Source organism: Manis javanica, chromosome 13 (genome assembly GCF_040802235.1).
Source record: "Manis javanica isolate MJ-LG chromosome 13, MJ_LKY, whole genome shotgun sequence".
NCBI lineage: Eukaryota > Metazoa > Chordata > Mammalia > Pholidota > Manidae > Manis > Manis javanica.
Window position 1 is genome coordinate 18,489,403 of NC_133168.1, and position 133,144 is coordinate 18,622,546.

Below are 133,144 nucleotides of genomic sequence, written 5' to 3' on the forward strand. Positions count from 1 at the left end.
TTGGAGTTATTGGTTATGAGGCCAGAGGTCTAAGACCTGTAGAATGTTGTTAGAACACAGTAAAAAAAAATACATTCCAAACAGAACAGTAAGTGCAAGGACTTTGACATATGAAAAAGATTGGCTGGCTTGAGGAGACCAAAACAGTGTGGCTAGAACCAATGGGCAAAGGGGACTTACGAGATGTGCTTAGAGAAGATGGGTAGGAATTAAAAAAAAACTAAAAAGTGACCCATCCCCCTTATTTTACTCAAAGAACAGTGTGAAGATGAGTGTTCCATACCAACCTCCAACCCCCAACCCAGGCCCAACAAAATTACTTCAAAACATCAACCTAGCTGCTTGGTAGGGAATATTCTGGAAGCGGACAAAGAGAATGAATGTCTAGGAAAGAAATGGTGATCTGGATAAGTGGAAGTTTTTCTATGTAGAAGGTAGGCACGACTGTGACTGTGACCAAGCATAGGGAAAGGCACAAACTAGTTGACACCCATATTACACGATGGCAATGTTAAAAGAACCCAGCATGAGAAACCTAGGGGGTGAAAGTGACTTCACTTAGCCAAGTAAGGAATAGAGGAAAGTGAAAGTAAAAGACTGAAGATGGGGTGGAAGGAAATGATGACTTGGATGTGACAAGCCTAACTCTGAGGCAGGCAAGTTGTACATAAGTCTTGAACTATGAAAAATTTGGCCTTGGACATGTAAATTTGGGCATCACCAATGTGACAATACTCAACTCCACAGAATGGACTAAATCACCCGGAGTGTAGACACACACACACACACAGAGCCAAAGATCAGGTACTGGGAGAGGAACTCGGAAAGGGTAAGGAGGCAAAACTGAAAATGTCAAAAAAACCAAGAGAACATTTCTAAGACGAAGTCACCAACCCTACTGAATGGTCCTCAGGCTGTGAATGAGGGTGAAAACGGAAAGCTATGGTTTGTTAAGAGATTGGTGATCCTGAGGGCAATTTCAGGAGAGTTGTAGGGACATACGAAGTGGGAGTAAATAAAAAGTGAAGAAATGGAATGTTTATGAATAGAGAACACAGATTAGCTATGATGGGCACCAAATAAAAAGGGTTACAGTTGAACGGAACCACGTGACCCCAGTAGTAGCTACTAGCTTATGTCTGCGAGCTGTTGTAAAAGATCTAGTAAGAGAGTTTGAAAGGTGAGGATGGATTTTCGGCAAGAAGAGAGGGAGGATATAGATGGGTTTGTATTTGGTGGTGAAAGTTGATAAAGTTCCCATCAAATCTTTTTTTCAGCAAAGCCTATTTCAATTTTGAGTATAAACCTGCCTGTTGTAATAATTTTCTCCCATTCAACTGCTCAAGTAGACAGAAGCTTTTAAGATTATTCCAGTTCATGACACAAAAGAGAAGCATGGTCTAAGGATATCCACAATGGGTTTAACAGTGGGATCTAAACAGTAATCTCTAAACCATCAAGTTAAGGACAAGATAAGCAAGTGGTAGGATTAACTGTTTAGTTGTGATGAGTTAATACTTTTTAATGGAGATATTTGAACAGGTGAGCTAGAAAGTTTGTGGCTGGAGAATGTGATTTGAATTCCAGATTTGGAAGTGATACAGGTTTTGATTATGGCAAGGTACAGGCTCTCGTTTATGGGGAGTGGATCACTGAAATGAAAGGCACCTCTCATTAGCAAGGTCACTGAGAAATAAAAAGTATCATTTTGTTCACTGATGGATAGTGTTGCGAGGCAGATAATAAACAAGAAACAAATATAAAAATGAAAACACTGCCATAGGGAATGGACATGTGAGACTTGATTACAGAAATGATTTGGGTGTCTTCTTGGTGAAGTGACATTTAAACTGAGAACTGATTGATAAGGAGTCAGCCATATACACAAGAGAAGTAAGCATTCTAGACAGAGGAAAAAATGTGTGTAAAGGCCTTGAAGTGGAAGGAAAAGCTTAGTATGTGTTCATGGAGATAGAAACATTGGGAATAGAATATGGGAAGTAGGACAGTATTTGAAGAGGTTGACAGGGGCTTTGAGTAAGACTGGATTTTAAACAACCAATACAGCTTGGAATGGTAAAAACTGATCAGAATAATCACCATTTATAAACAGCTGATAGAACCGTGTTGGTGCACACCTATGAGCCCTGGCTAAGTGGACACCATTTTAGATGAATGCTTCCCACAGTGTGTTCCTTAGAACTAATTCAGTGGGATATACCTAAGTATTAACATTAGAAAAACATTTTCATGGCCATTTAAGTCTGGAAAATTCCCACTTTAACATGTTCTTTGTATAGAACCTTTAATATGCTAATGTGCATTGGATTTTTAAAGAGTGACCTATCACATGCAGTTCAGAAAACTTCTTTGATCATAGACCTCACATTCCAATGCTCTATTATCTTACTACAATAAATATTTTGAGAAAGGCTTACTGCTCTAACACCTCTCATATCCATTAGTCTCTTTCTCAATTCCATTCACTTTCTTCTGGCTCACAGCATTTTTTTGCCTAGACTATTTCAAGTCTCTCTGCTCTAAATCTCCAGCTTATCCAATCTATCCTCTATACACAGCCAGTTATCTAAAATTGGTACCTGACTCAATCGCATTCAGTACACTTTATTCATTCATTACACTAAATGCATTCGGTAACCACTTAAAAAAAAAACAAGATGAAAGACAAAATGCAGCCTACAATAATCTTTATGATCTGGCCCACTGGCCTCTTCTGCTTCAGGTTCTCCACCTCCCTACTTTCCAAAAAAGACCTCTGCTGTCATTCTGCCAAGTGACCATACCGCCATACCTAGAATTCCCTTTTCCCCTACGACAATTACTCATTTATCTTTCAAGACTTATCTTTACAACTTTCATAACTACCTACCTACCTTCTTTTCCCTGAAAAAGAGAGCACTCTGTCTCTGTAGTATTTATGTACTATTTATCTGAAGAGCTGTAACTGTTCGCTTACCTGATACTCAAAATTTGCCTTGTTAAAACTATTCATCTCTAAAGACTTTCAAATAATAATTTAACTATGGTGAACTTAACATTGCCAAAAAACTTCCCAAACTGTTTCATTTCACTTAATACAATGATGTATTTTGGACAGGTTCTGATCTGTAAGATTCAAATTCTTTGGGTTTAGAAGGAACAAAAATCCATTTTTAAATTCTGAAACCTCAAGCAAATTTAGGCTGTAGGTGAAAATATCTCAAGACAACGGCAATATTGAAGGCAAGTATACCATGAAAAATATATACGTTATGATTTTTTAATACTTAGGCATTACACTCCATAGCAAATTTTACCAGCATGCTGTTCTAGAAATTCATATTCATTTTTATACCATAATTCAAGTTTTCTGTTCCATGCTAAAAAGCCCACTCTTCCCTAATTTCTTGTAACATACAGTACTTGGATAAAAAATTTAACCCAATGTTGGCAAACTCCTTCCACTGACGCGTAGGAGAATAATTACAGAAATATCTAGTGGTCAACTTTCTGAAGCTCATCAGCAAAAGAAAAGTCCCAAGACTGGCATTTTCACTGAACAGCAGCTCACCGCTATGCCCATCAGAGATGAATCTACTTGCTACTGCAACTACATATGGCAGGTTGGCCAAGAGCCTCCCTTAAGAGCTAGGTCAACTTCTAAGAAAACTGTACAGAAACATTCAGTTGTTAACAAAAATTAAAGTTAAAATTACTCAAAGTTAAGTTATTGTTAATTTAGGAAAAAAAACATGTACTAATCACCCATAAGAACAAGTTTTATTTTAATAAATAACAGTGGGCTTACCAAAGGGTAGGGATTTTAATGTGTCAAGTTTTATGCATAATGGTAATAAATCTTGAGGTGAAACCAAATATTCAATATAACCCTTAGGCCCTAAAAATAAAACTATAATACCTTAATAATAAAACTTTAAAAAATATTTTCCGAAAGAAAATAATTCATTCCTTGACCATGCTTATTTATTCAGAGTACCAGCAATTTCAGTAAATGTTAAGTGCTTCATTTTTCCTGCAAATTGGATGTTGCACAGGGAATATACACATTTTCATATCATCACATCATCAAAACCTCAGGCTAATAACATTGTGACCATAAACTGGTTTATGACAAACACCAAGTCAAAAATCAAAGCTACTATTTATGGAAAAAAGAAACAAAGTTTGAAAGGATGTTTTCTTTTGCTTCCAGTACATTTTAAAGTTGGACTTTAAAGGAAGATCATAAACTCTCCTGACATAACCTCTATCTCTGGCCATTAATCCACAGTATAAATATGGTGAATAGAGCTAAACTGTAGCTAGCTATATACTGAATAACCAAAATAATCAATTAGAACAACTAATACTGCTCTGGAAGACCAATCTAATGAAAAAAGTATCATTAGATATGGTGGGAAAATACAAATCTGTACAATCTAACACCTATAAACAGTAAAATCAAAACATCCAACTTCCTTATAGAAAGTGTTTCATCTATGTAATTATAAATGTTAAGGACTCTTGCATTTTATAAACACAAGATGGGCTCACTTTGATGATACCAATTTTAAGATTTATAAAAATGTTTAAAAAAATCTTTCCACAAAAGTTTATACAGTTTAAAGCTATACACCAATCTATAAATTTCAGAAAATGGGGGGAAAAAAAACTTTTATAAGATCACATGTATAAAACAAATGAAATGTGGTTTTATTTAAGGCAATACTGGGCTACTTCACAAATCACCACCTCAAATATTTACATTGCTCCACACTACTAGTTTCTATCACATTCACAAAGGATTTTCTTTTAATACCGAATGTTTAAAATCTTTGATGTAGTAAATTCTTTATTCACATTTCCATTGTATTTCATGGAATCATGGTAACTGTATCCAATCAGAAGCATTGAAAAATTGTAGCTATAGGAAACTGCTAAAGAATCTGCTTTAATTTCACATGAATACCACCCAAAAAACCTTGGAGGAATAAATTTACAAAGCAGAGCAAGGTACTGATACAATATGTCTACTTTGTGAGAAGTAATTTTGCAATCATCTTGTAAATAAATGTTTTATGTAAAAATGAACTATGGCAGAGTTTCTAGTTTTAGTTCAAAAAATTAATTTAAAATAATAAAAGAAGTTTTAAAAACTTGGTCACTTGGTTAAAAATTAAAATTCCAAATATAAATGTGTCATTTAATACTTTAGACTTATACACTGCTGATGGCAGCAAATGATTTACAGTAATAAATATATACAAAAAAGGTATCTACAAAGTGTACTGTTTATACATGAGCCGTGACCTGGTGAAACATATCAGTCACACAGATAATTCCATTTAGTTCACGGGAAGAGCAACTGGTTGATAGAAATTTGAGGTTTAGCTCCACTATTTACAGTAACTGAAATACCGATTCTGTTCCTTAAGTCCCATAGGGATAAAAAGAAAGTTTTACATGACAAATGTCATGTTTTTCTTTTTTTGTTTGTTTTTGGCCAGCTTAATTCATGTCAAAAACAAAAATGATGAAAACATTTCACAATTCTAGCATGCGTGATGGCTTCCTATTTTAAAAAAAAGCATGAATGATGTATTTATAGCACATTAGTTATCAATACTGCCCTCTCCCTGTGGCTTTTCCCATACTGATTTCTTTCATAATAGACACATTTGTATCATTTGAGTGTACTTCAAGTCTTTTTAAACTGACAGTAGGTTTCATTTCCTGAAGCTGCTTTAAGACACGCTCAGTGCAATCTTTAAAAGTCTTGTCTATAACAATTTTTACATTGTCAATGCACTGAAGCTGTGATGGGTTGGCGAACTGTATGAGGGTTTCACTTTCTTTACAAGAGCATACATGATTTCCACTAGTCACAGCAGTCTTGTCAATATTTTTTCTTGAATTTGAATGGGATCCTTTTTTACTTCCACTATTTGGATGGTCTCTGTCCATATTCTTCTTCTGCCTCACTGCAGATTCCTCAAGAAACTTCAGAAATGATACTTCAAATCCCATTGGTTTAAATGAGCTCCAGTCAAAGGATGCAGGATGCTCCTCAGTGGTTTGAATTGCAACAGCAGTTTCTTCTTCTTTATGCAAACTATTTAACTCAATTGGCAATGCTGGCTCAGCTTTTTCAACCTTCCTCTTTTTATTTTGGGAGGTATTTTTTTCTTTGTTAACTCTCTTCAAATTACTTGCTTTTGGTTTTTCTGATTGGCTGGTGTTATTTTCCTGAAAATCACTACTTACATTTGAAGAGGTATGAGCTTGGGTTTCCACACTTGTGTTGTCTTCATTTATTAATTTTGTAATAAATAATTCTGTTAGCTCATCCATTTCATCTTTTTCATTTTTTACAACTTCCTTCTGTGGAACTGTAGCTGTTCTCGAGTTATCATTGTTCTCTGACACACAGGTATTAGAATCTTTCGTATCGCTCTTACTAACTTCTTGCTCAGAAGTTTCCTTTAATTCTGAGTTGCAACACCGTTTGAAGACAATAAGATGATTACGGTGTTGTGCTGTGAATGCCTTAGATAATTTGTGGCATTTATAATGTCTAATTATATTGCTTTCACTTGTAACAACTGATGTACACCCCTTTATCATACATGGATACTGGGTTACAAATCTGCTTGTACATTCAGATAAGGCATCGTTTCTAGCCTTTATAGAATATACATGCTTTCCACGTTTCAGAGAATAAGGCTTATTTTCTTCAATCTGAACAATCTTTGCAGTCTTGTCCTCTAAATTATTTTTTTTCTTTCGTTTGGTCTTAGGCATTCTGATTTCTTCCTTTCCAGATCTCTGTTTTGTTCCCCTGTATTTAGCCTTTGTCTTTTCTTGGTTTGCCTTGCTTGATATATTTTCCTGACCAGGTGTTAATCTTCTTGGCCGAATCAAATGAGCTTTATGTTTGTCATTATGCTTATTAAATATGTGTCGGAGGAGATTAGACCGAGTAGCATATATACGGTCACAGCCTTCACAGTCACACTTGTATATGCCGTCTTCTTCAGTTTTGTTTCCCTTTACCCCAATTCCATGGTCTGCCTCAAGATGAACAACATAGTTCAAATATGTGGTAAATGAAGATTTACACTCTAACTGGTCACATGGAAATTTCCCAACATCCACAGACGCAGTCATACTTTCAATTTCCTCAGGAGTCATTTCATGAAGTTTCATGTAGTGCTGTATTACGCCAGTAATTGCTTGGAAAATTCGAGAACAGCCACTCACCTGACATCGAAATTCTTTCACAGTTTTAGTTTCAATTTCTTCACTTTCTTTACCAGCTTCACTTTCCTCTTCCACCTCTGCAGAAAATGCAGGTAGATCTGATTTGTGAACAGCCTGGTAATGCAGAATTAAGTTTTGCTGTATTGTAAAGGCAGCAAAGCAACCCTGGTGAACACACCTGTAAGGTCTGTAAGGACTGTATCTTGTCGGAGACTCAAGGGATTGGGAACCCGACCTCTTGCGTTTTTTCTCCTCCTTTTCTTTTTTATGTCTCCTAATTTTCCGTCCTTTGGTTTCTATGTTCATGAGACAATTTGTATTACATTGTCCTGGAGTGACTGTAATCACTTGTGAAGAGCTTTCTGTTTTTTCAGGACTTTTTTTTTCTGTAAGTTGTTTTTCTGGGATCACTGCTACATTACTGACAGCATTTTCCTTCACTTTTCCCAATTCTAAAGTAGGCTGGAACTCCCTTTTATTTTCTTCTGTAATAGCTAGCTGTCTTTTTACTAGTGTGACTCGTGGGACTGACAAATTTTCACTCTGAGATTTTCTTCCATAAGGCCTTTTAATTTTTAACTTTACCATTTCTTCTGTTGTAAAATGATGTACCAACTGACAGTGTGCCCGGAGATTAGAATTTCTTGTAAATGTTTTTGTACATGTAGGTACTACACATTTAAATGGAGCGAATTTCAACTGATTCTTCTTAATTTCAAGAATCATCTCTGGAGTGTACTGATGAATCTTACCATAGTGCTTAAATAGTGCATCCTTTGTCATAGCGCTGTAATTGCAACCTTGATTTTGACACACAAAGGGTTTATTAACTTTGTCACTAAACTGAATGTTGCTTATTATTTCAGAAACTGGCTGAACAACTGTGACATTTGGAATTGATTTAACAGGAGTGGGAGTTAGTGTCACTGATGTATTTATTAGTACACACTGAGATGCTGGAGTGGATAGGTCATTTTCTAATTTTAATTTCTGTAAGCCTTCTAAAATTTCCTGCACTTGATCCTCCTTATGTAATACTTCAGACTGAGGAATGTTATTTTTTGCTGGCACAACACCTATGAAGGAGGTAAACTGAGAAGAATCAGGTAATTTGTTACTTTGTACAGTATTTACTGAAGGAAGCTGAATGTTATAATTTATTTGGGCATTCTGTGATACTTCACCAACACCCTGAGATCCACTTTTTACCTCAAGTATTTGAGAATTCATAGCATTTTTAATAATTTCAAGAGTCTTTTCAAAGTTTTGCATAACACTGTCTTCAGAAATCTGCAAATCAGGATTTATTGAAGTTGTGCATGAGTTCAAAGCCATCATTTGGGAATCACCATTTTCAGTTTTTAATGTTAAAGGAGCCAACACTGTATGGGACTCAAGATTGGTTTTAAAGTTTTCTTTCACATCAGTCATAAATAACTGATTGTCAACATTATTCAGTTTCTGTGTTAGATTTCCCACCAAACCCTGAGGATCACAATTTGGAATTACATTTGAATGAAGGTTAGTAGTTGGTATCTCAATACTCTTTGCTATAAGTCCCATGGCTGTTAAGTCAGTTGTTACCAAGTTTTGGGAAGCATTAGGTGCAATTAGTGGAGGAACAACTTTCTTTCTTCTCTTAGAAGCACTATTTCCCCTTTTATTTAAATGACCGGACCTTACGTTCTGAGGCCCACTTATAACTGAAACACGTGAACTGTTACTGGTAAAATTTTGTGATGGTCCACCAGAATTAGGGAATGAACTAGAGCACAAGCCACTTTCAACAGTCTTCAGTAGTAAGTCATTTGCTGGAAAAACAGGCAAACTGCTGCATTCCTCAATGGAGGAAGTTTTGGAGTTTGGTGTTCTATTCTGGTTTGTCAGCAGGGGGTTTGGGTGGCATACAGTCTGCAAGATGGGTGGCACAGTTGGATTTGGCATCACTGTTGCATTTACTTGTGCTGCATCTGAGACACAACCTGTTGGAACATGAGAAAGCATTTCTACACCCTCAAATGTGCTGGGAATGCCAGCAGTTTCCAAAGCCTGCTTAATGATTTCACTTCCTTCTTGACTAACATTTGTATTAAAGTTAGTCACACCAGCACGAGGAAATGTATTTGGTAAAAATGTTGATGAGCGGTTTTCAGCAGCAAGAAGTTGCAGGAATGATGGATCTTTAAAACATGCTCCTGGATTGAAGGTAGACTGTTGTGGCTGCTGCAGATTCACTGCATTTGTCGAAAGAATCATGCTGGCAAGAAGAGAAGGCTGTCCACTGTTCTGTAGAAGTTCTTGAGCTATTTCTGCCCCATCCAGTGGTTTACAGTAAGATCGCTTAGACAAGTGTCCACCCAGAGATCGGGGATTAGTAAAAGCTCTGTAACACCTGCTACAGATAAATTTCCCATCTCTGATAATTGCAGGCCATTTAGCCCTCTTGTTGTGCTTCGGTTTCCTTTCTTTCCCATTTGGGCCTCGCCCACGGTCTTTTTTAACTTTTTCAGCTGTGGACTGTTGGGCACTGGTGCTACTGAAATCATCTGCAACACTGACTTGTGAAGGGAAAACTACATTTTCACCATTACCTCCCTTAAGAAAGGAGGAATTCGTGTTTCCTTCAATCTGTGAGGAAAAATTATTTGTATTATTTTCCAGTTGGGAAAAAACAGAATTAGTCCCACTATCTCCTGGTGAAGGGAAAAGAGACATTGAACTACTTTCTGCAGGTAAAGGAAGGAAAGGATCTGAGCCACTGTCAATATTCAAAGGCAAAACTGTTTTGGTTAGATGGTCCATTTGTGCTGGCAAAGTAGTATTGGGTAAACTTTCTATTTGGGAACATAACATACTACTGCCTTGCTCATTTTTATCCTGAGAAGGTATATTTGGATTTATGACACTTTCCACTGAAGGCAACAGTGGAGTTGACACATTTGCTAAATGAGCTGGAAAAATGGAAGGTGAGACATGCTGCAACTGATTTGAACAGGTTGGATTCCCATTGGCTTTGGTCTGTGATGTAAAAAACGCATCGCTAGAGCTGCTCACCTGTGATGGCAAAAAATAAACAAGCTTTCCATTGTTTGGTGTACTTAGGTTGTTAGATTTCTGACCTTTTTTGCTTTTACGCTGCATTTTAAATGCAGCATATTGGTCGGGGTGGGCTGTCTTCATGTGTTTCCCAATACTCTGTGAAGAATTATAGGTTCGAGTACATCCCTCAACCTGACAACTGAATTTCTGAACTGGTGCTTTTGGAGGCACTGATGGAGTTCCTAAAGAAATACTTAGGTTGGGCTGCGGTGGAACAAATGTTATACTTTCTAATGTCTTAAGCGGTAAGTTATACAGACTGGTTGTTTTAACATTACCTCCACAGTCAAACTTGGGAGTTGGTAAACTGTTTTGAAATCCTGCCTGATTTTGCACAGAAAAAGTCATCAGATTGTTTATCTGTCTTCCTAAGTTTTGTGGAGTAATGTTCATTTTAAGGGTTTCTGAATTTACTAAAGAATTCTGAGTAACCTGGGATTCATTAAAGCAATCCTGTTCTTTTCTCTCCTGGAAACCTGGATGACACAAATCATTACAAACATTTTCAACTGGTGAGTGTAAGTCTGCAACCAGTGATTCACCAGTGCCTTCCACAGGTGAGTTTTCTTGCTTTCCAAAGTTACCCTCGAGCCCCTGATTGAGGGACACCTTAATGGACACAGCTACCTCACTGGCCTGAAGTCGAGGAGCAGCAGCAGGGCTTTCTAAGACATTTGACAACGGTCCATCATGCCCAAGCTCGGAGGCACATGTCTTGTCTTGTTTGGTCACAGCTGATTCTCCCTTGCTTTTAACCCAAGCATCACTTCTATCTGCTGGTAAGGTGTTTCTTGTATTATTTTCTGAAGGAAGCATGGATCTCTCTTTTTCAGCGTTCCCTTCTGTGTTGTGATTCACTTTGGAAGGCTGAACAGAATCTCCAGATGAATCAAGTTGGTCTTCAGGAGGCAGCACTTGTTCAGGAGTACTGTGATCATCCAGATGCTTTTCTAGCTCACTCTGAGAACGATAAACTTTACCACAACCTGTGAACTTACAAGTATAGGTATTATAATGCTGTGCTTCATGGTCATACAGTAAATAAGCTTCTGAAAAAATTCTTCCACATTTAGGAAACATACACTTTGCTCGAAAGACTTGATGCTCCTTTCGGTGGGTTAAGAGTTCTGCATAACTATTAAAACCGGCCTTACATTTCATCTGTATACAGATATATGGTTTACTGCCACAGTGCATTTGTAAGTGATCATTGAGATGAGTGACACTCACAAAATGCCGTCTACAGTACTGGCAAATAACTTTCTTGCTTTGCATTTCAAGAAAGCGTTTGGCATCTTCATTATCCTTATGTCCCTTTACATGAGCAATTAGATTTTTAAAGTACTTAAAGCCCTTTTTACAAAAAGTTACAGGGCAATTAAATTCATTAACAGGTACTGGTTTCTGGACTGGGATAACTTCTGGCTCATAAGATTTATCTTTGTCATCATTTTCATCATCTGAGCCATCATTGTCATTAAATACTATGAAGTCTGTTGAATAGAGACTATTCTTTTTTATTGGCCGCTGTTCCTGCTTGGCCACAGCATTAGTCTTCTGATTCTCATTGGTAGGTGCGATTTTGGGAGGCCTCCCCAATCTTTTTAATGGTTTCATAGCCGCTAGTCTTTCTTTACTAGATTGTTTAACATGCAATGTGACATGAGGGACAAAAGTTTCTTTAGAATTAAAGTTCTTTGCACATATGGGGCAACTATAAATCCCATCTTTGTAATGTTTCTGAGCATGTCGCACTATTCGGTGACCAAGGAATTCTTTATCACACAGCACACAATACTGCATGTAGGCTTGCCAATTTCTAAACCTAGCAGATATAAAGCCCCTCTCTCTTAACTGTTTTATCTCCTTCTTCTTCTGCTTTTCATCACAGATGTCTTTAAGAAGACCAGAATTAGCACCAACTCCACCAGGAAGTCCATTCATGGAAGTTTCTTTCATCTCTTCCTGGTAGTCTACTACTTTCTCATAAACTTCACTGTCATTTAGTTCATCTATTGAAGACACAATGGATGCTTCTTCCCCCATTAATGCAAGACATTGTCGTTTTAAGGTTTTCCAATCCCAGAATTCTGGGTCAAAGGGCCACTGAGTTTTCAACACAAGTAAGAGCTCACAGCGTAGAGAATTTGGTATTGGAAGATTCTCTTCATCATATTTTTGGTCTGGCTGGTTATATAACATTTCCACAGCATAATATGCATCTACTGTAGGCTCAATAAGAAATTCACTCAGCTGACAAGCACGTTTAACTTCCAGATCATCAGGCAACAAGCATGAAATGGTCTTGCAAATAGATATTTTCACTTCAGTATTTTCTGTTGATTCCAAACGAAGAGCTTTCACACATAGTTCTATACAGGTGGCAAGTCCAGCCCCTTCAGTCTGTGAAAAGAGCAAATAGGAAATGTTAACTTCATCTCCACTAATCAACAGACTGTGAATTTTAGTAATTTTAAAATGGAGGTTTCCATTTCTCAAATTTTGCAAAAGCCAACTTATGAAAGCAGACTGTGAATTTTAGTAATTTTAAAATGGAGGTTTCCGTTTCTCAAATTTTGCAAAAGCCAACTTATGAAAGCATGCTCTTTCTAAAGCACTGTGCTTAGCCTGGTGTGTATGTGTATGTAACATGTATACAACTGTAGAAAAAGCCTAAGCATTGAGAGCTAAGTGCTGGGCATAAAATCATCTAGTACAAAGGCAAACATGGAAGTTACTTAACATTTCTGATCTTTCGTATCCCATTTATATAGTAAGATATCAAAACAGCATTTAAACCTCAAAAATTTCTGTGAGCATTTATGGCTATTATATATTAAAGTACCTGGTATAGTTTAGTATAATGTCTGGCACATAGTAAGTAATCAATGAATGTCAACTTTACCATTAATCTCATTTCCTATATTTGTTTGTAATCCTTCTGAAATAAAACCCTCTTAACCCAATTATAAAACTAAGACTGTCCCCATATTTCCTAACTTGTTAGTAATGAATGGAGAGATTCACTTTAAACAGAATAAAGTCATTTGATACTTAATAGTAGGGACTTCATTTCAACCAGAAAACTGAATGCCACATCACCTCCCTCACTGATGGACAATCTTAAGAATCTGAAGTAGGAAGAGATACAATAAACCTTTTCTCTTTTGAACTAGTATCTTGAACTATAAGACAGGAGTAATGAAAGAGTCATTTGAAATATATATGTAGTGAAGAGATTAAAATGGGTTTTAAAAGGCAAAAGAATTAAAATATGAGAAATAAGCCATCCCTAAGATGTGGTCACATTCATCGGAATGGAATATGTGTGATTCAAGATCAAAGGCAAGATGTAAAGGAAGCAAAAAAAAAAAAACACAAAGAAACACTATAACTGAAAGGGTCTGTATTTTCACAAGTTGAGGAAATAAACCATTTTACTAAAACAGAACCATAGATTTGTAGGCTAAAGCAGGCTATTGGGACCCTGCACTGACCTTGATTTTAGGATTGAGGAGACCAGGAAGAAAATTGTCAAGAATACATATGAGAACTCTGTTTAAAAGTGACAGTGAAGAAAGGACAACTGGGAAAGAGGTGGGACCCTATGGTTGCCTCCAGCTCTCACATAAGATAGCACAGTTATTTTATACTATTTTGAAATAGGTCTGAGCCAGAAAACTTTTACAGTAAAACATTTGCATCTCTGTTACATGCCTTAAGGGCTACGAGTAATAATGGACAATTAAGCCCCTCCTCTGTTGTAATATGAAACAAAAAGATGGGTGGCCAGTAAAGCTGCATGTTAAAGAGAGGAAGGTTTAAGAAGTCTTGCACAAATCAAAGTCCAAGTCAACCTGATGATGACCTGATGTGGTAATGAAGGCGGACGTCAAGAAGGGCTGGAAAATATATAGTGGACAAGAATGCTGGCAAGGCTGCAATTACTCAAAGTTTCAGGAAACAATGGAGAAAGAAATGACTTTAAGAAAGGATTTAGGGGACAAAGGATTTGTGGATGTAGGATATTTGCCTTGAGGAAGTTAACTGTGTTCTATCGTGAATGGCGATCCCTTTCTCCAGAATTGACAAAAACTGATTAAAAACTTTTACTTATTGCTTAAAAATCCAACTCAAATTATTTCAGAAAGGAACTCTAACATTTCTATTCCAATACAGTCTCCTACTGGATTCAAGGGTTCAACTCATTAAGGGTTTGTTTCAACTCGTTTCTTTAACAGCTTTGAAGAAATTTGCTTTAAAAAAACATCTTAATGTTATAAATTTGAAACCTTAACAAGTAATGCCAACAAAATAATAAACTATACCAAAACTTCTACTCTTGTGAATTTTCATCTTAGTGTGTGTTAGCAAATTAAGTTTTTACAGGCAATATTCAAATCATAAGCTAGGTTATATAAGAAGTGTGTTTTTAAAGGGGAGTTTGAATTCACAATTATCCATAAATAAAATATGATTAAGCAAGTAGCCCATAAAAATCTACTTAATTAACATTACTTCGTAAAAGTACTGACAACAACAGCTTGAATTTATGAGTCACAGGATCATAAAGCCAAGTGATAACCACTTAGAGGAGGGACAGAAACTCATCCCCCATTCTGGCACTGGTATAGCACCAGGCAAGTTTCTGAAAAAACGCAAGGTTTTATCTCTGGTGTCCCCTTTTCTGCTCCTTTCTTCTGGCTGCCTAGTATCTGGGACCCAAACCTACCCACGGCTTACACACTGATGACTGTAGCTCAAGTATATCCCACTCAATCCTTCCCTATCCATTCATACTTTAAAAATTTTTAATAGTTTACCTGTACATTTCAGAATTGAACAAACTTTTCTGCATGACACATAAAAAGACTTTCACAATCTTATCTCTGCCCGAGCTGATCTAGTGCACCTTTTACCTTTCCTCCTACCCCAAACTGAGCTAACTGTAGTTCCCCAAATATGCCTTTTTTCCCTCTCATTTGTCTTGTTACCACCTTGTGATACTGTGATATACTAAGAAATACATATTTTGGTTTTCACTCCAATATGTAGCTCCTAAAACTTTTGTAATTATCTAAGTGATAACTCTAAGGACATCTTTTGTTCCCAGCTCCTGAATGAAACAGCTCCAGAGCATTAAAGTTGAAATGGGTGTTGCTAATCATATAAGGCTTTTAACCAACCACAAGCCCTAGATAACCACAGGATAGGGGCTGGTTACCAGGGGGAAGCAAACTGTGATTACAGGTAGAAATTGCAGTCCCCTACTCCCACTTCCAAGGAAGGGAGAGAGGCTAGAGGTTGACTCAATCATCAATGGTCAATGATTTAACCAATCATGCTCACACAAGGAAGCCTCCAGAAAAGCCCAAAAAGAACTGGGTTCAGAGAGCTTCTGGGCTGGTGAACATGTGGAGACGGGGGAAGGTAGCTCACCCCCTCCCCCATTCCTTGCCCTACACATCTCTTCCACCTGGCTCTTCCTGAGTCGTACCCTTTTATAGTAAACTGGAAATCTATTAGGTATACCAACTTCCTGAATTCTGTGAGCCACCCAAGCAAATTAATCTAATCTGAAGAGTGGGTACTGAGAACCTCTGATTTATAGCCAGTTGGTCAGAAGCACAGGTGACAGATGACTTGGACTTGTGCATGACATCTGAAGTGGGAGGTGAAGGGTAGGGAATAGTAGTCCTGTGGGACTGAGCTACCCTCATGTAGACAGTGTAAGAATTGAATTAAATTGCAGCTGGTGTCCAGATAATTGCTTGGTGTGGATAAAAAAAAATCCCTACACATTTGGTGACCACAAGTATTCAATGAGTAGTGGAGAGAGAAGAAAACAGGTTTTTCTGTACACCACTTTAAATGCTTTGTCTGTTACTAAACACTCCTGTCCTGCTTTGCCTGGCCATAACTCAGTCAAGACAGACAAGGGAAGAGATTAGATGGCCCACTTCTTTTTATTATTCAGCACCTACTTTACTACCAGACACCTGTGCTCTCACAGGTGTCTTAACAATCTACTATAAAGAAAACTACAGACCATTATCCCTGATGAACACAGATGCAAAAATACTCAACAAAATATTAGCAAACTGAATTCAAAAATACATCAAGAGGATCATACACTATGATCAAGTGGGATTCATCCCAGGGATGCAAGAATGGTACAACATTCGAAAATCCATCAACATCATCCACCGCATCAACAAAAAGAAGGACAAAAACCACATGATCACTTCCATAGATGCTGAAAAAGCATTCAACAAAATTCAATCATGATAAAAACTCTCTCAACAAAATGGGTATAGAGGGCAAGTACCTCAACATAATAAACACCACGTATGACAAACCCACAGCCAACATCATACTTAACAGTGAGAAGCTGAAAGCTTTTCCTCTAAGACTGGGAACAAGACAAGGATGCCCACTCTCCCTGTTTTTATTCAACCGAGTACTGGAGGTCCTAGACATGGCAATCAGACAACATAAAGAAATAAAAGGCATCCAGATTGGTAAAGAAGAAGTCAAACTACCACTGTTTGCAGATCACATGATACTGCACACAAAAAACCCTAAAGAATCCACTCCAAAACTACTAGAACTAATATCTGAATTCAGCAAAGTTGCAGGATACAAAATTAATACATAGAAATCTGTTGCATTCCTATAAACTAACGATGAACTAGTACAAAGAGAAATCAGGAAAACAATTCCATCAAAAATAAAAACATACCTAGGAATAAACTTAACCAAGAAAGTGAAAGACTTATACTCTGAAAACTACAAGACACTCTTAAGAGAAATTAAAGAGGACACTAATAAATGGAAATTCACCCCATGCTCTTGGGTACAAAGAATAAATGTTGTCAAAATGGCCATCCTGCCGAAAGCAATCTACAGATTCAATGCAATCCCTATCAAAATACCAACAGCATTCTTCAACAAACTGGAACAAATAGTTCTAAAATTCATATGGAACCACAAAAAGACCCTGAATAGCCAAAGCAATCATGAGAAGGAAGAATAAAGCAGCGGGGATCTTGCTTCCCAACTTCAAGCTCATTACAAAGCCACAGTAATCAAGACAATTTGGTACTGGCACAAGAACAAACCCACAGACCAGCGGAACAGAATAGAGAGTCTAGATATTAACCCAAGCATATATGGTCAATTAATATATGATAAAAGAACCAGGGATATATAATGGGGAAATGACAGTCTCTTCAATAGCTGGTGTTGGCAAAACTGGACAGCTACAAGTCAGAGAATGAAACCGGATTACTGTCTTAACTCTATACACAGAAGTAAACTCGAAATGGATCAAAGACCTGAATGTAAGTCATGAAACCATAAAACTCTTAGAAGAAAATATAGGCAAAACTCTTTTGTATATAAACATGAGCAACTTCTTCATGAACATATCTCCACGGGAAAGGGAAACAAAAGCAAAACTGAACAACTGGGACTATATCAAACTAAAAAGCTTCTGTACAGCAAAGGACACCATCAACAAAACAAAAAGGCATCATACAGTATGGGAGAATATATTCATAAATGACATATCTGATAAGCAGTTGACATCCAAAATACATAAAGAGCTCACAACACCTCAACAAACAAAAGGCAAATAAGCCAATTAAAAAATGGGCAGAGGATCTGAACAGACAATTCTCCAAAGAAGAAATTCAGATGGCCAACATGCACATGAAAAGATGTTCCACATGGCTAATCAGAGAAATGCAAATTAAAATCACAATGAGATATCACCTCACACCAGTTAGGATGGCCAACATCCAAAAGACAAACAACAACAAATGTTGGCAAGGATGTGGAGAAAGGGCAACCCTCCTACATTGCTGGTGGGAATGTAAATTAACCATTGTGGAAAGCAGTATGGAGGTTCCTCAAAAAACTAAAAATAGAAATACCATTTGACCCAGGAATTCCACTCCTAGGAATTTACCCTAAGAATGCAGGAGTCCAGTTTCAAAAATACATATGCACCACTATGTTTATTGCAACACTATTTACAATAGCCAGTAAATGGAAGCAACCTAAGTGTCCATCAGTAGATGAATGGATAAAGAAGAGGTGGTACATACACACAATGGAATATTATTCAGCCATAAGAAGAAAATAAATCCTACCATTTGCAACAACACAGATGGAGCTAGAGGGTATTATGCTCAGTGAAATAAGCCAGGTAGAGAAAGACAAGTATCAAGTTATTTCACTCATCTGTGGAACATAAGAATAAAGCAAAAAACTGAAGGAACAAAAAAGCAGCAGACTCACAGAACCCAAGAATGGACTAACAGTTACCAAAGGGAAAGGGAATGGGGAGGATGGGTGGGAAGGGAGGGATAAGAGGAAAAAGGGGCATTCCGATTAGCACACATAATGTGGTGGGGGGGCACAGGGAAGGCAGTATAGCACAGACAAGACAAGTAGTGATTCTATAGCATCTTACTACGCTGATGGACAGTGACTGTAATGGGCTATGTGGTGGGGACTTGATAATGGGCTGAATCTAGTAACCACAATGTTGCTCATGTAAGTGTATATTAATGATACCAAAATAAGTAAATAAATAAACAAACCATTTTATACCAAAAAAACCACAATCTACTATAGTAGAAAGACCTATATTATATTTCAACTGTTTGTGTGTCTCCATCAAGAGCCTATGAAATTCATAAAGGCAGGGCTGTATTTTTCAACCCTTTAGCTTCAGGGGTCTAGGAAAAAGCATGAATAGAAAGATGCACCAAGCTCTCTGCTCCATTTGCTCTGTAGATCTCAATTAACATTTAAGAAGGAAACAATTATTTTAAATTACTATGTGAGTAGCTGGTCTATAGTCTTCAACAATTCCTTGAGTTTAGATTAGGTTACCATTTAACCCAAACCACTTAACCCAAACCACTAACCTTGAGGCTAAATTTCACATGTGAAAAATGAGGAGTTATACTAGAACCTAATAGTTACTACAGCATAACTTTAAGCTCTCTCTTTTGGTCCTCAAACAGTAATAATCTATGATTCCAGTTTTAAGATAAAACCTGCTTGAGGAGATTTCAGAAAGTATTATGCAATGGGAAACAAGATTTTGGGGGCAAAGTGATTACCATACTGTACATTATCCTTGTCAGTAAGTCTGCTCCCATGGCCAATTTCTCCAAGCTATGCTTTTATTTTAACTGTTTTTTTATGTTGTTTACTTCTGAACACAAAGTCTCTCTAGAGAAGCACTATTGAACAGAACTATCTGAAATGATGGAAATGTGCTATTCAGTATGGTAGTCACTAGCCACATCAAGCTACTGAGCTCCTACAATGTGGCCTCTGTGACCAAAGAACAGAATTTTTAATTTTACTTAAGTTGAATGGTCACTAATGACTAAAGGCTATCACAATGGACAGTGTAGCTCTTGTCCAAGTTTTCTCCCCCTTCTCCAACACAAATCTCCTTGTGAATGGGCTGTAACGCTGAGAAAGCAGAGTCTCTTTTACCTAGTGTACTCAATTCATGTGATTAAGAAATAAAATCCAAAGGGATCAAAGTTGCCAGGTGGTCAATAGCAAGTCAAGATGTATATCCAGTTTGTCTGGCTTCTAGTTCCACATTCCTTCTACTCTGCCATGTTGCTCTTTAAGTTAGATATAAAATAGTGTGGCCCAACCTACATTTTAAAATCGCATAGTAGTTTCTTAAGAAACTTACTGTTTTATTTTTAATCTGTAGCACTACAATATACAGAGAAAAATTGGAAAGCAGGATTCATTCTTGTTCTTTACTCCTGATATGAAGAGAAATTATCTCAGGAGAGAAAAATGAAGATAAGATTTACTGACCAACTACAGATTTTAAGAGATAACTTTTAAAAACAGATAAGAGAGCATCTTTTGGTCCCTTTCCTTTAAAAAAAAATCATATCAATTAAGAAACACTTCTTGTGAGGCTGAAACCCAGTTTTTAAGGATTCCTAAAAACTATCTGGCATCCCCTTTTATGCAATGGCAGAACCACTGGAAAATGTCTCCCGTACATTTAAAACGGAAGGCAACTGCATCCCTACAAGGGCTACTGTCAGAAAAAGTGTAAAACTTGGATTCTGATTTAGTTAATAAACAACCACATATGCAACCTCTGCTCAGCTTCTTCCCTCTTCAGGTTGTGTTTCATCTGCTGACTGATCCACCTGTTAAGTGTTTTCATTTCAATGACTTTTTTATATTGACAGTTCTTTTGACTGTTTAAAATCTGGTCATTTTGATAGTATCTTTCTCTTGCTTTGATTCCTTCTTTTCTGTCTTTAAATGAACGTATTTTATAGATTTTTCCATTACTATATTTTAAAAAATATTAGGCAAATAATTCTATTCTTTCTGCCTACTGAAATTCATTCATATCAGATTGTTTTATGTTCTATAAATCTTGATGGTTAACTTACTTATGTCTTTATATGTAATTTATAGCTTTTGTCCTTTCATGTTTAATCTTATTCTTTCTCTCTGCTAATATTCCCGCATGGCACCATGTTTCATGTTTTTGTAAATCTTGACCATGAACTCATCTCAAGCAGGGCTTTATCTGAGAATCCTGTACTGGGGGTATGTTCTTCCAAAGCAATTCTGCATTTGTTTCTGGCAGATAATCAGGTATTACCACTCTAAAACTCCATCTTCATCTTTTTGATATTTACTTGGCATGAGAATTCCCAGACTATATATATAGGGTAAATCTGGACCCCAAATCTCTGTGAGGGCAGATCTATGGTTACAAACTTCTTAGAGGAAACATTTCCCTCCTCTGACCCACAGCCCAGTCAGACATGCACCAGGTTCTCTATCATCCATCTGTGTTAATATTTTTCTGGTCTACTTTTTCAATGAAATTTTAGTACTCAGTTTGGAGGTGGGAGAGGGGAACATAGAGCGCGGTTCTAAGTTACCACCTTGAGAAGGATCAAGATCTTATTTCCTATTCCTATACAGCTATCTCCCAACCCTGTGTCGATATTAAAACTCAAACCCTTATATTATTACAAGTAACAAGTAGTAACATACTCTATATTTCCCACCACGATAGGAGAAAACCCAGCATTAGCTCAAGCTGTTTCAGTGTTAGCTCAATAGGGTCCTCCTCCTTAAGTGTAGGTTTTCTTTAATATTCTTGCAATCTCAGCTGCTATACATTTAAAAAGATGTTTATTTTATTTTATCAAGTATTCCTGGGTGTTTTGTATAAGGGTTTTTGTTATATAATGCAATCTGCTAAACTGCTAGGAAAGGAAGCTATCACTAAATTTCTCTTTCCAATTTAAAAATTTCTATAGTCAAATTATCAAAATAGTGTAACACCTACGAGTAAAAACTGTAGAATAAAAAGTACAAATATATGTATGTTATTTTTCTTTAGGCTAAGAAAAGCCCCTGTCTCTCGTTTCCATTTTTAAGTTTCTCTGTATGAAATGTCCTGAAGGACTCATAAGAAAACCAACTGTTGATAACACTAACTGAAATAAACAGAAATCATGGGAGAGGTGTCAAAATTGTGTTAAAATATTAAAGATAAGTTATATATTTTAAGTTAAGAAAAGATACCTTGATTTTCTTACCTCTGAATTAATAACTTTAATCAGGAAGAAAATGTGATACACCGTCTTGGTTATCAGAGAAAGTTGACGACATCTTTCTAGGTACACTTGTATAGATGGTTCGACTCTTTGCTGTAATTTACTCCAGAAAAGAGTAAGTTCCCTAAAAAAAAAAAAAGGTATAAAGGTAAGCTGAGCAGTAATGTAATAATCATGGACTATGTTAGTCCAGTCATTACATTTGAAATTAAAACTAGTTTAATATTCCAACACTACATGTGGAACTAAGTTTAAAAGCATGAAAATAGATCTCTATTTTCTAAAGACTAAATAAAATCAGTACATAATTTATCATTTTATTAGTATTTTTCAATCTCAGAGAAGTACTGCCTTTTACTAAGAAAACACCTAACATTTAAACAAGTTATACAAATGGTAACTTTGAGCCACATCTGAACTTCACGTCATTAAAAAAAAAGTACAGAATGTGTGTGTGTATATAAAGTGCATCAATGGCATAATGGTTTTTAAACATTTAAATTTATCTTCTACCTTAAATTTACAATGTAGCAATTTAATTGGTCAATTAAATTTAAAGTTTAAAATTATTAAATGTTGAGAACCAATGACACAGAACCCAGAAGGAAGTAACCAACTAATCTGTGCCACAGCAGTGATGTAATGAAAGAAATCTTGAAAAGTATTTTAAATGCTATGACAATGTATTTTTCACAGGAAGTAATCCTACTGAAGTGATGATGAATTTTCCTCCTTTTTATCTATCATCCTATTTCTCTTCTGTCTTCATGGTTAATTTTCACAAAAATCTTCCTTGCTTCAACTTTTTTCACCAAGTATTCTCCTCAATACAGGCGCTTCCTATTAGTATTTCCTCAGTTTCCACTCCTAGGAACTCTGCCCTTTTCACCTTCCACTTGTTCAGAAAACCATTATAATTATGAACTTTACTCTTTTTGATTATACAACCATTTATTTTAATACTGCCTGTTCTATATTCATTTGTATGCCATGTGTCACTTGATAACTATTCTTGAATGTCAAAAGGTTATAAACTAAATTTTCCTTTGTGTTTCCATTAACCACAACACAACTCTGAGGACTAATAATACTGTTGACTGACCAGATAAACTGTTGGTTTTAGCTAGCACTAATTTAAGGCATTGACCTTGAGTTTTTGGAGTTAACTGAAGAATCTGAGTTAGTTGTATCCTCTCAAAGGATTATATATAACAGGCTTTGAACACTTGGAAAGGTACCGTATTAAAAAATATGCATTGAAGAAGTTAGTGAAGTTGAGTATCTCGTAAGATAGAAAATGAACTATATTTCCATACATATATGACTAGCAGCTAATTATGTAGTTAAAAGTGTGTAATACACAGAGGAAAAAAAACATATATTTAATCATAGGTTCCTTTACATATCATTTTTATTGTGGCATTAAACAAAATAATCTCTTCATCTTACAACATTAAAAAATTCTCTGATCACTGTATACTATGGAATTGTGTGTTCCTTAATACAAAAAGCTTTTAAAGTTGCAATATGAATTACTTACCAGGTACAAAGCATGTAATATCTAAAAACAAGCCTTCTGTCTTGATAATACTTCAAAAGATTTTTAAAAATATGTGTTTTCACAACCTATCTTGTATTCTTATTTAACAAAACCTGTCTTTACAAAAGAAAATCAACTCACCAAGCACAGTACGTATCTCCTTGCTGGAGCTGGCGTGATAAAAACGCAGTGCACAAAACAAGAGCACTTTTTTCATCACCCTCAGATTCTAAGTTACAGATCATTTCTAGTGCATCTTTGCAATCAACTTCTGAAATCTACAAATACAGAAATATGCTATAAAATGGGTTTACATTAGACTATACGGTAATATAACTAAGTTTTTTACTAGATATTTATAGATATTTTTATCAGTAAAACCTCACTAACTTATACACTATCAACTCAATTTGTCATTTCTGGGCTGCAGTAAATAAATAATCCTCATTCAAGCCAGAGAACCAACTCTTTTCAGGAACTTTACAAACATTCATTTATATGTAAATAACTAATGCTAATTATAAGCAGCCTCTACCCATTAATTTAGGTCTATGATAGTGAAAAAGAAAAGCTGCTGGTACTTGTATTTTTCCCCCTTTTATCCAGCAATTTAAAAAGCATTAGAATCAGGAGAAAGACAGAGAGAGGTCTACAGATATAGATGAAAAAAGTTTCTATTTATCTGAGGGAAAAAAGTATAATATGCAACATTTTATGTAGTTACACCACTTTTAAACTAAGCTCACCTCAGTTTTCTATACATTTCCACTATTTTTCTTTTCATATAAATTCCATCCCAAAGCCTGTTGAACAATCATGCATGCATAAGTATAACCTAGTATAAAGCCAATGTGATTCACTTAATTATACTTATATCTACTGCTTATTTTTTTAAATCAAAATTTACTACCTCATAATGATTTACTATGTAAGGAGAATTCACCTATTATCTCTATAAGCATTTGCTTTAAGCCAAGAATAGAACAAATAGCATACAACCAATCACAAACCACTGGTGTTCAACAGAATAGATTAATTTCAACATGGTTCAACTGATAAATGGCAAAAGAATTACTGAAGACCAATACAGACCACAAGCACCCATGTACCACAGGTAACCATGCCCCTTTGTTGATCTCTCTCCTCATCAATTTTTGAATACAGCAAAAGCCTGTGTGTGTGTGTGTGTGCATGTGTGTGAGAGAGAGAGAGAGAGAGAGAGAGAGTATAAAATGTAAAGTGTTTAGGGTTGAACAAACGTCTAAATGGGGATGAGGGTAGTCTTGATCTTCGATAATGAAGATAAACGTTGCCTGGGAATAAATTGAGAACTTCCACTTTATACATTAAATTGGGTTAGAAGATATTAAGACAAGAAAAGACCCAACTCTGAGTCTATGTTTAACAACAATGATTTCTTAAAGGAAGTCTGAAAAGTTAGTGGCAGTTAAGACCATACCTAAGCCTTAGAACTTCCTAGTGCAGTGCTTTCTAGTACTCCATCTGCTTCTTTCTAATGAATCTTTATTTGTAAGTGACCCCATTTAAACAAAAATGATTACTGAACAATACATACTTGTTACTGAAAACATATTTAAATATATTCAAATATGTATTACTATGTAAAATGCATTGCCAGTCATATATTTTTATTAATCATAACTTTTCTACTAGGTGGGTATTATCATTAACATCTTATACACAATGAATGTGGAGTTCAAGGAAATTACATAATTTGCCCAAGTTACAATAGTTTAGTAGTAGTCACATATCAAATTATGTCTGACTGACATCAAAGACTCATGCTCTTTGCATTTCATCATATTATCTCTTTTTACAAGTTGTGTGAACTTTAAACAATTACCCTGGCATAACTATGCAGACAAATGTTAGTGAATCAACTCCCGAGTTTCGTTTGGTCTACTTTTTCATTACATGTTAATACCAACAATGGCAGCTACTATTTACTGGTGCCAGCTTCTTAGAAACAGCATTGCTAATCAGAACAACAGCCTGCCTGGCAGATAAGGCTCAGAAAGGTTAAGTTACTTGCTCAGTCACATGCTTAGTGGCAGAATCAAGATCTCAACCTTGTTCTAGCTGCAAAGTCAGTGCTCCTTCCAGAATTCCACAAGCACAAGTATACTGAGGCCCTTTATTGCTAAATACTGATTTTTACAAGTTCAGGTTAACAAAAATCCTTTCTCTTGAAAGTTGGGTTTATTTTGAACCTGATCTTTTGTTCTTCTAAAGCCTAAGACATTCTCGATAAATGCTCTCGAAAAATGCTCAAAAGATGCAAAATGTGTACATTATAAGTAAGAAATTTTCCCAGCAATATTACCTATGTTAGCTTACTAAGTAATCTGAATACACATTTCTTTGTTAAGACAGTTTCTATATATTTAGAACACAAGTACAATGTATCAACTGAAACATCTGCTGTATTCAATAGCACAGAAGGCCTCACTTTTTATAGGTATACTAAGGACAATTTTTACTGTGTACTTGACAGCCTTCATTTCTAATTGCCACTAGATGGCCCTCTTGAAAATATATGACATTAAAGAGAATGGCAGGGAAATGAAACCGTATTTAAACTAATGAATGACTGAAACTGTGAAAGTGAAATACAGGTCTAATATACCATTGATGAACAAGATTTTTAAAATGCAGGGCAGCCTAAGGTACGGAACACCAATATATTACCTATATTTATTATTTATATATTACAAATACCTATACGCTATTGATTTAAAAAATGAGCAAAAATTTAAGCAAGAGAAAACTTAGAATTCCAAATACAGTATTTAAAAGCAATTAGAATGGTCTGTTTATTAAACACATATCATTTTGTAAAGCAGAAAAATCTTTTCAAAAATATGAATCAATTTTATGCTTTAATACGACTACATTAAGCCAGGTATTCAAAAAAAATACAGAACACTTCATCAATATTGTATAAACATTTACTAAGTGTACTTTAGAATGTATTGGGCTCAAATCGTAATTCAAGAATAGTCTTTTGTTTATCAAAATAAAACTGTTCCATCTAGAAAATAAACCTGTCATACTGAGAAAATATAAAATCAAACAATGAGCTACTATTTTTTAACTCTCAGGCTTAAAAGCTAAAATTTAAAAGACAATCTCTAGTGTAAGGAAAGAAGAAATTTCAAATATTGTTTATGGGAGTATAAACTAGAACAATCGTTTTTAGATGGTTGTATGGCCCTACCTATTAACTCAACATGTGTAGAATCTTTGTTCTGGCAATTCTACTTCTAGGAATTTACCCTAGTTCACCCCAACAAGAATGAAAGGATGCATGTACAAAGCAACAATTTAAATGTCCCCGTTTGGCTAAAGATATTACAAACCCATACTAAGGAATCATTAGGCCACTGTAAAGAATGTGGTTATCTATGTGGAATGATATGGAAAAATGTCTATATTAAATGGGGGAAAAGTGATTAGCAACCAGGGTATATGTTTTAAAAATATAAAAAATATGTATGTATGTATGTATGTATGTGCATAGAATAATGTCAGAAAAGTTATATATATTAAATTTCAAACTTAACTGATTATTTGGGGGTAGTATTAAATGGGGAAATGATAGGATTTTACTTTTCAAAAATCTGTTTAACAACAAAACCAACAGAAATTCGAAATACTGGATCTGAACTAAACACTGCTAGTTTTGTTTTTCTATCTAGAATCCAGGCCAAATCTCATTCCTTCCAGAGAAGCCAGGAGAACATTCATCTCACTCAGCCCCATTCCTTTGCCATTTACCAGGACTAGCAGCTATTTCCACCACAGTGAAAGGGTCCTGGGAAATAGTCAATCTACTGGCTCACTTGCACAAGGATTTCCCCAAAAGGCCACAGATCCAGGCCATGGTCAATTCTTCCCAGTATCTATTTCCACTTACTTGAAGGAATAGGTAAAAAACTCAAATGCTTACAGAACCAGAGAGATGAAGTAAATGAATGAAGTGGGTCACGAGAGCGAGAGAGAGAGAGAGAGAGAAAGAGAGAGAAAGAGAGAAAGAGAGAAAGAGAGAGAGAGAGAGAGAGAGAGAGAGAGAGAGAGAGAGAGAGAGAGAGAGAGAATGAACCTCTTCTGAAGGGGACAATGTCTGTGGCTTGTTCCAAAGTCACTACCTTCCCCTTGGGGCAGAAATCATAGGCTTTGGGGAGAGCTAATCCTAACTCACTTTATATGAAACAATGAAGAACAAGTTTCTATGTTTGTAATAGAAATACAAAAGAGTAATCAATCTCTAACAAAAAGGGGCTTTTAACAAGGAAATGTGTAGACCTACACATACCCTGTCCTGTTCTGTACAATCCTAGTTTTGTTGCTGGGGTAGGGTACAGAGACTTCAGAGAATTCTGCTTAAGAATATGGAATGTCTTAATTCTACCTGCTTTAAAAAAAGGAAAAAAATCATTTCATATGACATCAGAGATACTCAGGTGCTCACAGAGAATTTTCTTGAGGATCTCCCCAGCCTGCCCTGGGAGATGCTACTCAACTCCTGGATAATTAAACCAAAAGGGAATTTAGGTTCAGTGTTGCAAGATCTTTTGATATTCAAGAGACAGCTAGAAACAAAGGTTTCTTTCCTGGAGATTTATTTACAAATTCAGTCAACTTCAAATAGTATTTCAATGCTAACCCAACAACTCTAAGGTTTATAGATCGTTACGTATTAGAAGTTATGCTTCTTTAAGACAGGCTTATGCCTTACTCATCTTTAATTAACCTCCTGGGGCTTAGCACACACCATTCACTTAATAAAAATATGCTGAAGGAAGGAGATGGATGGACTGACTGACTTAAGTGCAAGGACCAAACTGACAGCTTTAAAGCTGAAAAAATCTAAGATGTAGCAGCACAATAACTAACTTATTTAAGATTTAAAAAAAATGTTACACCCATTTCAAAGCCATCTCAAGAAACTTTATCTGCCAATTAAACTGTATCCAGTGATTCTGAACTAACAAGAAAACGTCAATCTTTTATTTTGCTCTGACATACAGCAATTAAAAAGCCAATTACCTGAGGTAAAAAAGAAATAGTAAAGGAACAAAAATCTATAAAGATTAGCTAATGTCCAAACCAATGGTATGACTTTCTAGGCTAGAGCTCTTGGCTCTACTCCATCTAGCCTAGAAATGCCTAACATGACTTTTCCCAGTATCCGCATTACATATAACAGGCTTATTTCTAATCTCGGTCAAAAAACCTACCTTATTACTCTTCACTTTTGATTCTCAAGAAAAATTAAATTATTACTATTGTAATTATAACCTCTAACCTCATGTTGGGCATTCAGCTTTCTGTCTGAGGTTATCCTTCTTCTGGACTCTGATTACAACTTGTCTACTCGAGGGATCATGGAACTCTCTTGATTGCCCTCTCTTCTGTATGTCAAGTTTTCCCTCTATGTATACTTAAAGTTTGCCCCACAATCCCTTTGTTCTCCCCTTGATTGCTCTGGAGCCAAAGGACTCCAGAGACACAAGACTCTTGGCACACAGTAAATGCTCACACAATGCTGTCCAACATATTCTAGTTTCTTTATTTAAATTCTTGAAATACATATTCTCTGTTTCTTTATTAGTAACTTTTAATTCTCATATCCTGTCTCCAACTTTATTTTGGAATTATGAATCCTCCAAAATGCAAAGTTCCCATTTGGATCATGTTCCTACTCTCAGAATTCTGTAGTATAAAACATACAAATACATGAATACTATGCTTCATGCCAAACTAGAAGTAAAAATAGAATCATGTCTCACAATGAAAATTAAGTTTTACATTAAATATGCAAAATATTAACATGTATCTCTAGATAGCTATCTATATATCTGTATCTGACTACCCTCTAGGATTATTTTATATATACATATTATGTAAATATATAAACATATATATGTATACATTATATATAAGCATACTTATTACATGTTCATATATAATACATAAGCATATATAAATATGTATATAAAACAGAGAATGTATTCCTAGGGGGGGAAGTCATATAAATTTTATAAAATTACCTTAATTAAGTTATCCAGTTAAGATCTGCCAGTACCTCAAAGTCCAAGATACTTGCAGATCAAGTTCTAAATGTTGCCAAATACAAACATCCTACTAATTGTTAAGCCACCACCCTCTTTTCCATAATTTCGTCAAAGCAGTTAAAACATCCAAATTATTTAGAAGAGAAACTAGGTGAAATCAGTTCACATATAATTCTGAGAGATTCTTAGAATCACTATCCAAGAACATACCAAAAATGTAAGATTGATAATGGTCCCTGACTATCAAAGAGAAAGGGAAATAAAAGACATTCTAATCTAATTGAAAATCAATTTCTTCACTTTTAAAAATAATTACTAACAAAGGAAAATATACTCACCTCTTCGATTAACTTTTCATTTGGTGATGATGTACAAAGACAGACAAGGTATGTTTGCTTAAAACTACCTTTTGTACCAATCTCTGGATGATCAGAACACAGCTTTGCTAGAGCAGTTGCTTGACTTAACTGATTTGTTTTGATTAGATGTTTAATTCTCATATCCAACAAGATGGGACCCTCAAAAGTTAAAAATTCATTCACTTTAAAAAACAAGACATAATAGATTATTAACATTTGGTAATAGTTCATCTACAATACATAGACTTTTATGGAATATTTTTTAAAAACCAAAAGAAACATTTTTCTTTGCGATTTTCTATTACTGGCAGGTTATCACAAAATATTTCACCTTATAAGCAGAAGATTTCATTGCTAACTTTTTAAGGTTGCATTAAATATTTTGCCTGAGAGTACCATTTAGGATGAGGTGAATTGACTTCTTGATAAAAATAATTTTGCATTAAACTCTAGTAGTCAGTGTTAACTAAAATCATAATAAATTCTTTTCCCACAGCATTTATTTTGGAATAAGAGCTTAGCATCCCTAGAAATTTGCACTGCTAGGGCATTACATACACTGGCAACAACAAAAGGATGTTTGGATGAGATTCAGCTAATACTGTGGTTCAGTACTGATGACGTATTCATTTTACAAAGGTGAATTCTATCTTGCTTCATAGGTGTTTTAGAATGAATTAATAATATATCACAGAAAAATAAATAAGGGGTGGGGAAGTCTGCTGAAACTTCTGTGGGTTTGTGTTGCTATTTTTAAAACAGCAAACAATAAACCTCAACATTTGCTTAAGACCCACTATGCATAATAAATTTCTATTCTGTCCAAATCTTTCAACATAGTAAAAGATGCTTGTTTGATCAAGTACAAGTAATTCTTATTTTTGTATCTGTGAAGGAGAATTTAAATTTTAACAAATACAAATTCAAACTTTTTCCTAAGTTTCTTTACCAGGATGTAAATCATGTAAAAATTTATGTAGTGACGGATAAGCCTGAAAGCTTTGGAAGGCTTCTAGTAATAAAATTTTAAAAGCCCTACAAATAAACACATAATTTCTGTACTTGTGAACAAACTGGAAAATATATCTACTAAGTAATTTGTGGGTTGGAAGATGACAAATGAGGAATATTTTAGCCTTCTTTATATTCTTAGCTACTCTCCAGTACCTTTATGTTTTAGATCTAACTGTACTACACTACGAAAAGGTTCTTCTATAAGAGAGTATAATCATGGCTCCTTGTATTAAAACCATGAACATATAAGCAATTTAACATGGGATCCCGAATTTCAACCTTTTCTGGAGGTCTATACTTTTGCACCAGCTGCTCTCTATTCTTACATTAAACAAAACCAAAAAGTATAATGACTAAACACAGATAAATAGAACAGTAACTTTTTGATGCCTCTGACTCTCTGTGTCTTACATATACAGGGCATAACTTTTCTTTTTTTTGCATCACATGATCCTATTAGGACAACTATATTGCAAATATCCTTTCACAGTTCAGTTCACTGACAAAAGCAAGATCTGTAAAGATTTTAAATGAAAACTTGAAAATTAGAATTATTCTGGCTATAAGTAAGTCATAGACTTTAAAACAGCTTTAGTTTCCTAATAGAGTAAAGTCTAATGAGAAGAAACCCTAGTGATAATAAAGTCTTGGAATTTTTTCAAATTCTCCCATGAAAACTCATAATAAACAAACTCCAAAGATCATGACAAAGAAATTATTTTACTAAAGGTGGCAAGAACTTAAAACTGATGAAAATTTTAATAGGAGAATCTCAAATAGTCCCTTAAATCTGAAACAGCAGCATGTAAATTAGAATGTCAAATTGTGCAAAATAATTTCTGTACTTGATTCAATATACAGGAGGACATGTTAATATTATTAATTTCAAAAACATGGTGTGTGTGTGTGTGTGTGTACATGTGTTTAAATAATGGGAAACCATTGCCACATTTAAGGCAAAAGTGATTTCAAAGAAATATTAGAGCAGTAGAGTGTTTATAGATCATTTTGTCTGGTGGCATCATTTGGCAGATGAGTAAACTGAGGCTCACAGAAGGCAAGTGACGTCCTAAGGCCATAAAGCCAGTTAATGACAGAACCAGGACCAGAATAATGGAGTCTTCTGACTTTCAGCTTTATATAGTGGTGTGTTGAGGGAAAAAAAATTATTTGACTGGTCTATTAATTAGAATGGCACTTTATATAGCAGTAAAGAGCTTTAAGTAGGATTAGCTTTTAAAGGAAAATAATTATATATTCTGAAACTCAAAATTCAAATGGATTACATTCTAATAATTCAGAATCTGCTGAAAGCTTACTTACCTCCCTCCTTATCACCTTTCTCCATTTCTCTTTCATTGCTTTTCCTTTCCCCATTCCTCTGTATCTTTCTCTACTTCTCTCCAATCCAGAACATTTTTTCCTCAGAGTTGTAAAAGCACATCAAAGACTACCTGTTTTAGTGCTTGTTACTTATGAAAAAAAGTTTTATGATCTCCTTCAGTAGCTTGCACATCAAATTTCACTCCCTACTCTTTCAACTCCCATCTCAGAATATTTTTTAAAATCTTAAATTGCACTAGTTTGTAGCTTTTTAATCTATTTCCTCTGTAATTATGGATTTGAACAGAAAAGCATGTTTTATTGTATTAGAGCCTATCAAGAGAGCTGGATGACATAAAATGACAATGTAAATGGATGATATTCAGCCAGTTCATTTAAGAAAATAATAATGGCTTTTCTCCCATAAAATGCCATTTATATAATATTAAAAAAGAAAATATTAATTCCTACATTAAGGATAAATATTTTACAATGTGTCAGTTGAATTTTTGTGATAAATCATTACACAAATATTAATGAGCATGAACTATGCACCAAAACTTAAGACTAGGTCTTTGATTCCCCCCAAAGTAGAGACAACTTACTGGGTGCATATTTTCACACCCAGATTTGCACAGGATTTCCTTTGCAGCATCTGACTAGCCATTTCACAAGCATCTGAAACTCTGCATACAAAAATCTCTATACCACAGTATGTGTTATCTCAATCCACTTAGTTGTGCTCAAGCCAGAAACCTAAGAGTTGGCCTTAAAAATGAGCTCTCCTGCTGACCCCTCCTCTCCCATACATACAATCCACTATTTAAATCTGTCACTTCTAATTCCTAAATATTCAATCCCATTCACTTTTCTCCATTTCTATTTCTGCCATTCGTCCACTCCTCCCAGCCCAAATCATTAGTCTATCAGATCATAACATAGCACTCTGTAGTCTGTACACACTCTTACTCGTCTCATCACATCTCCTCACATCTCCTCTAGTACCAGAGTGTTTCGTCTTTTTTTTAAACAAACACCTGATTGTCTTTTCCCAGATTAAAGCCCTCCAGGGGTTTCCCTTTCCCTTCAAAGGTAAATCCCCAAATTCTCATCATGGCCTACATGAATATATATGTATTCCTTACACCTTTAAAAAAAAATACAATTTGTATTTCTTTTAAAAACAATTCAGAATTGGGGAAGGAGAAAGAAAGAAAAGGCATCCAAATTGGAAAGGGACAAGTAATCTGACTGTAGATGACATGATCTTTTATGTAAAAAGCCCTGAAAATTCTACACAAAATAATTAGATAAACAAATTTAGCAAAATTGCAGAATACAAAAAATCAAAACACAAAAATAGGTTGCATTTCTATACACTAATAATGAATATAAAAGGAAGTTAAGAAAACAATTTCATTTACAATAGCAACAAAAAGAACAAAATACTTAGGAAAAACCTAACCAAGAAGATGAAAGACTTGTACATTGAAACCTACAAAATATTCCTGGAAGAAATTAAAGACACAAGTAAATGGAAAGATCCCCAAATGTTCATGAATTGGAAGATAATATTGTTAAGATGTCCAATTACCCAGCTCAATCTATAGATTCAATGTAATCCCTGTCAAAACTGAAGTGGCATTTTTTGCAAATAGAAAAATTTATCCTAAAAGCCGTATGAAATCTCAAGGGACCCCAAATAGCCGAAACAATTTTGAATAAGAACCAAGTTTGAGATTTCACTCTTCCTCACTTCAAAATAATTTACAAAACTACCATAACCGAAGCAGTATGATGCTGGCACAGATAGGCATATAGGCAGTGCAACATAAGGCCAAGAAATAAACCCTCACATGTATGATCAAATGATCTTCAACAAGAGTGCCAAGGCCACTCAATGGGAAAAGGACTGTCTTTTCAACAAACTATGGTGGGGAAACTGGATATCCACATGCACAGGAATGAAACTGGACTCTTAAGGAACTTAATACCATATTAAAAAAATAACTTGAAATGGATTAAAGATCTAAAATCAAGACCCAAAACTAGAAAACTCCTAGAAGAAAACAAATGAGAAAAGCTTCAAGACACTGGACATGGCAATGATTTGTTAGAAATGATAACAGGTATAGGTAACAAAAACAGAAATAGACAAATGGGTCTACACCAAACAACTTTTGTGTATCAAAGGACAGAATCAACAGTGAAATGGATGGGAGAAAATATCTGCAAATCATGTAGCTGATAAGGGGTTAATATCTGCAATATATAAAGAATTCTTACAACTCAACAAAAAATCAAATAACCCTATTAAAAAGTGGGCAAAGGATGGCAATATACATTTCTCCAAAGATGCTACAGAAATGCCAACAAGTTATGAATGATACTCAGTGTCTCTAATTACCACAGAAATACACCCATTAGAATGGCTACTAGTAAAGATATAAATGAGCATTGGTGAGAATGTGGAGATGTCAGAACCTATGCGCACTGTTGATGGGACTATAAAATGGTACCTCCTCTATGGGAAACAGTCTGGAAGTTCAAAATAATTAAAAATAAAATGACCATATGATGAGCTATCACACTGCTGGGTATGTCTAGAGAATGGAAAGGAGGGTCTCAAACAGATATCTGCACACCTTTGTTCTTAACAGCACTACTCGTGAGAGCCAAGAGGTGGCTGTGATCCAAATGTCCATCAAACAGATGACCAGGCAAACAAAAAGTGGTATATACATACAAAGGAGTATTATTTACCCTAGAAAATGAAGGAAATCCTGTCAAATGCTACATGTGGATATGATCCTTGAGGGCACTCTGCCAAGCGAAATAAGCCAGTCACAAAAAGGGAAATATGGCATGATTCTACTTGTACAAGGTACCTAAAGTAGTCAAAGTCATAGAAACCAAAAACATCATATCAGCTAACCAGGGGCTCGGAGAGAAGGGTGGGGGAAAGGAGAGTAGTTTTTTAATTTTTACAGAGTTTTTGTTTTGCAAGATGAGAAAGTTCCAGAGATCTGTCACACAACAGTATGACTATACTTAACACTAATGAACTGTATACTTAAAAAATGAATAAATAGTACACTTTATGTTAATGTGTTTACTACAATAAAAAATGAATAATCTATTCAGCATTTAATTCAAATTCAGAAATTTAATAAAACACACTTCAAGCTCTTGATAGTGGTTCTTAACTCAGGCTGTAGAATTATCTTGAACTTGCAAAAAGTACTAAAGCCTAGGGCTCAGACCCAGAGACTGTACTTGGTCTGAGGTAGGCTGTCTGCAGTGGTCATCTAAAAACTCCTAGGTGATTTGGGCACAGCCAGGATTAAGAACCACCGCTCCATGGAACTGTATTTCAGTGTCCAAATTACCAATTAGGGATAATCTTAACCTTCACCCCAACTCTTAGCCATTCCTGAAGGAACATGTTATATTTTCAAGAAATAGAATTTTCACTTAAAGATTTCAGAATTTCTTAAATCATGGTTGCTTGCTTTTTATTCATTAAGCCTGAAACTGTATGGCTATAACTGGTTTTTGACATGACTGACATATAACAAAATGTTAAAAGAATATTCTACTATGTCACAGATGAATCTAGTTAGTATACAACACTAAAATTTTGTGTGAACTAAGAATTACTAGTATTTCATTTGAATTCTCACATATTTATCCATGTAACATTATCATAAAATGCACTTACTGAAACAGATACAGTGTATTTTTCTAGGATGTTTCAAGAAGCCTTTTGAGTATGTGTTTTTAATAAAAATGAAAATCTTGGGACCATGATGGTTATGTTTAAGTAATTAGACTATAATTAATGTTAAGAAAATGTGAAATATGTCATCAGCATGAAATGAGCAAGTGAATACTTTTATAAGCTTACTGTAGTTAAGTTCTATCAGCTTAATTCTAATCAGTCACTGATCCTCAAGGCTCTCAAGGTTATAACAAAGTAAAAGGCAATCTAATTTAGTAGTGATTTTTAAAAATAAAATCTAAAATGCTCCATTTACTTATTTTTATGCCAAGACAAGGTGAGTTAAGGTCAAAGGAGAGAGGGAGGGAGAGAGAATAAGAGAGGGGAGGAGGAAGATATGGGGGAGCGAAAGGGAAAGCAGGGGTTGTGGGGGGAAACACAGCCAAAGAGGAACAAGAGTTAGGAAAAGCGTACTTCTAAGAGTACCCACACTTAATGTAGAGTTTGCAAGGTGCTCTTTTTAGTGACTTTCTGTAAGAAATGTCCTAACACAAAAAAACTGAACGGATTCACGTCTAGGTCTCAGAGTCACCCATTGAAACATTCTCTACATAGACAGGTAAAGACACACACACACACACACACACACACACACACACACAGACACACACACACACACACACACACACACACACGATATCAAACTGTCAAAGGGCCAAAGAACTAGACATTTATTACCCCAAATCAAATATAATCAGATCTGGCCTCACCCTCATTTGTAACTTGTTTTCTCTTCCCATCTCCTTTCCCTTAAAAATGTTACTGCATCTTTTGTACACTAATATCTGGTCAGGAATTTTTCCATGTTCACTTTAAAATGGAAAGTTTATTACTTAAACAAAGACTTACTGCCTCATAAAATTTCGAAGGATTGAAAACCAAAGGGTTCTGAAAAAAAGAACTGCAGGGCTTAAATTTAAGAAAGGACTGGTGAGCTAATACAAATGCAATTTATGCAATTACAAATTATCCCAAGGTGGGGGGAAGTAAAGGGAAAAAGGACAAAGGAGTTCAGTGTGACTACAATGGGGAGCCCCCTCAGGATTTGTATTTTAAAATGATGACACATATAAAACAGGGGAAAGCAGGCTCAGGACCTGTGAGTGCACACCCTGTGAGTGTCAGAGAGCTGCTATTAACCTATGTAAAATGTTACTAAAGCTAAAACCCAAGGTGACTCCTAAAATTCACCAAAAATGTTGACAAATTGGCAGACGCGGGTAACTTCCTGAGAAAGGCCTACTGCGTGGGTTTGATTACATACATACTATTTATGATGACAGAGAAAAGGAGAATTCATTTATTCTTATGGTGGTTCTGATAATAATATTTAGATTAAAAAGGGCAGTACAAACAATGGAGCAAATGGAATACATGGGAAATTTTAATTTTCAGAACATTTTGCAAAACTGTGGGCTACAGAAATAGATACAGTCCTGAGTAAGAAGTCTCAAAATTAATTACATATTAAAAACAGGGTTTCTGATTGTTCAGAAAGAGAAGTGTGAATGGTAAGAGTGAAGACAAGCCAAGATTCACAAAACATAAATTAGGTTACACTTTTCACAAAAGTCTCAGAATGTGTCATAGACCCAAATGTAAAATGCACAACTATATAACTTCTAGGAAAAAAACAGGAGAAAAATATACACAACCTTGGGTTTGGTAATGAGTTTTTAGATAAAACACCCAAAGCACAATTCATGAAGGAAAAAATTTGGGTACATGGACTCCCTTAAAATTTAAAACTTCTCTGTACAAGACACTGCAAAGAAAAAGAACAAGCCACACAGTGAAAGAACATATTTGCAAAACTTGTATCTGATAAAGGTATTTCAACTGTACAAAGAACTGTCAAAACTCAACTATAAGAAAACAACCTGATTAAAAGTAGACAAAAAATCTAAACAGATGCTTCGCCAAAGGCATACAGATAGCAAGTATGCATATGAAGATGTTCAATATAATGTTATTACAGAAACGCAAATTAAAACGTGGTGCCACCACACATCTATCAGAATAGCTAAAATTCCCCAAATAGACAGTACTAATTGCCAATAAGGGTTTAGAGCAACAGAGTTCTCATTCATTGCTGGTGATAATGCAGAATGGTACAGTTTGGCAGTAAAGCAACAGTTTTCACCACATGATATAGCAATCTTACTCCTAGATATTTACCCAACAGAAGTGAAACTTACGTCCATATAAAAACCAGCATATGAATGTCTATAGCAGCTTTATTCATAAATACCAAAAACTGGTAGTGAACAAGATGTCCTTTAACAGGTAAAAGGAACAACAAATTGTGGTACATTTATACCACACATAATATAATGGAATACTATTCAACAAGAAGGAATGAACTATTAAACCACTCAAAGACATAGATGAAAACTAAAAACATATTGCTAACTGAAAGAAGCTAGACTGAAAAGGATATAATTATATGACACTCTTGAAAAGGCAAATCTATAGAGATGGTAAACAAAATCAGTAGTTGTCAAGTGCAGAAGAGGGTTGAATAGGTAAAGCAGTTGATGTTTTTTAGGGCAGTGAAACTCCTGTGTAGATTCATGACACTATGCAGTTGTCAAAACTCAGATAACTTTACAACACAAAGGAGGAATCTCAAGATATGCAAATTTTAAAAAGTTCATTTAGGATGGTGGGGAAACCCTGATGGAATGCAGAGTATGGCAGAAGAGTCTAATAATATTCCAAATGTTGTTAGAGGACTTCATTGAAAAAGGTGGGAGAATGAGGTGCTCACTAACTTTGGATGAGTGGAGCCTGGAAAAATGATGACAAGAGGAACTGCATATAAGCACTGTACTGTAATTAATAAGGTTTTTTCCACAAGGGTACAGGCTATCAATTCTGAAACTACTGTATATATATAACAGAACTGATTAAATAGATGGATGGCCAATGGTGAAAAGAAGCTAGTCTGAAAAGGCTACACATATTGTATGATTCCAATTACATGACACTCTGTTAAGTGAGATGTTCCGTGAAAGCAAGAGGAGGAGGCTGCAATGACCCATGTGCTACGGGGTAAAGTAGGAGGGATCAGTATGAACTCTCACACTAGGTTTACTAGATACAGCTGGGTACATGTAGAAATGTTTTATACCTAATACAAATTAGGGGACCTACATGTGTTTTCTTGCTTTGTCAAGAGGTCCTAGAAGCAACGATATCCCAATAGCAACAAGCATACCCAATTACCAGAAACCAAGGTTTCTAATACTACTGTCCGACAAAAAGAACCAGGGCTCCCTGAAGAAATAGCTGATTCTAGGTCTGGGGCCAGGATATATGTAAGATAAGCCCTGAGCACCTTGTAAAGATAGAAAGGAAATACTCAAAACAAAAAACATAACCCCCAGTGATGGGGGTACATCAAAGGGACACAGAAGTTAAAGAGTTGCCAGTGGCCAAACTGCAACAAGTTGAGCAACAAAATTATATGAAGTAGTACTGGATTATGACCAAAGTATAAACCAAATGTCCATGAGTCCATACCAATATAAATGACTGAATGAATAAACAGAAGGGGAAGAAAACACATCTGTGTGGAATTCTAAATACTCTATATAGATACCACCCCTACAAGGAGGTGGAGCTCAACTTTACCTTTTAAGTGTGGGCTACATATAGTAGACTCCTTCCAAAGAACACAGCACGGATGAGCGGAAAAGAGTAACTTTATAATGGAGAAACCTAACAAGTACACTACCTCAGGCAGGTGATCAAGGTTAACATGAACAGTGAGAAGTCTGGTGACAGCATGTACTCTTGATACAATGTGATGACAAGGCACTTTATCTCTGTGGTCTTCCTACCTCAAACCCATAAGCCCAGTTCTAATCATAAGAGAGCAACAGCAGACAAATCCCAATTAAAGGACAGTCTACAAAATACCTAACCAGTATTCCTCAAAACTGTCTAGGTCATCAAAAACAAGGAACGTCTGAAAACCTGTCACAACCAAGAGGAGCCTAAGGAAACATGATGACTAAATGTAATATGGTATCCTGAGCATGGGTTCCTGGGACAGAAAAGGGACATTAGGTAAAAACTAAGGAAATATGAATTAAGTATGGACTTTAATTAATAACAAAGTACCAATATTGGCTCATAAGCTGGGACAAATGTATCATACTAAGTGATAATACTAATAATACTAAGATACTAATATTAGGGAAAACTAGTGAGGTATATGGGAACTCTCCACAATTTTTCTAAAATAAATCTATTTTATTTTCACAATTCTTTACAATAAATCTAAAACTATTCTAAAATTAAAAGTTCATTTAAAAATAATAAATTAGGTCAGACTAACCTCAATATTAAATCATCTTACATAATTAAACTCTAGTCAAATACCTGCTATGCTTTCATCAAATCCTTATACACATAAAGGAGAACCATGTATGAGACATAAATAAAAATAGGTGTATCTGATGAAATCATAATCAAAGGTATTGATTAATTAAAGGACTGAGGCAAGCAGGAAGACTTCGGTAAGTACCTCAGGGGCTAGATTTCGGGACATGACCTTTTTATGGTTGTCATCAGGAACCTGGATGCTAACAAGAGGAAAAAAGTGGGGACAAAAACCCTGAATAACCAAATCAAGACTTAGAAAAATATTGGCAAGTTGCAGAAACAGAGTGGATCTAACATAGTGAAATCAAACAGAAAAAAAAAAAGTAATACCTTATGTACCAAAAGACAACATATAAAAATGTTGTCTTTTAATTTAAGACCAGCACTTATTGTAAAAAAAAATCTGTGTGTGCAATTTTAGTAATCTGAGTTTTGAGAATGATATGGCCATCCAAAAAAGGTAATGTCATCTTACGTCATGCTAACTTCAGTATAAATTGTCAGGAAAAGGAATGAGAGTACCAATGACCTCAAAGCTGGCAAGGTCGAATATATTTAGGGTACACATTAAGTTCTGAACAACAACAAACAAAATACATTAAAAAACTAAGAAATGATTGTAGATTTAAAATCATGCCACACCAGGAAGGCTTTTAGTTGGTAGAGGAGAAGATCACCAAGTGTGGACATGACGGCAATCTTAATCTCAACTGCTATGACACGAAAGAGGGCTTTATACTTTTTGGTATGTCTTTAAGGGTAAAACCAGATCCAAAAGATGGCAACTCCAAGACTATAGTTTTCACAAGGCAAATTTTCTAATAGCAGGCTAAGAATGGACTGAACTACACAGTTACCATTTTCTACAAGCGTTCAAGCAGACCTATGTATTTATCAGTGATGTTTTAGATGGGAGTTAAAATTGGGTAAAAAAAATAAATGAGTATTCAGTGCTTTGCCAATCTCGAGATTTTGACTAAACAAACGTACAAGAAAATATGTATGCTTTAAGTTCCTGGATGTTCAAAGGTCATCTACTTGAATTACATTGGTTTAGGTATTCTAGTTACCTTATTCTAGAATGCTAAAATCTTAAAAGTGAAAGCCACATTTAAAATTTTGAGTCCTACCCATGCTTAGTCCCCCAAGTCAAAAAGAATTTCTTGGTTTAGCTGGGTTTTAATGGGTTGAAAATAGTCAATTAAAAACAAACTCAGAATTAAGTGGATTATCTACTGTTCAAATACTATATCAAACCTTAAAGGTTTCACTACAAACTAAAGAGCACAGTCTTTTGAGATGTACTAATTATTCACTAAGCTCTCCCTCTCCTCTTCAGACCTGCTAGGATAGATTAAGTTAAACCAAGGGGCTGAATATATAATAAAAGAGCTAAAAGTTCCCATCCTTTTGAACCACCATATTTGAAAATGTAATATGTAAAACATTAATTTCTTCACCTTTTTCAAAGGAGGAAATAAACATTCACTTCTAGTTTGTGTAATTATCCATAAAATAACTCCCATCAAAGAAGCATTCTAAGTAACAGAGAACCAAGTAAAGGTTTTGGCTGCAAACCTCTCAATCATTCAACAATCTCTCTGGTTGCTTCATGAGTTGTATTAAAGTCTGCCTATCTACAATCCGTTTCTATTGTAGAAACTCCTTTTGGCTGCATAGTCCAAATTATTCTAGCAGCTATGTCAGGTGGAGACCAAGAAACACACAGCAGAGATGGGTAGAGACATTTGTTAATGGAAACAATGTTAGACACATTTAAACAAGTAAGGGAATTGAGCATGTATTCTTTTAAAATAAATTTTAATCTCCATTAAGTAAAGGTTTCATTTTTCCTGCTTTAACATAATGTGTCAGTTTGGAAAGAAGCCCTTTAGAAACTGACAAAAGAAAAAAGGAGTTAATTATTTAAGCTAAGTGCAATTTATTTGGTTAGGTGCAACACAGTATAACATAAGGAGAGAGGCTGAGGACCTGACTTTAACTCCTGGCTGTGCCTCGTAACACTGGCACATAATGTAGAAAAGACAATTAATTTTTCTGAGTCTGCATTTTCTCATCTGTAAAATAGGGGCAGTAAAGATTCTACCTTTTTTACAGGATCATTGTGAAGGTTAAATGAAATCATGCACATAAAAACGTATTTCAAACTGTTAGGAACTATACAATGTAATTTGATTATTGATGTATCGCATCCAATATTTCCAAAGCAGAGATTAGAAAATGATCTGATTATATGAATAAAACCATAGTGGTATCAGTATATTGGGAATAAAACCAATATGCCAAAGGCAGAGAAGTCTAAGATTCTCAACTTTAAAACGTTATTTTTATTATTATTATTTTAAATTACTCTCCATTTTTCCGAGGTCCTGAGAACACTATAGCTTATCTGTGGATATCCACAAAGGAAGGGGATACTAAAAATAAACTTCTTATGAAAACTAGAAAACAGGTAACACTGCTAGAACTATCAGGAAACCATGGAATAATGGTAAGAAGAGCCAGGTAGGAACAACTGGCTTAAAGAGAATTTTGGAGATTAACTGAAAGTCTTTTGGTAAGTATCTAAAAATGAGAAGAGTTCACAAGCAATGAACTTATTTACTAACACTCCTTTCTCAGAGCATTCATAATTTGCTATCACGTAGCAAAATACGTAGAGTTTGCCACCATGAAAAGCAGCATGTAAGAAGTTTATTTACTTCTCTAGCTTAATACCTTGGGAAAGGTTAGGATGGAGTCTGGCACACTCCTAAGCAATCTCAAGAAAAGTAGCAAAGGCAAAAACAGTGGTCTTCTTCATGATATATACATTTTTTGAGCTCTAGACATTAAGTGTTTTGGATATTAGTAATTTAGTTATCTACTTCCAATAGAATACCTGCCTATTTAACTGGAATCTTTATTGCCTGAGCTCATATAGTAGTAACAAAGCAGAATAAAACTGATCAAAAAGCTGTTTGAGAAAAAGTACTAATCTTAAAGACAGAAGAGAATTCCAATATTAATATCTTATTGTATTTTGAGGAAAATAATTCACCCTATTCTGTTTCTCCACCTGTCAAATAAGTTAGTTACTGAATATAAGCTAGACTGCCACCTGTCAAGATGTTGCAAAGGGAGTTCCTTCGTTGAAAAGACACAGGGAAAAATTTTTTACTTTCTCTGTTATTCTAGGATTATATAGTCCTATAAATACATCTTCCCCCAAATAAAATAAACGCAAAGGTCTTCAAGCACCTCAGACAATATTTAATTAAATGTTCTTTCTTTGGTGTATCTTGAGATGAATTATATCAAAACAATGTTAAGTACTTATTTTCTATCTAGTCTAGTGATTCTTTTTTCTCTCTCTCTCTAGAAAATTTACCTTTATCCTTATCCAATGGTTCCTGGGAAAGAATAGTGCACAGTACCGGGTTTTTCCACACCCCAGTCTCTTGAGCTAGAGTAGCTAAAAAATGCAATTCACAGCTGCCATTCTCCATCAGCTTTTCATGAGCTACCTACAAATATTAAATAAACATCCAAAGAATTACAACAGATTTTCAAAAGCAAGCTTATCAAGCTTTAAATATAATACTAAACTGTTCAAAAATTAGACTTTTATCTTAAAAATTTCATGTCACATTACAAAGTGAATTCCTTTAACTCTGATTTTTAAAGACGAATTTCAAGGATAAGAATTATATCAATTATAAGTTTCAAATAAATACAATATATCTCTAGTTATAAGGCCATGTTATTTTTTCTTCCAAAATCTAAACCAAGAGCAAAGTTATTTCTCAAGGAGGCTCTCAGAATATCCATACCATAGAAGACCTTACACATTTTATATCTTCTGTGTGAGTAAAACTATTTCCCCAAAAAACTTCTACCATTAATAAATGACAGATTTGCATCAAGATCTAAAAGTGACAATTTATACATATTCCAATAAAAAGGGACTTAATGAAAACAACTAAATGCATGAGTTTTCATTTATTCAGTAAACAGCCTTGGTAACGGCATACTAAAGCTGACACTGAACCTTGCTCACTAGTAGTTTCCAGATGTTCTTGCAATTGGCATATTCTTCAAGCCACAAAAGACCAATAGTTTTTATTCAATTCAGAAAATGTTTATTATTTCTATGTGCAAAGGACTAGGGAAGAGAGCTGTCAGTCCCTGCACTTACAGGGCTTAACCTCTAGTGGGGTAAAGAAATGTTTAGAAACACAGGCTAAATGAAAAATGAAACAAATGCTGTTAAGCTGGTATAAAAGAACCCTAAGGAAGTTCTGAAATGAGAGCAAAGAGTCATGGAAACTCTTAAAGCTGCATGCTGGTATTTACATAAAAAGTCCATTCCTTAAAACCATAAAAATCTCCCCATTTCAACAAGTTCAAGTGCTTTAAGAAATTTTCTTTGTGCAATTGCTGAAAGCTACCAAAGAAGGATTTAAAAGAGGTATTATTTCCTTTTCATTTATCCATATGAAAAAGTATCAATTAGTGTTACTGTTTCAAGAAAGAAAAGTTTAAAAGTTTATCTTGTGTTGACAAACAAAATAAATACCATGAGGAATTCCATGTATTTGCATATAAACAACCTATTTAATTAATTCTGTGTACAGGGTATCTGAATTCTAAACAATGAAATGTTCTGAAATTATTTACCTAAAATAAACACTTGCTGGGGGAAAAAAAACTAACACACAAGTTACTGATACATTGAAGTAGAAATTGTATGACTAAAACATTAGTTGCAATGTGACAAACAGGACAAGACGCTTTCATTTCAACAAACAGTTATTAAATATCTATTATGTATAAGACACTATGTAGAATCCAGTGGTACTAAGGTATGAATCCTACCTTCAAGAATTTTGCACTTGATGTAGATTTTAATGTTTAATATTAAAACAGGAAAAGTTGATTCCTCTACCTAACTGTGGTTTATTTCAGACTAACACTCTTTATCTCCTACAGAGAAACATAAGGCCAAAAGATATTTCAAGAACTCTGGCTAGAAAAAGCAACAACTATACCTTTAGAAATTAATTAGCAGAACATTCTTCTTCTTTAATCATAATCTATTAATCAAAATTTACTTGAAGCTATAATATATCCAGCACAATCAAGTGCTTGAGACAAAATTTAACATTCTTGAAAATACTTCAAAACAACTAAATGCTAAATTGTGTAGTACTTAAATTAGTAGAATAAGAACAATAAATAAAAGAGACAAAGCATGTGTTTTTCAGATAAAGAAGAAAAAGCATGGGCAATGAAATAAAGAACATTGATTAAAATAACTTCTCTGTGATATTAGTTAGCTATTTAAGCTTGAGCAAATAAATATTTTAGAATATGAGCCTCAGTTTCCTCACCTTTAAAATGGGAAAAATATACCTACCCCCATAAAATTTTCTTGAGGATTAAATGGATATTAAATTCTTATAAAGCATATTGCAGATTTTCAGCAATTAGTTAAATCATTTCTAAATACAAATGAGGGCATTTTCTTTTGTGTTCCCTTACTGCTCTGCCAAAGTCCTAATTAACTGATCTTAAAGAAAAGTGCAATATTCAACCAATCTATCTAAATGTACATATTCACTGGTAAACATTTGTTGAGCATCTATTATGTGCAAGACTCTAGTGTTAATAAGAGTAGCAATTATTGCTTGTCCTTATTTAGATGGTTTGAAGTTTAACCAAATAATGTACTAAGACTAAAGAAAACTGGCATAAGATATTAAATCTAATAGGTAAATATCCTCACCTGTACCAGTGTCTGAAACTGTTCCCACTGTTTATTTGGTAACTCAATCGGCAGACACAGTAAAAGTTCAACACAGCTTCTACAAAACAAAAAGTTGGTAAGGACACAAATAATTATTAAAATTCAAGTAAAATAACACAATTCTAATATCATCAGTAAACTCCCCATAACTGTTTAAAAATAAACTATCAAAGACCTGAGATACAGGGTTAAAATTAAAAAGCTAAATTTAATGTTTATTTACACAAAGTTCTACTCACAATGCCAAGCGTTCCAGAACCAATGCTACATTTTCACATTCAGAGGTAAGATATGGCCGGGCTTTAACATAACTTTGGATAGCCACTGTGTATACCTCCAATAAAGGTAAAGGATCTTCTGAAGTTTTCCATTTCTCTGCATATTCAAGGAGTGTCTGTTTTGGAAGCAATAATAAAAATTACTCAATGTAAATCGAAATACCCACTGACTAATCAGCTATTTTTTTTCCTCCCTGAGAAACTTATAAAAATAACATTTTTTTATTTATAAAAACAAAAGGTAGTTTATACTTATTAAAATACTGAAAGTAATAAACCCATACTGTTATTTCCAGCAGCTCTGTGTGGGAGAAAAGATCAGTGTTAATTCATCCTCAACAGCAGCAGCCTTGCCTTTCATAGAGGTGGCTTTAAGTGGTGCAAGCATTATCTGTTCTTTTCCATAGTCAAAATGCCACCTTTCTCCCAAAAATGTATAAGATTGAAAAGTTATTTTAAAAAGATGACACCTGGGCAAGTAATATTTGACTAGGCATGCAGTAAAGAATTTCAAATATTTATGTCTTTCAGTTTTTGTATTAGCTGCATAAAACTCAACACCTAATGATACTGAATTGCGTACAAAGGATACCGTTGTTCAGTTAATAAAAAAATAGTATAACATTACTGGTTTTTATTACAAGTTTTAGCATTAAAAAAATAATCTGAAGACCTTCAACATACATAAGATCAGTATTAAAGATATTAAAGAATGATTATAAGGTCAAATAATTTTTATAATAAAGTGTTTATTTTTTAAAATAAACATTCATCTCTTAATGAAGCAAATATTTCAAATAAACCTTAGCAGAATTATTAAAATGAAAAAATGCTGTTTATCCCACAGAATGAAAAGATGGAAGAACAGTATTTAGACAGATACTCACATGCAAAGCCTCTACAGCTATTAAAATCATGAGTTACTAAAACCTATCTAAAAGATCTACAATTGTGCTACATGAAATAGGACTCAAATTAATGTTTCTATAATATAGAAGACTGCCACACTTTTCACATTTCAAGGTTTAAAACTCATTTCATTACATGTGGAAATGCTGATGTCATTTCCTTAAAAAAAAAAAAGGGTATTTTGAAGGAAAACTCCATGAGGGTTTATATCCTTTGGTATAGAAGCAGCTTTAAAAAAGTGCATAAGGAAGGAAGGAAATTAGTAAATTATGAAGGAAGAAAGGAAGGAATTATATTGTATTATCCAAAACACTCAAAAGAAAACATTTACTGGCTTGTCCTCTCTACTAACCTCTAACTAGCAGTAGTAAGTGATCAGAGAGAACAAGGAAGTAAGAAAGAATGGAAAAAGTAATCTGGTAAATTAAAGAGCAGCATAATAACAACTCACTTTCTGAGTAATCACATATTTAATAGACCCTGGCCCTCTCCAGTTGGATGGAGGTGCAAGTAATCTGGAGACATTGCCAATACTTGCAAAAGGCAACAGGCATTTGACCTGAGACCGAACCCTTTAGCCTATGGAGTCTGAAGCTAACTCTAGTAGTTAGTGTCAGAACTGAATTTAATTTAATTGAATTAATTGTTGAGCACCTATTTGGTGTTGGAGAAGCAGTACTGGAAAAGAAACCATCTATTTGATGTTAACAAAAAAACAAAACACAGAACTACCAACTGAAAGAAAAAACCTGCATTCTGATTCTTTTGCAATTAACCCCCTATTTCTAGAAATAAAACTAGGTATGATGTTCTATGTCTAAATAACATCACACATTCAAATGTTAGCATGGGTGGTTTTAATGTTTTCCTTGAGCAATTTGTGGTAATGTGACAGAAGGTGACCTCACTCATTATCTTCAAGAATTCAGAATTAACACCAATTATGCATATAATCCTTACTTTCACTAGCATCTTCTTTCTACACAAAGTTATTAAGTAATATTTTCCTTTTCTGGAAAAACAAGTTTAGATGTCTAGGGAATTTCATGCAAGCGCTCCTAATCTAATATGGATTAGACTGAACATTTTAGGTTTCCCTTGTTAGTACTTCTGCAGTTATGAATCAATTTCTACAAGTTTTAATTTTTGCTGGAAGAGAAAATATATCATACTGATTTCTCAAAGCTTTGAAATTGTAAGCTGCTTCTTTTTCTTGTCTTCCAACCCTTGAAAATAAATAAAATGCAAAAAAATTACATGTATCTACATGTAGTAGATAAGGAGGCATGCCTCGCTTTACTGCACTTCGCAGATACTGTATTTTTTACAAACTGAAGGTCTGTGGCAACTCTGTGTAGAGCAAGTCTAGGAGCACAGTTCTCCAACAGCATTTATTCACTGTACTGGTAATTCTTGCAGTGTTTCAAGCTTTTCCATTATTACTGTTACATTGGTTATTTGGTTTTAATCAGTATTCTTCTATGTTACTACTGTAATTGTTTTGGGTTGCTACAAACCACACCCACATAAGGCAGCAAACTTTACTAATAAATGTTGTGTCCTGACTGCTCTGCTGACCTGCCACTCCCCCACCCTCTCCTCCTCCTCAGGCCTCTCCGTGAAACCTAACTCTAATATGTAATCAAAGATGAGTCCTCTCAGGTTTAACAGAATCTGAATTGATGAGAAAAATAACTGACAAACACAGAATGTTAGAATCAGAAAGCATCTTAAAAAATCATCTCCTTTCACCTCATTTTATAGATGAGTAAGAAGGGAGAGGAAGCTACTTCTGAGTCCATTTAGGCGGCTATTCAATAGTCTAGGAACAGTATGACTAGGGAGAGGGTAAAAGAAAATGATGGCAGATTACAAGGGATGGTATGAATAAGAAAACTGATGACATGCTCATACTGATTACATATATAGGAGAATAATATAAAAACTTGGGTTAAAAAGTAAATTATCCATCAGTATGAAGCTATGAGAGTTGATATTCACAGCCAGTTAAGTATACTGACAGTAGAGCTTTCCTTGTTTCTCAAGACACTAAGATCAGTAGAACCGCTGAGAAGGTGGAAGCAGCCCCAATATAATTGGTTAATAAATCATGCTTTCTTCAATTAAAAAAGGGCTACTTATTTTATCTACTGTCTTTCAGGTGGGAAACCCAGAATGATCAGACTGACTTTTCATAAAACCAGAAGGGATCTTCAAGTTCATTTAATTTTGTTTTACAGAGTAATAATTAAAGGGTCCAGGGACCTGTACAATGTCAAAAGAATCAATAATTAGCAAAGCCAGGCAGCCTGACTCTGTAACATTCTGTCCACTGCTGACAAATATCTTTGTGGTACTGTAACAACAGGACTATAAATCTATGGGCTTACTTTTACAAAGTGTCTTTACTTATATTACTTCAATTCCTTGTATCTCTATGAGGTGAAGTACTATTTATCCAATTTGCTACACCGCAGTAGAATAAAATAAATACTTGACTTCTTTATTACTTAAGCTTTTTAGCTGAAAGTTAAGAAAACCCAACTCAAAGCAACATAAACAGTAAGAATGGTTTTCTTACATTTCTCACAAAGGAAATTAAGAGGAAGGACAGGTTCCAAGATTGGTTAGTTTAGTAGCTCAACAATGTTTTCAAGCACCCACCTATATCTTCAATCTGCCATCCTCGGGTGGCGCCCCCACCCAATCTCCAGGCCTCAAGTGAGTTGATAGACTTCTTGTCCAGACTCAGCAATAACCAGAAAAAAATGAGACCATCTCTTCATGTGCATCTCTTCTAGGAACAAGGAACCCCAAACCCAATCCCATTAGAGTTCTCTTCAGAATTGCATCACATACCTATGCCAAAAATCAAGCAGCCATAATGGAACCCCATGGTAACTTTGAAACTAATCAGAACCCACTCTCCAAGGCGAGAGAGAGAGCTTGCTTCTCTGAAGCACAAAGCTGTGTGGAGGAAGGAAAATGTGTAAATAAAATCAGGGTTTTATTAGGAGAGTGAGGGAGGAGCCAAAGTCACATTTTGGTTGTCTTCCCAGTGGTTTTTATTCCCACACACTTCCAAGAATGAGTGAGGGTTAGGTATACATATGAGTGTGTGTACTTATATTTATATTCACAAACACTTATAAACAAAGACAAAAGTCATTGTGATCTAGCTTAGAGTATGTGGGGTGATGGAAAAGAAGGTAAGAAATATGGAAGGAAAACTAATTTTACTAGATTGCTTCCAATAATGAGTAAACTATAAACTAAGTATGGTAAGAAAATTTTAAACTCTTATATGAAGAATGATTGAAGGATGCTTAATCCAGATAATAACATTTACTGAATATTTACTATATCCTAGGCACTATTCTGAGAGCTTTACATGTATACCTATTAGCAAATAGGTGAGTTACAGTAATGTGCTTATATTAAAAATGGACAAACTGAGGCATAAAAAGGTTGAAGTAACAAGCCACAAGGATCACAAAGCTAAGGGACCAGAGAGGAGATTCAAACCTTAACAGTCTGACCTCAGAGTCTGAATTCTGAACTACCATGCTCTACATTTCTAGAGAAATGAACTCTGATTCACAGCCAAAATTCACAAATCTGAAGGCTTGTCACACAAGAGAAGTTAGCCTTATTTATTCTGTGTGGTCTCACAGGACAAACCAGGATCACCAGGATAAAGCCTGAAGAAGATACATTTCTGCCTCCTTGAGGCAGAACCATCAAACAATTAGTTAACCCAAAAGAAGATAGGTTTGGCCCCCTGGGACAGGAGGGTCTATTGCTGAAGTTATTCAAGCAGAAGCAATATGACTTGAGTTCAAGATGCTATAGAGGAGTCATACTATGGAGACACATTCAATCGTATCAGAAAAAGCTACACTTAGTATGCTAAGCTGGAGGCTTATAGAGGTTTTGACTGTTGTGCATATTACTTAAAAATTATTTTAATTTGTTTCCAATACTTAAAAATCATAGTTAAGTTTTACATTAAACTTGGGTTTCTGGCTTTTGTTTTTTTAAAAAAATTGGCAACCTTGGGCCCCATCTGAGCATGGTGACAACCAGCAGGAGATTAGTGATGAGCAGAGCTCCCAGACTGAGACCCGGTCTCTGGATGCTACAAGCCTCGCCTCGCTGCTTCCCTCTTTGAAGGACCTACTGGACCTCTACGAGATATTCTGGTCGGTCACAGTGTCTATTCTACAGTGTGCATTATATGGAGCAAGTCTGAGATAGGAGAAAAAAAATACAAACAGAAAAAGGTTAAGGGGTCATGCTCTAACACCATCTCTAACTTTATAGGCCTCATTGTATTGTAAGATGTAATATATTTTTTTCTCCCTAAGAGCCTATTTCCATCCCCTTGGGAATGAAAATGCACACTTCAACATCTTGGCTCTTAAGTATTTCTCATTATCTAAATCAGCAGAGACTAGAACATACATACTCTAGAGAGAAAGACAGTGTAGATTAACTTCCAGCAGCTTCCTTTAGTTCTTCTAAGGATTATTAAGAAAGAAAACAAAAAACTACAGGGGTATGTTAAATTTAATGAACACGAATATTAAATTACATTATTGTCCTACGTAAAGGTAAGGCTAGTGTACTGTTGGATATGTTTATACTGTTAAACTCATATTCCAGTTCCAATCTGTATCTAGCTTTCTCTGCAGTAGAAGTTCTCAAAAGTTTTGACCTCATGACCCTTACTGTCTTTAAAATTTCTGAGGATCTCAAAGAGCTTTTATGTGGGTTGAAATTGTTGCTATTCACCATATTAGAAATGAAACACATTTTAAAATTATGTATTTATGAATGGATTTAAAATAATAAGAAACCTATCATATGTTCTATAAATAAGGTATGTTTACTATAACAAAACCTATTCTCAAAAAAAATACTGAGTGACACTGTTTTACATTTTTCAAATCTCTTCGAACATATTAAAATTTTAAGGTCTTATGTAAAAATGGTGGATTGGACACATATTTTGCACCATGCTCTCTTTAAACCTCAGAAAAACAAGTCTCCAGGGACCTATAAGCACAGTGTATGTGAATGATCATATTCAAAGCAGCAGAGTCAAGCTGCCATAAATTTTAACAGCATGAATTTAACTCTCAACTTGCTGGGGCTCAGCCAGAAAAGGTACCATAGTCTAGAAGGTATGTCTCTCATGGGCCAGGTGCCACATAACTAACATCCCACCTGCAATGGACTGAATATGTGTCCCCTCAAAATTCCTATATTGAAATATTAACCTCCAAGATGACATGACAGTATTAGGAGTTGGGACCTTTGAGAGGTGATTAGGTAGTAAGGATGGAGCCTATAAAAACTAGGGCTTTTATTAAAAAAAGGTCCAAGAAAGCTCCTTTTGCTTCTTACACTCTGTGAGATGCAGTGAGAAGGCACTGTCAATGAGCCAGAACTGAGTGGGCTCTCACCAGACAATGAACCTACCAGTGCCTTGATCCTGGACTACCCAGCCCCCAGAACTGTGAGAAATGAATTGCTGTGTTCATAAGCCATCCAGTTTATGGTATTTTTGTTACAGCAGCCTGAATGAATACACTTACTTTAGAACATGAAATACAATGGCAGAAACCCATCTTAAAAGATGGTTCATTCCCTTCATTTCTACAATCCTAATAACTATTCTTCTCTCTAGTTTCTATCATCTTCATTTCTATAAACCTAAAAACTATTCTTGCATGGTAATAAAATTCAACAGAAATGTTTTTCCTTAGTCACTTACATTATAGTCACTGATCCACAAAGAACTCAGATTAAAAACAAATATAAAAATTATTTCCTTTTTCTAGAAAAAAATGTAATCAATACAGGTTGTACTAAGAGGGGTCTGATCCATTCTGAAGATAACCAATGGTACTGGGACAACTGGGTATCCACATGCATAAAAATAAAATGAGACACTTGCATCATACACAAAAATTAACTCAAAACGAGCCATACTTAAGTGTAGGGCTATACCTAAAAAACTCCTAAAAGAAAAAGGAGAAAATCTTAGTGACTTTGGGTTAGAGAAAGAGTTCTTAGATAAACACTAAAGGCGTGATTTATAAAAAGAAACAGTTGATAAACTACACTTCATCAAAATTAAAACTTTTTGCATTTCAAAAGACTGTTAAGAAAATGAAAAGACACAAAATCAGTAAAACTGCAAGATATGAAATGAACATACAAAAATCAGTCACACTCCTATTTGCTCCAAGCTATATGAAAGAGGAATTTCAGAAAACAATCCCACTGACAACAGCATCAAAAACAATGAAATATTTAGATATAAACTGAACCAAGGAGGTTAAGTAAAAAAAAAAAAAAAAAAACAACTCCTGAAACTATAGGACGTTCATAACTTATATTAAGCATCATCCATTTCCCAACTACCAATTAATTTTTAATAACTTTTTAAATGAATGAATATGAAGCACACAGTTAATATGTAATATATAATAGTGACGTGGTTATTTTAGGATTTAAATTTTAAGCAAATTAATGTAATTTAAAGCATGGATCCCTGGCTACCTGAATTCTGATTTAACTCATCAAATTTGTACAATCAATTTAAAACTAATAATGAAGAAAATACCAATCAATATATACTAAACACTGCTTAAAACAGTAATGGTTCAAAATTTAGCTTTTTCAGAAAACACCGTTCAGGGGTAGCTGATACAAAAGTTTTAAAGATAATTCTAAAATAGATATGACTTAAAAACCATTTCAACTATATAACCCTCATAATTCAGTGAGAGATGGATTTTTTTGAAAGGCTTCTCTATTGGCAAAGTATATACCTATGAAGAAATTAATTCTAAAACCTCCCCAGCTGTCAGGAATATAAAGATTAAAAGCAACATGAAGATACCATTTCACCTTACAAAGTAACAAAAATTTTAAGACTTTAAAAACAACCAGTGCTGAAGAATGTTTATGAGTACAGTCTTTCGGTGGTTGACTTAGCAATACAAACATTTTACATTCGGTTCCACAAAACAATCCTAACTAAATACTACAGACATACATGCAAAGATGCTGATATAAAAGTATTCTGACACTTCCTATAATCCACAATATTGAGAACAACCTAAATGTTACTAATAGAAAACTAACAAATTATGGTATTTCCAAACTATGAAATGTTGTATTTAAATAGAATGAAGTAGTTTTGAATTTAACATGGAATGATGACCAGGATATATTATTAGGTGAAAAAAATGGACGGAGCAGAACAATATGCATTATATGACTCCACTATTCAAATATGAACATATAAATGTACGTGGTTATATTTATGTGAATGAAATGTCTAAAAAATACTCGGTTTTCTAACTAGTTATCTCTGTAGTGAAGCATGGAACAGGATGGGGAGGATAATACCTTTATATTGCTTGGATTTTAAATAACAAGAATGTTTTTTATTAATTAAAAAAAAACAGTAAAGAAATGGACACTACTAGTACTATGTATTGAAGTTTAAAAAAATGAATCACAATCAAGTATTATATCTGCCTGACTTAAAGGATGCTTCATCATCTAGAAAACAGAACTGACTTTCAAAGGATGCTAACGACTAAATCACATTTCTGTAGATATACCAGGGACCCCCGTTTCTCAATTAATGACTTCACTGTCTCCTAGTAATTCAAATTGTAAAGACAGATTATATATTAAGAGTCCAATTTCAGGAAATGAGTTATATATCTCATTAAAAATATTAAAGTTAATCAAAAGTAAAGCAAACACATGCTTCAAAGATATTTACTAGCTTTTTTACATATTCATTTGAAGGAATTTTTCTGCAATCTTCTTAAAAATAAATCTAAGAACTGGCCTAAGAACTCCATTTCCTGGCAAATTCCCTGTTACAAGTACGGGCATTCTTCACCATTTCAAGAACTTTAAAATATTCTAGGATCTTCTATCTTCACAATGTTCACTTCCAAGATAATGCTCACCAATGCCTCTGAAAGTACTTGAATAAAGAATGATGAAAGCAGGGCATAACCCTAATAGTTGAATTTTGTTAGTTATTTTGGAAGTTAGTTAAAATGGAAGGATTACCTGTAAATAAAACATAACCTGTTTTAAAATTTTTTCTAAATCAAAAGACTCACTGTGCTCACCACACACACACACACACACACACACACACACACACACCACACACATACCACACACACACACACACACACAGGGTGGATTGGTGGGGAGCTATCTCAAAGGAAACACATGAGTCAATCAACTGAGAAATCTCAATGGCCAAAGCTGGAACATTCTGAGCAACAAAATGTAGTATTGGATTACAACAGGAAGTGTAAAAAAATACCTACAAGCCCATAATGATATAAATAAATGACTGAACAAATAAATAAATTCAGAAGAGATAAACCTCCCTTACAGAATTCCTAATAATTTATTGAGACTCCACTTTTAATGATGTGGAGCATAATTTCCCTTAAGTGTGGGCTACCCACAGTGACTTCCTTCTGAAGAGTACAATATGCAAAGGGTAAGAAAGAGTAACTTTACAGCAGAGAAACCTGACAATACTAAGCCAGGTGATCAAAGTTAATAGCAACAGTGTTAGGTCGTGATGATAACAAAGACCCTTAATATCACTGTGATGACAATGGCACTTTACCTGTGCAGCCTTCCTGACAAAAAGAGACAGCCCCAGCCTAATCAAGTTGAAAACATTGGACAAATTCCAACTGAGACATATACTAAACAATACCTGACCAGTACTCCTCAAAACTATGGTCATCAAAAACAAGAAAAGCCCAAGAAACCGTCACTGATCAAAGGAGCCTAAGGACATATATAACAACCAAATACACTGTGATATCCTAGATGCGACCCTAAAATAGGAAAGCCACTATTCAGATGAACTGCAGCTAATGATACTGTACCAATCAATACTGGTTCACTAAATGTGACAAATGCACTGTACGAATGCAAGATGTGACTAATGTGGGAAACTGGCTGTGAGGTATATGGGAATTTGCTCTACAGTCTTCATAATTTTTCTGTACAGTCTTCATAATTTTTCTTTAAACCTGAAATGATTCTAATAAAAAATTTACTTTAAAAAAGGTTAATGTTTTTTTAAAAAATATTTCATTATTATGTTCATTTTCAAACTTGCTATTTGGCTGTTTTTACTTGGAAGACAACAGAGAACTAAACTTTCTAAAATAATTAAAAGATAATACAGCACCTGGCGACTTAGCACTCTAGCAAATACTAATATTCTAAAAACAAATTTTAACATAAGTCTATTCTTAAAATTTTAAATAGGAGGCGGAGCCAAGATGGCGGCGTGAGTAGAGCAGTGGAAATCTCCTTCCAAAAACACATAGAGCTATGAAAATATAACAAAGAAAAATCTTCCTAAAATAGAGACCACAGGACACAGGACAACATCCAGACCACATCCACACCTGCAAGAACCCAGCACCTTGCGAAGGGAGTAAGATACAAGCCCCGGCCCGGCGGGACCCGAGCGTCCCTCCCCCCGGCTCCCGGCGGGTGGAAAGAAACCAGAGCGGTTTTTTTTTTTTTGGCGAGTGCTTTTTGGAAGCCTTAAAGGGACAGGGACCCCGTTGCTAGGGAGGCAGGGTGGTGGGACCGATGAGTGGGTACCTGGGACCGGCACTTGAGGACGGAGGAAATCGCGCGTTTTTCCCCTTTTTTTTTCTCTTTTTGGCGAGTGCCTTTTGGAAGCCTTAAAGGGACACGGACCACAGTGCTAGGGAGGCAGGGCGACGGGACTGGTGAGCGGGTGCCTGGGACGGGTGCCTGAGGACAAAGAATATCCCGTGTTTTTCCCTGTGGGACCGGTGGGCGGGTGCCTGAGACCGGCACTTGAGGACGGAGGAAATCGCGCGTTTTTCCCCTTTTTTTTCCTCTTTTTGGCGAGTGCTTTTTGGAAGCCTTAAAGGGACAGGGACCCCGGTGCTAGGGAGGCAGGGCGGTGGGACTGGTGAGAGGGTGCCTGGGACCGGCGCCTGAGGACAAAGAATATCCCGTGTTTTTCTCTGCGGGACCGGTGGGCGGGTGCCTGAGACCGGCACTTGAGGAAGGAGGAAATTGCGCGTTTTTCCCACTTTTTTTTTCTTTTTTTGGCGAGTGCTTTTTGGAAGCCTTAAAGGGACAGGGACCCTGGTGCTAGGGAGGCAGGGCGGCGGGACTGGTGAGCGGGTGCCTGGGACCGGCGCCTGAGGACAAAGAATATCACGCGTTTTTCCCTGCAGGACCAGCGGACGGGTGCTTTTTGGAAGCCTTGAAGGGACAGGGACCCTGGTATTAGGGAGGCAGGGCAGCAGGACGAGTGAGCGGGTGCCTGGGACCGGCGCCTGAGGACAAAAAAAAAAAAAAATCAAGTGTTTTTTTCTCTTTTGTTTTTTTCTGTTCCCTCTCTCATTGTTGCTGTTGTTGTTTTGGTTTGGAGAGTGCTTTTTGGAAGTCTTAAAGGGGCAGGACAGGTCACTTAGACCAGAGGATGGGAATCTGGGGATCTCTGGGCACTCTAACCCCCTGGGCAGCAGGGAGCACAGAGGCCCCTTAGGGAGATAAATAGCCTCCCAGCTGCTCCCCCTCCAACGGGGCTCCACCATTTTGGAGGAGCAGCCCCAGCCAGGCCATGCCCACAGCAACAGCAGAGATAAACCCCACAGCAACCGGGCAGGAAGCAGAAGCCCTGTCTGCACACAGCTGCCCAGCACAAGCCACTAGAGGTCGCTATTCTCCCAGGTGAGGAAGGCCACAAACCAACAAGAAGGGAAGCTCTTCCAGCGGTCACTTGTACCAGCTCTGCACACTATCTCTATCACCATGAAAAGACAAAACTACAGGCAGACAAAGATCACAGAGACAACACCTGAGAAGGAGACAGACCTAACCAGTCCTCCTGAAAAAGAATTCAAAATAAAAATCATGAACATGCTGACAGAGATGCAGAGAAAAATGCAAGAGCAATGGGATGAGATGCAGAGAAAAATGCAAGAGCAGTGGGATGAAGTCCGGAGGGAGATCACAGATGTCAGGAAGGAGATCACAGAAGTGAAACAATCCCTGGAAGGATTTATAAGCAGAATGGATAAGATGCAAGAGGCCATTGAAGGAATAGAAGCCAGAGAACACGAACGTATAGAAGCTGACATAGAGAGAGATAAAAGGATCTCCAGGAATAAAAAATAACACTAAGAGAACTATGTGCCAATCCAAAAGGAATAATATTCGTATTATAGGGATACCAGAAGAAGAAGAAAGAGGAAAAGGGATAGAAAGTCTCTTTGAAGAAATAATTGCTGAAAACTTCCCCAAACTGGGGGAGGAAATAATCGAACAGACCATGGAATTACACAGAACCCCCAACAGAAAGGATGCAACGAGAACACCACCAAGACACATAGTAATTAAAATGGCAAGGATCAAGGACAAGGAAAGAGTTTTAAAGGCAGCTAGAGAGAAAAAGGTCACCTATAAAGGAAAACCCATCAGGCTAACATCAGACTTCTCGACAGAAACCCTACAGGCCAGAAGAGAATGGCATGATATACTTAATGCAATGAAACAGAAGGGCCTTGAACCAAGGATACTGTATCCAGTACGACTATCATTTAAATATGATGGTGGGATTAAACAATTCCCAGACAAGCAAAAGCTGAGGGAATTTGCTTCCCACAAACCACCTCTACAGGGCATCCTACAGGGACTGCACTAAATGGGAGCACCCCTAAAAAGAGCACAGAACAAAATACACAACATATGGAATGGAGGAGGAGGAATAAGAAGGGAGAGAAGAAAAGAATCTCCAGACAGTGTATATAACAGCTCAATAAGTGAGCTAAATTAGACAGTAAGATACTAAAGAAGCTAACCTTGAACCTTTGGTAACCACGAATCTAAAGCCTGCAATGGCAATAAGTACATATCTTTCAATAGTCATCCTAAATGTAAATGGACTTAATGCACCAATCAAAAGATACAGAGTAATAGAATGGATAAAAAAGCAAGACCCATCTATATGCTGCTTACAAGAAACTCACCTTAAACCCAAAGATAAGCATAGACTAAAAGTCAAGGGATGGAAAAACATATTTCAGGCAAACAACAGTGAGAAGAAAGCAGGGGTTGCAGTATTAATATCAGACAAAATAGACTTCAAAACAAAGAAAGTAACAAGAGATAAAGAAGGATACTACATAATGATAAAGGGCTCAGTCCAACAAGTGGATATAACCATTCTAAATATATATGCACCCAATACAGGAGCACCAGCATATGTGAAGCAAATACTAACAGAACTAAAGAGGGAAACAGACTGCAATGCATTCATTTTAAGAGACTTCAACACACCACTCACCCCAAAGGATAGATCCACCGGGCAGAAAATAAGTAAGGACACAGAGGCACTGAACAACACCCTAGAACAGATGGACCTAATAGACATCTATAGAACTCTACATCCAAAAGCAACAGGATATACATTCTTCTCAAGTGCACATGGAACATTCTCCAGAATAGATCACATACTAGCTCACAAAAAGAGCCTCAGTAAACTCCAAAATACTGAAATTCTACCAACCAATTTTTCAGACCACAAAGGTATAAAAGTAGAAATAAATTCTACAAAGAAAACAAAAAGGCTCACAAACACATGGAGGCTTAACAACATGCTACTAAATAAACAATGGATCAATGAACAAATCAAAATAGAGATCAAGGAATATATAGAAACAAATGACAACAACAACACTAAGCCCCAACTTCTATGGGAAGCAGCAAAAGCGGTCTTAAGAGGAAAGTATATAGGAATCCAGGCACACTTGAAGAAGGAAGAACAATCCCAAATGAATAGTCTAACATCACAATTATTGAAACTGGAAACAGAAGAACAAATGAGGCCTAAAGTCAGCAGAAGGAGGGACATAATAAAGATCAGAGAAGAAATACACAAAATTGAGAAGAATAAAACAATAGCAAAAATCAACGAAACCAAGAGCTGGTTCTTTGAGAAAATAAACAAAATAGATAAGCCTCTAGCCCAACTTATTAATAGAAAAAGAGAATCAACACAAATCAACATAATCAGAAATGAGAATGGAAAAATCACGACACACTCCAAGGAAATACAAAGAATTATTAAAGACTACTATGAAAACCTATATGCCAACAAGCTGGAAAACCTAGAAGAAATGGACAACTTCCTAGAAAAATACAACCTCCCAAGACTGACCAAGGAAGAAACACGAAAGTTAAACAAACCAATTACGAGCAAAGAAATTGAAACGGTAATCAAAAAACTACCCAAGAATAAAACCCCGGGGCCGGACGGATTTACCTCGGAATTTTATCAGACACACAGAGAAGACATAATACCCATTCTCCTTAAAGTGTTCCACAAAATAGAAGAAGAGGGAATACTCCCAAACTCATTCTATGAAGCCAACATCACCCTAATACGAATACCAGGCAAAGACCCCACCAAAAAAGAAAATTACAGACCAATATCCCTGATGAATGTAGATGCAAAAATACTCAATAAAATATTAGCAAACAGAATTCAACAGTATTTCAAAAGGATCATACACCATGACCAAGTGGGATTCATCCCAGGGATGCAAGGATGGTACAACATTGAAAATCCATCATCATCATCCACCACATCAACAAAAAGAAAGACAAAAACCACATGATCATCTCTATAGATGCTGAAAAAGCATTTGACAAAATTCAACATCCATTCATGATAAAAACTCTCAGCAAAATGGGAATAGAGGGCAAGTACCTCAACATAATAAAGGCCATATATGATAAACCCACAGCCAGCATTATACTGAACAGCGAGAAGCTGAAAGCATTTCCTCTGAGATCGGGAACCACACAGGGATGCCCACTCTCCCCACTGTTATTTAACATAGTACTGGAGGTCCTAGCCAGGGCAATCAGACAAAACAAAGAAATACAAGGATTCCAGATTGGTAAAGAAGAAGTTAAACTGTCACTATTTGCAGATGATATGATACTGTACATAAAAAACCCTAAAGACTCCACTCCAAAACTACTAGAACTGATATCGGAATACAGCAAAGTTGCAGGATACAAAATTAACACACAGAAATCTGTAGCTTTCCTATACACTAACAACGAATCAATAGAAAGAGAAATCAGGAAAACAATTCCATTCACCATTGCATCAAAAAGAAGAAAATACCTAGGAATAAACCTAACCAAAGAAGTGAAAGACTTATACTCTGAAAACTACAAGTCACTCTTCAGAGAAATTAAAGGGGACACTAATAAATGGAAACTCATCCTGTGCTCATGGCTAGGAAGAATTAATATCGTCAAAATGGCCATCCTGCCCAAAGCAATATACAGATTTGACGCAATCCCTCTCAAATTACCAGCCACATTCTTCAATGAATTGGAACAAATAATTCAAAAATTCATATGGAAACACCAAAGACCCCAAATAGCCAAAGCAATCCTGAAAAAGAAGACTAAAGTAGGGGGGATCTCACTCCCCAACTTCAAGCTCCACTACAAAGCCATAGTAATCAAGACAATTTGGTACTGGCACAAGAACAGAGCCACAGACCAGTGGAACAGATTAGAGACTCCAGACATTAACCCAAACATATATAGTCAATTAATATTTGATAAAGGAGCCATGGACATACAATGGCAAAATGACAGTCTCTTCAACAGATGGTGCTGGCAAAACTGGACAGCTACATGTAGGAGAATGAAACTGGACCATTGTCTAACCCCATATACAAAGGTAAACTCAAAATGGATCAAAGACCTAAATGTAAGTCATGAAACCATTAAACTCTTGGAAAAAAACATAGGCAAAAACCTCTTAGACATAAACATGAGTGACCTCTTCTTGAACATATCTCCCCGGGCAAGGAAAACAACAGCAAAAATGAGCAAGTGGGACTACATTAAGCTGAAAAGCTTCTGTAGAGCAAAAGACACCATCAATAGAACAAAAAGGAACCCTACAGTATGGGAGAATATATTTGAAAATGATACATCCGATAAAGGCTTGACATCCAGAATATATAAAGAGCTCACATGCCTCAACAAACAAAAAACAAATAACCCAATTAAAAAATGGGCAGAGGAACTGAACAGACAGTTCTCTAAAAAAGAAATGCAGATGGCCAACAGACACATGAAAAGATGCTCCACATCGCTAATTATCAGAGAAATGCAAATTAAAACTACAATGAGGTATCACCTCACACCAGTAAGGATAGCTGCCATCCAAAAGACAAACAACAACAAATGTTGGCGAGGCTGTGGAGAAAGGGGAACCCTCCTACACTGCTGGTGGGAATGTAAATTAGTTCAACCATTGTGGAAAGCAGTATGGAGGTTCATCAAAATGCTCAAAACAGACCTACCATTTGACCCAGGAATTCCACTCCTAGGAATTTACCCTAAGAACGCAGCAATCAAGTTTGAGAAAGACAGATGCACCCCTATGTTTATCGCAGCACTATTTATAATAGCCAAGAATTGGAAGCAACCTAAATGTCCATCGGTAGATGAATGGATAAAGAAGATGTGGTACATATACACAATGGAATACTACTCAGCCATAAGAAGTGGAAAAATCCAACCATTTGCAGCAACATGGATGGAGCTGGAGAGTATTATGCTCAGTGAAATAAGCCAAGCGGAGAAAGAGAAATACCAAATGATTTCACTCATCTGAGGAGTATAAGAACAAAGGAAAAACTGAAGGAACAAAACAGCAGCGGAATTACAGAACCCAAAAATGGACTAACAGGTACCAAAGGGAAAGGAACTGGGGAGGATGGGTGGGCAGGGAGGGATAAGGGGGGGGAAGAAGAAGGGGGGTTATTAAGACTAGCATGCATGGGGGGGAGGGAGAAAGGTGAGGGTGGGCTGCACAACACAGAGAGGACAAGTAGTGACTCTACAACATTTTGCTAAGCTGATGGACAGTAACCATAATGTGGTTGTTAGGGGGGACCTGATACAGGGGAGAGCATAGTATACATAGTATTCTTCATGTAAGTGTAGATTAAAAATTAAAAAAAAAAAAAAGAAAGAAAGAAAAGGGGGATTACTGCTTGATATGATAAAACTATTGGTAAATCAAAGTTCAACGCATACTTTAAATATCGTTAATGTTGATCACTTAAAGGGTGTCAGATGATCAGCTATGGAGGTACTCTTTTCTGATAATATTCTTTTCTCTTAATAAAAAAAAAAAGCAGTTACTGTGTGCTGACCTCCAATGAGTTCTGCACAGTGATATAGAGGGCATGTCAAAGTGTGGGAAAAGGGTCTGTTTATTTCTATGCAGAAGATCAAGACCTAGCTTGGATACCCAGAAAATGAACTAAGATAACGATATGAGGAGGAGCTTCCGGCATCAGCACTCTCTGGAGGACTTGTGCCAGGGGATGATCATCAAAAAGCCCCCACAGGGATCCGGGCGATGCTGCGGTTGTGGCTGCATCCACCCCACCATCTCCTGGACTTGCCATTGGAATGAGGAGGGAGATGTCTAGGCTGGCATGTGCATACAGTGAGACAACGAATTTGACCGGATCTGTACTGTTGGAACTCAACCAGGAGTTGGGAGGGGTGCAAGGTGTAGCTCCAAAATCTTATGACTATAGACTATCTATGGTTAAAAGAACATATGGGATGTGAACAGATCCCAGAAATGGGCTGCTTTAATTTGTCTGATTTCTCTCAGACTGTTCAAGTACAGTTGGACAATATCCATCATATCATAGACAAATTTTCACAAATGCCTAGGGTGCCTAAATGGTTTTCTTGGCTTCACTAGAGATGGATGGTAATTATAGATTTGCTTTGTTTATGTCACCATATTCCTATTATGTTAATATGTGTGTGCAAATTAGTTAGTAGTTTAAAACCTATACATACTTAAGGTACTCTACAAGAAGATATGTCAAAGAGATAATCAATCCTCCCATGTTTCCTTCCATATGCTACATCTGTAGCTTTTCTTCTTTCTTCCTAATTACAACCCTTAAATAGAATTCATGCCTCATATCGAATTTACCGAGTATCATAATTCCTCCAGGTGGTAAAGATACCTCGAGACAAGTGCTGAGCATAGAAGCCACAGGGCATAAATCTGCAAAGAAGTAAAAAGCTAAACATTTCAAACAATATGGCTTCTCTCTCACTTACCAACTTTACATTTCCCTGTATGGCCCTGGAAGATGACTGGTTAGCCAGAGACGGGTAAGATTCCTCAAGGGAGGAACAACCTAAGACAGGCACAGTCGCAAGGGGGCCATCACGTGAGAATTTGGGGATCAACAGAGGTGAGGCTCAGAACCTCACCCCCCCTGCTTTGAGAGAAATCTTCTGCATCCCTGGATGTTTTGCTGCCCTTGTCTAGCCTGGATTAATACTTAGTCCATAGGCACACACCTGATCATCTGATCATCTACATTTGCCCTCTTACAGCACTAAACTATGTTTTCTACCTTTATCTTGCATCTACCTACCACTTCAGCATTTTATTAAAAATAAAAATAATAATAATAAAGGGAGAAATGTGGGATCAACATATAAATCAAGTACAAAAATCAAACGAATATTCATATTTGACCTGATTGTTTATAGGTCATAATGCGCGATCAAAACCGAAAGTTTCTGTGATGACTGCCCTTGTACTGTTCACCATGTAAGAATTTATTCACTATGTAAGAATTCGTTCACCACGTAAGAACTTGTTCGTTATGCTTCAGAAGATTGGAGACTGAGAAGAATTAGACTTGAGATGGATTAATGATTGTACATTGAGCATTGACCTCCCTATACTGAATTTTATTGTTGTTAACAACCATTTGATCAATAAATATGAGAGATGCCCTCTCAAAAAATAAATAAATAAATAAATAAAATAAAATAAAATAAAATAAAATAAAAAATAGAACAAAAAGGTATCCTATAGTATGGGAGAATATATTCATAAATGACAGATCCGATAAAGGCTTGACATCCAAAATATATAAAGAAGTCATGCACCTCAACAAACAAAAAGCAAATAATCCAATTAAAAAATGGGCAGAGGAACTCAACAGACACTTCTCCAAAGAAGAAATTCAGATGGCCAACAGACACATGAAAAGATGCTCCACATCACTAATTATCAGAGAAATGAAAATTAAAACCACAATGAGATATCACCTCACACCAGTTAGGATGGCCAACATCGAAAAGACAAACAACAACAAATGCTGGCGAGGATGTAGAGAAAGGGGAACCCTCTTACACTGCCGGTGGGAATGTAAATTAGTTCAACCATTGTGGAAAGCAGTTTGGAGGTTCCTCAAAAAACTCAAAATAGAAATACATTTGACCCAGGAATTCCACTTGTAGGAATTTAGTCTAAGAATGCAGCAGCCCAGTTTGAAAAAGACAGATGCACCCCTATGTTTATTGCAGCGCTATTTACAATAGCCAAGAAATGGAAGCAACCTAAGTGTCCATCAGTAGACGAATGGATAAAGAAGATGTGGTACATATACACAATGGAATATTATTCAGCCATAAGAAGAAAACAAATCCTACCATTTGCAACAACATGGATGGAGCTAGAGGGTATTATGCTCAGGGAAATAAGCCAGGTGGAGAAAGACAATTATCAAATGATTTCACTCATATGTGGAGCATAAGAACAAAGAAAAAACTGAAGGAGCAAAACAGCAGCAGATTCACAGAACCCAAGAAAGGACTAACAGTTACCAAAGAAAAAGGGACTGGGGGAATGGGTGGGAAGGGAGGGATGGAGGGGGGAAGAAAGGGGGCATTATGATTAGCATGTATAAGGAGGGGGGCACAGGGAGGGCTGTGCAACACAGAGAAGACAAGTAGTGAGTCTATAGCATCTTACTACGCTGATGGACAGAGACTGTAATGGGGTATGTAGGGGGGACTTGGTGATGGGGGGAGCCTAGTAAACATAATGTTCCTCATGTAATTGTATATTAATGATACAAAATAAAACAAAAATTATATTTAAAAAAAAATTTTAAATATTCACATAAATTTCAAGTGAACATGACTGTGAGCTACTGTTACCTGATTTGCTCTTCTCTATCCTTCCACTGAAATACCCATAAAAACATCCTTGGATATATACAATGTTTAATGATATATATTCAAACAATATTAGCATGGAAGTTAGAACACTGGTTAAAAATCTGTCAGGCCTCAGGATAAATTAAACAAAGCACAGCAGAAATACAAGACCAGAAAGATGGTACGGTATTTCTACCTATCTGCCAATAGTAATCTTAACCTTAAAGACCTAAGACGATGCACCAAAGCAACTCGAGTTGTTTCCCCACCCTTATTCTACTGGCCATTTGTATATCCCTCTTTCCAAATGCATTCAGGAAACTACAATTTCTAGGGATGCAAATAAAGAAGGGAAATCACACAGATCATGACAGAATCATAAAGAAACAAAACTTACTCTGGGGAAAGGAGTTGTTTTCCATGTACTGTTTCTGGCAAAGTATAGACTGCTCAAAATAACCAGGAATAACTAAGTTCCCCAGACATGTTTTGTTTGGCTCACACAGTGTTTGGGGATTTTTCCCCCAGACATTTTGAATTAGTTGCCAATTATTTCAAAACTGGGACATTGCACGAATGAATCTGGATTTCTAGTTCTTGAAAAATCAGATCAACACTGGCCAGAATTCTCACACAGTAGGATTAAGTAAGTAGCAGTTGGTGAATTGGGATGGGCGCTCTCTTGATCCTCATTACTTTTTCCCCACCCAAGTTATTCACTTACTTTACATTCCAGGGGTTTATAAGCATTTAATGTTGTCACTGCTTGCACAGGCAAACAGTTAATACTGAAAGCAGCTTTTAATTCAGGAGCACCAAACCACATTAAGTCATCAGTGAATATTAAACTCCAACAGTGAATATTAAAATCAAACAGGCCTTCAGCTAAAGGTCTGGCTACAAGTACATGTATTTCCCTGCACTAAGTGCCTAGGCCTTAGAAACCAGAGATTTAGTCAAGTGAGTTTACTGGACAAGATGATTAAAAAAAAAAAAAAAAGTTTACTGATACTTATCATGATTGACCTGGACCCATAATTAACAGTTCTTTTTATATACTTAAGTCAGAGAGGACTGACAACTTGTTATATTAAGTAACTTCTTCCTTAAAAATTTCAATTATTAACTTGTATTAGGATTAGAAATTAAACACAATTTCACTTACATGGAAAAAAAAGTACTTGCTACCATAACAAGTGGGAAAGACTAGATGATGGCACAAAGGGAATCCTGAATTTACAAAACCACAGCATCACAGCACCCCAAAGGAGAACCTATTCATTCACCCCATGAACACTTGCTGCTAATGTAATGGAAGTAGTTACTAAAAACTTCTGAGCTCAAGTTTTCAGACAACATCAGGAATACAGGGACAACTCTAAAAACAGACTGGACTCAGCATCAATAGGTTTGTCTCTTTGAAGACCCTTCTATTCCAAATTATCCTTCCCAAATTAGCTGTATTTTCCCCTTTTTATTATCTATATGAAATCTTGAATCTACGTAAGACACATCCACACATTATAAGGTAGTCTAGCTGTTCCTTAACAGCTAGCTGATTTCTCCTATACTGATAGGACAGGAGGTTTGAGTGAAGATGCAAAGTAGGGCTCACAGAAGTCTAAGAACAGTGGTTACCTGGGAAAACGAGTAGAGGAAAGGAAAGTGAAAAAGAACAAAGTGATAAGGAATGGAAAAAAAAATTAAAAAGCTACACAACTATTATTTATAAATTGGAAAGTAAGCTTGCCTGTTAGTCAGAAAAACAATAGAAAACCTTCCTTCCTGCATGGCACCCTATTCCTAGAATATAAAATAACATTAAAGCATACGATGTGAATAAAAAAACTTTTTAAGATTAGCTGGAGAATTTAACCTCCATTAATATAACCCAGAAAAGTATGTTGGAAGCCCTGAAGGAATGCAAATAGTACATCAACAAAATTAAAATTATTACTATGTTAATTGTCATACTGTGTCAACTGAATGGGCCTTGACAAAAAAGGGGGGCACTAGCTTCTTTGCAAGATATACTATATAGCACATACTTGAATTTCATGCTGTATTTTCTTGCAGGGACCAGCCTGCAAGAAAAAAAAATTTATTTGAAAGCAATAAGCATTATAAATTATTTTCCTATTATTTTTACTGTTGCAAAGATGATTAGACTCCTCTCCTTGTAATTACAATCTTTCTCTAGTACATTACACACTGAAACTCATATGTCAAAGACTTGCATAAAGTACCATTCTTTTCATTGCAGAGAAAAAAATTCCTATTTGTAACCTCACTGAAAAGCATTTTTATCCTTCTCAAAAACATTCATAGTAAATATAATCTAAGTTTTTACAAAAGTGGCTTCTCTACAGAAAACATCATTTCCTTTTGAAAATGTACTTAATATACTAACCGGATAAATATTCCACTGGGAAGATCATTATATTCAGAGCCAAGGCCATCAGTTTAACCTTCAATAATATTGATACCCAAAGTTGTCATGAACAGTTTAGTCACAGCAGTAGGACCAGGAGGTAGGAAACCCCTTAAACCAGATTCTGGTGTCCTACACTGTTTTACTGAAAATGTAATTTATTTAATACAATTATGCAAATTCATTACTACTATGCCAGTGTAAAGGCTATTTAATAGGGCAAATCTAACAAAATTTGCTCTACAATCAATAATCCGATAATTACTTTACTTTTATTCTTTCCTTCTTCAACTTCTGGTGACATTATCATCATCCATTTTAAATCTACATCACAGTTTCAAAGAAAAAAGCTAAAACTGGGGTGTATCAGAGTCCAAATCAGAAATCCAATAACCAATGAACTGGTAAAAATTCCTGGGAATGAAGGTATTAATAAACACTTTAATCAACTGCTTAGAAAAACAACTGCAGATATGTGATAAATGTTATTAAAGATGTGATGAGGGAAATATTAAAATTAGCAATGCTACTGATTTTAAATATCCACAAGAAAACTTGAATATGAAAATGATAATCAAATGTAGATGTCTACAATAAACCATTTAACAAGTTAGCACCACTAAAATGAAGTAGTCCAACAGCATTTCATCTATGTCTCTTTGCCTCACTAGCCCCACATGCTCTGAGAGTACAAATTTGTTTTCCTGCTAACCCAAGCCCCTACTTAAGGAAATTTTAAAAAGATAATTCACATGACTGTCATTTGCTAATTTATTAAAAAAGAAATGACCAGGTGGGAGTTTTTTGAGCTATCAAATATGCCAATAACTTAACAGGACTGAAAAGTTCTCACTTAATATTTCTTGACTGCTTAATATATGAGACACTTAACAATGAAAACACACTATGCAATTATTCAATTCCCATATCTTAACAATTTTTGGGATCAATGACTTTTAAGGATTACTTCTGCATATTTGTAATTCCACTCAGAATGAGTAACTGAATTTACAATGATAGTATTTTATTTTTTTAATACCGAAGCTAGTTTTTATGGACTAGCTGAAGACCCAAATATGCCATGTGTATGCAGGAAAAACTACTGGTATTAATCTATAGTTTTATGGCTAAGTATAGTATGTAATTTATCTCATTTTAGTCTACTGCATTAGATAGGGTCCAACCAAGAAATGGAAACCACACAGTAATTTGAACAGGGAAGTTTCACATAAGTAATTATTAATCATAACAGGGAAGTGACATACATAAATGTGTACAGAGAACTCTAAAGAATACCAGATAGTTTAGTGAGAGTACTGAAGGAAGAAAAAAACTTGAGAGAGGTGTTTAGACCTTGCTGGAGAAGGTGTGGTTACAGCCTACTAGATGGCAAAGAAATTCACCAGGCTGAGTTGCCTGAGCCTGAGAGGCTGGTGGGAGAGCCAGCTTCCACATAAAGGAAGCTGGGACACTGAAAATCTAATTGTCTTCAGTGCCTGCACAGGAAGGGCCGTGGGAAACAACCCTCTGCGCTGTAAGCAGATCTGCATGGGGAGTTCGGGTGCTGGCTGCTGGCTCTCAGCAAGGAGATACAATGTCTGGGGTGTGCAACGCCCATGTCATTACATATAGGAGAACTGTAGTGAAGTGGTCACTAAGGTTGGACTGGACTGTGAGCTTACCAAGAGTCTGTCCACTCTCAGCACTCACCTGGGCAGAGGACCACTGGATATCCCACATTCATGCCACTAGCAGCCATGCAGCAGGAGCAAGAAACAAAAAAGAAGCCCCCTTCCTTTGTAATGCCATTCAGCATCCCCTACTGACAAAGCTTACTATCAATCAAAGGAGAAATGCTTAAAGGGTCAAGCTTCAATACTGCAGAGCAAGCAACAGAGTTTAGAGGAGCTGAGAGTGAATCTGATAACTGGCACACTCAATATTCAGGTATCTTCATAAAAGAATAAAGCATAACAGAAACAATAAACTGGAAACACACATTACATTAAATTTGACTAAAAGAACATATAAAAAAAATCTGACTGGATCACTGCTGTCATTTCTCTAGTACACTGTGAAAATGGGCAATAAACCAAGCATTTATTTAATTATATATGTAGAACCCACAGCCAATCATAGCACTATAAACCAGTGGTTTCCAAACAGACAGTATATAACAAAGGACAGAAAGGGGAAAAAACTTCTTCTTCTAGTAAATTTAACTAAATTAAACCTTATTATTTAATAAATAAGACTTAACTGTAATAAATAAATATCAGCTGGAACAGCACATATGTGTATATCTTTATAATACACATACATACACATGCATATATATACACACACAGTAATCTCCCCTTATCTGCAGTCTATAACCGAACCCTAAATATACTATGTTTGTTACACACACATACCTATGATAAAGTTTAATTTATAAATTATGCACAGTAAGAGATTAACAGTAACAATAAAATAGAACAATTATAACAATATACCATAATAAAAGTTATGTGAACATGGTCTCTCTCAAAGTGTCTGATTGTGCTATACTCACCCTTCTTACAAAGATGTGAGTTGATAAAATGTCTACGAAATGAGATGAAGTGAGGTGAATGACATACGCACTGTGACGTAGTATTTGTCTAATACTGACCTTCTGACGATATGCCAGGTGGAGGATCACCAGCTTCCAGACTTCAGTTGATCCCGGGTAACGGAAACCACCAGAAGCAAAACCATGGATAAGGGGGGCTACTGGATGTGTGTGTAGCATTAATATGAAACCCCAATACAGGAATCATACATATGCATATGACATGAGACATATACATATATGATTTGTAGTAAAACATTCTCATAATGGGGTTTCACAGTCAAATGTTTACTGGTAGAAGACCCAATTAATAACAGCTTAAAGACCACTGATGTAGACACGATCCTTGTGGGTTTTAGGTACTTCTTTGCAACATATGAAGAAATCAAATACACTACAAATGAGGATTTGTTTTTCCTTAATTCAGTAAAATAGAGAATTATTCTTAGTTATATTTGGAGATAAAAAACCATTTTCTTCAACTATTTGCTCCCATTGTAGCTCCTAAAAATGTACTGATTACTCTTAAAAGACCCATACATTACTCAAATAAATTCAAAACTATTAAAATTCTCATTACTGCTAAACGAAGAACCCTAATTCTAGCATATTCTTAAATAAGGCTATTATTCAAACTCTGCTGCAACAGTAAAATGTTTATATTCATTGTTCTGCTTTCCTGAAGTTTAGTTTCAAACGATTCATTTCTTACTGTAAATACCCTTTGTACTGTAAAGCAAATTTCATCAACACCTACATATTCCTCCCAAAAAGAAAAAGAAAATGTTTCACTTAGTTTAGGTTTTGCTTTTCTTATAGAAATTAAATCCTAGTTACTTGACTTGGGCAAGTTATTCTACTTGTGCCCCAGCATTCACATATATATAAAAGATAATAACTCAATCTATTTCAGAGCATTGTTCAGGACTGAATTAGTTCGCCTTTCTCAGTCTCTCCTTCTCAGAAACACTCTTAGTAATTCCTATCACACAGTCAACATTCAATGAATGTTAGCTATTCAAAGGACTACTACTTATCATACATTCATATTTGCTTTATAAGAACAATCAAGTATTTGATCAAACTGAATCCTTACCCTAAATAAAGACACTCAACCTCAGAATTGAGATGAAACTAGAGAGGTTAGCAGAAGCCTAAGTACAGTAAATAAATGGCCTTTCATGGTCATTAAAGTTTATTAAATTCACTCCCCCCATCTAATAATTAAAACCACCTATTCAAGGACGAGGAGACAATCATTCAACAAGATTTAATTACCTGTTTTTAAAGAGCTCCAATTTGGAGACAGGGTGAGGAGACAAACATCACAATACAGATTAACTATGATAAAAGCCAGAAAACAAAGTCTGTCATTAAATCCATTTGGGTGTACAGGAAAGTCTTATGAAAAATGCTGTAATACCTAATAATCTAATCACAGATTGAGGGAAAGCCATGTAGAGAAATGGGGTTGATAAAAGAAGAAAACACTAAAGGAGAAAGCCAAAGCAGAGGTTAGGAAGGATATGTAAACTGTGTAAGTATAAGAACAGACTATAAAGCCCTAAGGCTACAAATAAATGAGAACTACAGCTGCCAATTACCAGGCTGGTGCATGGAAGCCAGGCATCAAAGTCCTTGAATATAAATAAGGCTAAGGAACTTCATTTTTATTTTTCATGGAATAGCATTTTATGTGGTGTTTACTAATGTGATGGGTGCTGTGCTGATGCTTCATTTAATTCTCACAACCCTACAAAATAAGCACTGTTATCCTTATTTAATAGGTTAAAAAACTGAGTCCATAACTAGTAAATGCAAGAGCTGAAATTTCAGCTCATGGTGTCCAAACCAGAGTCTGGACTCTTAAATGCTGTGCTGCCTTTTCAAGTCTCCAACGAACGACTATGATATTCATGTTTTGAAAAGGTAACTGATAATCTTAAAAATAATATAGAAGACACTGGAGAAGAAAATGGTAGACAGAAAAGTATCTCCATGCAAAAAAAATGAATCTATAGCATTTTCTTGGTCCAAGAAATGAAGTGGCCACTGATAACTTATCAGATCTAACCCGAGAGTTACAGGAAACAGTGCATGAATGGAACTGACAGAACTTGATGACTGGGCTGTAGAGGTAAAAGGAGAGGCTAAAAATGACTCAAGGTTTCAAAACCTAAATTTGACAGTGAGGAGGGAAATGTCACCAATACACATCAATACTACCTAAGGGTTACTGTGCACTTCCAGCAGGTGAAAGGAAGAGTCAGTAAAGATGACTAAAGAGCAGTCACAAGGGTGGGAGAATCAGAAGAACAGTGTAAATAAATTGAAGGGAGATCTGTTTAAGATGGGGTTGCAAATATTTTTAAACGCCAACAAGGGCTAGCCAGCCACTTCAGCCTGTAGCCATGAATAAATCCAGTATCGCTATATCTTCTGACTTTCCAAAAGAGGCCAAATAGTCTCATTTCAACATGAAAACTTTAAATTTTTTTAAATGCTGACAATCAAATTTTCTTAAAAATAATGTACAGGTACATGAAGCAGTCTGAGCTGCTAGACTGCTCCTAAGGTCTACAATTAACAAGGTCCTACAGAAGCCAAGAGACCTCTAAAAGAACATTTTCTTTAGTGTTGTGGTAAGGAGTAGACTCCAAACTGCAAAACTGCAATGGAAAGTAAGAAATGAGAACAATAAATAAGGTACCTTTTCAAGAAGTCTGGCAATAAAGATTAGAAAACAAGAGTTAAAGAAAGCCTTTCTTAGAATAGATGAAGTCTCATATGTGAAAAGAAAGAAATCTGAAGATAAATGAACAACAAGGCAAAACGATGAGGAGACTCACACATATCTACAGACTACAGGTTGGAAGTGATGGAAAGAAAAATGATGAAGACACAGGAAAAAAAGAGGTTCTCTGAAGGGGTGGGAATCAAGTGAACAGATGAAAAGATCCACATTCCAGGGAACAACATCTTTGGAAACCCAAGGAAGAAAATGAAACAACCAGAGAAAATATGAGATGAAGAAGGTATGGGGGAATGTGTAAGATGGCCTAGGTCTTCTCAATCAATTTTCAGAAAGAATTAAACATTAGCAGCAGAGTATATTTATGTACTTGTTTGTGCGTAAGTTTCACTAGTAATTTATTTCTTCCTCTGATAAGGTATAAATTCTCTATTCATACCATACACACATCAGTGCCATGCTTCCAGAGAAATAAAGTTATTTTAAATCTTAGGTATTAAAATGAGTTTAATGTGCCTCTTAATATTTAAGACAAGAAAAAGGGCAACTAAGAGTCTTTTAAAATTAAGTAATACATATGAAAGCCTTCAATGGTGGTTTCATTGTGTCTCTAAGATAAGAACATTCATTCTTTGGGAGAGTACCGAAAAAAAAGTAGTAAAACGAGGAAAAATTTTACAATCCCACTGTTTTAGAAAATAGTATCAGAAGACAACTATGCATCAGCTCTCTTTTTAACCTCTGGCAATGGTGCTGTTCCAGTCTACAACAGCACTTGTCAGACCGTTCTGCAGAGGTAATTTGTTTGTTTCATACATCAAGATTACTAAGGTTAAGACTTTGGGGGGGATCCCTAAATTTTTTAGGCTTGAAAACTACTATCTAGATGACAGGAAACTGAAGAGTACTTCACTAAGATTAATGTCCTTTTGTGAGGAAAAATTTCAGGCCTAGTTCTCTTATATTAATAACATTTACTGTGTATTTCCAGCACCATAATATGCAAGGTGTTCAGCAAACACTGTCTTAATCACAACAGCTTTAAGGCAGATACTATGATTACCTCCAGTCTACAGATGAAGACAGAAACAAAACCAAGCCTCAAGTCCCACAGAAAGTAATGGAGTTGGAATTCACACCCTAGTTAAAAATTTAGTTACTATGTAAATAAATACTACTTCCTCTCACCCCCTGCCTCTCAAACTCCAGGTTTAAAATTCTGAACAAAGGAGTCACTTTGTAAAGCTAATTCTTCTCCTGGAATATTCACACACTATCAAGTAACCCTGCCCCCAACACCAAAACAAAAAGATCTTTATAAATTATCATAAAATCTAATCCTGACTTCTCTAAAATGTAGGTTTCAAACAAGCTGGTAAATCAGTAATCTAGTGCTATTTTTCAAAGTGATAACAGATGACTTGAAAATGATAGAATTATTAATGTTTTAGAATTATGCTGGCTCATTATCACATGTAAAACATCAAAGATGTTTCTAAAGTAGTCTCTAAGTGTAAAGGAAAATGTTACTTTATATTACAACAATCATTTTAAATAACTGTCTTTGATCAATTCTTCTTGTAACAACAACATAGGTCTTTATCATCTACATTTCAAGGATAAAGAAACAAAGGAAAGTTATAAATAGCATGCCAAGGGTCACAACAATTTGTGAAAATTAAAGCCTGTGTCCTTAGAATCCAAAGACTTTAATTCACGGTACCTAAGTGGGCTGTCAAGCAAATTATATGTGAAAGACAGATCTAGACAGTAGGTTTTTTTCATCAAGCAAAACAAGATCTATGGAAGATTACTGAGGGAAGGGGAAGATCAAAGACCACAAACATTTTCATTCCAGATAAATAAATCCTCAAAGGTCTTTTGGTGTTACAAATAATTTCTCTTAAGGTAACATTTGCAACATCAGGTTGTCTTTTAAGAAATATTTCATAAATAGGTCACAATACTGAATATACTAAGTCTGACTCATTTCTTGCTAACATACTCAATTTTACATACTAGGGTTAGTTCTTAATTATTAAAGAAGCAGTAGCTATGACACAAGCATCCAGAAATGTTTCCTATACAATATTTTCATGCTGATGATGAACTTCATGATCAATCTGTTTGAGGACATAAATTTTATTCATGTTTAGTTATGTACAATAACCTGTTTTAGGACAATTTCCCTAACAGAGGTTTAAAATAAAGTTACACAAATATGGATCACATAAGTTATGGTAAGTCACCAGATTCAAACTACTTAACTATTGATTTTAGTAGGTATTTTATTAAACTATTACGTGTTATTGTTTTGAAATAGTCCTGTGAAAGTTTTGTTCAGAAATTTAAAAATTTGTATTTCCAGAATATAAATTGATGAAATTTGAATTTTTGTTAAATGCATACGTATGTTTCAAGACTATGTACACACATTTATACAGAAAATATAAAATGTAAGCCATTTGAGTAAATAAAAATTATAAATGCCTGGTTTTGATAATGGTCATCCAAAGTAAGTAGCAAAACCATCCCTATCTAGTGGAAATAATTTTCTCTTAAAATCACAAACTGTTTCAATTAACTTTGGTAAATCAAAATTACTATAGGACCTAATTTAAATATATGATATGTTCACTTTCTAATATCCCTATAAAACTGACTGGAGTGAGGATCAAGTCAATTATTAATTATGACTTTTAAATTGAATTACCTTTTCATAAATATAAAACTTAAATCAAATGAAATTAATATATAATATAGCCTATGTCAGGCATCAATAATTGCTCCTCTAAGCAAAGTCACAACATCAGTAAAGTGAATCGGTATATTGTGAAGAATTAACTGACTGATTTAGATGCAGCAGGAAGTCCCTGTGAAAGAATGAAAAAAAGGAAACAGAGAGTAGGGAAAGGCCTGGACTCAAGCTTACACTTAGATTTTATCCTATGCACAAGTACTTCTCAAATTGGGTTCCGTGGACATAATGCTGAGTTTCTAGCATTCACGGTAAGATATTTAAAACTGTATTTTAAATTTGATGCTCCTCTTAAATAAAATGCAATCATGTTTTGAACCAACTGAACTAGAAAGCCACCTTACAACTTAGGACTTCCATCCTTTCTGCTTATTATTAAATTGAGTCCAATGATCTCCTATAAGCAGTGTTTTTCAAACTGTTTGTTATAGGACTATAAAATCAAGAGCAGCTTTTAAAAATAATAATAATAAACGAAAGTAGAATGCATCACACATAGTAAGGATAAGTTTTGTTTTGTGATGATTTTGTTTCAGTGTAAGTAAGTAGTGAGGTAACAAAAGTTACATCTGACTATGACCTGAGGTCAAAAACTTGTAACTCTAAGATCTAGGGATTCTATAAACTCAAATTTGAGAAACACTGTTATAAGTACTGGACTACCACTGAAGTAAAATGATGACAGCAGGATGCTGGGGAATTTCACAAATTTAAAGGAAGAGTTAATTCATCAGTTAAGAAAAAAGAAGGTCAAAGATCAGGACAAGACTAGGGATGCTATCATTAGATTTGTACAAGGCAGAGATAACAGAAAACACCAAACTCAAGGTAAAGAAACAGAGGTTATGTCACAATTTTTTAAAAATTACAGTGATGGGAGTGGGGAGTCCTCCTATTTAGAGAATGAGATTAGAAAGCAGAAATGGAATGCCTTTTGCCAACCTAAAAGAAAAGGAGTAGTCAGATGTGCTTGGAATTACAGAACGTGGAAGCCAGTAAGATGGCAGAGGGAAAAATGGAAATTTGACCTAGAAAAGTACCTGGAATTACAGTGGAGAATTAAATGGAAACAGGGTATGTGGTAGATTGTTATAGAAATGGTCCCTAAAGAATTGCACTTCCCTGTACCCCACAAAGAGGCTGAGTCTGACCACTTGCTATAGGCAATGGCACTCTGGCAAACAAGACACAAGCAGAGACCTGAAAAGCAGTGTGCAACAGCTCTCTTGCTGCCACGTGAAGAAATCCAGGTTTCTTGAGGATGAGTGCAGGAGAGGAAATAAGCCAACCTAACTGAGGACCCCCGACCGGCCCACCTGACAATTACAAGACATATAAGTGAGACCACTTGGATTCAGCCCCAGACAACCTACCAGCTGACTGCAGACCATCCAACAGACCCACAGACTTAAGAATGGTAATAAAAATGGCAGTTCTTTTAAAGCCACTAATTCCTTTTTTCACCATGAGAAAAAATTCTATTTATGCAAATCATAGGCAGAACAAAACTCGGAGGCTCCACTTAGGTGCAACAAACATGGATATGATGCTAATCAACTCTATTCTTTTCCATAAATTAAGTAAGACGTAGGTTAAGAGCATTGTAGTCCTTAAAGCAGCAATACTCACATGTCAATATGGCCCTATGTGTTTTTAAATAAGCAAGGCTAGAATGAGCTGAAGTTTTTAGGAATACACTGAATGACAAATGACTATTACATGAAGTGATGTGAACAAAGATGCATATAAACTTAAAACCCTTCACACAGGTGAAATACTGATGCCATGATCAACCTATATGGTCTGCCATTTCATTAAGATAAGATTCTCTAGAGGACAAAGAGGTGGCCCTTCCTAGCTTACCCTGTTCATAACTTGTTATTCCATGTCTATTAAAGTACAGCCACTAGAAGTTGTAGAAGTTTGTTACATGGCAATAACTGATACAGGATACACTTCCAGAAAAACCAAAGGTTATAACATTCTGAATTTTTTGTATTTCTATGCCCCAAACTTTGAAGGGTAAGTCTTCAGGCAAGGTAACCATGTATTATCTATACTTAAAGATAAATAAAATTCCTCAATTTGGATCCTAAGCCTTTAGTCTGGTTCACCTACCTTTTCTATCCTGTTTTTCATCCTAACCTGTGACATTTTTTTCTCCAAGGATGCTATTTTTAACAGTTATTCCATTTCTCTGAGCATTTATTCCCATCATTCTCTCTCCTCTTCGGTTTTCTAAATTCATTCAAGACGCAACATAGTATTTTCCTTTCCCACTCAGTTTTTAGCTAAATTAATTTCAAAATGCTCTCCTCTTAAGTAACAGCCCCCTACTGTACTTGTCACCAGATACTTTACCAATACCATTCAACTATACATGCACCTAATTTTGTGAACTCTTGGAAAGCAAAGATCCATTCCATAATTCTACATTAGTGCTCCCACATAAGAACAACAGAAACATTTTATTTAATTAAAAGATATGTGTAATTGACTAAATTTGAACAAATCTTCTTGACTAAATACATGTATCTGGAAACCATTACCTTTCTGTAATGTAAAGTTAAGGGAGGAAAAGGTAACATTTTTCTTCTGAGATGCACTGTGCAACTCTGAATGCCGAAAAAGAAACAATGGATCAAGAGTCAATCCTGGAAAACAGTGCAAGTTACATGGGGTATGTGACACACACATAAATGAAAAGCAAACTTTCCATTTTATAAATGAGGCTACTTATATATTGATTGGTTAATTTTATGAACTGGATTTATGTGTGGGGGTTGGAAAAAATAAGGTAATTTCTCAACTTTGACAGAATCACAAGAAAATAAGTACAGAAGCAGTTTCATACAGTTAAGAACATTTATTTAAAAAATCCTTGGTTTTGCAGGTTAGTCATTGAAAATATGAAGAATACATCTTCATTTCCACCACTTTAATTTGGGACCAAGAAGTGTCAAGGAGGAGGCAAGAAAATTTGGTAACGTTTTGCTTTGCTAAAATTGGTATAAGCATATTATGGAAAGTGGAATTTAGTACCTTCATATGCAAACATACTAATTATGAACACTTGAAAACTTTTCCCCCTGAGAATTACCTAAACTTAAAATTTAAAGGATTTATTATTCCCTCAATACCTAAAGTAATTATCACTGATTAACAAGCAAGTCCTTTCCTTGCGATCTGAGGTTCCTACAAATTAACAAAATGTTCTCAAATAATCAGAAGAAAAAAAGTCTAGCTTTTTGAGGAAAATGTTTAAAATCATTTTCAAAATTCTTGCCAGTATAACTAAAGCTAAGTAAAACATGGAGATAAACAAAAAGTTAACATATATTGAACAGACATATCAAGAATATGTGAAGAAATATTTTAACTACATAATTTAAATAGTAACTTTTTCCTGGTTTTTGTTTCTTATACCAACAAGGCACTAACAAATTATTAAAGTACTAAGGTCTACCTCAAATCCAACCCCTTCAATAAAGCCTTCTCTGATACCCCAGCCTGAAACACTATCTTACAACCATAAACTTGAATTATTATAGTTTAAAACAGAAAGCCATAGATTTACATGGACAGCTATGGAATCATCTCAAACATGAACATGTGCACTAAATGACAAAAAAGATCACATTTTGGTGAAAAAAAGCAAGATGCAGTACACAGTAGTATGCCTTCATCTTTAATTAAATTAAAAAAATTAATCAATCAGTATTTCTGGAAAAAGATACATTAAAAAATACGATTTGGGCATTAAAAAATCGTAAAAATACGATTGTCTTTGTGAGGAAGTTGCCTGCAAGTCTGTGGTAAGGAGGAGATCAAGTTTTCATTGTATGGCTTCCCTCAGTGTTTGAATTTTAAAAAAACATTTCAATACGGCACACTTTTAATTTAAAAAAATAATAAAACAAATGTGTTAGTTAATGATACGCTGCCTTTTCACCTCTCTTCATCTGTCATCTTGAAGTGATACTTACATTCCACCTTGTTAGTTTATATCCTGAGTCTTTGTATCTTATGTTTCTTGCTAACATCCAAGCCTAGTCCTTGCATTAAATGCTTTCTTAAAAAGTACAGAATTTCAATTATATCCAAAGCTCAAATCTCTGTTTTAATCAGGCCAATATGTATGCTGAATTTGCTACCCTCTTTAACCAAATAAAAGAGAATTGTCTTAGCAATCGCTTGTAGATTCTGCTAAGGAAGTAGAAACTACTTGACCTCTCAAGCTCAGTGTGGATTTACGTGCAGTTGATGAGCATTTACCTGGACCTGTTCCAGATCAACTGCATTTCTTAACTGTATTATCTTAACATGAAAAGACCAGTGATTTTTGAAAAATCTTGTTAATACATTCTTTTTCTTTCTGTTCAGTGTTGCTCAAAAGGGCACTATCGGTATTTACGAAGAAGTATGAATTTCAGTGGGCACGACTGTCTCTGTACTGATCAGTTCAGAAAATTTAGCATCCATGGTCCATGGGCCCTAAATGCCAGTGTCATGTCGCCAGTCACTGCAATGACCAAACAACTGATCCTATATATTTTCAAATACCCTCTAAGAGAGAACTCCAGGGGTATTAAGTACTATGCCCAATTGAGAAGCACTGCTTACGTGAATTAAGTTATGAAGTGTTTATTTTGATACATGTATTTCCGTAACTACAATCCAACCTTGTAAAACAATTTATCGGTCACCATACGATAACTGACCAAAAGCAATCACAACTCCTGTGTGAGTTGACCAGTCATCTGGCCCAGTGCTTATAATGCTGTCAACAAACATCATTCCCCAATGGATCATTCTTTAATTATTATAAATCCTTTTAGAACAGTTCTTCTGTTGGAATGCTTCTGTTTAAACTCCCAAATAAACAACCTATTGTACTGAGCTCATCTCAGATGTAAAAGATCTAAATCACAGTACACTGCAATTATTTTTCTAACTTCCTCCAGAGACTGTATAGGGCCAAGGACCATGATCATGATTGACTAGGTCACAGTGTAAGTATTTAGGAACAATGCTAAATAAGTGGGTGAATACTGGCCCAGTCTAACTACAATGAATAGTCCAAGAGGTTCTAACTTATAGTCAATTTTTACATACAGTAATGATCCTGAAGGAAATAAATGCAAGAAATTATTTCTAGTTATCCTATATTATTCTAGGTTGATTTTAAGAAAATTAATAAATCAACTACATTATTCAGATCAAAGCTACTTTATAAAGATATAAGGAAATTTAAGATTTTTGACAGGCACTCCCATATGCTCATCTTCTATCACCTTTGCCTCCTCCTACTTAAGCTTTAAGCAATGTCCGTGTAAAAAAGTGTAAGTGGAGCATGCTTCCAGGAAGCAACTCAATATAAACAGCAAAACAATACTGTTAACATGAGAAAAACATACTGTCTTCCATTTCTTCATTTGTCTTCTCAGAACTCAAGAAATGTTACTATAACTCATCCAAAAAATAAGAAAACCTATAAATTAGGAAGTGTAAGCAACTTCTATTTTTGTAGGTTTCACTATATTCTCCAGAAACTCACCTTTTACTGAGGTAAAAATTCAGAATAAAAACTTTCTTTTTTTTAAATTAGTGCAACAATGAGAATTACACAAGCACTAAGCCTTAACATTTAAAGAACATTAACTCTGCAGCACACTTACTCTGACATTTACTCATTTTGCCTTCTTGAAGCATGTGAATATCCCAGTTTTACAGCAAAAGCTTAGACAGAAAGTCAAATGATAATGTTAGAAACCAAGACATAAAGTAACTTCTAGATCCTAGTATTTCTAGCACTCTTTTTAGATTGCTCTAACAAATTCTACAACTGTTAACCACTGCTTTGCTCAACACATTATCAAAAATGTTAATAATGGCTAAGATACAGCTTTAAACAATGTTTCAAGTTACCAACCATTTGACAAGATCACTAAAACAATTACCTAAAGTATTCACAGAGAAAATGTTCTAGAGTGGATCAAACATTGATACATTGTATACTCAAATAATGGAGATCACCTTTAAATACATTTCAATTATTGAGGGATTTCAATGCATGAAACAGTTAATTATTTTTGAAATTTACACACCCAGTATCTGTTTTATTACTGTAACTTTGGTCAATAAGAACAATTTATGTATCATAAGCCTAATCAGTTAAAACTAATCCAGAAACTACTTTCATACTGATAGAAAAGAATGCTGCTTCATACAATAAAAATATTTTTAAAGTGATAACTTTATGATGCAGCACACCCTCAACTCCAACTTGCATGAGATTCTATTTTTCCCAGAATTATTAATCCTGCTAATAAATATTGCTTGCCAAGAGTACTTACAGTAATTAGCCTTAAACCCATCAGTGGACACGGTTATCTGAAAAATGCCTCTCTGCAAAGCTAGACATTAATACTTTTCACTGACTAAAGAGTTGACTTTATTTGTAAATGAAAGACTTCTTTTTATGGGTATCTCATTTATACCTAAAATAAATCTTTGTATCTAATAGACCAATTAACAGTGAGTACTGCCAGGGTAGTGAAATTGGCAAATGTCAACACTTCCTTAAAACTAGAAAGGAATGACAGATCTCTAATATGGCTATAGGTATTTAACCTGACCTGTATTTAAATGGGGATCTTTCACGTCAATTTCCAGACAAGTCATCTACTTGATCTCACAATTTTTTTAAAGATATTAAACCACCACCAAAATATTAATGACAATAATGTGAATACGGTAATGGAGAACTTTTTGTTTGGGTCAAGTATCCCTAATCTTGTAAGCAAAGATTTCAGAATTTGCAGGCTAAAAATTAAGTGAAAAATGTAATCTCTAAAATGCTAAAACGGTCCGTCTTAAGTTTATTATCTTTCCAAAATAACTTCTCTGTAATGATACATTCACAATTTAACTCTAAATGTGACCTGTATAAATTGCGTTTTTCCTGAAGGCAATCTAATCTAAATCTTCACCATGGCCAGCGGCAGCTGCACACTGAAATAACAAACATAACTGGAAGGTTTGTAATCAAGTCCAAATGTAGACCCAAACTGTCCGATTTCTACCAACTGTTATTAACGTTCCGACTCCTGGTTAGAACGCAGATACTAAAAAACACAGTCCTTGTGCAAAAAAAAAGGAAGGAAAGGTCTGAACTGACCTGAGCACAGGTCCACAAGAACCTCAATCCTCTCCGTTTCACTAGGTGGTCAAACAGGGAAGACTCCAAAGTATAGGGGTGCGGGGAGATGGGGAAGGAAGAGCACAGGAAACCGTACCTTGTATCCCAAGGGTGAAGGCAAAGGACAAGAGGATTCTGGAAGAGCCGCCAACAGTCAGAGACACCGGACCCTAGACTACATTTACAGGGACAGCTCCTCTTCACCAAGGAGAGCAACGTCTACCGTGGGAGCTGTACACCGAGCAATCGTGGGCAGGAAGGTACAACCGCCGGGCCCCCCGCCCCACCTCCGAATGTCTCGCCCAGCCAGAAGGGGTCGGCGGGGACTGCGCCTCTGAACATCAACAAAGGCCCCTTCAGTCCTAAGGCGAAACTCGAACAACAAAGGCCCAGAGACAGGGAGGACGGGGCCGGGGGCGGGAAGCAGGAAAGCAGAGCAAGGCAAAGGAATCAAACCAGTGGGGGCGGAGGCCCGCAGGAGTGGGAAACAGGCGCAGAGGCGGGGGGCGCGGTAATCTCAGCGCACAATGAGAGAAGGAAAACGGCAACCTGGCTTCCATTTCCCCGCTTGGCCTCTCCCTGCGGCCGAGAAGGCTCCCATCTTCGCCGTCGACATCTCCTCCGCCCCAGGGACCGTGCAGCCCCGAGTTCGGAGAAGGGCAGGGGAGGGGGATTTTCCGCCCCGACCACAAGTCCCTTCCCCCCGCCGGGAGCCGCAAACGGCCGCCACCAAGGCAGCCGCACAAAGGCGCCCTCCTCGTCCTCCCCGCTCCCGCCCGGGCGGCGGCGCCGACGGTGCCAAGGCAGCGACGACCCCCGCTCGGCCGCCGGGCGCTCGCTCGCCTTCCCCCTCCAGCAGGGGAAAGGGGGAGGGGACCCCAGGCGCCCTCACCTGGCACAGCTGCTGACAGTATTCCGTGGCCGCCTCCACGGCCGGCACCCGGCTCTCCCGCAGCTGCCGCTCCAGCTCCTGGAGCCGCTCGCCCAAGCGCTGCAGCTCCGCGACGCAGCCGCCTCCGCCGCCACTCAACCTCTCCTGATCGGCCTCTTCGTCCGCCATCTTCACACCCCGCTCCGTCGCGTACGCACCTGGGTCACGTGATAACACAATGCCACGTTCGGCGGGGTCACGTGCCGGGCGCACTCGCACGCCGCCGAGCACGTACAAAGAGACCGGTAGGGAGGTGGGGACGCCGGCGCGGGCGGGCGGCGCGAGGGCCCCCGTGCGAGGTGAAGGGAAGGGGACAGGGGGAGGGCGGGCTGGTGGCGGCGCGGAAGACCGCGGTTTACTTACCCAGAGCGGGAAGTGGGCTGCAGCAGCCGAAAGGGGCGGGCCGGTGAGGGCTGCTCTCGGTCACGTGGGCGCCGCGATTCAAGGGGGAAGCCCGGGGAGGGGCTGCCCTGTGCAGCGTCCCAATCCACGCTTGGCTTTCCCCAGTCCCCGAAGTCTTCTACGGACACATGCCCCAGTTCCCCGAAGGACGAGTGAGGGAGAGCTCTGAGTGCGCTGTGGCAACGGCTGCATTTAAGGTTGGCTTGCAGACAGGCCCGAGGCACAAGAGGGAGAAGGTGAAACCTACCCATGGACCGCAGATGTAAGAGCCAAAGCAGGACTGAACTGTCAAAATTCTCTCTGACTTCTCACCGGGCCGGGGAGCAGGGATCCTAGTGCCTGAGGTACCAGATCTCGTCCCGCTCGACTCGCTTCCTTTTCAGCCCCAAGAACGCCTCTTCCCTGGAAACACAATCTCTAAGGGGGTGGAGGCAACAAAGAAAAATAACAATTGGATCAGACCAGAATGGGATTCAATTCCTGTCTGGAGAACTGAGCAAACTCATTAAACGTATAGCCTAAAAGATTTGATTATGAAATTGTGGACGCTAGAACCAGGTTATTTTTAAGCCACGAAAACATTGCTAGGTTAAGTGATAGCCATCTTATCTTTTCCACTGTGATTTAAGACTTTGCTCCTACACGCTACAGAAATCACCATCACTGAGAGCACGCTGTATGTGAAAGCTCTTGAACGTAGGTTAAGAGAAATAAATAAATAAATAAATAATAAGGACTCCATTAAAAATCAACGGAAGAGGGGAAATTGATGCTAAAAGAACAAGGTTATAGAGAAATATAAATTCAACAGCTGTTTTACTGGTGCTGCAAATAGAGATGGTATTCTGAACCATATTTTATTTGCAACCTGGAAAGAATGAATGCTTGGCACTTGAAAACAGTAGAAGAAAAACTACAAAAATTCAAGTGCTTAATCCTAAAGTTCAGAATAAAATGAGTATTTTATTATATTGCAGAAAATTAGACAGGAGGCTTATCTTACAATTGAGTGGTCTACAGAAATTCAGAAACAGTGATACTGATGATGGACCTAGTCTTTTCACTCTCATCCCAAGTGAAGTATACTTTTCCAGAACAAGCATTTAAAATAAAAAAAATCCTCTTGTAGGCAGCATTCTCTTCAAGAGATTTCTAGTATCAATAAAAGTGTTCTAGACCAGAATGAATGTTTTGTAACCCATCAGGGGTGATGTTTTAAGTGCCATTATATGAGGTGAGAGGGCACAATAGAACCATTATGAAAAACAGTATCAGCTAAAATATTAGTACAAAGTACTTGTTAATATGTTCTGATATTACATATTAAGACAGGTCCTTCAAATATTTTCTTGTGGAAAAGGCTGGGAAGTACATTCAAAGGCTAAGGAGCAAGGATATAAAAGTATCACTGACAGCTGAAAAGGCAACAGTTAAGGAAGCTAATGGATTTTAATGTTTGCAGCATACTCTCAACTGAAGTATTTTAGATATCCAAACCAGGTTTCTCTAATCTATATTATTTTAGGATGCCAGTGAAATATAAAAGTGAGAAATATGAGATTAGCCACACGTACAAATAAGATCAAGGGTTAGCAAGATACCTTTTCACTTCAGGTATAATGGCCTACGCCAAACTTAATCTGTAGAAAGAAAGAAAAATGGAAGAAAAGAAAGGAAAATATACCCAAAGAGAAATATAAGCCAATACTGATTTAACAAAAAATCCAGCCTGAGACTGTAGGTTATTCCCATCTCCTACTTGTGATAGCCCTAAACTAAGGCAACTTCGTAAGCAAACTGTTTCTGAGCGCTGTTACTGTCTCGCAAATGACACGCAGTATGGATGACCAAGTCCCTTACTTTTATTTGGTTATCTTGGAGCCCTACGTCCCCATTCTTCCACTTTAGGGCCCAAGGGAAATGGAAGGACTAAGAGTGAGTGATGTAATCATCGAATAGTCACTTATTGAGTGCTTATGCACAGGCACTGCTTGGTTTGTGAAAATCAAAGGTAAATAAAAACCATCCCTGCCTTGGGAAAGCGTAAGTTTCTATGGAGGCGTGACCTGCAATAGCAATGCACACGAACAGGCAACGCACACGAACTATTATGCAAATGCAGGTAGACTGAGCGCAGAACACCAAAGGGGTCTAAGGTCTGGCCAGACCGTCCATCAAAGCTCTACAGAAGTGCAGGCTTTTAACTGAATGAGAAGAACTGCAAATACAATTCTTTAACAGGTCGATCTTTTAGAAATCTCAGAAATCTCATTCTTTTTCACACAAAATGTTTATCAACAAGTGCATGTGACTTACACCCAAGTCTATCTGTTCTTAACACCAATTGTCAGTTCATTGGAATCATCTCTTACACACACACACACACACACACACTACTTACTTTCGGAGGCCCGTTCCATAGAGAAAGCAAGAATAAGCCCCAGGGCCAAGAGACTTCGTGTTTCTGGGGAACTGGGTCTGCTCCGCGAGTGTCCCTGCGCATTCTGGACACAGCGCGATTGCTATGGAAATGATATAATCATATGGACCTTCACCCCGGAGATACTAGATTCCACAGTAAATAGATTTCAGGGCCAGAAATAGACCCCACCCCACCCCTGCAATTAAGAACGCTGGGAGCAGGCCCTCAGACGCTTACGGAACACACTTGTCTGCGTGCGGGCCGCGCTTGCCTAACTGCTCCTCGAGTTCGTCTGGCTGCCCTGGGCCGCACCTCGCCGGTGCACATTTTTCCCTAGAATTCTTTAAATAGCAGGGCCTGGGGACAGGGCGGGAGCTGGGTTGTGCCTGCTAACGGAGCCTGGGGGCCGCGCCAGGGATGCAGCCAGCTCGGGTCTGCAGAAGCCAGCGGGTCTGAGACCCCGCAGATCCTCCCGACCCCCGCAGCAGGGAAATCCGGCGGCCCGGTCCCCGCCGCAGCCCGTGGAGGGAGCACGAAGCCGGCGGGTGGCGGCGGAGAGCGCGCGCCGCCTCGGGCCGCGGTTTCTCCCACCCCTGGCACGTTCCCTGGGCCCTGGCGACCAGGACAGCGGGGATGGGACTCCGCTCCGGTAACGCTGTCTGCGAGCCCCCACTCGGCCAAGGCCGGACTGGGCTCCCTAGGCGGGCCCTCCGCGCCCGCGCCCCCTGTGTCGGGGCCGCCGCCAACGCCGCCCGCGCGCAAGCAGCCCCGGCGCCCGGCAGCCGCAGCTCGGGCTCTGGCCGCCATGGTGTCTCCACCCCGCGCAGCGGACCGAGCCCGAGGAGCGGCTGTGCTTCCTGACCAGGGAGCAACGGCTGTCCAGGGCCTCCAGGCCAAGAGATGCTGGAGACCCTCCAGGGCGCGGCGAGGCGCGGGGCCGCCAGAAACCAACCGGGCAGAGATGCTCGCGTCTCTCTCGCGGAGGCCCAAACACGGGCACTGCTGCTTGGTCTCCTGCAGGTCAACATGCTCTCTTCTCCAGGGCTGGGCCGCCGGCCCCAGACAGGCCGCCTCCTGGATCTCAGAGGTCAGAGGCAGAGTCTGTCTGGGGTTTGGTCCAGTAGAACGTCCCTCCCCCACCCCCCACCCCACTTTGGGAACCACTGCTTTGCCCTCAGACACAGAGAGGAGGCATGGGTTGAAGCTCTACTGGAATTGGTTAAAAACACAATATACTTTTCCAAGGAAGGCATATTTCTTGAGAGAAACAGTCAAGGGAATCAAATAAAATGTTGCAACCAAGGCAGGTGGTGTGCCACATATGGAAATGATTCCATAGGCACCTGAAACATTGGACCTACACTAAGAAGGATTACTTTTAGTCCTTGAATTCCTCCCAGAGAGAAGACAACATGAAATGAACAGGTAATTAAATGAAAAGGGGTATTTTGATTACCTATTTGGATGATGTTTTCTTTCCGTATGGGGAAAAGCTAAGTGCAAATGAGAAAGAGCATTAACAGTTTAAGGAAAATGTTTTTAATAGAGCCTCAATTATTCAAATTTATAAATTAACCAAGGTAAAAATAACCACAACATAAAGCAAATAAACTCTTGGATGCATGAATGTGATACACACTGTCTCTATAGAGAACGCTCAAGTTGGTTCACAACATTGAAGAAGCAGAGAAACGTAGAAAACACTCTTCTTGTATATTGGGATTTTTCATCACTGTATCTCATTTACCTCGTTGGAAACCCATCAGAGAATTTTCCTTTGTGGTGTGTAGGGGCAGAACATTTTCTTGTCTTCTCTTCTAGGATCTTTGGTGGGCCTAATCATCAAATTGATATGACAGATTAAAAGAAGAAAATGAACAAAATTTAACAACATAGACATCTCCTATAGACATGTAGCAACCCAGGAAGACTGAGAAACTCTCCCAAATGGCCAATGCAATAATCTAAAAATACTATCTTCAGCAAACACAAAAGATATTGGGTGTGGAGAGTCAGTTATGAGAGGTTACCAGGAAAAGCACAGTAAATAAGGGTAAGGATGTCATGCAATTTTAAATTGTTGCTTTCTCCATTGGCAGCAGTTTCTAGAGATTATTGTCATCTCCTGCTTCCAGGCACAGCCAAGGAGATACCCTTACAAATGGAGATTTCCCTTATAAATGTTTCTCACAAAAAGGTGACACAGTTTTCAGAGCTTCACCTATGTCTGCTGTTTCTTAAAACCAGCTTATAATGATCCCCATGTCAAGGAGACATTTTAGAAAGGCAAATTCTTCTCCCATTCAGGCCCACCTTTGAAACTTCACGTAAGAAGTTTCACAATCAAGACACTGAATTACTCCATCTCATTGAAGCAGTCTCAGTCCTGAGAATCTGTCAGTTCAGTTAAGCAAATTGGGTCTAATTTCAGGAGGCAGTCTTGTAGGTGGGCCTCCAAATTTAGGCCTATATTGTGCAGCAGTTAGGTAATTAATAAGAGGTATTTCTATGTAAACAAAAGAAAAACAAAGGTTAATGATTGGAGCAAATTATAAACCAGTTTCTGAAGCCCAGGGGGAAGCCAGTCAGTATTTCTAGATGTCAGGGTCAAAGCATCTTCAGATGGAGTGAAAGCAGGCAGTGGCAATCTGACAGATTTTTCCAGTTTGCAGTTTGATCGCCTCTGATGATGACATTGGGTCTACCAGTAAACTTTCTGAGTGGCCCGTGCAGCTACAGGCATGAAGAAGATTGTCTAAACATGAACTATTGTGGCAGTTTTTCTGACCTTCATATCAAGTTATCTAGCTTCAGTGTACAAGGCTTTAAGGAAAAGGGGAGTTTTAGTTCTCAAGTCAAAATGTTAGGTAGAAAGATAGACATGAGCATCTGGGGAAGGGGAAAGTAAGATTTAAGGAAAAAATTACCCAAACTCTGCCCAGGTTGGGGGGTCCCATGTGAAGATAACAAAGGCCTTGTAGGGAGATAATTTCTTTGCCTATTGGGAACAGGCTAAACTGGTCCCAACCTGATCCCAATGTGGGTGCAATTGAACAAAACTGAGAACTGCCCAAACCACACCTCATCATTGTCTAGTAAAATAAAATTGTGCCCCACTGTGACCTGGGGCATTTCTGTGTGCATTTTGTGAAAAAACATGAACAGTAAGAGGAATGGGTGTGTAACTTGAGCTGTCAATCAAGAAGTGCCTCCCTGAAAGGGGAACCCTCCTACACTGCTGGTGAGAATGTAAATTAGTTCAACCATTGTGGAAAGCAGTATGGAGGTTCCTCAAAATGCTCAAAATAGACTTACCATTTGACCCAGGAATTCCACACCTAGGAATTTACCCTAAGAATGTAGCACTCCAGTTTGAAAAAGACAGATGCACCCCTATGCTTATCCCAGCACTATTTACAATAGCCGAGAAATGGAAGCAACCTAAGTGTCCATCAGTAGATGAATGGATAAAGAAGATGTGGTACATATACACTATGGAATATTATTCAGCCTTAAGATGAAAACAAATCCTACCATTTGCAACAACATGGATGGAGCTAGAGGACATTATGCTTAGTGAAATAAGCCAAGTGGAGAAAGACAAATACCAAATGGTTTCACTCATCTGTGGAGTATAAGAACAAAGGAAAAACTGAAGGAACAAAACAGTAGCAGAATCACAGAACCCAAGAAGGGACTAACAGTTATCAAAGGGAAAGAGACTGGGGAGAATGGGAGGGTAGGGAGGGATAAGAGTGGGGAAGAAGAAAGGGGGTAATTATGATTATCATGTATAATGTGGGGGGTGGGGGAAAGGGGAGGGCTGTGCAACACAGAGAAGACAAGTAGTGATTCTACAACATTTTGCTATGCTAATGGACAGTGACTGTAATGGGATTTGTGGGGGGGACTTGGTGTAGGGGAGAGCCTAGTAAATATAATATTCTTCATGTAATTGTAGATTAATGATATCAAAAAAGGGGGGGGATTACTCCCTGATAGGATAAAATTAACTGCAAATCAACAATTAATGCATGTTTTACGTATCCTTAATTTTGATCTTTTAAAGGGTGTCGGATGATCAGCTATGGAAGTACATTTTTCTGATAATATTTCTTTCTCTTAAAAAAAAAAATGCAGTTCCTGTGTGGTGATCTCCAATAGGTTCTTCACAATGGTATAAAGGTCATATCAAAGTGTGGGCAAAGGGTTTGTTTGTGTTTATACACAGGATCAAAGCCTAATTTGGCTACCCAGAAAACGAATTAAGATACAATATGAAGAAGAACTTGCAATGTCAACATCCTCTGGAAGAGTCATTCCAGAAGATGATCATCAAAAAACCTCAACAAAGGTCCAGGCGATGCTGCAGTTGTAGCTGCATCCATCCCACCGGTTCCTGGACTGGCCATTGGAATGAAGAAGGAGATATCTAAGCTGGCCTGTGCTTTCAGTAAAACAACAAATTTGACTGGATCTATATTGTCGGAACTCAACCAAGAATTAGGAGAAGTGCAAGTTGCAGTGCTCCAAAATCGTGCAACTATAGACCATCTACTGTTAAAAGAACATATGGAATGTGAACAGTTCCCAGGAATGTGTTGTTTTAATTTGTCTGATTTTTCTCAAACTATTCAAATTCAGTTAGACAATATCAATCATATTATTGATAACTTTTCACAAATGCCTAGGGTAGCTAACTGGTTTTCTTGGTTTCACTGGATATGGCTGGTAATTGTAGGTCTGCTTTTGTTATGTATCTGTATTCCTATTCTGTTAATATGTGTGCGCAATTTAGTTAGTAGTTCAAAACCTATACATGCTTAAGTTACTCTACAAGAAGATATGTCAAAGAAATAATCAATCTTCCCATGTTTTCTTCCATCTGCTACCTCTATAGCTTTTCTTCTTCCTTCCTAATTACAACCCTTAAATAGAATTCGTGCCTCATATCAAATTTACCGAGTATCATAATTCCTCCAAGTGGTAAAGATACTTCAAGACAAATGCTGGGCATAGAAGCCACAGGGCATAAATCTGCAAAGAAGTAAAAAGCTAACCTTTTCAAACAATATGGCTTCTCTCTCACTTACCAACTTTACATCTCCCTGTATAGCCCCGGAAGGTGACTGGTTAGCCAGAGACGGGTAAGATTCCTCAAGGGAGGAACAACCTAAGACAGGCACAGTCGCAGGGGGGCCATCAGGTGAGAAATTGGGGATCAACAGAGGTGAGACTTAGAACCTCAACCCCTGTTTTGAGAGAAATCTTCTGCATCCATGGATGTTTTGTTGCCCTTGTCTAGCTTGGATTAATACTTAGTCTATAGGCACACACCTGATCATCTACATTTGCCCTCTTACAGCACTAAACTATGTTTTCTACCTTTATCTTGCATCTACCTACCACTTCAGCATTTTTTTAAAAAAATAAATAAATAAGTAAGGGAGAAATGTGGGATTCACATATAAATCAAGTATAAAAATCAAATGAATAATCATATCTGACTTGATTGTTTATAGTTCATGATGCATGATCAAAACCAAAAGTTTCTGTGATGACTGCCCTTGTACTGTTCACCATGTAAGAACTTATTCACTATGTAAGAACTTCTTCACCATGTAAGAGCTTGTTCATTATGCTTCAGAAGATTGGAGACTGTTGAGAATTAGGCTTGGGGTTGATTAATGATTGTGCATTGAGTCCCCTATACAGAATTTTATTGTTGTTAACAACCATTTGACCAATAAATATATGAAAGATGCCCTCTCAAAAAAAAAAAGAAATGCCTCCCTGCTTTATCACGATAAGTAGACCCTCCCCTAAAAGTCTGGGTCCTTTGTCTACCTTGACTATGGCCCACTCTTCCCTTGGAGTATATTCAAATAAAACTTTCTGTGTCACTATTGTGTCTCTGCCTTTCAATTCTTTGTTGAAATGGGGACAAGAATTAAGGAAAACAAACTCCACCTGTAACAAAAGGATGGGAGAAGATTAGAAATGTTACTTTGCAGATTTATACTGTGATGAGGAAACTAGAAGAATTTAGGATCCAGTCCAGTTAATAGATAAATAGCAAAATCTTAAAGACAGTTAACATCACTGAATTATCAGGACTACGATCTGATATCCACACAAGTGTTACAGTTTCTGCTGAAGCATATTTTTTCTCTCTACAATCACATGTACTTTAACCAATGGTAATTAAGGTAAAACTAATTTGTTTGTGAAATAAGTCTAGTTGCAAAAGACTCAGTCTGATTTTCACATAAGTACAGCAAGAATAGTGATTGATCATATAGGCTCTTTTAAACCTGATTTACTGGAACTTTTCATAAAGAATCTCAGATTGGACTTTTAAAACCAGTCAAAGCTAGGGAGCCAAGTGAAGGACTTGCCTGCACTACATGTAGATTTGGGTGAAATCCTCTCTTCTTGCAGTCCCCTAAATATCCTGATGTAGTGATATTTACTGCCAGGAAGTGACCTTCCTTACTCACCTGCTAAGGTTGTTAGAAACTTTGTAAGCAAGATACCAGGCTGTTTTCTAGGAGATTTTATTGGCTTCATAAAGTCATCCTTAGTTCCTTAAAGTTTTCTGTAATATCTGATTCTATGCACATTCTCAAATCTGGCAATCTGGTCAAAGCCTTGATAACATAGCCAGTTTCTAATTGTGTCCTATTACAAGGATAGCAGATTCTTACTGAACTTACAGAAATAACTTGAAAATAAGAATATGCATTGAAAGTTTCTGAATTCTGGAGGAATCAGGTAGGGAGCAAAAAAATAAATGTTTCATCTTTGTTCACAGTGGTATCCTACCAAATTGCTGTAAATCATAGACAGCTTAAAAGAAAAGAATTTCCTTGAATCTGGAAAGATGGAACATTAAAGAATAAGCAAAGTTTACCACAAAAAGTCATAAAATTATAATCATCCTCATCAGTTCATTCAATCCCATGTAATTGGTTCTTCTGCTTGAATGCAGTTTTTACATTAGTTCTGGAAATTCTTACCCAGTTCAATGGATGATCTTAAAGTTAACAGAAACCTGTACTCAGAGTTCTTTCTGATGAAGCACTCTTACAAAAACATCAGAGTAAAATAATAATTGTGACAAAAGACCTAAAAATGACAATGGTTAAAGATCTGACGAGAATTTGTTATAATGCAATTGACAAGGAAAATTGCTCATGTCTGTTGCACATACACTTCAAGATAATAATTAGAATTGCAAGAGATAACATACCAGGACATATGAAATTACTAGGAGTTTCATACAATTTCTAGAATACTTATATTAATAACATATATCCATACAAATATAATGTAAGAAGGTTTAGCATCACTTACTTGACAATGCTTTCCACATAATTTAACATACCAAATAAGCCCATTAGTGTAGCATCTCTCTTTTTACAAGGAGAGAGTACAAATCTTTTGAGATGTTCCAGGGGTCCTCTGGAACTAATCAAAGTTAATTTAAAGTAAAAAAAAGTTTCATTTAGAATTTGCCTTTGGGAAGTTTGTCAAATATACCAAGAGATTTAGGCAGTTGAATAAACAGAATCACAGATCATTATGAAATAGTATGTAATTATCCATTTAACCAAGTTACAATAAAAGATCTCAAAGGCAAATGCAGAAGTTTACATAGATGTGAGCAAAACTTGGCTCTTTTAATATTAAAAAGACTCAGTTTTCCTAAGTAATCAAAGAGCTGATGATAAAGAGTGCAGGAAATCATTTTGTCAAAACACAAAATCTTTGCTTTCTAGGTAGATTATTTGCAAGGTAAAGAAAAATCTTTCACAATCTCTTGCCAGAAGCAAACCAATAGTCCCAGAAAACTGTCTTTTCAGTAGATGAAAGAAAATTAAATTTCAGGTTAACATAAGTACACTATTGATATTAAGGCTTATTTTTAATATCTTAATAATAATTCAGTTTCAGCCAGGTTGATCACACAAGGTAAAATTCTTTCTCTCTTTACAATTTTCTATTTAATTTGTACTTTGTATTCCTGAGACAGGGACCATGAATGTAGTCAGAGTAGGGTGAGGGCCTCTGGAAAAAGCAAGGCAGAATATTTACAGTCAGAGCAAGGTAACAATGGGCAAAGAAGTCCCTATTGAAACTCCATGTTAAGCATTATGCAAAGTCAAGGTCATTCTCTAGGGTGAAGATACCAGACTAGGAATGTAGACATCTTCAGTGAGATCAGTTAAAGCTCAAAAGGCCAGAAGCAAGTTGGCCTGAAATGCCTGAGTGTTCTGCAGACAAAGAAGGATATCTCAGCATAACCCATGACTTCACTGTACCTCAACTACAAACAGCCCTAGCAAACAGACAACAACCCAGCTCACCTTGAGGGCAGGGCAGGTGGTACAGGTCTACACCCCTAGCCCTTATCCACATTCCTGAGTATCCTCAACCAACTATAAATCCCCTAGACAATGCACCATCATGGCCTCTCTTGTCCCCTCCTTGAGTGAGCCAGGAGCTCTGTCCTGTCACTTTATCTCTAAATAAAAGCCTATCCCTTGTTCTCCTACTTTGAGTGTTTGCCAAGTTCATTCTTTGGCTGCATGAACAAGAACCCTGGCATCATTCCCATTTCACATTTTGAAATCACCAGTTTTACTTTGGGGCAAATTATTCTTTTTCTTTAACAAAGATGCATCGCTGTACCTCATACATTTTCTCAATTAAAACACATTCTACTTTCCTTGCAAACAGAGTTGTTTCCCTTATTCTCTCTGGTAGCTTTAATCACATATATTAGAATTTTAAACACTTAGAAATTTTCATTCTTAGTGAAAACTAAGTAGTAAGCAATTGTGAGCTGTTATATCAATATTTTCTAGATTGGCAAATTTATGAATACATTTCATAATTTCTAGAAGCATATCCTTCTTCATTGTACAATCTTAATAGGGAATAAGGCATTTTTACTAACAAAATTTTTTTATCGTTAGTTTATCTGCAATCGGAAGCCAGAAAAGTAGATAAGCCTATGTTCACTAATTGTTATTTTACTATTTTATCTTATATGGAAATGACCCAAATATTCAATAAATTTCCCATCATTTAATTTATCTTGGCAAAACTTTAAACTTTTTAACTTGTTAGGAGAGCATTGTGTATTTTCCTCAGTTCTTGTCCCCGCCCGCCGCAACAAAGAATTGAAGGGCAGAGACACAGTAGTGAAGCAGAGTAAAAGTTTTATTTAAAGTTACTTAGAGAGAGAAAGTGCTGACAACCTCAGGAAGGAGAGGCACCCTGAAAAGCTGAAGAAAATTTAAGGCTACACAATTAGGAAGTGCGGGGGACCTCAGAGAGAAGAGCGCACTGAAGGGTTAAGGTCTGGGGTTTTATAGGCAGTTGAAGATTTTCAGGGCCAGGTGTGGACTGGCCAGATTGTCTCAGAATGTTCATCTTTGTTAAGACATTAGGTTCCTTTTTTTTTTAACTTAATGCAAGAAATGTACTGCTTTGATTCCTTTCCAGGATATCAGCTCCTGTCTGGAAGCATATCAATCAAGACTGTCTGCCCTGCCTCCAAGGTGCGCTGAGCCACTGTCCATTTGATTAAAATGTAATCTTAGCTTTAAGATAGAATTCTTCCTGAATAAGCTGGGCCTTTAAGCAGGTGTGAGAGTAAATCTTACAATGGTATGTTCTAACTGACACATTGAAAACATAGGCTATGCTGAGATACTTTTCTCTATCTGGGGAGTATTCAAACTTCTAGGCCAAGTTGCTCCTGGCCTTCTGAGCTTTCTATTTTTAACTAGTTAATTCTTTGAGTCCCTTCTAGTGGGCTTTACTGGCCTTATTCTCTTTCCACCCTGCTCATATCTGTTTTCCTGCCTAACAAAGTTACCAAAGAGATTTGGGGAACTCACATACCATAAAATATAATTACTGCTAAAAAGTTTACCTATGAACTCTTACCCCACTTACATCTCTAAATAATATGCTCCCCAAACTTATGTTTAGAAGTGCTTGATGGTTTTTAAGCCAATTAAAAAGAGCTCTTGTTCTACAAATTAATTTTGGCAATTCTATCTGAGAGTAGAAAAATAGCACACATCTATAACAAATAGACACATGTAAGCATACACATGGACACAAACCAATCCTACAGCTTTTGTTTTATAATTTTATCCATGAGGCCAGTATGATAATGCAAAACTCACTAGTTTCTAAAAGAAAAGTTTAGTCCAAGCTGTTTTTCTGTCAGGTAGAATAAGTTTACCCACTTAGATGGTTAAAGCTTTTTCTACTAATAATTGTGGAGAAGACATTTAAGATTTTCCATTAGCCCAATTTCCATATACCTTTTCCTCTTTGTTTTCTTCTGATGAGAAACATTTCCCAAAAGTTTGCATTTCAAAGAATGGCTCTTAGGTCCTAGAGAAGAGTATGTAGTATTCTACTCATATCCTAAAGCAGGATCAGTCCCACCCAGCACTTACCTTCTACCATACCTTAAAAAAAGTTCTGTTATTCACTGTTCCTCTCTCTACAACCTCATCCTCTTGAATTCCTCTATAACCAGGGCTCTGCTGTGGTACCTTCCTTCATCTGCTTGGGTGGACTGAAGTCTGAGTATAACATCTGTCACTGGCATAGGTTTGACTCATTTGTTCTGCTATCTCTTATCACCACACCCCCAAAATAGGGAAAACAATGCTTCAAAGTTCCTATAGCTTTGACTTACTACTTTCTGTATTTTTATTTGGAATCTGTCATTTTGCCTTTCATTATAATTAATCTATGAGGTGAGCCTCGCTCATGAGCCTGTAAACCCTTTGAGGGTAGAGATGCTTCTTATATCCAGCCTCCCTTCTCTAATACCCTTGATGCATTGTAAGGTAATAGTCAATAAATGCCCACTGAACTACATTCAATTCAGTTTATATTTGGCAGTCATAGATATGGATTTATACCTATCCGCATTATCTAAAATATCCTAGGCTATACAGGGTCTAAAATATCCTAGGCTATACAGATGCCCTCCAAATTTTAGGAGCTTATTTACAATTGCCTTCAAAAATTTTGGGGATGTATGCTTTAAGAATAAAATAATATATAATCAAAGTTATAACAAATAGAATCAAAAGAAGACATAATATGCTCGGTTGTTACACTGTAACAGATGACTTGCAAAATGTGGGCTCTAGCTTCTCTTTCACAAACTTAATCTGTGCTTTAATCTAATTTAATTTTGTCTTTGCTCTTACATTTTTGTCACACATGATTTTGTAAACATTATCTTCCTGAGAAATTCTAAATTTCCATACTAATTGTTTTCTTAACATGACTGATTTTTTCCCTCAGTTTCTTTACCATGAGTTTACCCACGAGTATCTAACACACTGCTTTACATGGGCCCTTAATACCTTCCTAGAAATCTAAAGAAAGAATAGGTATAAGGAGATTATGTCTGATTCCCTAACAGGGAATTGTTGAATCAAAAGCAATATGTGATTTTAGTTCAGTTAGACATTGCCAAATTGCCTTTCCAGAATGGTAGAGCAAATTTAGTCCTATCAACAATATAGAGGAGAGCCTGCTTTCATGAAAACCTTAATAGAATTGAGTTTTGTCAAACTCTTAAAGCAATTACATCAATTAAAAATAATTCAAGATGGTGGCGTTGAGAAGTGAGACAGAGAACTCCTCCCAAAACCACATAGAATATGAAAATGTAGTTAAAACAACTAGCCCTAAAACAACAACAGGAAAGAAGGTTGCACCATACTGCATACAGACCTCACTAAACAGGGTAACCGACGAAAGCCTTGATCTGGCAGGACCCAAGCCCTTTACCCACCCCAGCTCACCAGCGGGAGGAGGAGAAACAGAGTGGGGAGGGGTGGAAGCCTGGGACTGCTGAACACCCAGCCCTGGAGGTCTGCTTTGTGAGCAGAAACCTACATTGTGTGGTGCTCTGGAGGTTGGGGAGCTGGGACAGGTGGAGTGCTTGAGGGCCTGAGATTCCAGCCGTTTGTGGAGGACAGGATCCACATCTGGCCCTCTGGGACAGAGGAAAGACAGGTGGTCTGAGAGGCTTCCTAGCAGCGAGAAGGCTGCTGAAGGGGTGGGGTTTGCATGGAGCTTGCTGTGCAGGAGAAGGGAGAGCTGGACAAGGTTGTCTGGGCATGCTCTGCCCAACAGGTCGGGAACTTTGAGGAACTTCAGGCGCTCCATCCCCCTGGTGCATACTCGGCTCCAAGGGCCCCCCGCCCCCACTGTGACATGCAGCCTGCCGATCTCCTTCCTCCTGGCCTGCCAGCACCTGTTTGCAAACCGTGAGTCACTGCGCTGGTGTCAGGCCAGCCAGAGGGAGGCCCCGCCTACAACAGCAAGAGGTGCCAAGCACAGAGGCTTACACCTGAGTGCTTGGCCCACTGGCTCTAACACTACAGACAGGCACTGCAGCCAGAAAGCAGGAAACAGAGGGCACCACATAGAAATATGAAACGTCAAAAGAACCTGGTTCAGAACAAAATCTCACAAACCCCAGAAAAAGGACCAAATGAAACTGAACTCATCAATCTTCCTAAAAGAGAGTTCAAAATAAAAATTATAAACATGCTTCTGGAGGCACAGAAAAATATTCAAGAACTCGGGAATGAATTTAAGATGGAGATTCAATCATTAAGAAATTCCATATCTGAAATGAAATGTACAATGGAGGGATTTAAAAGCAGATTAAATGTAGTAGAAGAGATGGTTAATGTAATAGAAATTAGAGAAGAGGAATACAAAGAAGATGAGGCACAGAGAGAAAAAAGAATCTTTAAGAATGAAATAATATTGAGAGAACTGTGACTGATCCAAATGGAACAATATTCGCATTATAGGGACACCAGAAGAAGAAGAGAGAGAGAAAGTGATAGAAAGTGACACTGAGGAGGCAATTGCTGAAAACTTCCCCAATCTGGGGAAGGAGATAGTCTCTCAAGCTATGGAGGTGCACAGATCTCCCAACACAAGAGACCCAAGGAAAACAACATCAAGACATATAATAATTAAAATGGCAAAGATCAAGGATAAAGACAGACTTTTGAAAGCATCTAGAGAGAGAAAAAAGATCACATACAAAGGAAAACCCATCAGGCTATCATCAGATTTTTCAACCAAACCTTACAGGCCAGAAAGGAGTGGCATAATATATTTAATGCAATGAAACATAAGAGCCTTGAATCAAGAATACGTTACTTGGCAAGGTTATCATTTAAATTTGAAGGAGGGATTAAACAATTTTCAGATAAGCAAAAGCTGAGACAATTAACTTCCCACAAACAACCTCTGCAGTGCATTTTGGAGGTAGTCCTAGAGATGAAAGTATTCCTAAGGCTAAATAGATGTCACCCAAGGGATAGACAAAGAGTACAGAATATGATTCATAACATACAAATAATGGAGAAGGAAGAAAAAGGAGGGAAAAAAAGAACCTTTAGGTTGTGTTTGTAATAGCATATGAACTGAGGTAAATTAGATGTTAGATAGTAAGGGAATTACCCTTGAACCTTTGGTAACCATGAATCTAAAGCCTGAAATGGCAATAAGTACATACCTATCGATAATCACCCTAAATGTAAATGGTCTGAATTCACCAATCAAAAGACATAGGGTCACTGAATGGATAAAAAAACAAGACCCATCTATATGCTGCCTACAAGAGACTCACTTCAAACCCAAAGACATACACAGACTGAAAGTAAAGGGATGGAAAAAGATATTTCATGCAACTAATAGGGAGAAAAAAGCAGGAGTTGCAGTAATTGTATCAGACAAAATAGACTTCAAAACAAAGAAAGTCACAAGAGACAAAGAAAAACATTACATAATGATAAAGGGGTCAGTCCAATAAGAGGATATAACTATTATAAATATCTATGCATCCAACAAATACTAACAGAATTAGAGGGGGAAATGCAATGCAATGCATTCATTTTAGGAGACTTCAACACACCACTCACTCCAGAGGACAGATCAATCAGACAAAAAATAAATAAAGAGACAGAGGCACTGAACAACATACTAGAATAGATGGACCTAATCGACACCTACGGAACACTCCATGCAAAAGCAGCAGGATACACATTCTTCTCAAGTGCACATGGAACATTTTCAAGAATAGATCATATACTAGGCCACAAAAAGAACCTCAGTAAATTTGAAAAGATTGAAATTGTACCAACCAGCTTCTCAGATCACAAAGTTATGAAACTAGAAATAAATTACACAAAGAAAATGAAAAAGCCCACAACACATGGAGGCTTAATAACATGCTCCTAAATAATCAATGGATCAATGACCAAATAAAAACAGAGATCAAGCAATATATGGAGACAAATGACAACAATAATTCAAAATCACAAAATCTGTGCCACACAATGAAGGCTGTGCAAGAGGGAAATATACTGCAATACAGGCCTACTTCAGGAAAGAAGAACAATCCCAAATGAATAGTCTAAACTCACAATTAATGAAACTAGAAAAGGAAGAACAAATGAGGCCCAAAGTCAGTAGAAGGAGGGACATAATAAAGATTAAAGCAGAAATAAATAAAATTGAGAAGAATGAAGCAATAGAAAGAATCAATGAAAGCAGGAGTTGGTTCTTCAAGAAAATAAAAAAATAGATAAACCCCTAGCCAGACTTATCAAGAAAAAAAGAGAGCCTACACACATAAAAAGAATCAGAGATGAGAAAGGAAAAATCAATACAGACACACAGAAATACAATTATGAGAGAATACTACAAAAAATTATATGGTAACAAACTGGACAACCTAGAAGAAATGGACAACATTCTAGAAAAATGCAACCTTCCAAGGCTGACCCAGGAAGAAATAGAAAATCTGAATAGCCAATTACCAGCAAAGAAATTGAAATGGTAATTGAAAAACTACCTAAGAACAAAATTCCTGTTCCAGATGGTTTCACTGCTGAATATTATCAAACATTTAGTGAAGACCTAATACCCATCCTTCTTAAAGTTTTCCAAAAACTTGAAGAGGAGGGAATACTTCCAAACTCATTCCAGGCCAACATCACTCTAAAACCAAAACCAGGCAAAGACACCACACAAAAAAGAAAATTACAGACCAATGTCCCTGATGAACATAGATGCAAAAATACTCAATAAAATATGAGCAAACTGAATTCAAAAATACATCAAAAAGATCATCCATCATGATCAAGTGGGATTCATTCCAGGGATGCAAGGATGGGACAACATTAAAAAATCCATCAACATCATTCACTACATCAACAAAAAGAAAGACAAAAACCATATGATTATCTCCATAGATGCTGAAAAATCATTTGACAAAATACATCCATTCATGATAAAAACTCTCAACAAAATGGGGGTTATAGAGGGCAAGTATCTCAACATAATAAAGGCATACATGACAAACCCACAGCCAACATTATACTTAACAGCAAAAAGCTGAAAGCTTTTCCTTTAAGATTGGGAACAAGACAAGGATGCCCATTCTGCCTGCTTCTATTCAACATAGTACTGGAGGTCCTCGCCACAGCAATCAGACAACACAAAGAAATAAAAGGCATCCAGACTGGCAAAGAAGAAGTCAAACTGTCCCTGTTTGCAGATGATGTGATATTGTACATAAAAAACCCTAAAGAATCCACTCCAAAATTACTAATAACTGAATTCAGCAAAGTTGCAGGATACAAAATTAATACGCTGAAATCTGTTGCATTCCTATACACTAACAACGACTAGCAGAAAGAAATCAGGAAAACAATTTCCTTCACAATTGCATCAAAAATAATAAAATACCTAGGAATAAACCTAACCAAGAAAGTGAACGATCTATACTCTGAAAACTACAAGACACTCATGAGAGAAATTAAAGAGGATACCAATAAATGGCAACACATCCCATGCTCATGGATAGGAAGAATTAATATTGTCAAAATGGCCATCCTGCCTAAAGCAATCTGCAGATTCAATGCAATCCCTATCAAAATACCAACAGCATTCTTCAATGAACTAGAGCAAATCATTCTAAAATTCTTATGGAACCACAGAAGACCCTGAATAGCCAAAGCAATCATGAGAAGGAAGAATAAAGCAGGGGGAATTATGCTCCCCAACTTCAAGCTCTACAACAAAGTCACAGTAAACAAGACAATTTGGTACTGGCACAAGAACAGACCCATAGACCAATGGAACATACTAGAGAGCCCTGATATAAACCCAACCATATATATGATCAATTAATATATGATAAAAGATCCATGGATATACAATGGAGAAATGACAGCCTCTTCAACAGCTGGTGTTGGCAAAACTGGACAGCTACATGTAAGAGAATGAAACTGGATTATTGTATAACCCCATACACAAAAGTAAACTCTAAATGGATCAAAGACTTGAATGTAAGTCATGAAACCATAAAACTCTTAGAAGACAACATATACAAACATCTCCTGAATATAAGCATGAGCAACTTCTTCCTGAACACATCCCCTCAAGAAAGGGAAACAAAAGCAAAAATGAACTCATGGGACTACATCAAACTAAAAAGTTTCTGTATGGAAAATGATACCATCAACAGAACAAAAAGGCATTCTACAGTGTCAGAGAATATAGTTGTAAATGACATATCTGACAAGGGGTTAACATTCAAAAATATATAAAGAACTTACACACCTCAACACCTAAAAAGCAAATAAGCCAATTAAAAAACAGGCAGAGGAGCTGAACAGACACTTCTCCAAAGAAGAAATTCAGATGGCCAACAGGCACATGAAAAGATGCTCCACATCGCTAATCATCAGAGAAATGCAAATTAAAACCACAATGAGATATCACCTCACACCAGTTAGGATGGCCAGTATCCAAAAGATAAACAACAGCAAATATTGGCAAGGATGTGGAGAAAGGGCAACCCTCCTACACTGCTGGTGGGAAAGTAAGCTAGTTCAACCATTGTGGAAAGCAGTATGGAGGTTCCTCAAAAAACTAAAAGTAGAAATATCATTTGACCCAGGAATTCCTCTCCTAGGAATTTACCCTAAGAAAGCAGGAGCCCAGTTTGAAAAAGAAATATGCACCTCTATGTTTATCACAGCACTATTAGCCAAGAAATGGAAGCAACCTAAGTGTCCATCAGTAGATGAATGGATAAAGAAGTTGTGGTACATATACACAATGGAATTTTATTCAGCCATAAGAAGAAAACAAATCCAACCATTTGCAACAACATGGTTAGAACTAGAGGGTATTATGCTCATTGAAATAAGCCAGGTGGAGAAAGACAAGTATCAGATGATTTCCCTCATCTGTGGAGTATAAGAACAAAGCAAAAACTGAAGGAAGAAAACAGCAGCAGACTCACAGAACCCAAGAATGGACTAACAGTTACTAAAGGGAAAGGGACCAGGGAGGATGGGTAGGAAGGGAGGGATAAGGGGGAAAAGGGGCATTAAGATTAGTGCACATATGTAGAGGGGTGGGACATGGGAAAGGCAGTATAACACAGAGAAGACAAGTAATGATTCTATAGCATCTTACTACGCTGATGGACAGTGACTGTAATGGGGTATGTGGTGGGACTTGATAATAGGGTTAGTCTAGTAACCATAATGTAGTTCAAGTAACTGTACATTAACGACACCAAAAAAATAATAATAATATCTCATTTTGGTAAGTATTTCTTAAATTTTGTGTCAATTTATTTATTGCTCCAATTAATTTCAGAAGGATAGAAACAATTGTTAACACTGTATAACATTAATATGAAATTCCTTAAATATACTGTGCTTTAAATTGTTTATTAACTTAGATGTTAAATTATACTCTTAAGAGGAAAACTTATTCTCTTAAGTCAACAGAGGAATATTAAGATAGAGCTAATATTTCTTATCTAATATCTCTGACTATAGAATAGCTCTCTGGTATAGTTTTCCTCTTTTGAATTAGTGACAGATCTTGATTTATAGTAAGAGTCACTTATATTATGCTTGGCCTAAGCAGTGGAACAAGGGGGCAACTTCCTTTACCTTTGCTCAGGATGCTTGAGTCTTGCTGTTGTTTGCTTTCCACTGTAGGATTTCCTCCTTTGGTCCTCTGCCCTAGTCACGCATAGAGAGTAACAGACCACTGATAAACACACAACTGTTTGTAGCCTTGGTGCATTGCATAGAAGGCAAGAATCACTTCTCACCGAGCACTGACTGGCCCAACACAGTAGGGGAATAAAGCTGAAAGAAGGAATCATGAGAAATTTGTTTTCTTTTTTTGGGGGGGGTTTCCTGTCAAATGCATGAAATCAGGACTTAAAAATGAGCCAAAGTGCTTCAAATAAATTTTCAAGATTAAAGTCAAACATTATTTTTTAGCTACTAAATGACCAGTATCTGTTGCTCCTCCCAAAATCATTAGAAACTGCTCTGTGTATCTTTATTTGAGGTTATAAAGTTATAACCATGAACACACGTTTTATGACAGACTCAATTTTGGGGAATATTTTATGTCTCTTATGTACTTGAGCTGTTTATATGAGGAACAAAAGACTGTTTTAAAAGGGTAACTGATCACCATCACTTTCCTATATAAGTTTTTTGCACTAAGAATGTTCATGGTTACTCCAAATGCTTTCCTTTCAAAGCACAATAACCATAAAGCACCTCTTTCTGTTAAAGGTGAATACAGGTTAATACATGTACCTTGTTGTGTGTAGCTAAGGATGCCCAGAAAATCTTCAGGGAAGACCTTCATGAATTGAAGCCCAAGCTCCTCCTATCTACTTCTGATCTCATAAAGCCATTTTCTGTATAATTTTGGAAATAACTTCCTTTCTACACCTTTACCATTGTTAAGTTTCTGTTTTGGGGCATATCTTTTAAGATCCCTGGGACCTGAACTGGTGTCTTAGTTGCTCAAGTGAGTTACTAATTATTTTCTGTTTTTGCCTCCACTGATACAATGTAGTTCTATTATATCAGATCTTTGATCTCACTAGAAATTCCTTCAAAGCTCAAAATGTTTTTCTGAGTTTCTGCCATGCCATCAACCTCCTCATTATATATATCCTCTACTTTGGCAGTCTCATCCATTTCCATGGTTCTAATTTTTACTTTTTTGAACAGGACTCCCAAATCAATATCTAAAAGCTGAACTTTTTCCTGAGCTTCAGCATCCTACAAATCACTTGCTTGTTGAACAGCTCCAGAGAGCTGCTTGGCTGGCATCTCCTACTGAATGACAGTGAACTCATGAAGGTCCCCTCCCATCCTTGGTCTCACCCAGGCTCTTGCATTCCTACTTCTGCTCAGGGCTTTACTATCCTTCCAAGCTTAGGTTTCAGCCTTTGAGTTCGGCTTTGACTGTTGCTTCCCCCTTATGCGCCATCAGCTGTTCAGACTTGCCAAAGAAATCATTCTATCACTTCTCTTCTCCATTCCCGATGTCATCCCCAGTGGCTCTACTAAATCTCTTAGGCAGAGGTTTCTTATATGTCTCTTTACCTTCTGCCTTTTACTCTCATCTTGCACTAAGGATTTCCAGCTAGAGCTGTTCTTCTAAAGTACAACTCTGATTTCAAGGCAACAGAATCTAGGAGAGTTGAACCCCAAATCTGGGGTGAGCTAAGTGCAGGGGATTGGTTAAGCCACTTTATCTCTCATTCCCTAGTTCCTAATTTATGTTATGTATAGTAATAATTCCCACAACCTATAGTTGTAATGATTGAATGAAAATATACACATAAAATGCTTATCTCTGCCATTTAATTTGCACTCAAGAAATGCTGAAAGTCATTATTAGCACATCACTTTGCTGCTCACTGTTAATATGCCATACTGTCTACCAAACAGTGCAGCTCAAACCTGAGGTCATTAGGTGGGATTTCCAGCTCTGAATCCAACTTAATGACCTTCACAAACTCTTTGATCAGTCATATTTGCTGAACCGTACTTTATATATTAAGATGTTTCTTCCTGATTAGTTTGTTTTTTAGCTATTTAATTTCTCTTAAATATGATAGAATGTCTTAATCAACATTCTGTTAGTTACAAATGACCCATACTCTTCATGGTGAATTAATTAAAAATAAAGGAAATTATAAATTCCCATGTGTAGGCTAGCCAGGGACTAGGAAGTTCTCAGAAAGCACAGAAGTTACTCTCTCAGTCACTCTACTTTTGGGGCCAGATGGACTCCATTCTCTCTTCAATCAGTTTCATTTTTGCTCCTGCACGTGGGCTTTCTCTTTGTCTTGTACGAGAAGCAACACATCTCTCAGATGCAGGCCTCATTATTTCCATCCACTTTAGTTCCACACCCAGATCAATAACCCTTTATCTCAATGCCAAATTTCTGGGCAAGAGAATCTGGCCAGTGTTCATTCCAATTCTGCCAGTTAAGCTGTGGGGAAGTCCACTGCGAGCAAACTTGGCTGCCTGGGCCCACCCGAAAGGCTTCATCTTAACTTGATTACATCTGCGAAGAGCCTATTTCCAAATAAGGTCCCATTCTTGGGAACCAGGGATTAGGACTTTGACCTATCTGTTGAGGGGATAAAATCCAACCTATAACAGAGTGTGATCCACAGAAAGCTTTCAAAGTTGAACCATTAATTCCAAAATGTGTCTGTGAGGGTATGATGAATTACAATAAATATTGGAGTGCTGTGGTAGTCAGAATAATACCCTCTCACCTACAGATATCCATGTCCTTCCCCAGAACTTTTGAGTATGTTAGGGTACATGGCAAGGGAGAAATAGGTTGCAGAGGGAAGGACAGTTATCTGTAATTTAATCTGACCTTAAACCAGATGATTATTCTCAGAGGGGGTCCAATGTAATCACCAGTGTTTCTTAAAGGTGGAAGACTGAGGCTGAAAGAGACGTCAGAATGACTTGATGTGAGGACGAAGTGACCAAGCAGTGCTGCCTTTGAAGATTAATGCGGCTCACCAGACAAGGAATGCAGCAGCTTCTAGAAGTTGGAAAAGCAAGGAAACAGATTATCTCCTGGAGCCTCCAGGAACACAGCCCTGCCAAAGCCATGGATTCAGCTCAGGGAGATCCACTTAGGACTCCTGACCTCTAGAACTGTAAAAGCTGTATTTGTAAGACAAATTTGTATTGTTTTGTAAAACAAATTTGTATTAAGCTAGTACATTCATGAGGATTTATTACAGCAGTCATAGTAAACAATGCAAGCACTGAAATTATACAAGGAAGCAAGATAGTCTTTAAACTTTTTAGTTTTAGTACAATTGGGAAAAACAACTTGAAACTTTAAAATATACGTATTTAAAGTAGATGTTAGGAAAAATGACAATGATTTGGCTCAGATAACAATTTATCAAAATCAACAGCTACTGCGCTACTGCTGGAAGTAGTTACAAGACACTACATTAAATAGAGATTCTTAACACAGAGAACCTTTCTGCATTTGTTCAGGGACACAGATTTAGAGGCCGAGCAAGACTTTCAATCATATTATTTGTGCATTGTTTCCCTTTACTAAAATTAAATTTACTAAAATGATGTATACACAACTTAGAGTGTGTTGAATTCCATCAACATAGCTGGGTTTAGAATTTCAATTTCACTAACAGTATCGTGAAGTTCACCTGTAACCAGTTCCCTTGGGAAGATTGCTTTCCTGGGTAATCTGATTTCCATAGTTACATGGAATGAGAACGTGGCCCCATGAAAACAAGGTATTGATCTGGTCAGAGCTGGCCTTATTCTTATTCATAAAAGCTGCTTCAGTTGCAAACATCTGAGTTTCTGTAAATCACCCTATTCTAACGGAATACTAACTAAAGCTTGGAGAGATGATTGCTGCCCTAATTTTGTTTCTAACATTTTAGACGACTGTATATTCAAGTTGCATCATATTCTATAAAAATTATATTACCAGCCATAGAGCAGTGAAGAAGTCTCTGGCCCTGACATTTTCTTAAAGCTGCACATTTTCCCTGGTCCTCACCCCCTTTTGGTTTATTGGTCCTTTACAACAAAATACCTCAGACTCAATTTATAAACCAAAAGGTGGGAGAAGGGGAAGGATAGCTCTCTGAGAGCTTTTATGGAGAAGTCGGAATGACTACAGAGGGTTTATGAGCCCAGAGAGTTTATGGGTAGTTTTACAATATTCCCAATGTTTTGCAAAGATCCATTTCTTATTGTTAAATTTAATTCTGTACAAAGTGTTTACTTTCTTTCTTTCTTTTCCTTCTTTCTAATATCAAAACATTCCCTGGGAAGTTTCCTTTATAACCATACACATGCATGTACACAAAGTACTGCCATTTCAAACAATACCAAGTTCAATTTAGTGAGGGTCATGTATAAAAATCATTGCTGTGAGTTTCCTGAAGTCAAGGGAGAGTGCTTCCAGCCCTCTCCTAGTTCAGTGAAAATTATTCTTTGGTAAGCACTCAACCCTGAAATTCCTCCTGGCAGGTGGGGAAAACCTGCAGGTGGGCTCCAAAACACAAAAAGTAGTGCAGGACAGCTTATGATGGGCTATGATAAAGGAATAGGTGCCCAAATTAAGGCAGATTATATTATATTATATGTAGGAAGCAGGAATCCCCAAGCACTTTGCAAACACAGGAACTGATATTTGAGAAGGCTGAGGTCCTGGCACAGCAACAGCTTGTTTCTAGCATCTCTGTATTTTCTATGCTTAGAGTTGTCTGGTTTTAATTACCAAGAACTCTAATTGCTAGTTGATATGTGGACCCATCTTTCGCGATACTTTCAACTTTCCTTCATTTTAACTACATATCTATCCCCTTCCACTCCTAATATCCATTTGTGTCATAGTCTAATTTGGGTGTTACAATAACTTTAATAATTTGCCCTCTAAGTTTTTAGCTGGCCTGATTTTAGTTTATCAGCTTTGGGGCAGGTGGATAACCAAAGGCAGTTTCATGTTTGGTTTTACCTTCCTGGAAAGCAAACTCTTTACTTACAACCTTTTTCTAAGTGAAGGTTTTCTATGTAAAAGTTACACAAAAGCAAAGTAGTTTCAAAATAGCCTGCTGTACTATATTACCAGAGGCAGAAAGAATGAATGAGAGGGTTCATGTTCCAGCGATGTGCAGTAAGTAATTTTTTTCAAATCATATTTCTTAAATCCTTTGTCAATTGGGATTGGCAAATGCACATTTTTTCAGTGAGGCAAACCAGATCCTCTAAAAGAGACTTCACAAAATACAATACCAAGGATGAATTCAAACACAGTTTAGTAAATGCTGTGTTAGATCCCCAGGGCTTTTGATTGATGATAAACCTATGTATATTACTTGTTAAATGTCTATTGACTTCAGCCTAATTGTAAAAATCATTGTTTAGTGGAAAAACAATAGATGTGAAACGATAAAATGAAAAGCAATGTAATATTTATTTTTAAAAAGATTAATGGGAATACAATGAGTATAATACATTCCTCTTGTAATATAGTTGATAGCAGTAATATGAATATAGAAAGTACTGGGAGAAGAATATAATATTAACCACTTCTCAATGAAAAGCCTTATATATCTTCAGCAGCTAAATTTACTGTTCTACAGCTCTTATATAGATAATTTCTACTTATATGAACCTTAGCATTATTTACAATTAGTTTGCAGTATTTTGGTGATAGAGAATTTAGCAAGAAAATATTAACTTTTCCCTCTGAATCTCCTCTGAGATCAACAACTTGCAAATACATTCTTTGTCGGGGATGCACAGTCTCAATTTCTTAACACCAAGATAATAACTCCTTACACAGACATTCTTTTCCTAGATTAAGGGCAAAAGTCAACTTTGCTGAAAGCAAGCCACTACTATCGCAGCAATCAAATGATCAAAATTTCACTTTACAGATACAAATTGTTCATGGCTTTTCATAGGAAAAACATTGTCGATAAGGTAAGTTGTTGCCTGAGCTAAGACTTGGGGAAGCCTGAAGCAATCTTGGACACACTTAATTTTATGATTCACTTAAAAATAATTATTTGAATTTATCACTAAATCCTCTTTATCAAGTATTTCCCAAGCACTATTTTAATAAGTCCTTCAATAATTATTAGACTACCTTTAAAGTCAAACCCAATTGCTATAATCTGCAACTGGATGATGTTTCAAAATGTGCATGAATGTTGTCTCCCCTTTGCTTTGTTCCCATATCTCTTCCCCAGTAGCGCTGTTGGGTGTTAGGCCACCATTGCCTCAAGAAAAACAGAACCAGAGTAACAAGGCAGCTACTCTCTGGTTTTGTTTATTTGCTGGTTTTTTAAGTTCAAATCTCTAGGACCACGTATTAAACAGCAGGACTGAAAGAAATCCTGGGTGAGTTCCATTCTGCCCCTATCTCCTTTTGTTCCTGTCCGATAATAAATGAAAAACCAAAACACCCTCAACCTGCAGTGGAAGGGGAAGGGAGCACGGGAGAGAAAGCAACAGTGAGATGCGAGTGGGTGGTCCCTTGGAAGGAAGTCTGTACTTCTCCAAACAAAACTGGGTTAGGAGAGGGATGGTACTGACAGACTCTGCAGGTACACCTGGGCATCCCAGAGCGGGTGTGTCTGGTGTCCTGCTCTCTGCCAGGTGCCCCTATGGAGCAGATGAGATGCTCTGGGTGCCAAAAACAATAGAGTCTTCCAGGAAGAAGTACAGATTCACACAACTTTGTCTCTCTCCTGTCTCCATATCACTTTAAAAACTATACATAACATGTAACTGATGGACTAGAGCTATTTATAAAGAATATCAATGAATCAATCAGATATATATTGAATGTTATATATGACTACCTTAGAGAATTCTTGAGGAAGTTATCATGCATCCCATACAATACATATTTTCAAAGCCAGAGAATGGCAAAATTCAGAGTAGAATGGAATCAGATTCTCAGAGGAGATAGATCTTGGGTGGGAGGTGGAGAAACATAGGTCATTTGTAAAAATAAAACAAGCCCAAAACACAAAAACCAGGCAAGGAAGGCGTAGGACTTTAAAAGGATAATCTTTTTATTTCTTAAATTTCTCAGCTAAACCCAATCACTGAAGCATGGATTCATAGAAACAGGAAAGAGTTAAGAACTAACAATAAATGACACCTCTTTTTCCCTTTAGCTGGTTCAATTTAGTAATAGGCAGAGAAGTTCTCTCCGTGAGGGCTCAGCTGTGGACCTAGATATATGAGGTGACTTCACCTGGACAGGTAAAAGGGCCAGGGGAGAATTACTGCTCCTTAGGTTTGTTTCTCTGGTGAGTCTTCAGGTGAAATTGTCAAAGAACACCAACAATTATTCTGAAATGTAAGTTTCCCTAATAGAATCAACAGATTAGAAAGTGCATTGCTCCTTGGTTAAGGACCAAGTGCTGCAGTCTGGGGGATGTCCTCAAATGCCACACTGTGGAACCGTATGTGTGTGCGGTTCTCCACGAAGCCCTTGCACCTGTTCCTCTGTTGTTAACATCACTCCTTCCAGGTGCTCTTCTCACAAAGCTTAGTTTGTGTGTAACTATTTCATTGCTTACTTGGCAAAGGTATTATGAAGCTTGTATGGACTGAATTATGTCCCCTCAAATTAACATGTTTAAGCCCTAGCCCCCTATGTCATGGTATTGGAGATGGGGCCGTTGGGAGGCAGTTAGGTCTAGAGGAAGTCATCAGGGTGGGGCTCTAATGATGGGTTTCGTGCTCCTTTAAGAAGAGATGTCAGACCTTGTCTTCTCTTTCTCTCCTCCCTGTGAGGGCATAGCCAGGTCGTGGCCGTCTGCAAACCAGGAAAAGGATCCTCACCAGAACCTGACCGTGCTGGCACCCTGATCTCAGAATTCCAGCCTCCAGAACTGTGAGAAAATAAATTTCTGTTGTTTAAACCCCACGGTCTGTGGTATTTTGTTATGACAGCCTGAGCAAACAAAGAAACATTGGACTTTCTAGCGTGAGGATGTTTTCTGAATGTCAAGTGGTTATTGACTTTCAGTCTACAGGAATGCATTACGAGCACATAAACTCTGCTTCTTACCACTTATGTATCATCACGTCAGTGCTGGAGCTGGATCTAGTCATAAAATGCCAGTGGTAAAGAGACACCAATTGTTACTTACTTTAAAGAGTATCAGAGAACAGAACAATGCACAAATGACAAGAAGCCCTTAATGTTATCTCAGGGATTAGGAAGTCCCACATCTTCCTCTGTTAGGGCCATGTTTTTCAATTTGTACAGATCACAAACTTTCTCTGAGTCTCATGGAAAAACAGTCCTGTACCCTGAATTATTGTCACATAAACAGAGGTCAAGATTTTTTTGCTTGATGTGTATGTCTAGTTTAGCAAATATCTATCTGAAAAAGCAGAGTCTGGAACTTATGATGTGAGCCATTAGCCACAGCAAATGCCAGACTCTGTAGCAATGTCTCCTTGTAAAGTGCAGTGTAGAGATTCTTCAGGATGATCAGACTGAATGACCAAATTAATTCTGGATTGGTCAATGGCTTGAATTGGGTGTGTGTGAGGGCATGTGCAGGAGAGAAACTGCTGGAGTTATTTAAGCCATTCATAAGCTAGGGACACAAATTCTAAGTCTCACCTTTTGGGAAAAGTCCTATTATCCCATAAATGATTGTGACTGAGCTGCTTATATAGAATCAGGGGCTGTTTGCATGAAAGTAATGGCTACAAATTATATTTAAAGACTTGTAAAGCCAATGATCCTTCATGAGTAAAAATCCCCTTTATAAGAAATTCTAGCATTTTATTTCTGTATGCATTTTGGTAACTACGGAAATTTTATTTCCAGAATACATGAATGATTGTCCTGGGAACAGTTAAAGAGAGAGATTGGAAATAGAAAAAAGGAAATGACAGAATTATTGATGGAAGATTAGGAGAGTAAGATTTTGGAATCTTGAGTTAGATAAACAAAGGTGAGAAAACATCCAAATGTTGGAATGACACCTGCTACACTTGTTAGAACAAAGGACTCCGAGATGGCTTTAAAAGGGCAGGTGAATCAGGGACCCCTTTTGGGCCTACAGTGCGGTTCTGGGGGCAACAGTGAAAGTCCTGGGTAACAAAAACAGAAAGGCTTTAACATTTGGGTGAAGAAGCAGGAACACAGAAAGGATAAGTTTTAGGATGTGTGTTGTCTCCAGAAAAGTCAAACAAATTTACTAGCATTTCCTTGAGGCTGTAAGTGAAGGAGAGTCTAAAAAGTTTCTAGTAAGCACAAAATGGTAAGTGGGAATTAATTCTATGGTGCCTATGATTACTCATTTAAAAGTTTCTAGACCCAGCCTCAACCCTAGTCCCTACATAATAGGTAAATGCATGGTGAAAGGAGGAGCATATTTGATAGATATTTTTCATAATCCCATATCTGCAGCTCTGAACAGATGTGCTTCAGACACAGATGTGTTTCATAATTGAAATATGTTTTTAAAAAGTTATTATTTAAAAAATTACGTATGTTTATATACATACATGCACATACATTTTGCTGAGAAATATTGGAGTACTTGATTACTTGATTATGAGTTAATCTCTCTCTCTCACACACATATGTGGCCTCTGGTAAAGTTTTGGTGAATAACTCATAATCAAGCACAGCAATATGTCTCAGCAAAACATAAATATTCACAAAGCCAAATAAAGATTATAAATGATCTCCCTAGGCTGGGCCAGGATTTGCTGCCAAGGGAGTCCAAGTTGTTTCAGGTTGTAGTGCCGACTGAGTTATTAATAAAATAAATAAAATTTTATATTAATAAAGATATTTTTAGACTTCAGATGTAGGGTAGGGGGATTATAAGCATATTACTTTTATTTTTTAAGCCAAAACTCAGTTTTGGCTGAGAACTATGGAGTTGTGCCGAGTTATATTGTTCCATGATACTTGAGGTTATAGAATCTGGGTTGTACAAAGCATAGGGTGCAGATGGGCTGATATGGCATCCTTGGTGGGAGTTTACTGTGAAGGTTTTTCCTTGTAGTGACTGGGCATGAGCAGAATCATTGGAACCATCTTGCCTTGTGAGGCTGGTCAGAAGGACATGCTCAAATTTTCCACAATTTTATCAATTCCCCTTGTCTTTGATGAGGTGAGGCGGTAAGTAATCTTATTGGCACATGTTTGGGATTCACAGATGGTCAGGAGCATCAGGTGCCTCAGCTCTGGGTTACTTAGCCAATTCATCCCAAGATGCCAACTCATTCCATCAAACTCCAGCTTGCCCCCAAACAGGTAGGAACACATTTTGCTCAGATTTTTAAAAAATTTTTTATTAAGGTATGATTGATATACACTCTTATGAAGGTTTCACATGAAAAAAACAACGTGGTTACTACAGTTACTCATCTTATCAAGTCCCCACCCATACCCCAATGCAGTCATCATCCATCAGTGCAGCAAGATGCCAGAGATCCACTATGTCCCTTCTCTGTGTACACTGTTCTCTCCATGATCCCCCACACCATGTGTACTAAACATAATACCCCTCAGTCCCCTTCTCCCTCTCTCCCCACCTGTCCTCCCGCACCCCTCCCCTTTGGTTACCACTAGTTCATTCTTGGAGTCTGTGTGTCTGCTGCCACTTTATTCCTTCAGTTTTACTTCATTGTTATACTCCACAAATGAGGGAAATCATTTGGCATTTGTCTTTCTCTGCCTGGCTTGTTTCACTGAGCATAATGTCCTCCAGCTCCATCCATGTTGTTGCAAATGGTAGGATTTGTTTTTTTCTTATGGCTGAATAGTATTCCATTGTATATATGTACCACATCTTCTTTATCCATTCATCTACTGATGGACACTTAGGTTGCTTCCATATCTTGGCTATTGTAAAAAGTGCTGCGATAAACATAGGGGTGCATATGTCTTTTTGAATCTGAGAAGTTGTATTCTTTGGGTATATTCCAAGGAGGGGGATTCTGGGGTCAAATGGCACTTCTATTTTTAGTTTTTTGAGGAACCTCCATATTGCTTTACACAATGGTGGAACTAGCTTGCATTCCCACCAGCAGTCTAGGAGGGTTCCCCTTTCTCCACATCTTCACCAGCATTTGTTGTTCTTAGTCTTTTTGATACTGGCCATCCTTACTCTTGTGAGGTGATATCTCACTGTGGTTTTAATTTGCATTTCCCTGATGATTAGTGATGTGGAGCATCTTTTTATGTGCCTGTAGGCCATCTGAATTTCTTCTTTGGAGAACTGTCTCTTCATATCCTCTGCTGATTCATTAATCAGGTTATTTGCTTTTTGGGTGTTGAGGTTCTGCTCAGATTTTTATAATGAAGTGAATATTTTATTGCTCACTAGTAGAACTCTCTCTCTCTCTTTTTTTCAGCAAGATCCCAATTATGTTGCTAGAAAAGATGTTGCATTTGGCTATTACTAAAAGTCAGGCTGGGAACAAGTATGTCTTTAACTAGACTGTCCTCTATTGCTTGCAAAACTACAACCAGCCTGCAATTATTTCAGCATGCACCCATAACAAAACAACAGAATTCTACATACTAACACCAAACCATGGTAAACCCAGACATACAAAGCGGGAGCATTTTGGGAAAAATGAGTAGTTTGAACAAAACAGAGAAACAGAAAATAGGAAATAACAGGAAAAAACAGAGAAACAGAAAATAGGAAATGAGGGAAAGTAGATAGCCTGCCAGAGTAACTACGTTGAAGATAACAGAAAATAAAGTTGGAAAAGCAGTGCAGGGACCATGATATGCACCTGCTAAAGTGTCTCCTTTATTAATCTTTGTAACCTCTGTGCCAAGTGTAGGGGGAGTAATAATAGTAATAGCAAATATGAATAGAACAATTTTTATGTGCCAGGTGTTGCCTCAGCGCTTTCTGTGAATAAGTTTATTTACTTGTCGCAGCAGCCTTATGAAGAGGGTTCTGTTACTGCATACATTTTATAAATGAAGAGACTAAGGCAAAGAGCAGTGAAGTGAACTTGCAGAGCTAGGAAACCATCGGGGTGAAATTTAAGCCCAGACGGTCTTCACTCTTAGCCACTACCATATACTGGTACCCGCATGACTATGGGGATCAAACAAGAGGCAAGTCAAGAGTAATCCCCAGAGAAGTGGTGATACTCTTAGCTAGCAAGATGGAGAATGACGCTGGAATGGAAGTGAGGTTACAGAGTGGACAACTGAGCGGTGGCCGAGCATCTAAGTCCCTCATTCCAGCTACAGCCCTCAGTTTTGTTCTGGGATCTCCCCCTCTCAGAATCTCAGTCCAGGTAGCTCCCCTGAATCAGGTTCCATCAGGCCCTGGAACATGGAGGTCCCGTCCTGTCCGGGCCTTCCATTCCCTTGGCACCAGTGATTGGTTCACCAATGGGTGACTGAGCCCAAGGGAGCCCATGAGACACTGGGAGCCTTTTGCTCAGGTTCCTGAGGAGAAGCAGATGCTCTTGACTGCTGAGTTAGAACTCAGAGATTGTTAAATGTAGAGCTGCTGCAGCCACCTGCTCTCATCTGGAGAGCCCCACGGCAGCACAGGACTGGGACAAATGGGCTGCTGCGCAGGGCTCAGCTCTAAAGACAAGTTCTGAGCCTGAAGCCAGTCATGCCCCACCTCACTTCTTACTGAAAGCTTCCTTCCTTCTTACCAAAAGCTTCAGTTGTATGAGCCAACAAATTCCCTTTTAAAATGAGCCCCATTCATATTACATTCTCTGTAACTTAAAAATATATATACTAACAAACATGGAATAAGGATCAGGCAGAAAAATAACGTTCGAACAAGTTGTGTTTGAGGTTGTTAGTAGAAGAGTAACTGTAGATGTCCCATAGACACTTGGCAATACAAACTAAAATGCAAAGCCCTGTGTGGAGATGTCCGCTCAGAGATTCAGTAGGTAAAGCAGATGATAACAAGGCTTATTGAAAAATGAGTGTGAATAAGCAGATGATACAGAGTGAGTGGAAAACCAAAGGCAGGGCTCCAGGGCAGTGGTTTGCACAACATTTTCATAACATAGGTGCCCAGTAAAAACATTTTTTAGGTCCCAGTAAATTTTCTTTGTAAGTTTAAGTAGTTGCAAAGTGTGTTAATTTCCTGCATATCCTGTTTGACATTTTACATTAAAATGGTGCTATCACTTTTTAAAATGTATCACATGGAATACAAATGCTATACCAATTTGGTTCTTATCATAAGTCATTTAAATAAATATGTGAACAAACTCTTCTTTAGCCTAAGAACTTCATAGTGCTACCTTTTCTTTTCAAGCTCATTTCTATTGCACTTCCCCACACAATTTTTTCCTAATTTAATGTATTTTAATGCTTGAAAAATCTTTAATAATAATCCTGACATCCTCTGCCACAAAAATTACTTTTAGTATCAATACCGAAGCAACACACATATTATGACTTGATTAGTACTTATTAATATAAAACATTTTGTAAATGCGTGTGGAGATAGCTGTGATGGAGATAGCTGTGATTCACATGATTGTCACCTCTATGTCAGCTACAAGGATAATAATTCATGTGTGTGGTCATTCATTTTGTGCCATGCATTGTCAAAGTCCTTTTTGTGTTAGTTTGTTTACTTTTTACAGCAATCCTATGATGTGGTGACTCTTACTACTTACAGTTTACATGCATCTATGGATAACTATTACTTATCGTTACTTATCACCAGAGGAAGATGGAATTTTTTCAGCATGAATCCATTCTATCCATTCTATTTATTTTTATTTTAGTGCCGTAAGCTCTCAGAAATCTTTATTTCCATAAATAATGGGAACGGAAGAGGTTTTATTTTGACAATATTATTCAATTAAAACATTTTTTTAATTAAAAATTTTTTCTTTCAAGTTATATGCTGGAAGTATTGCAACTGACACCTCAGTTAGGGGTTTCTTCAGTTTTGTTGAAACCACAGAATTAGAAACCACCTAACTTGCAAAGTATTTGTTACTCAGTCATTAGAGTCCTTTCATTTCTGGGAAGGCTCTCAAAGAGACTTCACTAAAAGTTCTCAAATGAGTATTAGCTGCTCTTATTCATTCACTTAGTGGTATCTCAATATACCCAAAAGGGGTTGGGAAAATGAAAAACTGTTAATGTCAATTTATCTTTGCAAATATAGCATTTTTTTTGAGAGGGCATCTCTCATATTTATTGATCAAATGGTTGTTAACAACAATAAAATTCTGTATAGGGGGGTCAATGCTCAATGTACAATCATTAATCCATCTCAAGCCTAATTCTCGTCAGTCTCCAATCTTCTGAAGCATAACGAACAAGTTCTTACATGGTGAACGAATTCTTACATAGTGAATAAATTCTTACATGGTGAACAGTACAACGGCATTCATCACAGAAACTTTCGGTTTTGATCACGCATTATGAACTATAAACAATCAGGTCAAATATGAATATTCGTTTGATTTTTATACTTGATTTATATGTTGATCCCACATTTCTCCCTTTATTATTATTATTATTTTTATTTTTAATAAAATGCTGAAGTGGTAGGTAGATGCAAGATAAAGGTAGAAAATATAGTTTAGTGCTGTAAGAGGGCAAATGTAGATGATCAGGTGTGTGCCTATGGACTAAGTATTAATCCAAGCTAGACAAGGGCAGCAAAACATTCACGGATGCAGAAGATTTCTCTCAAAGCAGGGGGGGTGAGGTTCTGAGCCTCACCTCTGTTGATCCCCAATTTCTCACCTGATGGCCCCCCTGCGACTGTGCCTGTCTTAGGTTGTTCCTCCCTTGAGGAATCTTACCCATCTCTGGCTAACCAGTCATCTTCCGGGGCCATACAGGGAAATGTAAAGTTGGTAAGTGAGGGAGAAGCCATATTGTTTGAAAAGGTTAGCTTTTTACTTCTTTGCAGATTTATACCCTGTGGCTTCTATGCCCAGCACTTGTCTCGAGGTATCTTTACCACCTGGAGGAATTATGATACTCGGTAAATTCGATATGAGGCATGAATTCTATTTAAGGGTTGTAATTAGGAAGGAAGAAGAAAAGCTATAGAGGTAGCATATGGAAGAAAACATGGGAGGATTGATTATTTCTTTGACATATCTTCTTGTAGAGTACCTTAAGCATGTATAGGTTTCAAACTACCAACTAATTTGCGCTCACATATTAACATAATAGGAATACGGTGACATAAACAAAGCAAATCTATAATTACCATCCATCTCCAGTGAAGCCAAGAAAACCATTTAGGCACCCTAGGCATTTGTGAAAATTTGTCTATGATATGATGGATATTGTCCAACTGTACTTGAACAGTCTGAGAGAAATCAGACAAATTAAAGCAGCCCATTTCTGGGATCTGTTCACATCCCATATGTTCTTTTAACCGTAGATAGTTTATAGTCATATGATTTTGGAGTGCTACACCTTGCACCCCTCTCAACTCCTGGTTGAGTTCCAACAGTACAGATCCGGTCAAATTCGTTGTCTCACTGTATGCACATGCCAGCCTAGACATCTCCCTCCTCATTTCAGTGGCAAGTCCAGGAAACGGTGGGGTGGATGCAGCCACAACTGCAGCATTGCCCAGATCCCTGTGGAGGCTTTTTGATGATCATCCTCCTGGCACAAGTCCTCCAGAGAGTGCTGATGCTGGAAGCTCCTCCTCATATCGTATCTTAGTTCATTTTCTGGGTATCCAAGCTAGGCCTTGATCTTCTGCATAGAAACAAACAGACTCTTTGCCCACAGTTTGACATGCCCTCTATACCACTGTGCAGAACTCATTGGAGGTCAGCACACAGGAACTGCTTTTTTTTTTTTTAATTAAGAGAAAGGAATATTATCAGAAAAGAGTACCTCCATAGCTGATCATCTGACACCCTTTAAGTGATCAACATTAAGGATATTTAAAGCATGCGTTGATCTTTGATTTACCAATAGTTTTATCATATCAAGCAGTAATCCCCCTTTTCTTTCTTTCTTTTTTTTTTTTTAATTTTTAATCTACACTTACATGAAGAATACTATGTATACCATGCTCTCCCCTATATCAGGTCCCCCCTAAGAACCACATTACGGTTACTGTCCATCAGTTTAGCAAAATGTTGTAGAGTCACTACTTGTCCTCTCTGTGTTGTGCAGCCCACCCTCACCTTTCTCCCTCCCCCCCATGCATGCTAGTCTTAATAACCCCCCTTCTTCTTCCCCCCCTTATCCCTCGCTGCCCACCCATCCTCCCCAGTTCCTTTCCCTTTGGTACCTGTTAGTCCATTTTTGGGTTCTGTAATTCCACTGCTGTTTTGTTCCTTCAGTTTTTCCTTTGTTCTTATACTCCTCAGATGAGTGAAATCATTTGGTATTTCTCTTTCTCCGCTTGGCTTATTTCACTGAGCATAATACTCTCCAGCTCCATCCATGTTGCTGCAAATGGTTGGATTTTTCCACTTTTTATGGCTGAGTAGTATTCCATTGTGTATATGTACCACATCTTCTTTATCCATTCATCTACCGATGGACATTTAGGTTGCTTCCAATTCTTGGCTATTGTAAATAGTGCTGCGATAAACATAGGGGTGCATCTGTCTTTCTCAAACTTGATTGCTGTGTTTTTAGGGTAAATTCCTAGGAGTGAAATTCCTGGGTGAAATGGTAGGTCTGTTTTGAGCATTTTGATGAACCTCCATACTGCTTTCCACAATGGTTGAACTAATATACATTCCCACCAGCAGTGTAGGAGGGTTCCCCTTTCTCCACAGCCTCGCCAACATTTGTTGTTGTTTGTCTTTTGGATGGCAGCTATCCTTACTGGTGTGAGGTGATACCTCATTGTAGTTTTAATTTGCATTTCTCTGATAATTAGCGATGTGGAGCATCTTTTTATGTGTCTGTTGGCCATCTATATTTCTTTTTTAGAGAACTGTCTGTTCAGTTCCTCTGCCCATTTTTTAATTGGGTTATTTGTTTTTTGTTTGTTGAGGCGTGTGAGCTCTTTATATATTCTGGACGTCAAGCCTTTATCGGATCTGTCATTTTCAAATATATTCTCCCATACTGTAGGGTTCCTTTTTGTTCTATTGATGGTGTCTTTCACTGTGCAGAAGCTTTTCAGCTTAATGTAGTCCCACTTGCTCATTTTTGCTGTTGTTTTCCTTGCCCGGGGAGATATGTTCAAGAAGAGGTCACTCATGTTTGTGTCTAAGAGGTTTTTGCCTATGTTTTTTTCCAAGAGTTTAATGGTTTCATGACTTACATTCAGGTCTTTGATCCATTTTGAGTTTACCTTTGTATATGGGGTTAGACAATGGTCCAGTTTCATTCTCCTACATGTAGCTGTCCAGTTTTGCCAGCACCATCTGTTGAAGAGACTGTCATTTTGCCATTGTATGTCCATGGCTCCTTTATCAAATATTAATTGACCATATATGTTTGGGTTAATTTCTGGAGTCTCTAATCTGTTCCACTGGTCTGTGGCTCTGTTCTTGTGCCAGTACCAAATTGTCTTGATTACTATGGTTTTGTAGTAGAGCTTGAAGTTGGGGAGTGAGATCCCCCCTACTTTATTTTTCTTTTTCAGGATTGCTTTGGCTATTTGGGGTCTTTGGTGTTTCCATATGAATTTTTGAATTATTTGTTCCAATTCATTGAAGAATGTTGCTGGTAATTTGAGAGGGATTGCATCAAATCTGTATATTGCTTTGGGCAGGATGGCCATTTTGATGATATTAATTCTTCCTAACCATGAGCATGGGATGAGTTTCCATTTATTAGTGTCCCCTTTAATTTCTCTGAAGAGTGACTTGTAGTTTTCAGAGTATAAGTCTTTCACTTCTTTGGTTAGGTTTATTCCTAGGTATTTTATTCTTTTTGATGCAATGGTGAATGGAATTGTTTTCCTGATTTCTCTTTCTATTGGTTCATTGTTAGTGTATAGGAAAGCTACAGATTTCTGTGTGTTAATTTTGTATCCTGCAACTTTGCTGTATTCCGATATCAGTTCTAGTAGTTTTGGAGTGGAGTCTTTAGGGTTTTTTTATGTACAGTATCATATCATCTGCAAATAGTGACAATTTAACTTCTTCTTTACCAATCTGGATTACTTGTATTTCTTTGTTTTGTCTGATTGCCGTGGCTAGGACCTCCAGTACTATGTTAAATAACAGTGGGGAGAGTGGGCATCCCTGTCTGGTTCCCGATCTCAGAGGAAATGCTTTCAGCTTCTTGCTGTTCAGTATAATGCTGGCTGTGGTTTTATCATATATGGCCTTTATTATGTTGAGGTACTTGCCCTCTATTCCCATTTTGCTGAGAGTTTTTATCATGAATGGATGTTGAATTTTGTCAAATGCTTTTTCAGCATCTATGGAGATGATCATGTGGTTTTTATCTTTCTTTTTGTTGATGTGGTGGATGATGTTGATGGATTTTCGAATGTTGTACCATCCTTGCATCCCTGGGATGAATCCCACTTGGTCATGGTGTATGATCCTTTTGATATACTGTTGAATTCTGTTTGCTAATATTTTATTGAGTATTTTTGCATCTACATTCATCAGGGATATTGGTGTGTAATTTTCTTTTTTGGTGGGGTCTTTGCCTGGTTTTCGTATTAGGGTGATGTTGGCTTCATAGAATGAGTTTGGGAGTATTCCCTCTTCTTCTATTTTTTGGAACACTTTAAGGAGAATGGGTATTATGTCTTCTCTGTGTGTCTGATAAAATTCCGAGGTAAATCTGTCCGGCGCCGGGGTTTTGTTCTTGGGTAGTTTTTTGATTACCGTTTCAATTTCTTTGCTTGTAATTGGTTTGTTTAACTTTAGTGTTTCTTCCTTGGTCAGGCTTGGGAGGTTGTATTTTTCTAGGAAGTTGTCCATTTCTTCTAGGTTTTCCAGCTTGTTGGCATATAGGTTTTCACAGTAGTCTTTAATAATTCTTTGTATTTCTGTGGAGTGTGTCGTGATTTTTCCATTCTCATTTCTGATTATGTTGATTTGTGTTGATTCTCTTTTTTTCTTAATAAGTTTAGCTAGAGGCTTATCTATTTTGTTTATTTTCTCAAAGAACCAGCTCTTGGTTTCGTTGATTTTTGCTATTGTTTTATTCTTCTCAATTTTGTTTATTTCTTCTCTGATCTTTATTATGTCCCTCCTTCTGCTGACTTTAGGCCTCATTTGTTCTTCTTTTTCCAGTTTCGATAATTGTGATGTTAGACTATTCATTTGGGATTGTTCTTCCTTCTTCAAGTGTTCCTGGATTGCTATATACTTTCCTCTTAAGACTGCTTTTGCTGCATCCCACAGAAGTTGGGGCTTTGTGTTGTTTTTATCATTTGTTTCTATATATTCCTTGATCTCTATTTTGATTTGTTCATTGATCCATTGATTATTTAGTAGCATGTTGTTAAGCCTCCATGTGTTTGTGAGCCTTTTTGTTTTCTTTGTAGAATTTATTTCTACTTTTATACCTTTGTGGTCTGAAAAATTGGTTGGTAGAATTTCAATATTTTGGAGTTTACTGAGGCTCTTTTTGTGAGCTAGTATGTGGTCTATTCTGGAGAATGTTCCATGTGCACTTGAGAAGAATGTATATCCTGTTGCTTTTGGATGTAGAGTTCTATAGCTGTCTATTAGGTCCATCTGTTCTAGTGTGTTGTTCAGTGCCTGTGTGTCCTTACTTGTTTTCTGCCCCGTGGATCTATCCTTTGGGGTGAGTGGTGTGTTGAAGTCTCCTAAAATGAATGCATTGCAGTCTATTTCCCTCTTTAGTTCTGTTAGTATTTGCTTCACATATGCTGGTGCTCCTGTATTGGGTGCATATATATTTAGAATGGTTATATCCTCTTGTGGGACTGAGCCCTTTATCATTATGTAGTATCCTTCTTTATCTCTTGTTACTTTCTTTGTTTTGAAGTCTATTTTGTCTGATATTAGTACTGCAACCCCTGCTTTCTTCTCACTGTTGTTTGCCTGAAATATGTTTTTCCATCCCTTGACTTTTAGTCTGTGCTTGTCTTTGGGTTTAAGGTGAGTTTCCTGTAAGCAGCATATAGATGGGTCTTGCTTTTTTATCCATTCTGTGTCTTTTGATTGGTGCATTAAGTCCATTTACATTTAGGGTGACTATTGAGAGATATGTACTTATTGCCATTGCAGGCTTTAGATTCATGGTTACCAAAGGTTCAAGGTTAGCTTCTTTAGTATCTTACTGCCTAACTTAGCTTGCTTATTGAGCTGTTATATACACTGTCTGGAGATTCTTTTCTTCTCTCCCTTCTTATTCCTCCTCCTCCATTCTTCATATGTTGTGTGTTTTGTTCTGTGCTCTTTTTAGGAGTGCTCCCATCTAGAGCAGTCCCTGTAGGATGCCCTGTAGAGGTGGTTTGTGGGAAGCAAATTCCCTCAGCTTTTGCTTGTCTGGGAATTGTTTAATCCCACCATCATATTTAAATGATAGTCGTGCTGGATACAGTATCCTTGGTTCAAGGCCCTTCTGTTTCATTGCATTAAGTATATCATGCCATTCTCTTCTGGCCTGTAGGGTTTCTGTCGAGAAGTCTGATGTTAGCCTGATGGGTTTTCCTTTATAGGTGACCTTTTTCTCTCTAGCTGCCTTTAAAACTCTTTCCTTGTCCTTGATCCTTGCCATTTTAATTACTATGTGTCTTGGTGTTGTCCTCCTTGGATCCTTTCTGTTGGGGGTTCTGTGTAATTCCATGGTCTGTTCGATTATTTCCTCCCCCAGTTTGGGGAAGTTTTCAGCAATTATTTCTTCAAAGAGACTTTCTATCCCTTTTCCTCTTTCTTCTTCTTCTGGTACCCCTATAATACGAATATTATTCCTTTTGGATTGGTCACATAGTTCTCTTAGTGTTGTTTCATTCCTGGAGATCCTTTTATCTCTCTCTATGTCAGCTTCTATACTTTCCTGTTCTCTGGCTTCTATTCCTTCAATGGCCTCTTGCATCTTATCCATTCTGCTTATAAATCCTTCCAGGGATTATTTCACTTCTGTGATCTCCTTCCTGACATCTGTGATCTCCCTCTGGACTTCATCCCATTGCTCTTGCATTTTTCTCTGCATCTCATCCCATTGCTCTTGCGTTTTTCTCTGCATCTCTGTCAGCATGTTCATGATTTTTATTTTGAATTCTTTTTCAGGAAGACTGGTTAGGTCTGTCTCCTTCTCAGATGTTGTCTCTGTGATCTTTGTCTGCCTGTAGTTTTGCCTTTTCATGTTGATAGAGATAGTTTGCAGAGCTGGTGCGAGTGACCGCTGGAAATGCTTCCCTTCTTGTTGGTTTGTGGCCTTCCTCTCCTGGGAGAATAGTGACCTCTAGTGGCTTATGCTTGTCAGCTGTGCGCAGACAGGGCTTCTGCTCCCTGCCCGTTTGCCATGGAGTTTATCTCTGCTGTTGCTGTGGGGGTGGCCTGGCTGGGGCTGCTCCTCCAAAGTGGTGGAGCCCCATTGGAGGGGGAGTGGCCGGGAGGCTATTTATCTCTGTAAGGGGCCTCTGTGCTCCCTGTTGCCCAGGGGGTTATAGTGCCCAGAGATCCCCAGATTCCCTGCCTCTGGTCTAAGTGTCCGGCCCTGCCCCTTTAAGACTTCCAAAAAGCACTCTCCAAACCAAAACAACAACAGCAACAATGAGAGAGGAAACAGGAAAAAAAAAAAAAAGGAAAAAACACGCGATTTTTTTGTCCTCAGGCACCGGTCCCAGGCACCCGCTCACTGGTCCTACTACCCCGCCTCCCTAGCACTGGGGTCCCTGCCCCTTCAAAGCTTCCAAAAAGCACCCGCCCACCGGTCCCGCAGGGAAAAACGCGAGATATTCTTTGTCCTCAGGCTCCGGTCCCAGGCACCTGCTCACCGGTCCTGCTACCCTGCCTCCCTAGCACCTGGGTGCCTGTCCCTTTAAGGCTTCCAAAAAGCACTAGCCAAAAAGAGAAAAAAAAAGGGGGAAAACGTGTGATTTCCTCCGTCCTCAGGCGCCGGTCTCAGGCACCCGCCCACCGGTTCCCCTTCGCAAGGCGCTGGGTTTTTGCAGGTGTGGATGTGGTCTGGATGTTGTCTTGTGTCCTCTGGTCTCTATTTTAGGAAGAGTTTTCTTTGTTATATTTTCATAGATCTATGTGTTTTTGGGAGGAGATTTCCACTGCTCTACTCACGCCGCCATCTTGGCTCCGCCCCCGCAAATATAGCATTTTATCTACCATGTGATTATTTTTTGTAATTCTTGAACTTTAGTGTGTTCAATCTATGGAGAATGTCTAACATGTAAAATAATTGGGCAAACCAGCCCTTTTGTCAAACCAAGGAGCCAAATCACACTTATTTTCCATCAGAAGAAATTCAACTTCATTTCTGAATCAAATGTATGCATTAGAATGCATTCCATCAATTATCATCTTCCTTCCTAATTCTTATGCTAGCCTAGATATTCAGGTAAGTCATGAAACATCCCAACGAAGATTTCTAACGCCTTGCTTTAGATTTAGGAAAAAGAAATAGATTTAGGACAAAGAAAGCTGCTAAAGTCTACTCTGGGTTTATGTACCTTGACTAAGATGGCTTTACCAACACAGATATTTTAAATTCTCTCTATGCTTTTACTCTGAGGGCAATACAATATGGTAAGTTTGGGAATATACAGGAGACATGTCTTTATTTTGTAATGTGGGAAAATGCAGTTATCAAAGGGGAGGTGGTGGAAAAGGAGAACAGGCTGGACGTCTTGGCTGTGCTGTGCTCTCTGGCACATCAGGTTTAGGAAAGACTGTCTATGGAATTTGAAGATTTGGAAATTGATGATCCTAAAACTTTTGATGTCACTGTATCCCTTGAAACATCTTAAAGTAACACCAGGAGCATGCAGGCCCCATTTGAAGACTGTACTTTAGTTTTAGAAATTTTGGGAAAGAGGAATCTTTTCAGGGAACCCCACAGAGAATGGGCTTTCAGCCTAAGCTTATGTATGGGCTCATGTGGTGCATAAGCCTTCTAAACTTGTGCTAACACTTTTGTGTGTTTATTTATTTTGTGGGGATTCCATAACTTTCATCAGTAACTATTATTAAAAAATGTTTAGATTCCATTTTATAGAGAATGTGCTAGATCAGATTTCCTGTAACTAATGTATTATTTCTTATCAATGAACTTTGAAAGATTATAGGGCTCCATAAAAACAGGTTTAACAGCTTACAAAACTACATGTAATGAAAAAAATTAAAATATTATTTTAGATAGTATTCAGTGAGGGACAGGAGTAAATGGAACATAGAACAGATAAGTAACATAAAGCTAAGAGCAAGATTAGAGCACTAAATGCTTGCTCAGAGGGATTCCATTCCCTGGTTAGGTCAGGCCATGAATGTGATTATATTTTTTTGATGATCAATGCAGGAAGGACACTATCATCTCGCTCACAATATCTATGAGATGGATAATCTATTCCCTTTGCTGAGACCAAAGAACTTTCTGTGAAGAGATCTCTGTGGAGCACAGTGACCAATGTCCTCAGTAATACCTTTACGGTTTATATAGCAGTGAATTTTATAGGATTGCTCCTTAGAGTAACCTTCAATACAATAGTGACAGTTAATGAGTATTTACCATTTAAGAAATACTTAAGGTATTTATTTACATGCATTATGTCATCAAATTCTCACAAAAACATTGTGATACAGAATAAAATAAGGCTAAAGTGGAGGTGTGGGACTCAGAGGTAGGTCATAAAAGACAGGGTGGCTGCCTCTCTCGTGGCTCACTCACTCTGGGGTAAGCCAGCTGCTATGTTAAGAAGAACCTCAGGCGGGTTATGGAGAGATCCATTTAAGTGAGTAACTGAGGTCTCCAGCCAATAGCCAGTAATGATCTGGGGCCTCCTGCCAATAGCCTAGAGGTAGATTCTCCAGCCACAGCTGAACCTTTAGATGATTGCAGCCCTGGCCCACACTTGACTACATCCTCATGAGAGACCTGCAGCCAAAGCATGCAGCCAAGTCATTCCCAAATTCCTGATTCACAGAAACTGTGAGATAACAAATGCTTGCTATTTTAAACCACTAAATTTGGGAGTAATCTGTTAGGTAGCAATAGATAATGAGTAGAGGTGGTAGAGGTAAAAAACTCTTTAATGTTTTGGTCAAGACCAAAGAAATATTTCAGAAAATGTACAGACAGGGGTCTCTACTTTATATGAATATGACTGAAGCAAACCCCTTGGAAAATCTGATGATGTTTATGCAATGTCTCCCTAGAAAATGAACAAATGCATGTGCACAACACTTAAGTACAATTTCAAGGGATTCATAGTCTTCCTGAGGCCCATCCAGGAATCCATGGACCCGATGTTAGGAATGTGGCTTAGAGTAGTGTTCCTTGAACTTTACTGTGTGTACAAATCTTGATAAAAGGAAGATTTTGATTTACTAGGTCTGAGTTAGGGCCCCAAGTCTAGAAATCTAAAAAACTCTCAGGTGCTGTAGATTCTTCTGGTCTATGGATCACACTTTGAGTAGCAAGAGAGAAGGGGTAGCCTGCATATTCTTTTGGCAATCATTCATGAGCGCTGCTTTTCTCTCTAGGAGTTTTTATAGGGAAGGACCAGAAGTAGGTTTGAGGTTATGCTCCCTGACATGTGTCTGAAAGCAGCTCTATTCAATGTGTAGAGCCACTGGTCTTAGCATTTTACAGTAAACTGGCTGGAAACACAATTTAAGGGTTTAGAAAGGTAGCCACCTCACCTCTGTGTAGAGATAGTAGTGGCAGCAATCTTAGGCAGGGTAAGATTCTTCTGAAAAAGTAATATTTGGTGAATTCTAAAATACAGACAAGTGATCTCTCAGAAGGTCAATGTCACTGCTTCACCTTTATCATGTCCCCAATTATTCCATCCTGGAAATACTTGAGGACAACTATAACTGAACATTGGCCTTGGCCATAAAGCTAGTTTAGTGAAGGACCCAGAGGATGTTTCCTTTTAAGAAATGTAATTTCCTGATGAGCATATTAATTAAAACAGATGGTCAAATATTGATAAATGAATTTATGGAGTTCTAAATTATGAACTCATTTAACATTGGGTGGTAACAAGAATAATGACTTTAATTCTAGAATATTTGGACTCTAGCCTTTTTGGGGAAAGTAATATGATAGGAAGGTTATTTCCAATCTTGGAATGTTTAAATAGAGACATATCATCTGTATATAAATAAGTGTTTGTCTTTCTTTTCTCCATAGTTGGGTCTTATATCCAGATCATGGAAAAATGGTGTTACAAAGGGTAAAAATATAAAAGAGAAAGAAGCTTTGTAGATCCCTATTTTGTCTCAGTGGAAGTCGTTAGCTGACATATCAAGAAACCACTCTTTTTTTTTTTCACGCTCTCTTATTCCTAAGCTAGTTCAGTGTCTTGCCAATGGGTTTTAGCCCCGGGCAAGTTCACTATGGATTCAATGTGACGAAAGAAATGACAGTAGAACATTCTTGGGGTGAAAGGGTTATACCCAACTTTATTTCCACAGTGGCAGGTCCATCACTAGGATCCTGTTCACTCAGAGCGAGTCTGCATGCAGCAAGCTGGTCTCTTTCTCTGGGCCTCTCTGCCCATACAGCCGTCCTCTGGGCCTCTGTGCTCGGCACTGGCACCACTCCAGCCTCTGCTCTCCTGCAGCCTTGCAGCGGTGCCACCATGTTGCCCAGACCACTGGGCAGAGCTTTTTATACAGAGTCAATTGCCCACACATGTGTAGTGAGCTAGCCAACCAGGGCCAGGTGAGAATCCAGGCCACAGGAACTTTCATTTTATCCACATTAAGATATATACAGATTTTAAATGATTATCAAAAAAACTTTAAAAAGATTTCTGTTTTGAGTTCATGCAGCTTGGCCAATCATTCATTCTGTTCTCAGAGGACAACATGGATGAATGAATTAAAGGCAAGAATATTATTATATTATTTGTGGCAAAGACAGTAGTGTTTACCAAGTGTTCCATTTGATCTCTAACATTTCTCAGCATCCATGTTTTTGAGCCTATGAAAATAGTTTTAGCCAATGAAATGGGAGCAAAAGTGATCTACAGCCCAAGGCAGTAAAAATCCTATGTGTCATTTCCCAGTCTCTCTCTTTCCTTCTGATAAAGGAAGCTACATGTTCCATATGGAGCATCTGCAAGTTGGTGGGGCCCTGGTCAGTCAGGGTCCTTGAATGGAGGAGAGACTTGCTGACCTGTAATAGACTTGTAGTATGAGCAAGAAATAAATCTACATTATGTAAAGCCACTGATGAACCTAGAAGCACAGCATAACCCAGTATATCCCAACTAATACATTTTTGTAGTAGATTTTTCCAGAAGACAATAGGAGAGTTTAATGATGTTAAAAGAGAAATGTTTGCTCTTCACAGCAAACATTGGTTTGAGAAAGTCAGCATTGGTTAAAAAACATGGAATTGGCATGCATGTTGATGGAAGATGTACTGACTTAGTACACTAAAGAATTATCCTTTGAAAAATGGGATTAAACTATTTTTAGTATCTAAACTGACAGATTTATATGTGTAGAGTTAATGAAGGTAAACAAATTAACATGCATTCAAAACAGTGTTTCAGGCTTAACAATTCTAGAGGCAGAAAATTCTATACTACTCTTTTATTCATTTATACTGAGCTTTTAAAGTTCATATACAACAGATGAAAACAATACAGATACCTAGTCAGAGAGCATCTTGGGGATGTGGAATGTTAGGGTTTGAGTTTAAATCTTGGTTCTACTGCTTCCTACCTTTCTTCCTACCTTACAGCTGAAGCAGTGAATCCTATGTGTAATTCCCCAGCCTCTTCTCTCCAGATCAAGGAAGCTACGTGTTCCACATGGAGCATCTGCAAGTTTGTGGAGTTCTCGGTTCTTATTAGAAACAGTTGTGGCAGTATGATATCTATCAACTATTTAGTCTGGTTTCTGGCCCTCAGAAATCACTTATGACTGTGATGATAGTGATG

The 133,144-nt window shown here is 37.2% G+C and overlaps 2 protein-coding genes across 5 annotated transcripts; both read right to left on the reverse strand.

Moving 5' to 3' along the window:
* Positions 1 to 3,764: 3,764 nt before the first annotated feature.
* ZNF292 (zinc finger protein 292) lies at positions 3,765 to 85,950 on the reverse strand. Of its 3 annotated transcripts, none has more exons than XM_037013749.2 (9): positions 85,704 to 85,950; positions 85,302 to 85,498; positions 46,563 to 46,717; positions 46,303 to 46,381; positions 43,906 to 44,041; positions 29,984 to 30,186; positions 23,689 to 23,825; positions 21,990 to 22,131; positions 3,765 to 12,762 (listed from the first exon to the last, which is right to left on the reverse strand). In XM_037013749.2, exons 2-9 carry the CDS (start codon positions 85,467 to 85,469, stop codon positions 5,620 to 5,622), a joined length of 8,163 nt encoding a protein of 2,720 aa, XP_036869644.2. In that variant the 5' UTR covers positions 85,470 to 85,498; positions 85,704 to 85,950; the 3' UTR covers positions 3,765 to 5,619. The 3 variants fall into 3 exon arrangements, with proteins under 3 accessions (XP_036869644.2, XP_036869653.2, XP_036869663.2); XM_037013758.2 differs by lacking the exon at positions 85,704 to 85,950 and adding an exon at positions 50,175 to 50,307 and having other exon boundaries at positions 85,302 to 85,431; XM_037013768.2 differs by lacking the exons at positions 43,906 to 44,041; positions 46,563 to 46,717; positions 85,302 to 85,498; positions 85,704 to 85,950 and having other exon boundaries at positions 46,303 to 46,370.
* A 71-nt stretch (positions 85,951 to 86,021) lies between these two features.
* LOC140845859 (uncharacterized) lies at positions 86,022 to 89,457 on the reverse strand. Of its 2 annotated transcripts, XM_073221005.1 has the most exons (3): positions 88,144 to 89,457; positions 87,344 to 87,382; positions 86,039 to 86,159 (listed from the first exon to the last, which is right to left on the reverse strand). In XM_073221005.1, the coding sequence occupies exon 1, from the start codon at positions 89,190 to 89,192 to the stop codon at positions 88,554 to 88,556; it is 639 nt and encodes a 212-aa protein (XP_073077106.1). In that variant the 5' UTR covers positions 89,193 to 89,457; the 3' UTR covers positions 86,039 to 86,159; positions 87,344 to 87,382; positions 88,144 to 88,553. The 2 variants fall into 2 exon arrangements, with proteins under 2 accessions (XP_073077107.1, XP_073077106.1); XM_073221006.1 differs by lacking the exon at positions 87,344 to 87,382 and having other exon boundaries at positions 86,022 to 86,159.
* Positions 89,458 to 133,144: the final 43,687 nt, after the last annotated feature.

Bases quoted from the DNA above. Each gene is read 5' to 3' on its own strand.
- ZNF292 (XM_037013749.2), bottom strand. From the start codon at position 85,469: ATGGCGGACGAAGAGGCCGATCAGGAGAGGTTGAGTGGCGGCGGAGGC. The intron at 46,382-46,562 runs GTGAGTAGAACT...TTTGTTTTGTAG, and splicing joins GTTCTGGAACGCTTGGCATT to AAGCTGTGTTGAACTTTTAC. The intron at 30,187-43,905 runs GTAAATTTTCTA...TGTTTTTTAAAG, and splicing joins ACCATTGGATAAGGATAAAG to TGAATGAATTTTTAACTTTT.
- LOC140845859 (XM_073221006.1), bottom strand. From the start codon at position 89,192: ATGTTGACCTGCAGGAGACCAAGCAGCAGTGCCCGTGTTTGGGCCTCC.